This window comes from Myotis nattereri (assembly GCF_964212035.1).
Source record: "Myotis nattereri genome assembly, chromosome: 5".
NCBI lineage: Eukaryota > Metazoa > Chordata > Mammalia > Chiroptera > Vespertilionidae > Myotis > Myotis nattereri.
In genome coordinates this window covers 80,134,478-80,277,072 of record NC_138080.1, presented here as the reverse complement: position 1 = coordinate 80,277,072, position 142,595 = coordinate 80,134,478, and the positions used below count along the sequence as shown (strand labels likewise).

General features: G+C 44.6%; 5 protein-coding genes and 1 pseudogene across 8 annotated transcripts; 1 reads left to right on the top strand and 5 right to left on the bottom strand.

The window, feature by feature from the left end:
• Positions 1-6,914: 6,914 nt before the first annotated feature.
• EGR1 (early growth response 1) lies at positions 6,915-10,715 on the bottom strand. Its single transcript, XM_081093219.1, has 2 exons — positions 10,146-10,715; positions 6,915-9,459 (listed from the first exon to the last, which is right to left on the bottom strand). The coding sequence occupies exons 1-2, from the start codon at positions 10,435-10,437 to the stop codon at positions 8,135-8,137; spliced, it is 1,617 nt and encodes a 538-aa protein (XP_080949345.1). The 5' UTR covers positions 10,438-10,715; the 3' UTR covers positions 6,915-8,134.
• Positions 10,716-25,521: 14,806 nt separating this feature from the next.
• Positions 25,522-32,074, bottom strand: REEP2 (receptor accessory protein 2; the record flags this gene model as incomplete). Of its 3 annotated transcripts, none has more annotated exons than XM_081091015.1 (8): positions 25,522-26,711; positions 26,794-26,924; positions 27,015-27,162; positions 27,513-27,626; positions 27,818-27,938; positions 29,514-29,590; positions 29,872-29,944; positions 31,638-32,074. In XM_081091015.1, 8 exons carry the CDS (start codon positions 31,667-31,669, stop codon positions 26,643-26,645), a joined length of 765 nt encoding a protein of 254 aa, XP_080947141.1. In that variant the 3' UTR covers positions 25,522-26,642. The 3 variants fall into 3 exon arrangements, with proteins under 3 accessions (XP_080947141.1, XP_080947142.1, XP_080947140.1); XM_081091016.1 differs by having other exon boundaries at positions 27,015-27,156; positions 31,638-31,820; XM_081091014.1 differs by lacking the exon at positions 31,638-32,074 and having other exon boundaries at positions 29,872-30,012.
• A 1,685-nt stretch (positions 32,075-33,759) lies between these two features.
• KDM3B (lysine demethylase 3B) lies at positions 33,760-96,483 on the bottom strand. Its single transcript, XM_081090769.1, has 24 exons — positions 96,203-96,483; positions 78,113-78,280; positions 73,800-73,913; positions 72,148-72,253; positions 68,582-68,706; positions 66,802-66,876; positions 63,522-64,121; positions 58,515-59,751; positions 57,462-57,663; positions 54,000-54,214; positions 53,086-53,238; positions 50,581-50,688; positions 49,598-49,725; positions 48,065-48,338; positions 47,080-47,336; positions 44,152-44,418; positions 42,975-43,146; positions 42,455-42,545; positions 42,193-42,323; positions 40,302-40,421; positions 38,257-38,396; positions 37,825-38,001; positions 36,984-37,118; positions 33,760-35,187 (listed from the first exon to the last, which is right to left on the bottom strand). The coding sequence occupies exons 1-24, from the start codon at positions 96,389-96,391 to the stop codon at positions 35,107-35,109; spliced, it is 5,265 nt and encodes a 1,754-aa protein (XP_080946895.1). The 5' UTR covers positions 96,392-96,483; the 3' UTR covers positions 33,760-35,106.
• Positions 96,484-99,478: 2,995 nt separating this feature from the next.
• FAM53C (family with sequence similarity 53 member C) lies at positions 99,479-108,090 on the bottom strand. The gene is made up of 5 exons (XM_081090770.1): positions 108,012-108,090; positions 104,897-105,126; positions 104,448-104,505; positions 102,160-102,944; positions 99,479-101,097 (listed from the first exon to the last, which is right to left on the bottom strand). The coding sequence occupies exons 2-5, from the start codon at positions 104,972-104,974 to the stop codon at positions 100,840-100,842; spliced, it is 1,179 nt and encodes a 392-aa protein (XP_080946896.1). The 5' UTR covers positions 104,975-105,126; positions 108,012-108,090; the 3' UTR covers positions 99,479-100,839.
• On the top strand, positions 107,454-139,906 carry CDC25C (cell division cycle 25C). The gene is made up of 14 exons (XM_081090771.1): positions 107,454-107,535; positions 113,780-114,003; positions 114,990-115,099; positions 116,077-116,122; positions 117,199-117,232; positions 117,414-117,503; positions 118,448-118,546; positions 123,966-124,124; positions 131,470-131,571; positions 135,202-135,264; positions 137,930-138,028; positions 138,579-138,712; positions 139,084-139,195; positions 139,393-139,906. Exons 2-14 carry the CDS (start codon positions 113,810-113,812, stop codon positions 139,543-139,545), a joined length of 1,395 nt encoding a protein of 464 aa, XP_080946897.1. The 5' UTR covers positions 107,454-107,535; positions 113,780-113,809; the 3' UTR covers positions 139,546-139,906.
• On the bottom strand, positions 109,278-111,464 carry LOC308520286 (annotated as a pseudogene). The gene is made up of 6 exons: positions 111,424-111,464; positions 111,214-111,318; positions 110,417-110,569; positions 110,157-110,273; positions 109,472-109,496; positions 109,278-109,405 (listed from the first exon to the last, which is right to left on the bottom strand). The product of its transcript is annotated as an uncharacterized misc_RNA (transcript).
• Positions 139,907-142,595: the final 2,689 nt, after the last annotated feature.

Here is a 142,595-nt window from a genome sequence, read left to right as displayed (position 1 = left end):
GTTGGTTCTTGTATGTGTCCTGACCAGGAATCAAATCCACAACCTTGGTGTGCTGTATTGGGACAACACTCTAACCAACTGAGCTACCTGGCCAGGGCGGACCTGAGAATTTAAATGGGTGGTTCTGAGAGGACAGTTTGAGTGGACCTTTGGTGCTGAGGTGGCTGAAAACTAGTTCTGATTAGGCGGCAGGAGGAGAGTTGCTGTCTCTGAGAAGCCAGTTTGAGGAAATTCAAAGTTGGCTCTAGAGAGATTCAAGGATGGTTGGCAAGCTATGGTGGTTTTTCTTTTCTTTCTCCCAGAACCCTCCTAAAGCCTCTGGACCAACTTGCCCACAGTAGGTGCTCTGTTAATTTCTTCACTACATGAGGTGCAATTTGGCTCTCAGGAGTCTGGTCACTGGATTTGGAGAGGTTCTAGGATGAGAAGTTGGTTCTGAGGAGGAATTAGCTTCCGCAGAGACTGAAGTTGTCTCTGAGGAGGGCGCTCATTGCTGGTTTTATGGAAAAGCAACTTCTGTGTTTGTCTGGGACCTGAGGACACACTCCGGCCTCAGCCTGCTGTACCTGGTCATGGGGATGGGAGAAGACACTTCAGAATAAATTCATTCCTACCCATTTACCTTTCCTTTTTTAATCCTCACCCGAAGATATTTTTTCCATTGATTTCCAGACGAAATGGAAGAGAGGAAGGAGGAGGAGGGGGAAAGAGAAAAACACAGCAAGTGGTTGCCTCCTGCATGTACCCTAACCAACCAGGGCTGGGGATCGAGCCTGCAACCCTTGCCTGGAGTCAAACCCACAACCGTTCGGACCTCGGGCTGATGCTCTAACCACTGAGAAATCCAGCCAGGGTTCTCCTCAGATTTCTTTCTTTAAAAAAAAAAATATTCTTATTGATTTCAGAGAGGAAGGGAAAGGGAGAGATAGAAACATCAATGATGAGAATTATTGATCAGCTGCTTCCTGCACGCCCCCTACTGGGGATCGAGCCTGCAACCCGGGGCAAGTGACCTTGACTGGAATCAAACCCAACACTCTATCCACTGAGCCAAACCAGCTAGGGATCTCCCCCCAGATTTCTTAAATCCCCTTCCTCAAAATGAGTCCCAATGCCCTAGCTGGTTTGGCTCAGTGGATAGAGCATCGGCCTGTGGACTCAAGGGTCCCGGGTTTGATTCCGGTCAAGGGCATGTACCTTGGTTGCGGGCACATCCCCAGTGAGGAGTGTGCAGGAGACAGCCGATCGATGTTTCTCTCTCATTGATGTTTCTGGCTCTCTATCACTCTCCCTTCCTCTCTGTAAAAAATCAATAGAATATATTTTTTAAAAAAAATGAGTCCCAATGAGAATATTAGGAAGGTCTTCTCCCCACTACTCCAGGGCCTGCTCTTTGGCCTCCAGTTTGCAAATCAGCACCATAATTTTAGAGGGCTGTGTCTTCCAAGCAGATACATATAGCAAAATGCATCCATTTTAAGTGTACTATTCAATGACTTTTAGTAAATTTACAATGTTGTTCAAGCATCACAATCCCTTTTTAGAACATTTGCATCATCCCCCAAATAACAAGCTCATTCTCAGTCAAAACCTACTCTCACCCCAAGCCCCTGGCAACTACTAGTCTACTCTCTGTCTCTATGGATTTGCCTTTTCTGGACATTTCATAGAAATGCAATCATGCAACATGCACCTAACGTCTTTATCATAACATTTTTGAGGTTTACCCATGTTGTAGCACACACCTGCATTTTGTTCCTTCTTATTCCTGAATGGTATTTGTTTGGGTGTACCGCCTCTTGCTTATCCATTCACCAGTAAAATAGACATCGCATTGTTATCACTTTTTTACTATTGTGAATGCTGCTGCTATGAACATTCGCATCATATACTTATATGAACACATTTTCATTTCTCTTGGGTGGATACCCAGGAGTGTGAATTGCTTGGTCACATGATCAGTGTATGTTCCATTTTATAAAAAAGAGCTAAACCATTTTCCAAAGTGGTTGCTCCTTTTTACATGCCCACCAGCAACATATGAGAGTTCCAGTTCTTCCACATCCTCACCAAGCTTGTCAGGAAAAGCTAATTATTAAGGATCATTTCCTAAAATAAGTGAAGCCACCCTCCCTCTGTCCCAGCCTTGACACATACCTGGGCAGGCAGCAAGGGCCAGTTCATCGGAGTTGGGAACACAGACCAAGACCAGTGCTCTGGCCTCCGCTGCCCTTTCACTCAGGCTGCTCCACAGTCCCGGGCTCCTAGGGCCCAAAGAGAAGAAAGAGAAGATGTGATTACAACACTATTTCAGAACCCAGAGGTGGGTAGGATATAGGGTTTTTGACAACCGTCGCGTGAGTAGGGCCTGTGTTCCAGAAACACCATCCGAGAAAGAACCCTCAGAAGATAGTCATAGAAGGCAAAGTGTACAGATAACTTCTTAGGACTGGTCTCCCCAGGGTAACTTCCCTCGTCATCTGATCTTAGCCCCTTCCTCCTTTTGAGGTAGGAGTGCCTCATCAATATGTAGCCTACCCTCTCTCAGGTGCCTTTCTCTTTAGAAAAGTATCACCAAGGACTTACATACCTTTGCCAAGCTGAATAAATAATGACAGCATATCTTACTTAGTCCCAGACATCTCATTACAGGGAAGGAATAAACAAACGGGAAGGAGTTTGAAGTAGAGCAATAAAAATGATGAAGGGGCTGGTTCTGTTTATAGGAGGAAAGATTAAATGAAACAAAACCTTAGGAGGCTGGGCCCTGACTCTGAGTGTGTGTGTGTCGGGGGGCGGGGGGGGGGGGGCGGCGTGGAGATGGGTGATTATTGCTTTGAGTAAGAGCAAGGCGAGGAAATGGAGATGTGCTGGGATGAAAGAGCCGGCATGGGAGGCTCTGGAGTAAATGGGGACACATCACACAAAGACTTGTACTCAAGTGTGCACAGCAGCTCCAAGGGGAACCCACCCAATATGCATCCACAGGTGAAAGAATATGCAAACTGTACTATAGCCATCCAGGGGAATACTACTCAGCAATAAAAGGAGTGAACTATTTATTCACACAAGAACATGGATGAATCAAAATGACGCTAAATGAAAGAACCCAGACCGAAATGAATGTGTCCTGAATTACTCCATTTATAGGAAACTCTCCAAAAGGCAAACTAATCTATATGGCAACAGAAGGCAGGTAAGTGGCAGCCTGGGGACAGGGGTGGAAGAAGGAGAGATTACCAAGCGACAGGAGGAAAGTGTTTGAGGTGGTGGATAGGTTCATTATCTTAATTGTGGTGATGGTTTCACCCGTGCACTGATACATCAAGACTCCTAAATTGGACAGTTTATGTGTACAGTTTACTGTACATCAATTGTACTCCAACAAAATTTTTAAAATACAGTGGGGCCTTGACTTACGAGTTTAAATCGTTCAGAGACCGAGCTCGTTAAGGAGCTCGTTAAGGAGCTCATTAACTCAAATTACTCTGTCAACTCAATGCAAAAAGTCAGCCTAGAGACAGCTGGTATCTCAAAAAACTCGTTAGTCAGGACACTCGTAAGTCCAGGCCCCACTGTAATAATAATAAAACAACCTTAGCACAGGAGAATGGGCTTGTTGGAGAGCGCTCTGAAAGGAGAGACGAGATAGTTTTCACCTGGATCTGAGGAGCTGTGCCAACTTGACCTAAGAGAACTTCTCAAGTCAGCTTTGCCTCAAAAAGGCTCTCCTAGATTCTAGCAATAGGAAAAGGGAGATGGGAAGAAAAATCACTGAAGTGGAGGGCTAGATTTGCTATTTGGGTGCAAAAGTCTTATTAGCACCAAAAGGTTTATGGGTAAAATGTTGTAATTTTATTCGCTCAACACCTGATTCTTTGAGACTTGGCCTCGTTTTCTCTAGGACACTGGCATCTCACTCTGCCCAATCTTTCCCTCTCAGACGGTCCTATGTACGGCCGAACTGGGGAAAACAGCAGGAATGGGGAGAGAGGGTGATGCTGCAGGGATACCTCTGAGCCTCTGGTACCCATTCCTGACTCCATTTCTGACTGGGGGTGGGGGAGCTCAGAGCGAGGGGAGATAGACAACCCTGCCTGACAACCAGGCTAAGCTCGCTGTCCTGAGTGCTTAGAATCTTTGAAAATGAAAGAGGCTGAACATTCCGGAAATTCAAGAGAAAAGAGTCTCAGGTCCTGGGAGGAAGGGTGAAGAGTCCTTAGGACCTGGTTCTTTCTTTTTCTTAGAATCTAAACCCGTCCTTTGCTGGAGGAGTACCCCACCCTCTCGCCTCTATCACCTTTCTCCTCTCTATCCTTCCCCACATTCCTGAAGCCCTAGACAATGTCCCCAGGTATCTATCAGTTGCTCAACATTGTCTGGGTCCCTCCCCTAACGTTAGCCTTTATGATGATAGCTTCTATCAGCACTGTCCTATGCCCTTGGTTTCAGATTTCCCTCCCAGGAGCAGGAGTTAAAATGGACACTTTTATTTTATACTATAGGACTATAAAATGGGGCAATTTTGGAGTCTTGGCCTATTTTAACCACGCCAAGGAATTTGAGTTTGGACCGTCAGAACCCAAAGATACCCTGCTGACAGGACTTATAAAAAGTAGCTAGCAGCCTTGGCAGAATTGCTCACCACGCCATCTGCATCAGAATCGCCTGGGGTGCTTGCTACGGAGGCTAGTTCCAGGACCCCGTCCCAGACCTCAAGAAGCAGATAATCTGGGAATCTGGTTCTGATGCACTGTAATAGCACAGGAGGCCCTCTGCTTTCAAGGGACAGATTCTCTTTGCTCTTTCTCTCATACTTTATTCTTGCCGTGTTTTGTTTTTTGGGAGTATGTGGGAGAAATTCTTAAGAATCTGTAACAGGCATAGGCTTGTGTTCCTGGGCTTAGAGTGAGATGGGGAGAGGTGGGTGGGGCTGGGAAGAGGTGTGCCAATGCAAATATTGTCCCATCACTACCTGGCAATTTTGCCTGGAGGCACACAAGGATATGCCCTTTGCTAGAGAATATGGCTTGGTTCCCCCGCTCCAGGCTGAGGAGTCTGGTATCATGGGAAAAGGCAGAGATCAACGGTGTTGTTCGGGAAGGCTGGAATGGAAGAAAAAGAATTGGGCCAATTCCAGGGGATTGCTGGAATTCCCCTGGGCCCAGGAGAAGGTGTCCATGGGTAACCTGGGAGAGACCCTCAGAGAGAAAAAGAGTGGAGGCAGGTGAGACTTTGACTTCATTCAAGGACTGAGAACAATACCAGATAGGGAGGGCAATTATTCATTATCCTTAATTTGGGGGGGGGGGTCAGAAATTGGGAGGGGGGACCCAAGACTTGGGAATTCAAGGACACCAAATCTATTGCACCCATCTGACCAATAGATGGTGGTGTCTGATCAATTCACAGAAGATTTAGGATTGAAGGTAATACTTCCATTCAGTGATCCATCCATCACTTTTCCCGCCAAAAGCTCAACCAACACCCTTCCTACCTGACACACAAAGCAAGTCATCCGGGTTGACTCCTATTTATCCTTCCCAACTCAATTTTTCCACCTTTCCTAAGCCCCGGGGTGGGTTGGGTGTCCTTCCCTGCGCTCCCATAGAGGCCCATGATTGCCCATATTATATAACAAAACACCATGTTGTAATATTTGGCTAACCTTTCTGTTTCCCTAACTGACAATCTGTATGGTTGTTGTGGCCAGCTCAAGGACTCTCATAATATAAGATGCTCACGAGCCCACAAGGATTGCTATAGTCACAAATGTGGAACCTCATGGGCTGGGACAAGAGGAACCTAGCATCTCAGGCCTCCTACTAAACAGTACAGACTTAGTCTGGATGGGAACCTTAAACACCAGGCCAGTCTCCTGCCCACTCTGTCTCATGCCCCCGGAAGCTGCCAAGGATGGCAGCTCCAGCTGGCAAGTAATGAAATTTCTTCCTGGAAGGATTCTTGGCTTGAGAACTGGCCCTCGCCTCGTCTAAGTTTCTTCAACACCCTCAGGTTCCTGGGGACATGGGGGATGGGAGGGAGCGCCTGAGTCAGCTCCAGCGTTTACTATTTCCCAGAGCCCTGTGACCACTCCTTAACTCCTGCCAAGTGCATATGGGCAAGAATTCCCAAGGACATAGATTTTTCCCAACCCTTGGCAGAGATGGGGGGCAGGGCTGGCTGAACATTTGGAGCCAGGAGAATAGTTCTGCCTCTGACCACATGTGCTCCCCCTACCTCCGGCCTTCTTTCGCTTTAACTAACCAAGATAAAGCTGAAGCCCACCAGATGGAGAAGGAACAGGCCCAGAATCAACAAGACAAGACCCTGCCCTGCCGTGTGGTTCAGTGGTTGAGTGTTGATCTATGAACCAGGAGGTCGTTTGATTCCTAGTTAGGGCATATGCCCTAGTTGCTGGCTTATCCCCAGTAGGGGGGTGTATAGGAGGCAACCGATCAATGATGATTCTCTCTCATCATTGATGTTTCTCTCTCTCTCTCTCCCTCTGAAAACAATTAAAAAATAAATTTAAAAATATCTACTTAAGAGAAAAAACAAAGAGAAGACCCACACCTAGTCCTCATAAGGAATTCATTCCAGCCCTGGCCGGTGTGGCTCAATTTGTTGGAGCATTGTCCTGTGCACTAGGTCACGGGGTCAATTCCTGGTCAAGGCACATACCTAGGTTGTGTGTTTGGTCCTGTCAGGGCACACACAGGAGGCAACCAATCGCTGTATCTCTCTGTCTCTCTCTCTCCTTCTTCTCTTTCTAAAATCAATTTTAAAAAAAGAATTCACTCCAATGACACACAGTGGGCACCACAACTCTGGTGGGAATATCCTCAAAACCTTCAACAGGGAGGATGACTGCAGAGCCCACCCCCAGCCCAGGAAAGATACGTGTAACCATAGCTATTTTATTTTCCTTTTAATTTTTCTGAAGGATATACACCACATATCCCATGAGCAATAAAGCGCATTCAATGTGTTTATAAGCCAAACAGTCACTTTGTTTAAGCAAACACAAGTACATAGTAAAATAAAACCACAAAATAATGAACTGCATGTTCAGAACATACAAAAATCGCCGCCTACTCAGTAGGTAACTACAACATTCCAACTCCTGAATATATTTATAAATTTACATTTTCAGTTAAAAAAATAGACTTTTGAGAGTTCAGATTTTTTAGATTTTTTTTTTCTTACATTCTGGAGAACCGAAGCTCAGCTCAGCCCTCTTCCTTATTTTGCTTCCAAAGCTTCCCCCAAATCATCACTCCTTGCCCCCCTTAAGGCTAGAGGTGAGCACGTCCCTTAAACTGGCACATGTCAAGCTGTCAGCAAGGCGCATCACACAAAAGGCACCAAGACGTGAAACTTTTTAAACCAAAAGGACGAAGAAAACCACTTTCAAAAAAAAAGAAGAAAAACCAAACCATATTTTGCCACATGTGAGAGAGTACAGTCGGGCAATATTTACAAAAGGTTAACGGAACATCACTCTGACACATGCTTTGATTAATACCAAGGACTGCTGTTTCAAAAAAAGCTTTGAACTTAATCATCACAGCATCATCACAAAATAAAGGATCACCATTGGTTTGCTTGGCTTTTCTTTTTTTTTCCCCCCAAAGTGAGGCCCTAACTCCAAATAACACAATAGAATATGCAAATTATCTTCACATCAAGAGTACCCCAAGGAAAACAAAATCCATAGCAGACACTGTACAAGGGTACAGGGCTGGGCTCTGAGGGGCCCAAACCCCATTTTGCCAACTTGATTTTCTAACATTGAAGGGACAAGGGGTCAGGCATATGGTGGAGATGATACTGAAATGATATATCCAAAATCCATGCAAATCAAGTTCTTGGATGGAGGTGAAGAACTTGGACATGGCTGTTTCAGGCAGCTGAAGTCAAAGGGAGATGAGGAAGGGGGAGAGGGCAGAAAGGATTGTTGGCCAACAGAAATTCCACGCTGACCCCGGGGGTCAAGTAGAGGGAGAGGATTGGCTCCGAGAACCTCCATCTGACCTAAGAGGAAACCCTCCTATGGCCATCTCCTCCTCCTCCTGTCCTTTCAATCTCTTGTTTCTTTTCCTCCCTTTTCCCTTTTTTTTCCTCTTCTCCTTTAGCAAATTTCAATTGTCCTGGGAGAAAAGGTTGTTGTCATGTCCGAAAGCCCTGTGGAGGCGCTGAAGGAGTTGGTGACAGCTGAGGAAGGGAAGCTGCTGACTTGGGCTGGGAAAGCGGGGGGAACGGAGGAGTACGTGGTGGCCACCGAGGGCGAGGGGAAACCACTGTGCACAGGGGAGGGGTAGGTCGAAGAGCCAGGAGAGGAGTAGGAGGTGGGCACAGGTGATGGGTATGAGGTGGTGGCTGGGGATGGATAAGAGGTAGTGACCGGGGAGGTGTAGGAGGTAGCCACCGGTGATGAGTAGGAAGAGAGGGAGGGGGTGGTAGAGGAGGCGACACCTTTGTCTGCTTTTTTGTCCTTCTGCCGCAAGTGGATCTTGGTATGCCTCTTGCGTTCATCGCTCCTAGCAAACTTTCTCCCACAGATGTCACAGGCAAAGGGCTTCTCGCCTGTGTGGGTGCGGATGTGTGTGGTGAGGTGGTCACTGCGGCTAAAGTTGCGCATGCAGATGCGACACTGGAAGGGCTTCTGGCCAGTGTGGATGCGAATGTGGCGGGTGAGCTCATCTGAACGAGAGAAGCGGCGGTCACAGGACTCCACTGGACAGGCATAGGGGCGTTCATGAGGGGGTGTCTTGCTGGGCCGGTTGGGGTACTTGCGCATGCGGCTGGGTTTGATGAGCTGGGACTGGTAAGTGGTGTTAAGGGCCTTTAGGTCCTGAGAGCCCGACTGTGTGGCAAAGGCCTTGATGGTAGAGAGGGGAGTGAGCGAAGGCTGCTGAGTACGGCTCTCCAGGCCCTGGAAGGGCTTCTGGTCTGGGGTGCCCAGGCCCAGGTCCCCCTGCTGCTGTGGAAACAGATAGTCTGGAATCATAGGGACCTGGAAGCTACCCTTGGCAGCAGGGTAGGCAGGAGGCGGGTACTGGAGCGCGGTGCCCGCTGAGCCTGGAAAGGCCTGGCTTTGTGGCTCAGGGAAGATGTCAGTGTTAGGTGTGGGGAAGGTGGGTGCCGCTGAGTAAATGGGGCTGCTGTCATTGGACGGCACTGCGCAGCTCAGGGGTGGGCTCTGGGAAGCCGAGGAGGAGGAAGAGGCTGCTGGAGATGGTGCTGAGGATGAGGTGGCCGGTGGGTTGGTCATGCTCACGAGGCCACTAACCAGGCTGAAGAGGGGCTCAGGCCACAAGGTGCTGCCACTGTTGGGTGCAGGCTCCAGAGAGAAGCGGCCAGTGTAGGTGATGGGAGGCAGCCGGGTGGTTTGGCTGGAATAACTTGTCTCCACCAGAACCTTCTCGTTATTCAGAGAAATGTCAGGAAACGACTCTGGCAGGAGAAAGAGAGGGAGGAGGCTGGGTTACTGGAGAGCAATCACTGGAGGACGAGGAGGAGCGGGGCTGTCAGGCAAGAGGTCGGCCGGCTACCATTGACGGCCGAGCTGGTTAATAATTGATAGCAGCAGACTGCAATGTTCCTGGACCCGCTCCAGCGGCAGAACCCAATTCAACAACAGCTGACGCAAATACGGAGAATCCCCCTCCACTGCAGCTCCCAGCGCTCCGCAGCGGCGGCGGCGCGGCCCAGGGATTCCCGCCAGCACCCGCTCAGCCACCGCCAGTGCGCATCCCCGACCCCGGGGAGCCGGGACATCCCCGGCCTCGGATCACAGCCCTTCCTTGGGGACGGGCGGCAGGCACGGCAAGCTTTTCCGGAGGGGGAGAGGGCCTCGCCGTCCTGCTTATCAAAACAAGCCCTCCCCCACCGTCACCCACCCACGCAGCCCTAGAGCTCTCCATCCAAAACAAAAGCTGGCTCCTCCGCGCACCGCTGGGGATGAGGAGGGTGGGGGTGGGGGACGTCCCCAGGCATCCCTCTAACACCTGACTCTGGGACGCAAGGAATAGAAGGGAAACCCCACTTGCATCCCTGAGGTCCTGCAAAGGCTGTGGGGAGGGACGGGACGCGGGGATGGTGGCGTAGGGGGCTAATCCTCGGCGCAGGCCACCGCTTACCTGAGGTCAGGTGCTCGTAGGGCTGCTCGCCCGCCTCTCCTTGAGGGTTGAAAGCGCTGCCGCTGCTGCTGCCCCCGCCACCTCCACCGCCCCCGCTGCTGCTGCTGCTGCTACCGCCGCTGCCCTCGGGCGCCCCGGCGGCACCGAGGAACTGGGGAGCCCCGTTGCTCAGCATCATCATCTCCTCCAGCTTTGGGTAGTTGTCCATGGCGGGCGAGTGAGGGAAGGAGCCGAACGGGTCAGAGATCTGCAGCGGGGACATCAGCTGCATCTCGGCCTTGGCTGCGGCCATCCCAGACGGGCGGGCTGGAGAGCGGTGGTTGGGGCGGAGGGGGGCAGCCCGGGGCTGGAGATGCGGGGGACACACGCTCGGGAACCTGGCCGGGTCACATGCGGGGCTCGGGGCACACTGGGGAGAGCGCAGGTGGGGTCCCCAGGCTGGCCCTCGCCGCCGGCCGGTGTGGGCGCGGCGTGGCTGCCGAGGCCGGGCCGCGGCCGGTGCTGGCGGCGGAAGCTGGCGGCGGCGGTAGCTGGCGGCGGCGGCGGCTCCCCAAGTTCTGCGCGCTGGGATCTCTCGCGACTCCCCGGATCCGCCTCTATTTGAAGGGTCTGGAACCGCACGGGCCCGCCTCCGTCGTGACGTACATGGCCATATATGGGAAGCAGGAAGCCCTAATATGGAAAGGCGGCCGGGAGGACCCGGAGTGACGTGAAGCCCCCGGTCCCAGTCCGGCGGGCACTGCCATCCCGCACCCCGGGGCCCTACGCCGCCTCCCGCAGCCCCGGAGCCCAAACCTCGCGGAAGCCGAAGGCCGAAGCCGCAGCTGGGCGCTCCCGGATCCCCGCTGCCCCGGGATCCCGACGTTGCCCCCGCCCCTTCCCTCCGCCTTCTCCCCCCGCCCGGAGCCGGAAGCGGCCGGGCCATATCGAGCCGCTCCAAATAAGGCGCTGACCAAATAAGGGCTGTTCCGGCGGGGATCCTTCCTGCTCCTTATATGGCGTTTCCGGGCCTCCGCCGGCTGCGCCCGGGCTCCCCCTCCTCCCTGCTTACCAGCCGGGAGCCCGGACGCGTGCGAGAGCGGGGGACGCCCGGGCGCGGAGGCCTCGGCTCCCGAGGCTCCCCGGCTGGACTGGGCTGGGGAAGCCCGGGCCGGGGCGGGGGCGAGGGCGAGCCGGGCCGGCGTTCTATCGCCGCCACCCGGTGCCCGCCCGCCCGCCCACCTCGGGGACCGTGGGAGCGGGAGCGAAGGGGAGGAGCGGCTCGGACCGCCGGGTCGGAGGCCTCCCAGGAGGGGCGGGGCCTTGACCCCGGCCTCGACCTGCGGCGCAGGGCCTTTCCAGGTCGTCACCCGGGAGCCGAGGCTGGGAAAGAAGAGCTATGGTTCCTGGGTTCTTATGCGTTGCATTGGGCGCCCGCTTCCCCGACATTTCCTACTGGGATATTGGAGTTGGGGATCCCTCTTGGCCACCCAGAACCGAAAGGCTATTCCCTGGTCTCCTCCGGGAAAGGGACCACCTTTGGGTGACCTGATGAGGGAGTCTGATTGCCCCCGGGGAGACCTGAGTCCTTTTCCCACCAGGAACCGGGGATCCTTGTGGTGGTGGGAGACCTGCCCATCTTTATCCAGAACAGGTGGAGACGGGGTGGACAGTGCGGAATCTGGAAAGGGGGCTTCCCTGCGGGCAGTGTGGGGACCCCGGGCTAGTAGCAGAGAGGACCTGCCCAGCGGTGCGGTGCTGCCCCCTGGAGGCCCTTCTCCAGCTCGGTTCCCGGCCCCTGCTGAGTGGGCTCTTCCGCCGGCTTGCTCCCCCTCCCGCTCCGGTGCCGGGCGCCGGGCCAGGCGGGGGAGCCGGAGACGCAGTGAGCGCGCACTGAGCAGGCGCCGCAGCCCGGGCTCCCCCCGCAGCCCCCAGGGAGCCGCCACCGCCGAGGCGACCGGACTCCGGGCGGGAGGACACTCCCGTCCTGAGATGGAGAGTGTGGGGGCGGGAACCGTGACCGCAGGCCTCCCGGGAGGCGGACGCAAACAGGGAAGCCCTTCTCTGGCCGGTCTGCCCGCAGTTACATGCGCACCCCAAAGACAACAGGGATTCCGGGGGCGGAAGACCAGCTCTAGCTCCGAATCCAGGGGAAGTGTTGTTTTTCTGAATTTAAACAGAAAGCAGCCTGGCTGGCGTGGCTCGGTGGTTGAGCGTGGACCTATGAACCAGGAGGTCAGGTTGGATTCCGGTCAGGCCACGTGCCTGGGTTGCAGGCTTGATCCCCAGTGCAGGGGACAGCCGATCAATGATTCTCTTTCATCACTGATGTTTCTTCCTCTCCCTTCCTCTCTGAAATCAATAAAAATATATTTGAAAAAATAAAAACAAAGCAGATGTGTATGTGGAAGGAGGGTGCTAATGACACCTGGAGGGAGGAGGGCAGGTCAAGGTCTCTAGGATCCCAAAGTCGGGGTCAAGGTATTTGAATGGGGGAGGGGGGGGCGGGGAGTAGAGGTGAGGTTGTGACTCTCTTGGGCTTCATCCCTCTGTAACCACCCCACCACCACCACCACCACCACACACATTTAAAATATATATATATATATATAATTGGTTTCAGAGAGGAAGGGGGAGAGAGAGAAACATCAATGATGAGAGAATCATTGATGGCTGCCTCCTGCACGCCCCCTACTAGGGATCAAGCCCACAACCTGGGCATGTACGTTGACTGGAATTGAACCCGGGACCTTTCAGCCCGCAGGCCTATGTTCTATCTACTGAGCCAAACCAGCTAGGGCTATAAAAATCTTCTTAAGGAACCATGCCATGAACCAGGATTCCCTCGTCTCTCTGATCAGGTCTGAGCTCCCCATCCCAAGTGCCTAGGGCTGGGTAGGGGACCCACTCCCACCACCTATCCTTGGAGTTGTCCGTTAAGGGGCAAGAGTGGTGAGCCGGTCTGAGGCCTCCTGCAGGGTAGGAAGGCCCAGCCAAGCAGGGTCATATGGTTCTGTGTCTGAATGCCTATTTTGCCACTCCCTGGCGAGGTACCTTCCCCAGGCTTTTTGTGTGTTTTTGTTGTTTTAATATTTTATTGATTTTTTACATAGAGGAAGGGAGAGGAATAGAGACGAGGGATAGAGAGTTAGAAACATCGATGAGAGAGAAGCATCTATCAGCTGCCTCCTGCACACCCCCTACTGGCGATGTGCCTGCAACCAAGGTACATGCCCCTGACCAGAATCGAACCTGGTACCCTTCAGTCCCCAGGCCGACGCTCTATCCACTGAGCCAAACCAGCTAGGGCTCCCCAGGCTTTTTGTATCTCACCTTCTTCAAATGTAAAATAGGGCTAATGTTAATGATATCTACATATAGGATTGTCGTGAAGACTGAAACTTACATGGACTGCCATCTGCAAAGTCCCAAAGCACAGTGCCTGCCTTACAGTTGGCATTTAATAAACAGTGGCTATTGTTCTCAGGGGCTTTTGGCCCACAGGGTCACCCACAGTCCACCCACCCACCCTCGGACTCTGAGCAAGCCCCAGTGACCCTTTTCTGACCAGTGGTACAGAGAGGGAGAAACATTTCAATTCTAACACAGGGGACATTGTCCTGTGCAGCTAATCCGAATCCTTCTTGCTGCAGTAGAACATCATTTCCTAGAGCAGAATTTTGAACTGTGACTGTGCACAAGACTCACCCCTGGAGCTCTGAAAAAGAAAGGTTTTACCCTAAGCCTCGACCAACTGAGTCATAATCTTCCTGAGCTTGTGAGTGCCAGAACTGAGCAGGCGCCTCATCCTAGTATCCCTGCTCTGTCCCTGGAGAGCTGCCCAGATCCCAAGAGCACATCCTCCTTCTCAGGCAGAGCAAGCCGGTTCCCCTGTGATTCCAATGTGCAAGCTGACCTAAGGAATCTTAAGGTCCTTGCTGAAGCTGAGCTCTGGAAATCCTTATGGTACACACCTTTTGTTTTGTGTACCCACAACATCAATTCCCCTTTCTTTTCATAACCACTCCCCAGCCAGCGAGTTTCTTTGGGGAACCACCCCAGTCCCTGTGGTTGGGGGAAGATAACCCCATCCTACATCTCGAAGTGGGTATGTCACCCACGCCTGGCCATCCATCTAGGGATGCTCCAGTCTGGGCGCATTCCTTCTTCCTAGTATGAAGATCGAATCTAGACCGGCACATGACCCAAACCAGGCCAATGAGAATCACTCTGGGACTCTTAAAAAAGTAATTCTCTTCCCCTGAAGGTCCTCAGCCAGTGGAATGTGAGTCTGGAGGCCATCTTGCCATCAGGACTAGAGAGCCTGCCTGAGAAGGAAACCAACGCAGAGGAAGTCAGAGGGAAAATATCCACCTGCAGGGAGTAAGTCTCTGGATAAAGTCTGGGAGTTCTAGTTATGCAGACTAAATTCCTCTTTTATTTAATAAAATGAAACAGGCGCATTTCAATTTCTGTTTGAACCCAGGAGGTTCTGATTAATACACCCATTATCCACAACAAAAATCTTTTCTGAGGACTGACTGTGGGCAGGACTTGGGCTAAGGCCTATGGCATAGGACCTTGTCTCTAAGGAACTTACAGTTGGTAGAAGAAGTCTGGGTTCTGTGTTACACAAGAATTAAGAATAGGTGGCCTAGCCGGTGTGCTCAGTGGATAGAGCGACGGCCCACGCACCAAAGGGTCTTGGGTTCGATTCCTGGTCAAGGGAACATACATACCTGGTTTGCAGGTTCAGTATCTGGCCTGGTTGGGAGGCATGCTGGAGACAACCAATCGATGTGTCTCTTTCACATTGATGTTTTTCTCTCTCTCTTCCTACCTTCCACTCTCTCTAAAAATAAATGGAAAAAAATATCCTTGGGTAAAGACTAACAAAACAACCAAACAAAAAAATAATTAAGAATAGGAAGCAATGCATATAAGCATAACCAATGGACATAAGACCGGGGGGGGGGGGGGGGGGAGGGGAGGCCAGGGGATTGTCAAGGGTGGGGATAAAAAAAAGAGACATATGTAATACTCTTTGTAATACTTTAAGAAAAAAAAAAAAAAAAGAATAGGAAGCAAGCCCTGACTGAGCAGCTCAGTTGGTTACAGTTATCTTGATACACCAAGGTTTTGGGTTTGATCTCCAGTCAGGGCACATACAAGAATCAATTAATGAGAGGAAAAAAAAGAATCAATTAATGAATGCATGAATAAGTGGAACAACAAATTGATCTCTCAAATCAATCAATCAATCAATCAGTCAATCAAAAAGTAGAAAGCCACCTCATTATCAACCAAAAGTCAGTTACACCAAAGGACATAAGGGACAAAGGGAAGAAAAGGTTCCAGGGGACAGAATAGGATAGGGATGATGAAGAGATTTTGGAGGAGAAAGAACATGAGAAGGACCAAACTTTGTGGTTAGGAAGAGAGACGGTTTCAGGCCAGGGTTCGGGGTGGGGTGACCAGGAGAGTCCCTATGTTGCCTGTCTAGGAAAAATGGGCTGAAGCAGAGAGGGTTTCTATCGGGAAGTAGTAGGAGGTAAGGCTGAATAAAACATTTATTTTTTAAAAAAGTTTATTGGCCACTGCTTGTATTAGATGCAGTGCTAAGTCTTGGAGATTCTACAGTGGGGAAGGCAGATGTAGGTTTGCCCTTCTGGAAACTATGATTCAGTGGGATAGGTGGAATTAAACAGCTACATAAATATAAAGGATAATTTCAGATGATGATAAGTGCAACATAACAGAGAGGTGAGGGACGTCATCTCAGAGGAGGTGACATTTACGTAGACATAAAGGATGAGAGGAAACCAACTCTGCACAGAGGAGTGTGATGGGGAGAGCATTCCAGGCAATGGGGACAGCTGTGTGAAGGCCTCGGGAGGGAGGGAGGTCTGGCCATGATCAGTCTGTGCTTCAGGCTAAGGTGCAGGCAGTGAGAATGTTTGGGTTCAGCTGTACCCCTCCACTCTCGTCTCCGCTGTTCTGTCCTCTACAGCTCAAACCCAGGAGAAACACAGCCTTCTCCACCTGCCCCGTCTCCATGGTGTACGCTCCTAACAGGCAGCTTCTTCCCAGGGACTGTGAGAGGAGCTGCTCCAAGCTCCTAGCTGCAGCCCAGACCCTGTCTGTGCTGGGACAGCCAGTGAGAGGGAAGGCCCGAGAGCCTGTGTCCTGGGCAGGGTTATGCTGCTGGTCTGCCTTCTCAGCAGCAGGGCTGGCCTGGGGCCTCTGAGTTATCCCCACACTCCTCTGATCTGTCTTTTGGCCAGTGGCACACTTCTGTTTGCTGTGACTCGGGGGACAGAAACGGGAGGAGACATGGTAAGAAGAATTGTCCCCTTCCAAGGAGCCAGGTCTCAGCGTGGGCTTACGAGCACCCAACTTGTGACCAACAACTGGCCTGGGGCCTAAAGGCAACCAGGTCGGAGGTAAGGAAGGTTCTGAGCCACCCCTGCACCCTGGTCTGTGTACCCATGGGGCCTCAAGACGTGTTTAGGGATGAGTCTGGGGCTCTCAGACCTTGGCCACCAGGTGACTGGTGCCAGGAGCCCTGGGAAAGGTGAGAGGCCCTCAAAGGATCTGCAGGTCTGAGCTGCTGTCTGGGCTCAGACTTTCCTTGCAAACAGGAAGAGGAGGAGGCAGAGGTGAGAGAAGAACTGAGCTTGTCCATGGCAGCAGGGGCTCCAGGAGAAAGCCAGAGGGAACCACTGTGTCTCAGACACCCAACTCAGAGCGGAGCAGGCTGCAGAGAAAAACAGGCCCCTTTTTCCATTGCCGCTTCCTTCTCCCCAGCCCCGGGCTACGTCAGCACCCACATGTGCTGCTAAGGCTGTGGTTTGCCACGGCTGTGGCCAGCCCTGGGACTCAGGAAGTGACTCTCTTTTTGGTTCTGTCTTGGGTGCCTGTCACACTTTCCGATGGCTGATGGGCTCTGACGGAAACATGGAGGGCTTGGTCTTCAATGGGTGGGTGGGGGTGGGGGGCAGCCCTGCTCCCACCCCAGGGAGGGTCTTGAGGGGTGAGAAGAAGCCTGAAGAGACCAGGTAGAGGGTGGGACAGAAGGTGTACTGAAAAGGTGGGGAGAAATAGAGACACAGAGAAAGGCAGGGGAGATGAGAGAGAGAATCACCTGAGTGCTGGAGTGTGACACCATCTCATCTACTCTCATTACAGATGCAGAACGGGTGCCAGAGGGGAGCCTGAGTCCGAGCATAGCTGGAGAAGGCAAGTTCCGAGAAGGACCCATGCAGAGGGGGTCTCCTGGGCTCTGAAGAGGGTGCTCGGCACACTCCAGGTGGGGCCCAGAGGCTGTAGGGAAGAGACCCTGGAGGACTGGGCCCAGGGCGGGGTCTGCCTGAGAGAGTTGGGGTCTGGGCTGCTGTCCTCAGCGTCTGTCTGAGGGGTCATGTGCCAGACAGAGTTAGGTTGGGCCTGAAATGGAAGACATGGGACATAATGACTTGGGGAGGTGGCACAGAGGGTCTGTTAAGGGAAAAGGGAGTGGGTGGAGGTAGGTGAACACTTAGGTAAGGCTCGCTGGGTCCTGTCTGCCCCAGAATTCCCTGCAGATGCAGAAAACAACTACTGTCCTTGGCCATTAGTCCCTCTGCTCTGTGCTGGGTGGCCTCTCTCCCAGGCCAGGGCTGGCAGGACCCTGGGCTTAGAGGACAATCCAGTCTGCGGTGAGTTCTCTGCTCCCCCCACCCCCAGCTGAGTGTGTAGCAAAGCTGACTGCAGAAATCTCTGGAAGCTCGTTGGGCAGGCAGAGGGAGGGGCGTGTTACATAAGAACCCACTGATGTGCAGGAAGTCTAGAGCAGCCTTTAGATTAGAGAGGCAGTGTTCCCACCCAGCCCAGAAAGGCAGGAATAGCAACGACGGTTACTTCTGGCCCCTCACCACTGCCTGGAACCGGGGCTGCTCAGCTCATGGCAGGGGAGCTTGGACGCTGCAGACCTGGTACGAGGGGGCAGGCAGCCCCTGGGGTTACCCGACTCTAGCACTGCCCTCACCCCCACCCCCAACTCCAAACAGCAGAATGCAGCAGCGAGGGGTGGTGCTGGTTTCCTCTGGTTTTCCTTGATCTCCAGGTGCACTCTCCAACACAGCCGCACCCCGACACTCTTACTGTCTCTGTGCTCAACCCTCGACAGGCATTTGTCCTCACCATGCATTCTCGCCCCCATTTCATTGATGAGGAAACACATTCAGAGAAGGCAGGTGACTTGCTCAAGGTCAGAGTGCCAGGCAAAGGTGGAGCCAGGATTCTAGTCTGACTCCAGGACTCTCGAGCTGAACCTCACTCATACCAAGATCTCTGGGGTCCCAGAATGAGTCAGACAGAGCTTTCCCCCTACGGGGCTCTTGAGTCAAATGGAATAGGTGAGACAGACATAGGAACAGATCATTTCAATTCATTCATCCAGCAACTATTTATCAGACATTTACTCTGCTCTAGGCATTAAAGATAGTACCGAGGGTACTCCTTTTGCAGTTCACAGCCTAGCGAGGGAGACAGACTAGTAAACAAGCAAGTACTAGAGCGTGATCCCTGCTCTCACAGGGGAAGCTCAGTGGCCGTGGGAGCCCCTAACCCGGCCCCCACCCACTGAGGCGGTTCCCAGGCAGTCAGAAAGCCGCTTGCTAATAATGGCAGGAGACTGGGTGGGGGAGGACTGGTGGTGAGACCAGCCAGGAAACCGTGCCCAGGCACTAGTCCAGGAGAGAGGGCGAGGGTCGGATGCATCGGTGCCTGTTATCACAGACGCCCTCCAGGGGCCTCCCAGCAGGAGGCAGAGAGCACGGAAAACTGATGCCCAAATCGGCGGACAGGCAGCGCGGCCCCAAGTGCATCCATTTCCCTGGTACAGCGGCAGTAGGGTCGTCAGCCAGGCTGGATGGAAGGGTGTCTTCTCGTTTCCTCCTCCAGCCACCCCCACGTGGAAGCCCCGTTTTAGGGCAACGTCAGACTGAGTGACAAGAGGAAACTGGCACCGGAAGCAGGAGGGAGAGCTCCCATCCCGCTTGTCACACTGACGAGTGGGGATACGAGGGAGGGAGAGGTAGCGCCTCTCCCTACAAAGACCCCCAAGGGGCCTGGCTTTGCTCTGGGCTGAGGCGGCGCCTCTGTTCCTATCAGCAGGCAAAGGGAGGGCGTCCTTGGGACTTACAGGACGCAGGTTCCCTCTGGCTCAGCCGCAGAGAGAGCCATTATGGCAGGGTGACTGTGTCCTGAAGCTGACACTGGACTCAGTGTATTTTTAAAGAAATTCCTGTGGTAAAATATACATAGCATATTTTAACCATTGTGAGTGTACAATCCAGTGGCATTAAGCACATCCACAGTGTTGCACAACCATCACCACTGTCCTTTTCCAGAATTTTTTTTTCATCATCCCCAAACAAAAACTGTGTACCCATAAAACACTAATTCCCCTTCCTGCTCCCTCCCCACACCCCCTGGTACCCTCTATTATAGTTTCTATCTCTTATGAATGTGCCTATTTTAGGTACCTCATAAATGGAATCATGTGTGTGCTTTTTCAACTGGCTTATTTTACTTGGCATAATGTGCTCAAGGTTCATCCATGTTGCAGCACTTCTTTCTAAGGCTAAATGAAATTCCATTGTGTGGATGTACCGCATTGTGTTTACCCACTCATCTGTTGATGCACATTTGCGTTGTTTCCACCTGTTGACATCTGTGAACAATGCCGCTATGAATTTTAGTGGGAAAGTATCTGTTTGTGGACTCTGTTTTTGTTCGTCATCCATCTCAGCTACCACAAGAGGGCTTAAAGCTAGATTTAAGAAGGACTTCCGCCCTGGCCTGTTTGGCTCAGCGGATAGAGCATCGGCCTGCGAACGGAAAGGTCCCAGGTTCGATTCCGGTCAAGGGCACATGCCCAGGTTGTGGGCTTGATCCCCAGGGGGGAACTTGCAGGAGGCAGCCGATCCATGATTCTCTCTCATCATGGATCTCTCTCGCTCTCTCTTCCTTCCTCTCTGAAATCAATAAAAACATAAAAATAAAAAATAAAAATAAATAAAAAAGAAGGACTTCCTGGTTCCCTACCAGCAGTGACCAAAGCAGCAGGACCTCCTTCTTTGGATAGCTTTGATAACCCAAGTTCCCTTTGTCTCCCCTTATCCCACCCCGTTAGCCCATCCAGGGATAATGGCTGGCATGGCTGCACTGAAGTAGGAAGGACGCTTTATAGGGGTCATCCTGGGGTCATGGTTCTGTACGGTTTATTCTTAGGAGGTGGGTGGTGGGGGTTTCTAGTCTTCTCTGGGATATGTTTGCCATCACTCCCTGCCCCAAACCCAACTTTCTCCTTTCCCTGGCAACATCCAGGCTGTCTCCCTTTTTCTCTCCCAGGCTAAATTGGGAGTGTGAAGCTGCTCTTCCTCCCAATTTAGCTTTTGAATTGAAGTGAGAACTGAATGCGGCTGGAAAGCTGACTCCCATCTGTGTGTGTGAGAGAGAGAAAAGGAGAGCAAGTGAGCCTGAGCACAACGGGGCAACCAGAGGGAGGGGCTGATCTGGGCAGCATCCTCAGGTGCAGGCCGACAACTCAGCACAGGGATGCTGAGGTTTGAAGGCTGGTGTTTTCCCAGGAGTGCTGCAGGGGCGCCATTCAGACATTCCACACAAATGTGCCGAGCGCTGACTGTGTGCTAGGCCCCGTACTAGATGCTGGGAAAATAGTGGGAAACCAGGTAGACCCATCGCCTGCGACATGGCTTTCAGTGTGGTGGGGAAACAGGGTGATGTGTGCTGTCAGGGAGGAAGAGCAGATGCTACAAGGGCCCGGAGGGAGTGGGGTTGGGGAGTCCCATTTCAGCTGAGACTTGAGGTGCACGCAGGAAGGAGTTGGTCAAGTTGAAACAGAACAAGAGTGCTTTGGCAGATGCAAAGGTTTGAGAGGGCCAGGCTTCTGCAAAGGGTGCTGGCGCTGGGTGACTTGGGCTCAGGAGGGCTCAAAAGCGCCCACCACCTCCTCCTCCTCTCTCCTTCCCTCCCTCCAGGGAAAACAAAACCAGATGAGAGGGACCTGGGCCAGAGAAGTCTGGGAGCGCTCTCTCGGTCTCTTCTGCTCTGGCTCTAACTAGTTTAGGTGGGGGCGGGGAAGTTACAGGTCTCCTTTCGACTCACTCAGAAAGCTGGGCCTGGCAGGTCCAAGATGGACATAGAACAGAGGAAATGGGATCTCAATCGCATCACAGGAGGCACGGGTTTCAAGAAGGGCCTCTGCTTGGTTTAGCTTACCCCATCCTTCCTGGGGACTAGCTGAGTCAGTGTCTGGGGAATCTTTCCTCTTTTTACTTGATAAGAGTGAATCATGATTCTGGCTGAGATGGGAGCAGGTTGAAATCTTGGCAAAGAAAGACCTTCTGTTGGCAGAGACAGGGAAGAGCTCTCTGGGGGCCATACATCTCTCTGTCAGCTCTCCAGTTCCCCAGTGACAGGCACAGCTAAGGGATCCTGGTGTAAAACTCGCCATCAATATTTCAGGCAGCATTATTTATTGATCACTCATCTGGCTGGGACAAAAGGAGAGGGTAATTCATTAGGGATGCAGGGCTGGTGGGTCAGTTTGGGAAAGAGGTCAGGGTAAGGTAGATCACGGAGGATCCTCAGCCTGGGCTCCTGCAAAAATACCTTGGGATTCAAGGATTTGGAGATTAAGGTCTTTGTCTCCTTTTTTTTTTTTAAAAAATATATTTTATTGATTTTTTACAGAGAGGAAGGGAGAGGGATACAGAGTTAGAAACATCGATGAGAGAGAAACATGGATTCAGCTGCCTCTTGCACGCCCCCTACTGGGGATGTGCCCGCAACCCAGGTCATGCCCTTGACTGGAACCGAACCTGGGACCCTTCAGTCTGCAGGCCGACGCTCTATCCACTGAGCCAAACCGGTCAGGCTTTGTCTCCTTTTTTTAATCCATGACACCCCGAGGAACATAAATGAAGGGGGCCTGGCCAGCGTGGCTCAGTAGTTGAACCTCGACCTATGAATCAGGAGATCATGGTTCGCTTCCCGGTCAGGGATGTGCCCAGGTTGCAGGCTTGATCCCCAGTGGGGTGTGCAGGAGGCAGCTGATCTCTCTCATCATTGATGTTTCATCTCTCTCCCTCTCCCTCTCTCTTCCTCTCTGAAATCAATAATAAAAAAAAAATATTTTTTTTAAAAAAATAAAATAAATGAAGGGACAGCAGATGGGGAAACCTGGCGCAGGCCTGGGACCGCCACTGTGGCCATCAGGGAGATCACAGCCATGGGATCCTGCGGCTAGATGAGCTTCCTTCCCTCTGGGCCCAATCTGCCCCTCCCAGGTTCCCTAACCCTTGCCACTGCTTGGGCCCCTCTCCCCACCTGACCCTGAATCAGCTCCAGCAGCCTCTCCAGACGCCATTTCAGAAGCCCAGGTTGGGTTTGCTGCAAGGCCCTTCCAGGGTCAGGCTTGCTATTTCCCTGCTTTCTGGAGCTGCCTGATTCTCACCCGAAGGGAACACCTGCTCTCTAGTCTGACCTCCTGGAGTAGGACCAGGTGTGCACACAGGCTGAGCTTATGAAGCAATTGCTTGAGAATCCATAGCTGACCTGTCTACCGGCAAGAATGCTTTATTCATGAACCTCCAACACCAGGGAGTGAGGCATGAGGCACCCTGCTCACCATATTTTAAGCAGACCGGCTGCAGGGAAGATTGTCCCCAGCAGAGGCCCGGGAAACCCATATTGGGTGGGAGCTGCGCCACCTGGTGGGTTTTTTCCTTCTTGCAGGCATCCCTGCCAAGCATCGCAGCCTCCAGCCTAGATACAGCCCGACAAACTCTCAGGCAAAACCCAAATGGCTCTGACTCAAGGTTGCCCTCTTCCTCCAGGCAGGCCTGCTGCAGCTCAGAGAGGAAAAATCGGGAATTTAGGAGGAAGATGGTCATGTACTGGTTGAAATGTAAGGCAGTGGAGAAGCCAGCAGTGAATTTTGGCCTGGAAACTCCATGGTATCCTGGATGCCACAGCTATGGGCATCATGGCCCAGAGCCCCTGCCTCCTCTGCCTCCTCTGCCTTCCCCTCGTTCATCCAGGCTGAGCAAGGCTGGGCTCAGCTCTGCTGCTGAAGAAGAGCTGGCACAGGCTGGAGCTGCTGGCTTTCCTCTGGCGTCACGGCCTGGAAATCCCATTTTAAGCAGCTTCTCCAGGTGGGGCTCACGGAGGAAAGGGAGGGGGAGCCGGCTGAAGAGGCTCCAGGCCTGCGGCCATTCCAGCCAGAAACTTGAGGCTTAGAGGGCTGCCCAGTGTCCCCAAGGTGGTGTGGCTGTGGGACACAGGGCTAGACCTCAGCCCCCACTTCAGAACTAATGATCCCTCAGCGCCCACTGGGGACCCAGGCCGTGATTGGCACCCTCCACATAGCTCTAGCCACACACCTCGGTGTGACTTCTCTGCCCCACTCTCCTGGCCTAGAGGGACCTACTAGGGGAGAGGGCAGGTGGTCCCAGGGAATGAGGTAGCAAGGGCTCACCAGCCTGCTGCCAGGAGACTTCCCACTCATTTTTTGTCACTCTCCATCTCTCTTCTCCTCCCCTGCACTACAGTGGCCAGGCCTTGTGCCAAGTTCTAGGAGATGATTGTCTCCATGGCAACGGACCAATGAGCTTAGAAATCTGAGCATGTCTCTGTTGACACAGGGAAACCCAGATGTGCATGGAGAGCCTGGCAATGCTGAGTCTGGCAGTGAGGTCCTTAGCTACTGGTCACTGTGGGTGCAAGTGTGTGCCTGTGTGTGTGTACCTGTGTGTGTGTGTGTGTAATGCAGCAAATAGGATTTAGGTTAGAGGGGGCCTAGCCTGGTTTCCTGGCCTTATGGTAGCTGCTAACATGAGACTTTAACATCTTGCTCTCTGGAGATCTTTCTAGAACAAGGGAGTCCCTCCCCTGAATTCTGCCCTAACCCTTCCTCTCCCTTCTGACATAGAAAGGGGCCCATTTGCTCAGAGGCCAGTGGTGAAAGGAGTGACCTTGAGACGGCTGTGGACTGGAAAAGGCATCCCACACCTCCCCTCCCCTGCAGCCTCAGTCTGGCCCTTCGTGGCCAGCGTGGCTCAAGTGCAGCTCTGGAGGTCATACCCTATGGTGCCAGGGAGGAAGAGAAAAGCCTGGTGTAGGGGCATCTTGCCAATCTTGGAGCCAGAGGCTGGGGCTAGGTCCCCGCACTCCCTACCCCAGACCATGCTCTGCTTCCTCCATTTTCCTCCCATGAGGCTGAGCCGGTCTTTCTCTGCTCCTTTCTCCCTCCCTCATCCTTCCCTCTCCATTCTTTTCCTTTATATCTTCTGATGCTGCTTCTACTCCTCTGCCATCTTTTCCGTTCCCTTGAGTCCTGCCTTCCAGGGTCTCATCTCAGCCAGCTGGGTCCCTTGGCCCCTGGATCTTCTTCCCAAGGGCTCAGACCCCATGTCCCGCCGTCTCCCCCTGTCCTCCCACCTAGCCCAGCAGCTCAGGGCTCAATCCCTCGCTTCTGGGGCCACATGGGCGGCTTCTTTGGCTCCAGTCCTTGGGTACCTGTCTCCTTGTCTGTTCCCAGGGTCAGACATGGGCCTTGGGACTGGTTCCTATCTCCACCTCTTTCTTCCACCCACCTGTCTCCTCCTTTCAGTCTCACATTCCCCCTCCAACATTTCTTAGCCTTTGTAGGCACTGCGGCCATCCAACCCTCCTGTCCTGCCTGGGAGGCCTCATCGGGGTCTTTGTCCCCAGAGTTTACACCTGGCACTTCTCATGAGGTACCAGAAAGTCCATGTGGGGAGGGGTCTCAGGGCAGGAGGCCCTAGAGCAGTGGTTCTCAACCTTCTGGCCCTTTAAATACAGTTCCTCATGTGGTGACCCAACCCTAAAATTATTTTCGTTGCTACTTCATAACTGTAATGTTGCTACTGTTATGAATCGTAATGTAAATATCTGATATGCAGGATGGCCTTAGGCGACCCCTGTGAAAGGGTCGTTCACCGCCAAAGGGGTCGCGACCCACAGGTTGAGAACCGCTGCTCTAGAGGGTTGAAGCCCCTAACTCTTCTTAAGTCCTGACCCCTCTTGGTCCCCTGATCTTGAACCCAAAACCATTTCCCCGGAACTCCTGATGCTCACATTCTGGTCCTGAGTCCCACTCCCTCCCACGGCTGGGTCCTGAGTCCCACTCCCTCCCACGGCTGGGTCCTGAGTCCCACTCCCTCCCACGGCTGGGTCCTGAGTCCCACTCCCTCCCACGGCTGGGTCCTGAGTCCCACTCCCTCCCACGGCTGGGTCCTGAGTCCCACTTCAGGTCCTTCCCCCCGGGACTGGGTGGGGCGAGAACAAGCACAGAGGCTGAAATTAGTCAAGTGCCAGAGTTTGGTTTATTGGCTCATCCAGTGCCAGAGGTCCAATGAGCATCCACTCTCCACCAGACTGGGAGACCCTTGGCTCCTGAATTTCTTTTTCTTCTTCCCACATTCCTCCTGGCTCTGACTGAAATGGCGGCAGAAGCTGGGGCAGGGTGTGGAGCACAGGCTGGGTTCTGACAGGGTCTGCTCACATGGGGCCTAGTCTGCTGGGCACAGGAAGAGGACCCTGGGAGAAAGGAGGATGGGCCTCTGGGTGTGGAGCAAAGGAGCTGGCTCCCCAGGGGCCTCTACTGTGGGCCCTGAGGCGTAGAGGAGCCCAGTCCAGGGGCAGGAAAGGGAAGAGGCAAAAAAGAACTGAGGGCAGAGAAGGAGGTGAGCGGCTCCTCGCAGCCCCATTACCTCATGGGCTGTAGTCCTCTGAGGCTCAGAGACTAGGAAGGGGGGCTGAGGGCGGGAGGAGGTCACTGCTGGAGGGAAAGTCCTTTACCCCAAATACCCACAGCCCTAGACCCAGAAACACACACACGCTCATACGCACACCCCTGGGACCCCACCTCTGTTCAGTGGGGACACGTAGCACACAGTTCATCCAATGCCCCAGCTCCAGCTCCGGCCTGGCCGTCCGGTCGCTTAAACACACACTAAGGCCCTGTCCTCCCTTCAGGGCCGTGGCCTGGAGCCCCTGCCCAGGTTCCCCGAGGCTTCCCCACTCCCGCCCTCCCCAGGTGGCTGCGGGCCCGGCTCTGGTCCATGGGGGCTATGACTGTCCCCGACCCAGGGAGAGCAGCAGGTGCACAGTAGGACCGCAGAGAAGCTGATGGCCATGGCTTTCAGCAAGGCACTGGGTGGGCACACAGAGCTGGAGTGGGGACAATGGCAGTTCAGGTTCTGAGGAGCCCCCACCTCCTTGGGTGGCTCAGCCCTCAGCTCCAGGCCCAGCCTCTACCTTCAAACCCTACCCCCCCCCAACAGGACCCCCCTCCTCTTTTCCAAGCCCGTCCAAACAAGTGGCCTCTGGGCAGGCACCAGAAACAGCCGTCTGACGGCCTGGGCCGGAGACGCGTGGGCACGGGCACAGTGTGGAGCAGGGCTCTGTGGCCTGAGGGGCGAAACCTCAAGCGGAGTCGCCCCCGCCAGAGGTCTTCTTCTTGGGCCGGGTCTTCACCGTCTTGGAAGCCAGTGGCTGTGGGGAGAGGGAGGAAGACAGAGAACGCTCAGCCTGGAGACACAACCCCTCCCCGTCTCCCCCATTTCTGGGCTCTCACCTCGGTTTTGGGCACTTTTTTGATGGGTTTGAGCCTCTTAGGGGCCTTGTCTCCCCCATCATCCTCAGAGGTTTCTGTCCGGGAATCTGCCTGGTTCGTGCTAGACCTTAAACTCAGGGCAGGGTCGTCTCCTGGTGGTGCGGAGAAAAGGAGAGCAGGGGTCCCGGTGCCTCTCCCACCGGGTCACCTCCGTGCCCTCATGCCCGCTGTCCAGCCTGTACCTAGGTCCTCAATGGTGTCCAGGAGGCTGCCGGGGCCGGGCCGGAGGTGGCCTTCAGGCCCGTGCAGGGGCAGGGAGTCCTCGTCCCGGATCAGGGTCAGGTCCTGCATGCTGAAGCTTCGGAGCTTCTCTGACAGCACCCCCTGGCCCTAGGGTCGCCACCACGCACCGGGAGAACCGGAGGAAGGGGCGGGGTGGAGAGAGTGGTCACCAAGGGGCACTGGGAAGCCACTGGGCTCAGTGCCTTCCCCACGCTGTCCCCATCCAGTCCTAGGGTGGCACTGACAGGCTGGGGCCACCCTTTCCCTTTGGGCAGATGAGGAAACTGGCTCGGGGAGTGGAAGTCACTTGGCTGGAGTGTGGGAGACCTTGGACTGGCACCCCCGCTGCACAAGCCCCAAACCTTCCCAGCCCTGAGGACAGCGTGGAGGCAGGACCTAACCAGGGGGGCGAGATGAACAGGTGGGGCCCCAGGAGCTTGGGTCTGCCCCCATCTCACCTTGGCAGCAGCTGTGACCGCAGCATTGGCGGCCAGGTTCAGGCCCCTCTTGCCCACCCTCATCATGGTCTCATAGCTCTTGTCTCGGGCCTGAGTGATGTACTCGTCGATCTCCTTGAGGGGTCAGAGGGGAGCGAGGAAGAGGTGAGGGCTGGGCCCCTTGGCCAGGCCCTGCCCTGCTCTCGTTCACACCTGGGCAAGGCACCGCCTGCTGCAGAAGGCCAGGGCCCTGCCAGGTCACTTCAGGCCCTGGGAGGGCCAGGAATGTACGTGGGGGCGGGCGGGGAAGCAGAGTGGGAGCAAACCTTCTCCTTGTTGGACAGTGTCGGGTGCACGAACTTGCGGTAGAGCACGCTGGAGCCCTTGGTATAAGGGGACAGCAGCCATATCACAAAGGCGATCTTGAGCTCAAAGTAGAAGGGGAACCTGTTGTGGGGACAGAGGCAAAGCCGGGGCAGGGAGTCAGGAGGTGCGCTGATGCCCTATATGACTCTGGCAAGCCCCCCACCACTAAGTGCACTGGGGTCCCCATGTGGCTTACGAGACTGGTCATTTCAAATCTCAAGGGGACTGGGAGGCTCAGCCATAACCCCAGTGGGAAGGTGAGAAGTGAGCCCAGTAGGAGGTCCCCTTGGCAGTGGCTCCCTTGCCCTCTTCTCTCTTGGGAGACCCCAGCCCCTCTCACCCTGAAAGAAGACCCCCTACTCCTCTGTTCTGGGGTCAACTCCCTAACCTTCTAGGTCTACTGTGCCCTCACCCCCTTCTTCCCTGCCCTTTCCCCCATGAAGACAGGGGCTTCTCCAGCTGTGCTCTGGGTGCTCTCTCTTGCTGCCAAGACATGCCCCTTGCTTTTAAGGACTATCCTCCTTCCCCACGGTTCCCTCTCTCAGATCACAAACTCCTTCAGGCATGTCTCCTACAGCCTCACAAAGCATCCATCAAAGCTCTCTCCTGTGCCTGTGTTAGTCGCGAGGCATCTATACTCACTGCCCTCAATTTTCAACCCACTTTCCTTCCTGTGCTAAAATTATTCTTCTCACAGCCATAGGCCCTTGTACAGCAGGTCTTGAAATAACTCCTCATTCAATGCCATTTTGTTATAACGTTGATGAGCTGCTCTAGGAACTTAATTCTTATTAATATATCAATTAGCCTGTGGTAAAATTGGTTTCGTTATATGTTGCTTCGCTTAAAGTTGCAGAACCTGCCCTAGCCAGTTTGGCTCAGTGGATAGAGCATCGGCCTGTGGACTGAAGGGTCCTGGGTTCGATTCCAGTGAAGGGCACATGCCCAGGTTGTGGGCTCCATCCCCAGAAGGGGGAGTGCAGGAGGCAGCCAATCAATGATTCTCTCTCATCATTGATGTTTCTATCTCTCTACCCCTCTCCCTTCCTCTCTGAAATCAATAAAAATATATATTTTTTAAAATTGCAGAACCTGTCAATGATGTTAAGTGAGGGATAACTGTAATCTATAAACGCAACCATCTTTTGTCCTCTACCTCTCCCTAAAACTCCCTTGACTTCCAGTGTACTGTGTGTGCTATGCTAGTCTTCTCTTCCAAACGCATCTGCCCGTCTAATAAACATTTTTGAGCTCCTGCTGTGAACATACAGATGATTAAGCCATGCCCTCCCTGTCCTCACAGTGTTTATACATAGTCTAGTAGTGTCTGAAAAATGTCTTTGAAGTACGATCATCCAATGTGTATAGGACTGAAACATTTATAAATGGGGAAACTGAGGCTAGAGAGCTGTGGCCTGCCAAACGCCACAGGAAGCCTGGCAGAAACAGCTTTCCTGAATTCTGTTGTGGTGCTCGGGCTGCCACCAAAAAGAAATGTGGAGGGTATGTTTGTTCTTATTCTGCTGATCAAGGCAGGCCTGGATGGGGTGGGGGAGGGCATCCGGGACCCCACAGAACTGTGGCCTCATGGCTAGCTGGGTAGAGAAAGCCAGATGCCCTGGACCCAAGGTGCAGGGAGGGGTTGCTGGACCTCACCAGGAGAGCACGATGTCCGTGAGCGTCTCGGCCGTGGTGAAGAAGGCAAAGACGATCCAGTACATCATCCATTTCACCTGAGGGGACAGAGGGCCGCGTTGGCTGGGGCCGGGGGGAGGGAGGGCTCTGCCTGCCAATGACACTGGGCGTTCGGTGGGGAAGGGAACACACAGGACACCAGCTTTGCCTGAGGGTCACACCTGGGCCGGGGGAGAGGAACACACAGGAATCGCCTTTGAACCAGGGTCTCATTAGTGCCAATAGCATTGGGACAGTCCCCCCCTTTATACGATGACCCACTGTCCTCCCCTATGTCTGCCATGGGGGTTGGGTGGGAGCTGAAGGGTCATACACTCACATATTCCTTCACGTTTTTAGTCTTCACGGCTTTGTAGGAAGAATAGGCGGGGTACAGTGTGCCAAAGACGAGCCTAGGGAGGCAGGCATGGTTACTGGGCCCTTCGGCCAAGAGCAGGGCCTCTCCCTCCCAGCTCTGCATCAGCCCCTGGGTAGGTAACCGGAGCTGCACTGATGAACTCAAGGCCCAGGTCACACACAAGCATGGAAGTCCTAGCCAGCTAAGGTGCTGTCCCTTCCCCGCTCTATCGTTCAGTTTCTCTCCAGCCCCTGAGATACAGAAAGACCCAGAGGCCAGAGGGTCCCATGTGGTCTCTTCAGCCACGATCCTTTGTTATGCACAAACCTGTGTGGCAGTGGGTGTCTAGTTACCGCCATAAGGGTGTCTTCCTTCTCCAAACACCATGTTCATTCGTGCCCATCTGCCCTGTCTCACAGCCATACCAGGCATGGCCAGGTCGGCAAGGGTTCCTGATACTCTAACAGGGCACTCACTCTACCTGGCAGTCAGTGGCACCACTGTGGCCCTGGGAGCAGAGGGCATAGGGGCAGGAAGCCCTGTGAGGGGCAAGGAGGTTTACTGCCCCATGCAAACCCTCCTGGGACCAGTCTCAGGGGAGGACCCGGGCCCGGGCTGGAGTGGACCTGGTGGTGATCCCACTAGAGACCACACACAGGCCTCAGGGGAGGGGAGCAGAGGGCTCTGCCCTCAGGGAGCTCATCCCGACAAGAGAGCAGCAGCCACTCCGACGGCCACATGAAACGAGGCCCCTGGGTTCCCTCTGGGTGGGATGGGAAAGAGGAAGGAAGGGGATTCCGGTCTAGAGGAAGCCAGGACACAAACATGGCAGCGCTGAATGGGAAGAAGGCACAGGGAGGGGATTCTGGGGTGTCAGTCCCGTGGAAGCTGAGGGCCAGGGTCCTGAGCTGGGCAGGGCTGGCTGAGGCTCCTGTGGAGCCCTCACAGGCCCAACCCTTCCACAATGCAGGGGCACTGCCCGTTCCCACAGGGACCCGCCTTACACACCAGGGGACTTCCAACCTGGCCTGGAGGGCTGGGCTGGGGGTGGGATCCCCAAGGACAAAACCTGGGGTTGTGGGAGCAGGTTCCTCCTGGAGCGGGATGTGGAATGAAGGCCACCCAACGCCCGGCTCCTGGCTTTCTCAGTCCCAGGCTGAGCACATACATCCTCCCCGGGTCACCTCCCACACTTTGTCCCCAAGCCTCTCTGCTTCCCCACACCCAGATGGGACCCCTGGGGGGCCTTCAGAGAATGTGCCCTCCTCCCCCACCCCTGACAGTCAGTGGAAGAGGGAGGAGGGACCCAGCCCTTTGGGGAGGCCAAGGCTGCTGCCATGGCCCTAAAGTAGGGAATGACGAGGCCCTGCCCTGCTCCCCATCTTCCATTAGCTCCCCCCAGGGAGATGAGGGCCCAGACCGCTCAGCTCCTGCAGACATATCTGTCAGGTGGGGGAAGGGCCATGCCCGCCTCCCCCATAAATCAATCCATGCTGCCCAGCCCTAGATGAGGGCGGGCGAAGGAGCAGGGAAATTCAAGATAAAAGGGGTAGCAGCCAGGCCTGCCAGGCTCCTCAATATCCCCCCGCCCCCCGTCCTGGGTCCCACCTCGATGTCTCTGGGGACCGCAAACGGGGGCGATGTGTCTTTAGGTGCCCTGTGCGGTGGGAAGCCCCAGCGGTCCATCCCGGCTCCAATACCCGCAGCCCCTACCCGGGCCCGGCCCCTCCGCCCGCCGCGGCACTCACACCACCAGGCGAGAGATGATCCAGGACACCATGGCGGGCGCGGGGCGCGGACCCCGCCAGGCCGAGGATGCAGCTGCCGCGGTCGAACTGTGACAGCAGGAGCCGCAGTAGCAGCAGCAGCAGCAGCCGCGGCGGCCGCGGAGCAACCAGCCCCTGCGTTAAAGGGGAGGTCCCTGCCGCAGCGGCGGGCCGTGGGCGGTGGCGGTTCTTAAAGGGGAGGCCGCGCGCCCCCCGCACCTGCTGTCCCGGGCATGCGCCTTTGACCTCAGAGCCTGGCCTTCCCCTCTGCTCTCGCCTTCTTGGGTGCCAAGCCCAGGTGGAGGTCCTCCGAGGCCTTCGCGGTGGGTCCCTCCTGAGAGCCCAGCCGGCCCCTGCCCTGCCCACATCGTGCCTCGGGCTCCAACATCCCACGAGGAGTAACAGCCATGGCTTTGAGTGCTTGTTGTGTGCCGGGCCCTGTGCTAAGAGCTTCGCATGCATTATTTCAGTGAATCCTCACGCCCATCCTCTAAGGAAGAGGTTATAATTATCCTTATTTCAAAGATAAAGAAATGGGAAGCTTATGGAGGTTCAATAATTTGCCAAGTGTCACAAAACCACTAAGTCATGCGCTTGAGATACGAACCCAGGCTACTTCTCCCAACTGATGACTTGCAACGCCCCCTCCCCCCTCCCCCCTCCCCCATCCCAAGCCCTGTAAAGACATCTACCCAAGAACCCCTGAGGTCTAAGGTATAGCTGCACCTGTCCACGCCCCAATCCGACCTGCTTTTTTAGCACGGTCGGTTCCTAAGCTTTGCAGGGGAGCCCTGTGCCCTCAAGGCGAATACTCTGGGGGAGGGGAGTCAGACCTTCTTGGAAGGCCTGGGGTCCTAGGTAGGAGGTGGATCCGGAAGCTCCATCCAGTTTCACTTCCATCTGCAAGCACCGGCAGCTGTGTATGCCCTAATTCTGGACTTTTATATCCAGAATGTAGGCTAGCCCTAGCCCGCCTTCTGACTTTCACCAAAGCAACAAAGCACCAACCTGCACAACTCCCCTTCTCCCCGCTGCTTTCCTTTCCCGGCCCATTTCAGAGCTTCTGCATTCATCTACCCTTGATGTGGAGGTGAAATCGGGGTGATCAGAGCATCAACCCGTGCCTGTCCAGGCTCAAAGGATATGCTCAGAGCTCTGTATTTGTTATGGTCCTATTCAAACTCGTTATCTTTGAACCACACAGCCATCTATTTCCACCCTGATAATTGTATTTCCAGGCTTAAACACGTTGGAAGTCGTTTTCCAACAGGCTTGAGAAGTGGCCTCTAATGACCCCTCTTGCTATTCTTTACAACTTCCTCTTAAAAAGGCCTTTTCTAATTAGAGACTAGTCTGTCCTAACTCTTCAAGCCATTTTCATTGCTGCTTGATAAAAACAAATCCCTTTTGGGTCTTCTCCCGCCAACTCTGAGATGGATCTAGAACCACGTTTCCTATGTGGGCAGCCCGGCTTTCTGCTTTGAAGACCCCCCCCCCCGCCCTTCCCACTGATTGCCCAGAACCTTATCAGGTGGTCCCCATGAGCATTCACCCCCCCGCACCCCCCCCCAACTTCCCTGGGAAGGTAGGACCCCACCTTCCCCACTCCATTCCTCTAAATATAAATTACCCCTCCTCCCATCCTCTAACTGATGTGGCTCCCTTCCCTTCACCCTACGCCCTCAAACCACAATGACCTGGCACTTCCCTCTCCCAATCAGGAACAAATTCAGAAGCAAAGGATAATAATTTGATGTAGTAATGTAATGAAGATCTGAAAACAAATCATCCTCCACTTCCAACCCCACCCTCCACCTGGCCTTGCTTTTTATTATTATTATTTTTTTTTTGGTATTTTTTATTGATTTCAGAGAGCAAGGGAGAGGGAGAGATAGAAACATCAATGATGAAAGAATCACAGATCAGCTGCCACCTGCACTCCCCCTACTGGGGACTGAGCCCACAAACCCAAGCATGTGTCCTGACTGGGAATGAAACGGTGACCTCCTGGTTCATAGGTTGATGCTCAAGCATTGAGCTACAACAGCCAGGCTGGTCTTGGTTTTAGAATGGCTGGCACAAGAAGAATTTAGTCCACTCCAAATAGATTTGTTAGATTTTTAATAAGAACATGGAAATCCCAATCAGCCCTTCAACAAAATTAAAATACAGAAAGTGAAATTAAAGGTATTCTACAGTAAATGACTTTTATTTAAAAAACAAACAAACAAAAAAACAAAAAAAAAAAACCTGTGAACATATAAACAAGCCTTCAGGGCACTACAGTACAGCCAGAAAGAAGATACATTTTCCAATGTACCCATGGGCCAATGAATTCCATTATTTTCAAATAAATTCTTAATAAAACTCCACTGCGTTTTGCTGAAAATATTTCTGGACAAAAAACTCAAAAAACAAAAAGCCTCATGTAGGAAAATCACCTTCCCTCGAATTTGGAACTGTTAAGAGGAGTCCGTCCCAAGGGAACGCTGGTAACAGATGGAAATGGTTCCTGGAGTCACCAGTGTCCGTATGTGTGAAACATACCACAGCTCAGACAGGACAATGTTCTCAGATGGCTGTTCCCTCAAGATAGGACTGAGATGGGAGGGGGAGAAACAAAAAGAATTCTAAAACGCCAATTCTTTTAAATTCTGCTTTGGCTGATTTTGTGCTATAATGGGCAGTTGATTTCTAAAAATCATATTTCTTCAAAGTGTTTTATCGAAAGGAAGACTAAATGTAATGTGCCTTTCCTCATAATCCAGGAAAAACTGTGGTATTTCAAAAATTCTAAAAATATCTACTTTCATGAAATAGTAACTATTTCACTACAAACCTATTTTTCACTAAATACACACGTTTCCTAATCCTGGAGCCTCCTGGGAAAAGCAGTGGGTCCTCCCTGGGTCCTGCAAGACTCCAGTGTTCATGGGAGAGATTGTGGGGAACGGCTTCACCCTGTCTCCTGGGATGGGCTGTGTCAGAGGTCGCGTGCAGAGACACTGTCAGGCTTCCACCAGGCATGTTTAAGCAATTAGCCCCTACGTGTAACAGTTATGTGATTCCCCATACCTCCAAACATTCCCAATTAACTAGGCACGAGAGAAAAAAAAAGAAAGGTGTGCCCACATTCCTGGTTTCCACAAATCCCAGATCATAAGACTTCAGGAAAGCCCAGCGATGTTCAGGCAATTCAGAGTCCCAAAAGACCACAGGATGGGCATGTGGCACCCTCAGCTTGGAGTCTGAAACTGTGTGTGAACAGTGCGACTTTCCTGTGTCAACAACCTTCAGTGTTGAGGCAGCGTAGAAAAGAGTGGCTGGAGAGTTTGTAATACTGACCACACTGGCTCCAAGTGAAGCACCTCTGCTCCAGCAGAGAACCCTGCCGTTCCCTGTTTGTGTGAGTGAAAGTCCTGCTTCACGGGGGAGTTTGGAATTTCTCCGCCTAAGACCTTGCCAGTTTGGATTCATGAGCCTTGAGGGTGCCAACAGCATCTTTCACTGCATGATAGATGATGTTCTTCACCTGGAGAGAGCAAACAGCAGTCAGCACGGCAGCCCCCTGTTGTCTTCTGCAAGTGAAAACGTGTGCTCTCAGTTGCCTATAAGCCCCCTGGTTAGTCAGGAAGCCCCTCAACCGGGACTGGGTGCTTCCCATACCCATCCCAGACCACATGGGACATAACGTCTATATTCAAAAAGGAATGATGAAATCATTTGAAAGGCTATGTGCTTGCTATGTGCTGGGCAACTGCTAAGTTCTTTATGTGGACTTTCATTTACTTCTTACCATAATCCCATGAGGTACATTTAATTATTATCTCCCATTTATAGACGAGAAACTGAATAAATCAAGATTCTATAGCTCAGAACCTCGCCTAAGGTCCTGCAGCGAATAAGAATGTGCTCAAACAACGTGGGCAGGTAGGATTATTGGCTATTTTTCCCTTTTGTGCTTATATGTATTTTCTAATTTGTTTAAAATGAGGTAAGAAGATAGAGTAGGAGTTACTGAAATAAAGTGAATAACCTAAAGATAGTTTTAAACCAAGATGGTGATTATTCTGAGGAAGGCAAGTGGGGAGATGGAATGGAGACTTCAACCATGTTTATCTTGTATATATGTATGCATATATATGTTTTATTTCGTAAGCTGTGTGATGGGCACACAAGCCCCCTTGTGCTACTCTCTACTAAATTTTTTGTATTAATTCAACAAATATTTACTGAGTACCTACTATACAACTAATATTGTGCTAGGGAAAAGCAGTGAATAAAATGGTAAAAATCCCTGCCTTCATAGAGTTTAAATAGCTTACATTCTAGTAGGGATAGAAACCAACAGATAAAATACAATATTAGGTGGTAAAAAAAATACCACAGAAAATATAAAGCAGAGGATGGGAAGTGCTGGAGGTAACCTGGTAGAAGTTGAAACCTAATGGAGGTGGGGTCTGAAATATGTATGCCTGAATATTTGCACTATGTCTATAATGTCAATATTATCTATTTATCAATATGATTATACTTTGTATAAGAACTTGAGGGTTGAAATGGTTTATAATTTTGAAAAAGGAACAAGGTGACTGAAAATACCAACAACCAAGAAAAATCTCCAACTTCACTGGTCACTGACCAAAGAAGCACCTGAGCCACAGGCTGGTGGAGGAAAACGAGCCCTAAGCGAGAGGCTGGAGTGTGCACTCAGACTGCTGAAGCTCTGCTCAGGCTATCTTGCTTCTTTCTTCTTATGTGCTACTAACGCACCCCAATGTATTCACAATGAAATTCTGCCCTTAAAGTTCTAATCCACTTTAGGTGCAGAGGAAATCCGAATCTGATTGTCTGGCTTAGGTATCCAAGGGGAGAACAGTCCCCACTCCCTTTAGGGCCATGGACTGCAGTCATTAGCAGAGCTCTAAGGAACTGAGTCTGCACAGAAATTTGCTCTGAGAAGCCACTCCAGAGAAATATCCCTTCTCAGAAACATTCTCAGAACAAACTCCCACAGTGCTTTTCTCACCTGACTGGGGAAGTCAGTCTAGTCGCAGTTAACACGGAAACATTCTATATCCCAGGGGCGGAGAAATAGAAGACTATTACACTGTAAATGATTAGGTTAAAACATGAGTATTCTCTAAAACCAAATCTGAAGAGGAGTGATTAAATACTTCCTTGGGGGAGGACTCCATACCCCCAGACATAGTTCCCTTTATCATCTCTCCACAGTTTTACCTCCCAGAGAATATCCTCAGAAAACAGAATGTGCCTCCTGTGTATGTAATCCCGTAAGAGATGAGAAGTGAAGGAGGAGCTATTTACCTGCAGTTTATCCTCATGATTTGTATGAGTGTTAGAGAGATGCCTGAATTCCTGCGTTAGGCGGAAACAGTGCTTTACATGTTCTGGAGATACAAAATCTTCTGCTACTTTTATGCAACTGTATAGATTGTGCACCTGGGAGGGGAAAAGTACAGAAGGAAAATATCAGGCATTAGAAATTTAGTAACACATGCAAAATTATATAGTTAAAAAAACTTTAGAAATACTTATAATAATTTCATTTTTATAAAGAATACTTGTGGAAAAACTGCAATATAAATTTATAAATAAAACATTAGTATATGCATAAAAAAGTATCTAGAAAAATATATACCAAACTATTAACAGTAGGCTACCTCGGAGGAAGGCAGGATCAAAAAGGGGTATGGGAGCCGGACTAGCATGGCTCAGTGGTTGAGCGTCTACCTATGAACCAGGAGGTCACGGTTCAATTCCGAGTCAGGGCACAGGCCCACTGGGGACATGCAGGAGGCAGCCAATCAATGATTCTTTCTCATCATTGCCGTTTCTATCTCTTTCTCCCCCTCTGAAATCAATAAAGCTGAGACTTTCATTTTTTCTTTAAGAGTCTCCATTGTTTAAAAAATTCTAAATGAGCATTTAAAATTACATAGAAGAAAATTAAAAACCAAACATAAGTTGTAGTTTAAGAGCAATCTATCTTGCCCTAACCGGTTTGGCTCAGTGGATAGAGCATCGGCCTGCAGACTGAAAGAGCAATCTATCTAATCCAGCCATTTATATTTATTGTCAGATTAGTAAGAAAGAAATAAGGAAGCTCATGGAACTGTGAGGCCCAGCTCCCGAAAATGGAACCCACCTGGTGTGGGGCTCCAGCAGGTATGAAGACGGCATCTCCCAGGAACTGAACAATGGCCCAGCCTTGCACGCCATACTCTTCATAGAGTCGCTTACGGAGGGTCTGGTCCAGGTACCAACTTTGGTCATGAATTGGGTCATGATCAGGGGGATTCTCTTGGCCTTGCTCTTCTCCAACCTGAAGCCATGACCAAAACACAAAGACGGAAAAATCAATAAATTATAAACAGCGTAAATCCAACTTGTTGCAGCAGTGTCCCTCGTGGGCCAAAGCTGTATTCTAAACAACATCCTCTTGGTGTAGATTCAGGCCTTCGGGGAATTTTGACAAGAGGTACAGGTCTGTAATTCTAGGGGCCCCACGTGAAAAACCCTAGGCAGGCTGTCTCTGCATCCCCAGATCTTTAATCTGTGAACTGGGTGCCCACCTCACCTTTCGGAGCAGCTCTCGGATCTTTTCTGCATCCTTGGCTGCATAGATGTGCCACAAAGCACCGGGCTTCTCCTTTCCATCGTGAATCCTCTGCTTTGTCACCTCATCAGCATCTCCCTCGTCAATTGTCTTGAGTACTTCTGAAAAGAGCAAAATGCCACTTTTCAATGTAACCAGCCATTTTAGTACCTCTGAGTGAAGCAAAATGTCTAATTCAAACAAGTTTAGTCTCCACTATTCTTATGTCTCTGGAATAATACAAGGTAGAATCAAAGAATCAAAAGTCATATAGGTCTAAGCTTCCTAAACACAGGAGGAGCAATCTTAATCTTTCTTACTTCACAGAGACTCAGCATTTTTTGGAGGCATAGCTTTCCTTTAAAACATTTCTTTTTAAAAAAATATTTTTATTGATTTTAGAGAGGAAAGGAGGGGGAGAGAGAGAGATAGGAACATCAATGATGAGGGGGAATCATCGATTGGCGGACTCCTGCATGCTTCCTACTGGGGATTGAGCGCACAATCCGAGCATGTGCCTTTGACTGTAATAGAACCTGGGACCCTTTAGTCCACAGGCTGATGCTCTATCCACTGAGCAAACCAGCTAGGGCCCTTTAAAACATACCTCTTGTTCAAACTGTGAAATCATATCTCATGTTCAAACTGCAGGTTAGTTCCTGCTGCAAGTAGATGAACTCTGTACTTTCTCAAGACCTCTTCTAACTGCTATGGATTCTATAGGTTTAACGTCATGAAGCATAAAGCTTCTCTGGCAAGTTAAGAGGGCTGGCTTCTAATGCTTATATATTACAACCTCTCAAAGGACAACACAGTGGAAGGATCTGTAGATGTGCAGCATCAAAAGCAAATCTATGGCAGGACATATACCAAAGTAATGATACTGATTATCCCTGAACCTTGAGATTTTGTTACTTATTTTCTTCTTTAAAATTGCCTATGTTTCCTAAAACTTCCATAATTAACACATATTAATCTTATTCTGAGATAGCAGGGAGTGTAACTGCAGCAAAATACACTTTTATGCTTCATTCTGTGCAAGTGACCTGTCTTCATCATCTGTCATTCACAGCTGATCTGGCGGATGACCAAGTAGGCTGGTTTGCCGTTCCTTCCTCATTCCTCTTTGTGGTGCTACACATTCTCCCAGAAGGAGAATGACTGGTCAGATACACAAGAAGCCTCTTCTCTGCTAAAACCTCCCTTTGTCAAAAAACATCCCCTGGGCACCATATTAGGCTTGGCAGAAATTTAAGAAAAAGCCACTGCCTGGCTGGCATGGCTCAGTGGTTGAGTGTTGACCTATGAACCAGGAGGTGATGGTTTGATTCCCGGGCAGGGCACATGCTTGGGTTGCAGGCTCGATCCCCAGTGTGGGGTGTGCAGGAGGCTGTGCCACGCCAGCACGACCAAGGGTGATCCCGAGTGGGGGGGGTGGGGGGGGGTGAAAGGATTAAGGAAAGACAGACAAGAGAATAATAGCTGGGTCTAGGTGGGACGCTGCCTCCCTGATGAGGAGACAATGACAGCGCCCACAAGCCGTGTCTTTATTTTATAGCAGATGCCACGAGGCAAAGTAGGGGTGTGACCACGTTGTTTACAGCATTCTCGTGAGTTTCAACCTCACTTAACTACACGCACCCAAACTCTTATCACAAGGCACGTGGGGCTACGTGTTCGGACCATAGGGTCAAGCTCCCAACCACAGCCATTGGCTATGATTGTGCTGGGAGGGCCCTGCCTTCCAGCTGGGACTTGCACGTGGCAATGAGAGGACCCTGACCTTCCATTAGTCCGAGGCTTGAACCTGGCCAAAACACCGTAACCACGCCCCACAGGAGGCAACCAATCAATGATTCGCTCTCATCATTGATGTTTCTGTCTCTCTCTCTCTTCCTCTCTGAAATCAATAAAATTAAAAAATAAATAAAAGAAAAAGCCACTGGCCCTGACTGAGGGGAAGAAACCCAATTCTATTCCCAAGGCCAGGCCTCACATCCTGAAGCAGTGGATTCTAGAAATCATACCTTCATCATGAGCACCCTCCCCGACGGGGATCCCAACATACACCATCACGTTAACTGCATCAGACACATCCAAGTGAAGATTTGTTGTGCCAACTCTTCTATCTTCCGCTGTTATCAAGCCTGAAGGCAAAAGATGTGCAAGGTAAAAGAGAGCATTTTGAAGAATCCATATAGACCCTGCAAGTGAAAGCATACTCAAAGATACTTTTAATTGAGTAACATTGGAAGAATGAAGAATATCTTGTTTATGACTTTCATCTCTTTTCTAGCATTTTAAGACTGATTTCTAGCTTGGCTGATACTACTGTTTCACTAGCTTTGGCCACTGAACCAATTTCACCCCTCAAAAAATGACCTTTTCATTTTTTAGGAGAGGGAGAGAGAGGGAGAGAGAAACATTGATAGGTTGCCTCCCATATGTGCCCCGACTGAGGACTAAACCTGCGACCCTTTGGTGCATGGGAGGATGCTCCAACAAACTTCAGCCACACTGGCCAGGACAAAAATTATCACTTCTTTCTTTTTCAAAGATTTTAAAATTGCCCTGACTGGTTTGGCTCAGTGGATAGAGCGTCGGCCTGTGGACTCAAGGGTCCCGGGTTCGATTCCGGTCAAGGGCATGTACCTTGGTTGCGGGCACATCCCCAGTAGGGAGTGTGCAGGAGGCAGCTGATTGATGTTTCTAACTCTCTATCTCTCTCCCTTCCTCTCTCTAAAAAATCAATAAAATATATTAAAAAAAAAAAAAGATTTTAAAATTGATTTTTAGAGATAGGAAAGGAAAGGGAGGGAGGGAGAGAGAGAGAAACATTGATGTGGGAGCAAAGCATTGATTGGCTGCCTCCTGCATGCTCCCACTGGGGAATCCAGCCCACAACTTGGGCATGTGTCCTGACCAGGAGTTGAACTGGCAACCTTTCTGTGCACAGGATGATGCCCCACCAACTGAGTCACTCCAGCCAGGGCAAAAATGATTTCTTCTTCAGAAGCAAAACAGATATAGGCATTAGGACATATACCAAATATAGCTTGGCCCTAGCTGGTTTGGCTCAGTGGACAGAGTGTCAGCCTGCGGACCAAAGGGTCCTAGGTTCAAATATGATCAAGGGCACGTACATCGGTTGCAGGCTCCTCCCTGGCCCAGAGCTCTGGTCGGGGCTCGTGCAGGAGGCAACCAATCGATGTGTTTCTCTCATATCAATATTTCTCTCTGTCTTTCCCTTTCTCTAAAAATCAATGTAAAAATATCCTCAGGTAAAGATTAAAAAAAATAAATAAATAAAATAAACACATATAGCTTGGTTTTCACAGTGATTTAGGGCATTATTGAAACTTCACAAAGAGCTGGTTGGGTAGCATGGTACTCAGACTTCTTCACTGTTATTTTATCAAGTCTCTTAAAAACCAAGAATCATGTCTCCTTGGATAGAATTTTTTTTTTTAATTTCTTTTTTATTGATTTCAGAGAGGAAGGGAGAGGGAGAAAGAGATAGAAACATCAATGATGAGAGAGAATCACCGACTGGAATGCCTCCTGCACGCCCCCAACTGGGGATCGAGCCCACAACCTGGGCATATGCCCTGACAGGGAATCGAACCAGTGACCTCTTGGTTCCTAGGTCGACGCTCTACTGCTGAGCCACACCCAGCTGGGCTGGATAGAATTTTTTTGAGAGGATACTTTCTAACCACCACAGCCATACAAGCTTCTGACTGGACCCAATGGATATTACGCAAACTAGTATGATGAAAGCAAACATATTCAAAACCATCCTGGATACTATTAACTTCTCTAGCACCTGACACTGCCCGCTATCATCTCTATACTCCCTTTATAGGTGAAATGGGAATAATAATGTCCAAAAAGAGCAATATGGCCTCACTCTCATACCATAGGCATTGTACATCTTGGGGCCCAGATCAGGCCTTACAAAGTAGCTGGGTAGCCTAGAGGCCAGATTGAGTCTGCCATCTCGTTTGGTATATTCTGGTAGAGGAAGGTTCTCCATCAGATCTTCAAACCTACAAAAAAAGCAGGGAAGATGACTTAATTTGTTAACCGGGGAAAAGGCAAAGTTCATTTTTCTGTAATGACTCTGTGATGGCTTCAGCAAGGAGAAGTCTCTCAAGATGACCCATTGTAACTCACTAACCTTGTTGGCATCATGTCCCGAAAATCTTCCCCAGGAGGCCAGTCCTTGAGTTTGAGCACCATTGGCTGTCCATCTTCTGACCTTAATCGTTCTGGAAGACAGAAACACTCTCACAAACATCTGCTGGGTTGGCTGTTGCCTGATTTTCCAGGGACTACAAAATTTAGGAGACTAAGAGAAGACTAAGCTCTTATTTTAAGACTTGTCAACTTCCATAATGGACTAGATGGGCTGTTTTCTCACCCACTGCTTTAGTACACCCTATAATTTTCCACCTCAGAGGAATTCTATCTCCCTTACTTAGGGTGAAAATGTGCTCCACTCACTCTGTGGATCACATGCTTAAGCTCAGATGAGCTCTGGGAGTCATGCGATTGCCAAGCTAGCTACCTGGTTAGCACCAGGCAAAAATGTTCCTCCTGCCAAGAGGCTGTACGTTGCTATTCTGTGGGCATAACTGAACACAGAGATGCTTACTTCCCAGTTTGCCATTACTGAACTAGATGTAAGAGCTACTTACTACATATGATCTCGAAGCCATCCCAGAAATCCCGAACTTTCACATCGGAAATTATAGCACAGTTCCTGCAGTTCACCAAGTCCACATCCTGGTCTCCAAATTCTTGGCTAAAGGCTTCTGGCTTCCAGAGTTCAGACTTGAGCTTTTTATGTACCCCTGAAACCAGCACTGGCTGTGGAAAGAAAAATATCCCACTTAGCAAATATTTTGAGCTCAGGGCTAAGGAATGAAATAGAAGGGTTTCCTGGGGGCCAACTTTTCTTGTCCATGATGATTTATTGTTCCTTCTCAGTGTCAGAATCTATTTCAACTTATCACCTACAGCAAATGAAAACTACTCCTACTCCATTATACTTCACTCTCACCCCTGGGAATGTGCCATGGAAATCACTTCTGTTGCCGTGGTATCTATCACTATTTTGAGGTGAGAGGACAAAAGCTGACAAATGCAGCTTTTAGAATACTTCCTCATAGTGAGAATGAAAAAAAAAATAAAAAAATCCAGATAATTCCATAACCTTTCCCTTCCTCAAGCAGCTTCTAAAGTATAAAAATTAGGCAGTGTTACAAAAACAAAACAAAAAAGCCTTTTATAATAAAAGGATAATATGCAAAGTGTCCCCTCGGAAGTCTGACCCACTGGGAGTTCGACAGCTCGCTATGACATGCGCTGACCACCAGGGGATGGCGCAGAACAAAGGAAGGCCCTGATCGGCCCTGATTGCCGGCCAGGCCTATGGACCCTACCTGTGCACAAATTTTGTGCACCTGGCCTCTAGTAAGTAGGTAAGTAAATAAATAAGGCAGTGTTATCACACTATCACAAAAACTTGTATGGCCTTAAAATATTTACCTAGAAAAAGTACCACTGACTTCCACCCACCTTGGTCTCACCCCACACATCACACTTAAGGATTTTCCCCTAAAGGTGTCATCAATGCTAGCTCACCACCTAACAGGAATTTCAACTGCCCTATTAAGAACAGGGCTCTACAGCTTAGAAATAAAAGAATCCATAATGTATTCTCAGGAATCTTTGATTTTTAAAAATCCAAGAAAACTCGAAGTAGCAAGACTGTCTATAATGAACTTACTTACTTATAGCTCAGAGAGACCTGCAACTTTCCTGGTGGCTGTGGCAGACAGGCAGCACAGGGAACTGCTTATTCTTGCTTACCTGGCCTTGCTTCCAACACTCTCGGAAGATCTTCCAGTTGTTTTTGTTGCTGGGGTCATGGAGACAGAGAAGTCTCCCATCACAGAGCCAGGAGTGAGAGGTATGGGGGTCCAGCACATTTAACCCCATCACCATCTCCTTCACCTCCTTTTGGGTATCAGTCAAGTTGCAGGCCCGCTTTGCAGCATCTGAGGTTTTCTTATTTTCTACCACTGAGGCAATGATGTGGTCAAGGAAGTTGGGTAGACTGGCCTTGTTCTTCACTCCCTGCCAGACACAAATCCATCAGGTAAGTTTGACTGAGGCAGCATGAAAAGAGCATTCACAAATTTATCTAACAGTTGTATTCATAAGAAGGAGTTCTACCTACTTGATTAGATTTCATAAAGTTAAAATGTCTTTTATAATTGGAGGAGGAAACCTATGAAGTCAGTATCTTAAATTTCCCTTTCCTTCATATTTGCTTCATGTAATGAAAGAAAAGTACAGAAAGATCCCCTGTGCCTCAAGAGATTTGATACCTAAGAATATCTTTGCATTCAGCCCTTACTTTGTATTAAGCATATGCATGTAGACCAGGGGGAATCACAAAATACTGTAAATGAGTGAAAAAGGTAATTTACTTTGAGGGCTATCAATTTTGTGCCTACAATACCCAAGGGATACATAAAATAATTGGGCTTTAATAAACTTAATAATCCTATGCCTGCTATATCTGAAGTGTTACTAATCATTATCTCTATAGACTACATGTAATCATAAAACATCCTGAGAAAATTTAAAAATAAAAACTGGAAGGGGGAGGGGGACCTAAGAGCAAGTATAAAAAAAAAAAAAAGCGCCAAAGTAATTTCTTTAAAGTCATTTATCCAAAAGAGACAACTAACCCACACTGTACAAGGTTAAACCACCCACAGTTCATCAAATTTCAGCTATTAATCATAAAATAGGCCGAAACCGGTTTGGCTCAGTGGATAGAGCGTCAGCCTGCAGACTGAAAGGTCCCAGGTTCGATTCCGGTTAAGGGCATGTACCTGGGTTGCAGGCACATCCTCAGTGGGAGATGTGCAGGAGGCAGCGGATCGATGTTTCTCTCTCATTGATGTTTCTAGCTCTCTCTCTCTCTCCCTTCCTCTCTGTAAAAAATCAATAAAATATATTTAAAAAAAAATAAAATAGAATAAGAAACATGTTTATGTACTAAGTTTGAAACGATCTTCAAGATATATAAACTGGAAACAAAAAAATACTGTGTAGAACATTTGTGTAAAAAGAGGGGGGAAAAGCTATGCACACATGATAACGTCCCTGAAAGGACACAACAGTGACCTCTAGGCAGGGAAACATGTGGCTGTGAGACACCAGGGAAGGAGATTTTTCACTGTATCTTTAAAATTGCGTACCTTGTGAATTCACTTGTTCAGTAAATGCTTACTAAACACCTACTATGTATCAAACACTGTGGCACTAGGGGATACAGTGGGGAATAAAAAAATAAAAAATGCCTTTAAGGAGAGGCGATCAGACAATAAAACATACAGTAAGTCAGATGGCAATTAAGTGCTATGGTAAAAATAGTTAAGTGTAGAAAAAAACAGATATGAGTGGAGGATGGGACTTTTTAAAAGGTGATCTAAGAAGTCTTACTGAGAAGGTGACATTTTGGGAGGGAGGAGAAGTTGATGAAGCAAGCCATGTGGTCACCCGAGAAAGAAAGCTCCAGGTGGAGGAAAGGACAAGTGCAAGGGCTCTGAAGAGGTGCATGCTGGACCAAGTTCAAGGAACAGCAAGAAGATGTTGTGCGTGGCCGGAAGAAGATGAACAAGAGGGATAGTGATAGTTGAAATCAGAGAAGTGAGGAGAAGAGATACAGATGGTGTGGAGCCTTAAAGTCCACTGAAAGGACGCTGCTTATGAGAGAAACAGGAAGTCCATAAAGGATTTTAGGCAGAGGTGACATGATTTGACCTATATTTAATTAATTAATTTATTTAAATATATTTTTATTGTTTTTAGAGAGGAAGGGAGAGGGAGAGAAACATCAATGATAAGAGAGAATCATTGACCGGCTGCCTCCTGCATGGCCCCTACTGGGGATCGAGCCTGCAACCTGAGCATGCGCCCTTGACCCGAACTGAACCTGGGACCTTTCAGTCTGCAGGCTGACACCCTATCCACTGAGCCAAACCGGCTAGGGCTTGACCTATATTTTAAAAGGATTACCTAGCTGCTGTGTAAAATGGACTGCAGAGTGAAAAGGGAAACAATAAAGAGGGCCTGAATAAGGAATTCACTGCAAAATACACTCAAGAGGATGTTGGCTCAGACCAGAGGGAAAGTAACGGACCTGATGAGAAATGAGTGGACTCTATACATTTTGAAGATCAAACTGAAAGGATCTGCTGACAGATTAGTTATGAAATGTGAGAGAGGGGAGTCCCAAATGACAGCAAAATTGGGAGAATGGAGATCCAACTGACCAAGAAAAAAACTAAAGGAGAAGCAAGCAGGCTTACAGGTAGATCAGGAGTGTGGTCTTAAGAAGTGTTAGGTTTGTGCTCGCTTTGGCAGCACATATACTAAAAAGAAGTGTTAGGTTTGAGGCATCTGTTAGATATCCAAGAGAATACAATACCAATGTACTGCCTAGATAAAAAAAAAAAAAAAAAAAAATTAATGCCTGTAAAGAAAACAAAGTAGTTTCTACGAATGATAGATAATTTCAATGTCTCATTTCTACTGACTTCCTAACATGGCACAAAAGGTTCACTACTTAAAAGGATCCCAAACTTTACGTGAAGAAAGATTGTTGGCTGGACAATCTAGCGAACACAAGTCACCCACATACGCTCTAACCCAGTTATCAGATTTCTGATGGTTCTCTCATGGAAAAGCAGCAACAGCTAGAGTTGTAGAGAGGACACTTACTGCTGAGGATGTAGAGAAGACCGGGGGGAAGGGTATGCCTGTGTCCAAGGGGGTTTGAGGAAGCTTTCCGGGACCGGAGTGAAGGAGGTCTCGAAGGCTAGAGCCTTCGGTTTTGTTGTTGGAGGCAGTGGGACCCAGTAACAGACTGTTAAAAAGCTTTGGAGTCAACGGAGAGACCTTTGCAGTGGAGTTGAACGAGTCCAGCCCAAAGGGTGAATGAGACTCTTTACTGAGCACCGACCTCAGGGACCCTGCTTCTGTAAGAACATAACCGGGAATAGCATTAGCACAACAAGAACACCCAGCAGACAAATGACTCCTAAAAATCAGCCAAGTGGGTAGGAGGAAAGACTTCCTCTCCCCTGCCCCCAGACTATGTATGGTTTGTCTGGGCCAGGCCTGATGAGCTGTAACTATGGTAGGGTTCATGGCCAAGGAGAAGCTCTCCTACTTCTTCCTTTCTTTTCCAGATCTGGATTTCTAACTTCTTTTGTTCCCATCCACCTTTCATTTCCCCCACTTTCTAAGACAGTGTTTCTTCCAGTGGGTCTCCAGATCACTTGAAGTGGGGAATCACCTGAAGTGCTTGTTAAAAATGGAGATTCTTGGTCTTATCCTCATTTAATAGTTCTGGTGGGGCACATGGAATCTGCATTTTTAATGAATCCCCAGGTAATTCTTGTGCTCATTGAAAACTGTTTAGCCCTCAGCCCTGGCTGCATAACAGAGCCATTTGGGAAGCTTATTAAAAATCTTGCATCAATTTTGATGAAAAGAGGTCTGGGGTAGAGACCAGGCATGTGCCTTTTTTTAAAAGCTCCACTTTTAGAAAAAGTCACATGAGATTCCCTTGTTTTATGCGATCAGCCAGAGAAAGCAAGTGGCATGTTTCATAAATGTGGATGGTAATGTGTGAGTTTGAAGAATCCAAGAATAACTCAAGTGTTCCACCCACAGGCAGGGCAGAGGCTTCTGTTCATCTCACCTTTTGTTTCTTCTTTAGCTTTCTGAGTTGCCAAATCCGCCAACCAGTGCAGGGCAGAGGAGGGTGGGGCTGTGTCAGGACAAAGGGGCCTGATGGCTTTTAGCTCACTATTGCTGTTTGATGCCAAACTGTCTGCTTTTGGAGGCTCATCAGCTCTGATGTCAGTGCTGTCGGCTTTGGGATCGGGCTCTGGAGTTGTTACTGCTGCAGTTCCTCCTCCACCTGAGAAGGTAGTTTCACTTCCAGAAGAGGCACTAGGGTTTACACTAGGAAGCTAAAACACAGAAGGCCAACATCGTTAGAGTGCTGTCCTTGTAGAGCAAAAGTAATGGCTACATAGGTCTATTTAGAGGACTCTAAGTCAGGGAAAACAATCAAACTATCCCATAAACTGTTCATTCATTCATTCATTCAATATATATTTATTGAGTCATATGATGTGACAGAAACTAGCTAGGTTCTGTGGAAAGAGCAATGAAAAAGGCTTGAAAATAAAACAGGGTTTTGTTTAGCATGTCTAAAGCTCAAATTTGGCAATGGCAAATTGGTGATCAGAATTTGACCCCATAGAGCTGTTTTGAAGATTAAATGAGATAGTATATGCAAAGAGCTTAGCTTATTTTCTGGAACACATAACTCAATAAATGTTTATTATTAAATTATTGAAACTTCCATATGATTTGTTTTAATATGGCAACTCTACTGAAAATATATCTTGAGGTCCCTCAGCATTAATCCCCGTGCCTCTTATTGACTAGGTGTTAATAGTAGCATTCCTGGAAGGGCCTCCAAATGTAAGCAGTTAGTTGTGTATATGTATGTTTAAACACACACACACACACACACACACACACACACACACACCACACAAAAAACCCAGCCTGCATGGTTCAGTGGTTGAGTGTTGACCCATGAACCAGGACATCACGTTTTGATTCCCAGTCAGGGCACATGCCCAGTGTTGTGGGCTCAATCCCCAGTAGGGGGCTTTAGGAGGTAGCAGATCAATGAGTCTCTCTCATTATTGATGTTTCTATCTTTCTCCCTCTCCCTTCCTCTCTGAAATCAATATAAATATAGTTTAAAAAATAATAATTAAACACACATACACACACACACCACCCAGCCTCTTGTTCAAAATAGTCACAAATAGGAATGACCTCGACCTTTGACAGCAATGAGAAAACCAGACTCTCTTTGGGGGTTGGGATTGCTCTCAGGGTAGAATGAGCCCAGCTCAGCAGGCCAATCTTCCTATCTCTGTCCTTTGTACCTAAGATGACAAGGAAGGATCCATGCACACAGAGAGGACTATATTCCTAGTAACCTTTTCTATACTCTTCACCTACACTGGACCCTGAGGTATAAATCTTGACAAGATACAAAGAATCTCTTTGTATTATTTATCAACTAAAATGTGAATTGGCTTTAAAGATGAATCAAGAGAAACTTGTACCAATCAGAGGGAATTAAAATCTCTTGAATAACTCTTATTAAAGTTTCACTCAGTTATACCCACACACACCACTTTACCTGTGACATCCCATTGGTGACAGCAGGTCTCAACACAGATTTGTTTTGCCGACTAATACAAGGGCAGTTTGCTTTAATTCCCCATTTGCCCCGGGCAGCATGTACCATATCTCCAATATTATAAAGAGCTGGAAAAGAGACACAATAACATTAGAATTCCCGTATGTTCAGTTGTTGTGCTAAAGACCTTACTTAAATTATCTCCCTCAATGTTAAAGAGCATGTAAACATTTTGAAATGTACACAAGAAATTTATGTACTTTATGTTATACCTAAAAAACAAGAAAAAAGCCCCCCCAAAAACCACAAACAAAAACAACACTAGCAAAAGTGGGGAGAAAAAACAAAAAAGACCAATGTAAACTTGACACAAACCTTTAACTAATGCTTGTACCAGAAGGGAGCAGGCATCCTACCACTGCACTCAGGGAGCCCTTCTGCTTAGAAGCACTGGGTATACAGGGTGCAAGGGTGACCCCCAGCCCCAGCTTTCTTTTGTGAAGAAAAATATAGGCGGAGTTTTGCAGACTCGCCACCTTTATTGCACGTGTGTTAGTGGAAGTGTGCAAGCTGGAACAGACTGTCCAGGGGGATCAGTGAAGTAAACATGGCCAGTGCTCCTACTGTTAAACTGCCTTCTTCAGTTTGATTAGCTTCAGCTGGATTTTTAAAAGCCTAAAACCAAAGGTCTTTCTGACAGCATGGGACTGGATTTTTCTGTTTTGGTCCTGCCAACCATAAAAATGTAAAATGATATGTGGAAAAGTAATCAACCTCCCCAACCAGAAAGGTGAAGCAAATGTGTACAGTGGCTGCAATCTAACACCTCTCTAAAGATGCAAATCCTTGGAGAAATCTGGTGAGGCTTAAAAAAATATAAGGCTGACATAAACTATTTCACCAACTTTATGATGTGTAAATTCTATCTTTAAACACCCCCCACCCCCTTCCACACACCAAATCTAAAACAGGAATTTCCTTACCTGTGCCAGGGATAATCTGCGTGGGCATTAGATTCTCTGGCTCATGGGACTGCCCCTTTGCACATTTCAACCAGGAGAAAACCTCTTCATCACCCATCTCTTCTGTTTCTGAAGTAAATAAAATGCCTTCACTTATGAGCTCACAAGAAATAGCACATTTCCATCTCCCTTCCTAAAGTTCCCTTGGAGTCTTTTGCAGTCAATACCGCTTTCTCAACCCTTGGCCACCAATGATCAACTTTCTAACACTAAAGTTTTGCTTTTCTCTAGAATTTCATATAACTGGAAGCATACAGTATGTAGTTATTTGTATTGGGTTCCTTTTATTTAGCATCATGATCTTGAAGTTCATCCATATTGTTGCATGTATCAGTAATTCATTCCTTTCTGTGGCTGAGTGGAATTCCAGGGTATGAATGTACCATATTTTATTTATCCATTCATTGGCTGGTGGACATTTAAATTGTTTCCAAATTTTGGCTGTTATGAATAAAGCTGCTATAAATATTCAGGTACAAATCTTTCTCTGGACATGTTTTTTTTTTTTTTTAAATATATTTTATTGATTTTTTACAGAGAGGAAGGGAGAGAGATAGAGAGTTAGAAACATCGACGAGAGAGAAATATCGATCAGCTGCCTCCTGCACATCTCCCACTGGGGATATGCCCGCAACCCAGGTACATGCCCTTGACTGGAATCGAACCTGGGACCCTTCAGTCCGCAGGCCGACGCTCTATCCACTGAGCCAAACCGGTTTCGGCTATCTCTGGACATGTTTTAATTTCTTTTATAAATACCTAGAAGTGGGATGCTATGTCTTCATCTGGTTTTGATATCAGTGTAATGCTGCCTTCATAAATGAGTTCCTAAGCGTTTCCTCCTATTTTCTGAGTTTGGTAGAATTGGTATTATTTCCTCCTTAAATGTTTGATATAACTTTGGGCCTAAAGTTTTCTTTGTTGGAAGATTTTCTAAACTACAAATTCAATTGGTTATATTTCTTCTTGAGGAATTTTGACAGTTTGTGTCTTTCATGAAATTTGTCCATTATATTTGTCAAATGTTTCAGTATATAATGATCTACAGTAATGTCCTATCATTCCTAATATTGGTAAAGTGCATCTTCTCTCTCTCTTTTTTTCTTTTTTACTAGTTTTCTCAAGCAGAAGTTTAGCTGTTTGAAATACTGCTTCTTTTCTAATATAGGTGTTTAGTGCTTTAAATTCCCCTCTAAGTACTGCTTTAATTGTATTCCACAAATGTTGAACCACTGTGTTTAAACCTTAAAATACCTTCTCATTTCTCTTGTGATTTTTTTCCTTTGATCCAATGGATATTTAGAAGTGTGTTGTTGCCCTGGCCAGTGTTGCTCAGTTGGTTGAGCATTGACCATGTACTGAAAGGTCATCGGTTCGATTCCTGGTCAGGGCACATGCCCAGGTTGCTGTTCGGTCTCCGGTAGGAGTGTGTGTACAGGGGACAACCGATTGATATTTCTTTCACACTGATGTTTCTCTCTCTCTCTCTCTCTCTCTCAAATCAATAAAAAAAAAAATTAAAAACAAATGAACCAAAAAACCCCCAGAAATGTGTTATTTACTTTATAAATATTAGATTTTCCAGATAGGTTTTTGTTTCTAATTTATTCTTTTGTGGTAAAAAAAAACATACTCTATATCAGTGATGGTAAACCTATGACATGCGAGTCAGAGGTGATACGCGGACTCATCTTTTTGGTTGATTTTTCTTTGTTAAATGGCATTTAAATATATAAAATAAATATTAAAAATATAAATCTAAAAAAAATATATATAAATCTTTGTTTTACCATGGTTGCAAATATCAAAAAATTTCTATATGTGACACGGTACCAGAGTTTAGTTAGGGTTTTTCAAAATGCTGACACGCCAAGCTCAAAAGGTTCACTATCACTGCTCTATATGAATCACCTTAAATTTATTAAGATTTATTTTATAACACAAAATATAGCACTTATAGTCTATTTTTAATATATATATATTTTTAGCCTGGCGTGGCTCAGTGATTGAGCATCAACCTATGTATGAATAAGAAGGTCACAGTTTGATTTCTGGTTAGGGCACATGCCCAGGTTATGGGCTTGATCCCTGGGGGTGGGGGTGGGGATAGGGTGGAGTGTGTGTGTGTGTGTGTGTGTGTGTAAGAGACAGCTAGCTGATCAATGATTCTCTCTCATCATTGATCTTTCTATCTCTCCCACTCCCTTCCTCTCTGAAATCAATAAAAATATACATATAAGAAAATCATAATACTAAAAACATAATATGCTAATTAGACCAGATATCCTTCATGACAAAGCTGCAGTAGGCGGGGGCCGAGGCAGAGGTGGCCGCCACAGTGGCGAATTTCGTGCATCAGGCCTCTAGTAAATAAATAAAAAGGGCACATAAACCTATTCAATTTCCAAGTGCCATACCTCCACTGACAGGTTACCTGTTGAACTGCAAAGGACAGTATTTGCTTACCACTGCGTGGACGGCTTTTCCTGAGCCTGTAACAGTCAAGGCAGACCCCAAATCCACATTTGCGACAAACCCAGTGAATGTTGAAGAGAGTTGTTTCACACACATCACACATTTCCCGTACACCACGCACTGCACGCTTCCATGCCACTTTCTCTGGTGGGAGGAGGAAGAGAAATATTGTTGGCATTAGATGTACTAAACAACAGCAAAAGACCCTACATACACTGAGTCCTACTCAGGTCATTTTGTCCAGCAATAAAGCTCAAAGATTTATGAAGTGTGTCTTTCTATAGTTGTAAGAGAAACAAAATACATGGAATTTTTAATATTTCTGAATAAGTGCCAACAGAGAATAAATGTTACATGTTGTTACTTAAGATACTGTAAAATTTTCAATTTGGAATTGTTTGAAATAAGAGGATTCTTCTCTTGAAATGTAGGGAATAATTTCATAGTACAATTTACCTTGGCCTAGAAATAGGATCCAGTATCTCACAGGCATGGGAATACCTTATATGTTTGAATAATGTGGGTTCCAGTGTAAAACATAGCATCCCTTAGAACTTCTTCTATTCACATACCATAGAATATCATTTACTAATACAAGTGGGTTCAAAGCAAGCTGAAAGCATTCAGAGTGAACCAAACCCAAGTAGAGATCAAAATACTTATTATGGAAGCTCTGCTACAAAAATGAAAAAGGCAAGCAGGCAAGGAGTTTTTGGTTTGTCAACTTTCAAAGACTAAAAGAATGAGGTCTGCTGGATATTGTTAGGGCCTCAAGTTATATAGTTTGCTACAGTGAAGTCTTATCAGTCTTAATTCATCTATAGAACATGCCATCTGTCACTCCTTCCACTCCTCCCCTTAAGCAAAATATAATGAAAGTGTCAACAAGGAAGATGGTGCCTTACGGTGTGGCTCTACCATCATCATGGCCTCCTTCTCGGACATCACAAGCTGACAGAACTGGTCCCCAACATTGGCCAAGATGTATTTCGAGGTTTCTAGGTCTATCCCTTCTGCTAGGGAGGAAGAGGGAATCCACAGGTTCATGGCATCAGGGTCACTTTGCTGGGGACTCAGAAACCCCTCCACACGGAGTACCCCCTTTCGAGTGAAGATCAGCCTGAGGCAAAAAGGTAGACAATCAAATACACAGTAAATAGCAGCAGCCATGCAAACTAACACATACCTAAAATCCTAGGACCTAAAAGAAATTAAATGAGACTTAACAGGAATTAGAATGAGTTAAGAATTTTCATCACATTTGATCAATGTAGTATGTATTCTCTGCACTAATAATTTTTTATGCCTTTAAAATATATATATATATATATGTATATATATATATTTAAAATATATTTTATTAATTTTTTACAGAGAGGAAGGGAGAGGTATAGAGAGTTAGAAATATTGATGAGAGAGAAACATTGATCAGCTGCCTCCTGCACACCCCTCCCCTACTGGGGATGTGCCCGCAACCAAGGTACATGCCCTCGACTGGAATCGAACCTGGGACCCTTCAGTCCGCAGGCCGACGCTCTATCCACTGAGCCAAACTGGTCGGGGCACTAATAATAAATTTTGTTAATACTTACTAGGCCTAGGTTCTTTAAAAAGCTGTCCCAAGAAATGCCTACTTGTTCTACCATCTATACCCCCACCATTAAATGTAACCAGAGGAAAACACAGAGCCATGCTATCACCCTTTAAATTCATGTCTACCCAAATTAAGTGAGTCCTTAATATTGCCTGGCAGTCACATCCCAGATGCCTGTTTCCTATCTTCTTTCAAACCTCCAATATTATTTTCCCCATGAGGACCTTGCTAAGCATTCCACTGAGAAAATACTAGGAGCCAGAAGAGAACTCCAACAAACTCTCACCACCACACCTCCCTGCAACTGGACCCATGTGCTCCATCTGATCTTCTGCTACTATGAATGAACTAGGTCCCAGGGAAGACCAATCGCTCCGCCTATTGCTCTATATCCTATCATCTTTCAGACATCTCTCCACAAGCTCTCTTTTAAATTATCTATTTTCCTCTCTCCTGAATCACTGTATTTGAAACTTGCTATCTCAAAAATATTCTAACATTTTACATCTCAAAAGTCCTTTTGATCCCAAACTATCTTCCATTTATTTGCTTGCCAGAGCAGTTTCTTGAAAGAGTTGTCTGTACTGGTTGTCACCAGTTCTAGTTCTTTTCCCTTCTCTTAGTCCACTCCCATCAAGCATTCCCTCAGCAATCTACCAAAACTGTTTTTGAAAAGGTCATTACCCCTTGTTAAATCCTACGGTCACAGTCCAGTCCTTATTTTACCTGACCCAATCAGCAGCATTTGCCACAGTTCATTATTCCTTCCTGGAAATACTTTCTTCAGCTGTCTTCTAGAATATCTCACTGGCTGTCTTTCTCAGCTTCTTCTACCAGTTCCTCATTTTTCCCACCTCTAAATGTTGGGAAGCTCTAGAACTGTCCTTAAACTCCTCCCTTCTCTAACTACATTCCTTAAGTGATCTCAATTAGACTCATAGTTTTAAATACTTGGGGACATCCAAATTTTTATCTCCTGGACCTCTTCTCTCAGCTCCAGCATTGTCTATCCAGCTGCCCTTTTAGCAATTCCATTTGGAAATCTATAGGCATCTCAAATATAACATGCCCAAATTAAAGTTCCCCATTTCCCTTCCCAAACCTGCTTTTCCATGAGAAATCTCCTTATCAATATATGGAAATTCCATTCTACCAGTTTTCAGGCCAAAAGCTGTAGAATTAACCTTGACTCCATTCTTTCATACTCCACACCTAACCCATCAGAAAATCATGTGGGCTCTATCTTCAAAACATATCCTTAATCCAATCACTTCTCATCACCTCTACTGCTACCTCCCCATACCAAACCCCCATCATTTCTCATCTAGATAATTGCAACAGCCTCTTCTCTCTGCCTTTGCCTCAATGTAATCTAGTCTCAAACAGGGAGTCTAGTGCTCCTTTAAGACACTCATTAGCATCACTCATAAGCTTAAAACCTCTAATGACTTATTCCAGCATGAAAGTCGAGGCCCTTAGAGTAGCCCTTTAAAATCTGGACCCATCATTAACTCTTTTTCCACCCCCCTATGGTTATAGGTATTATTGTTTTATTTAGAAAGGGAGGAAAGGAAAGAGAAAGAGAGAGAAACATCAAAACATCTCTACGAGAGATACATGGATCAGTGGCCTCCCCATGTGCCACGAGAGGGATAGACCCAACAACCAAGGCATGTGCCCAGACTGGGAACTGAACCCACGATCTTCTGGTGTTCAGGAGAAAGCTCCAATCAACTGAGCCACACTTGCCAGGGTTATCATTAACTCTTTAACCTCAACTCTTTTCCTCCCTGGCTTACTCTATTTTAGTCACCCTACCTCCATAAACATACCAGGTATATATACTCCAGCCTCAGGACAGTTGCTCTTGTTATGCCCTCTACCTGGAATACTAGTCTCCCAGGAAAATGTGCGGCTCACTTCCACACTTCCTCAAATCATCCTATCTAGCCTCCCCACACTTCAATCCTCTTTCCCTTATTTTTTTCATAGTTAGTACCAGCTGACATACCATATATTTAAGCTTTTTTCTTATTTACTGTCTGCCTCTCCAACTACAATACAAACCTCTCAAAGGCTAAAATTTGAAGGTTTTGTGCACTGCTGAATCCTCAGTGCCCAGAACAACGACTAGTACACATTATGTGTTCAATAAACATTTGTTGAATAAGTGAATCCACACCAAGTGGATAAATTATTTAGATTTCTTTATTTTAAAAATTAAAGCTTCTTAAAAAAAAATTAAAGCTTCTTGAAAGATTATTTATAAGAAATTCCCCTTCTATTAGGCAGAAGTGATTAATAAGGTTTTGTTTGGTAAGAGCAGGGGATATTCCTAGGATTTTCATCAGTTTTCTCTATTTCAAAGATAATTCACATCATCTCCTAATCTTACTTCTCCTCCTTTCTAGGGAACTCAAGTTACTCTAGCACTGAAGAGGGGAGTAAGTGGCTAGGCAGATTCATAATCCAAAATTGAGTTCTGTGTATACCACTGGTTTCAAGTGGAACCCAAATTAGGAATAACTCAACATAGGTCAGGGGCTGGCAGCGGAGACTGTTCAACTTCAGTTCTCTAAGGACAAGGCTACATGTCATTTCACAATCCAAACTAAGCAGTTACTGTGGCAGAGCCTCAGCACGCACTTGAGAGTAAGGGGTAAGGAAAACAAAGAGAAAGATGGCAACACATACTTACAGACTCAGAAAAACAGTGGGAATTATGTTTCACTAATGGAGACTGGGGAAGAGACAAAGAGAGAAGTCTGGGTACCTCCGGAAGTGAAAGAAGCGGCAAGCCACAGTGGAATCATCTTGCTCCTGTTCCTTAAACTTCCGATACCGCTCCAGGCGGCACTCACGGCACTTGTGCAGGTGAGGGGCTACGTTGATGCACGACCCATCCTGCAGGAAGGGCTCCCCGGACTGCTTCAGCTTCTTCACCTTGCTTACATCTTTCAGCACTGACTGGCCCACTGTGGCAGGGGGGAAAGAAGAAATGGTTGGCTGTGACAGGTATAAATGAGACTCAATAACATGATCCTTTTGTGGACAGATACTTGTACCAACCTCGACCACTCCTCTTTACACCGTTTGGGCATGTGCCCGTCAGGTTCATCCTTGACAGAAAGGGAGCAGAGGGAGCAAAAAGGCTTCACCTGGGGGCTAAGGACCATGGAGAATTTGAAGGAAGTACTTTATTATAGTAAAAAAACTCTGGTCATGAAGGAGGAAAACTCAAGAAGGCAGAAGGTAGCCACCACCTGTCTCTGGCCCCTAGGGATATGACTATTCTAATCAAGAAGTCTTCTAATTGAGCTCCCATGGGATACCAATTCCTAATGACAACAGCTACTTTTACTACCAGACTTCCTTGTTTTTTACCATCAGCTCTTACACACTTCTGGACCATAACTTCATACCACAGGATTTAATGGCTTTTAAAAATGACATTAAAACCTTACATATGTGTCAGAGAGAAGCAAAGTGAGGGGTGAGTAGAGAGAATGGGCCAAAGGAGAGCAGAAAAGGATGAGAAAAACACCAGGAAAGAGTTCCTGAACAAAGAGACTACTAAGGAAGGTCAAGGACTTCCTTTATGGGACTATCATTATACTAACAGATACCCCTCTTCCAGTGCTGATTTACATGCAATCCTGCCCTGAAACAGGTCTAGTGAGGGACCTTTGTTAGGCCCTCTTGGCTATGTAATTTTATGAGGTTATAGAACTTTCCATCAAAGGGAGGGTCTCTGCTACCCAAGAGCACAACAGGCATTCAAGGCTAGTGCCAAAGCCAAGCCGCTGTATAGCCCCAGCAGGATCACCTTTCAGGGGTGCAGTCCGAGGCCGGCCCTTGGGGGCCTGCTTCCCTTTGCCTTTGCCCAGCAACAGCTCAGCACTGCGTTCCCCATTGGGGCCCAGCTTCCCCATCAGGTGCTCTGGAATCCCCTTCAGGCCAGTCTTGGCCTGCAGCTGCTCCTCAGAGTCGCTCAAATCTGACAGGTCACTGTTGGTGCTGGAGTCTGAGTCCTGTCTGCAAGCCAAGCTTCGCTCATCCAGTGAGAACCTTTTCACAGCTTCAAAAGGAGCTTTGTTCTCCTGTGAAAAATCTGCTGGGGAGGACAGAAAGCTGCCTGAGTGCCTGCCAAAGACGTTACTAAAGGTTTTGAGGAGGGGATTGTCCTGCTGCCCAGGCCCCACAGTTGGTCTCTCCTCTGTGGGGCTGGAGGAGAGAGTAGGCATCTCAATGGGCTGGGTGAGGCTGCTGGTGGGTGAACTGGAGCGGCCATTTCCCATAGCAGAGAGGCTTGGACCCCCAGTGGTAAGAGCTGAGCCCAGAACACCAGACACCAGTTTGGAGGAGTCAGTTGTGATGAAGAGGGTTTTCTTCTTTGCTAAAGATGCTGAATCTGAAGAGGAGTGAGACTCGGGCCAGGTGGGTGCTGCCTTGGAGGTGACAGTGGTAGCAGAGGAAGAGCTACCTGATGATGCCTGAGATGCAAAGCCGCTGAAAGGGCTATGTTCAACTTTCTCCACAAATGCCAAGAAAGGGTTAGAGGGCTCTTCCCGGGACAGTTTAGGGGGCTGTAAAAATAGATTTTCATGACTCTCTGGGGTGCGGGCATTGAGGAGGCTCCGTGGGAAGGCTGGTGTGAGGGTGGGCATGGACTCTGTAGGCACTTTCTGGTCCACAGAGCCAGCCTTAGAGCCTGATTTAGTGTCTGCTCCAAGCGTGGATCTGCCTTTACACAGGCTCTCAAGGCTTTGTTTGAATGAGTCTCGACTGGAGGAATCATCAGCCAAACTCTCTGAAACGGTACTGAAGTAGTTACTGGTTGGTAAAGTTTGGGGCATGCATTGAAAAAACAAGTTTTTGGAGAGATCAGAGTCTTTCTGAGACTCTGGCGCAGAGCTACTGCCAAAAGAGAAGCCCAAAGTTTTGTTCTCCGTGGCTAGAACCCCATTGGACTGGCTCCTTCCACTTCCAAAAGTCAAAGGTTGTGATAAACTTGGGAGAGAAGCTCCAAATCCAGAAGAGGCCAGGACTGAATTTCTTGAATTCTGAAAAGAAGATAGCCGGAGTTAGTGATGTTGACTCCTCTTGACAACCTCATGATCTCTTTCTTAGACCTAGGCCAACATTCCTTGAGTCAATCAACTTTTCTTTCCTACAATTCCATGAAAACTGCTCTTACAACTAGATTTCATCAGCATTAGGGAAGAAACCTGCCATAGACCACACAGAGGAAATCTTTAGCAAGGTAAGCTAGAGATAGGAAGATGTCATTCATCCTTCCGTTCTCTTGGTTGTCAGCCATTTGGTTGTCATGGCACTAGGAGTCTGTGTAGTCTTCTTGGTATCTATTTGGAAACAATGACTCTACCAGGGAATTGGTGAAAAGGATTCCTGAACACACATCAGCTTTTACTTTAAAACATACCAAGTGACCATGTAATACTAATCTACCTCAATGACCTTAGGCTATTGTTAAAGTTTTAATTTATTTAAACTATTACAAATTTTTTATCTTACAAAAGTGACTTCAGCCCCTTAACAAGCCCATTGTACATTAAGGAAAAGTATTCTTTTATTTAGTCTGAAACTCCTGAAGATGGACCCTTTTAGAAATTAGCCATTTATTTATGGGTTTAAGTCAACCTGAAAGTTGACTATCTGCTTCAATTAAAGTTAAACCTAAAGACACTAAATTAAAAAGAGCACACTGATTATTGAAAACTTGTGTTATCATTAGGATCTAACAAGTCTCCAACCAGGAAAAGTAAAAGATTCTGATATGCCCACCAAACAAACGCATTCAGCATAACAAATTGGACAATAAAAAAATACTTTCCTTTTGCGTGTGCATAAAGGAAGTAGGATCACTTTCATATATATTACACATCCATTTACATACACAGAAATATCCATAGGTAGGTATGAGCACTTTTGTAATACTTTTTAACTGAATAAAACCCAGATCCTAGTACTTGACTAACAAATCGCAGTAGTAGATGATGATAACCCTAAACATTCACTTTAAAACGCTGGAAATAAATTATTCCATGACAGCTTAATAAATATGATGCTTCCTTTTGGGGTAATGAAAATTTCTGGAACTAGATAGTGGTCGTGGGTACACAGCATTGTGGAAATACTAAATGCCACAGTACTATATACTTTAAATGGTTAAAATGGTAAGTTTTGTTATATGTTACTTATCACAATTTTTTAAATGTTCCAGATAGGAAAGGGCTCTGTAAAAAAAAAAAAAAAAAGGGAGTTTCAATTTACTTAAAGCATTCTTTAAATATTCAAGAGAAGTTTACATTAGGACTTTCCTTGAGGGTGGCACAGAGGCAAGAGAACAGGCAGGCTCCCATGGTTTGCCCTCCTTTGACATTTGCTATAGAGACAGTTTCAGGGCATTTTAGGGTTCATAATTCTGTTTTCTTTTCTTTTCCACTAACCAACAACCGTTGACTTAAACCCGCTCCAACTAAAAAGAAAAGAATAGACAGACGCAGCACTGAGGCGTTGCAGTTGCTTCACTTGCAGGATTTGGCTAGGAGCCTTGACACCTGCATGACTGCAAGGAACCAGCATGGGTAGCTCAGGTTTCACTACTAAAGTTACCCTTTAAAAATAAATACACACATGAATGAAGAACAATTTGGATGGGGCTTATTTTCCTTCAAGTGATTAAATTCCAAATCCTTTTCTTATACTAAACTGATGACAAGCTGATTTCAACTCAATTTTAAGGGCAAGAAATTTTTTGGATGAGGTTGTGTCCGTATTTTAGATTTAACATCATAATGGAAACATCCCTTTCTGTATTTTAAAATCCTACCCCAAGGAGAATACCTAGGCTGACACCTTAGCAAAATTACTGATGTAGCCACAGAAATTTCTCCAACCTGTTTAGAATCCACATTTCATCTATTAAGTTTTGCTACTCTTTTAAGTATAACAGCACTCCATGGAGCTCTTCTTGTAGCATGTAAAATTTGGTCTATTTTGCAACTCCCCATTTTTTTCCACACTGCCTTTGACATGGAATTCATTTTAATTAATTTGGGCAATATGATGATATAAAATCTAGAAATCCACATAGAGATCCTCACCTAGTTCTCTTGGGAATGCTGGTCATTTAATAAAGGACAAACCATGAACAGTGTAAAATTTGCATTTACAGTCTGCCTGGACATTTCATCTCCTTCCTCATCCCTGCACACTAGGGATTAACAAATTGCATTTTCTAGGGAGAGGAAGAAATCAGATGAAATGTTTATGCTATGTTTTATCTGGCATTGTTATACCTAAAATTATTCCATTTTAGGATGTGAGCTCCTTCAAACAGGGATTTCAATTCTTTGTTTATAATATATGGTACTTAGCACACAGTAGTTCCCTATACATAATTTTAAAAAATTATTTAGTATCTTAGTATTTCATACTTCCAGCTTGAAAAAACTATGACTAGAATCATAAATCATACTTTGGTGACCAAAATAGGAGTCCAAAGATTGTAAGAACTGTTTTTAATATTGCCTCAAATTTGATTTGGGAGCCAACTTAATGTTAATTTATATTTAACAAAAGTTCCATTTTGTAAGAAAATAGTAGCCCTGGCCAGTGTGACTCAGTTGGTTGGAGTGTCATCCTGTGCACCAAAGTCTCAGGTTTGATTCTCAGTCAGGCCATATACCCGGGGTTTCAGGTTTGGTCCCTGTTTGGGGATGGCACGTAAGGGAGGCCACCAATCAATATTTCTCTCTCACATGGATGTTTCTTACTCTCTCCCTCTCCTTCCTCACTAGAATCAATGAAAAAACATATCCTTGGGTGAGGATTTAAAAGAAAAAAGTAAACTGGATACTGTGATTAATTCCATCAAATTTTCCAGATTAGACTTTAAAAGATTAAGCCAGGCCTGGCCATGTAGCTCAATTGGTTAGAGCATCATCCTGATATGCCAAGTTTATGGGTTTGATCCCCAGTCAGCGCACATGCAAGAATCAACCAATGAACACATAGGTAAAGGGAACAACAAATCAATGTTCTCTCTCTCAAATCAATAAATAATAAAAACAAAAATAATAGATTAAGTTAGGAAAAGATAATTTTATGACCATATCTAATCATGGGAAAGAAGCCCAACTTCAAGGGAAAATATAGAAAATGATAAACTGAAAACATGGGTTGGTAATAGTGGCTTTCACATAGCCTTAATTATAGTGCCACTATTACCAACACTGTAATTCGTTAACCTTGCCTCTCACATGCCTGGTGGCAGTTCAACCACTATGTGAAATAAAAAGATAACTGAATTAAAAATCTATCTTAGCCGAAACCGGTTTGGCTCAGTGGATAGAGCGTCGGCCTGCGGACTGATAGGTCCCAGGTTCGATTCCGGTCAAGGGCATGTACCTGGGTTGCAGGCACATCCCCAGTAGGAGATGTGCAGAAGGCAGCTGATCGATGTTTCTCTCTCGTTGATGTTTCTAACTCTCTATCTCTCTCCCTTCCTCTCTGTAAAAAATCAATAAAATATATTTTTTAAATATCTATCTTAATATATCATTAAATTGGGTTGCAATCAGTTTTGATTAGCCTAATTGTTCAGGTGACTTTTAAGAGCTAATAAAATTATTAAAATATATACATTTGTCCAATGAGCAGTAAAGGTCCATCCACAGTGTTTAATTTAAGCACATCTTAGATATACTCCTTCCCTCTAGCATTTGAGATGCCTTTTAATGTGTTACCAAGAAATAAAGAGTGGAAGAATGAAACCAAGTCTTGCAAATCTGCCTCTGAAACAACTCACCTCTCCTGGGGCCTGCGACCAGCTGCCTTTCTGCTTTTCCGGCCCAGTCCCTGCTGCAAGGCCAGTGTCTGAGATCCTCACCGTGGTTGGGGTAGAGCTGGCGGTAGTGACCATAGCTGCTGAAGCCACCAGGCCCTGACCAACTTGTTCCAGTGTTTTTCCTGCCTCTTTGCTTTCAGCTCCACCCGCCTCTGGGGCCAAAGGTGTCTGCCCTGGGGCTGTAGGATATGGAGTAAAAGGTGCAGTTGTGTCCCCACCTACAGGTTCATCCTGCACCACCAGAGTCCTGCCGTTTTCTTTGGTGTAAGTGGCAAAGCGAATGTTGCGGTTAATCTGGGGGACAAATGTAGTCGGTGGTGGCTTGGTTCTCTGATCCAGCCCTGGCTCTCCACTGGCATTCCCTCCTTTCCAGGGCCCTCGGCTCGCCTCACCTCCATCGCTCCCATTACTGTCTACTTCACCCCTGTCTCCTTTTAATTTCTTTGATGCAGAGTCACACCCAGAGTCCGAAGCACTTTTTCTCCTCCGGCCATCTTTCCCCTCTATGCTCTCTCTCTTCTTCTTTCCTTTGGAAGACTTTACTGCTTTTAACGTACCCCCCTACAAAACAAAATTCAAAGAAGATTTATTACAAGGGATTTTCCATCTTGTGAAAACCATAAACCATTAGTCTTTCCCATCTCTAGAAGCAAAAAAATCAAAGCAGGCACAGACTACCAAGTTCCAATGCCAGCTCGAAGACATTCCCTGTGTCAGAAGCTCAGTCTTCCTGTGACTCGATTTACACACACATACACAAGATAATGGTCACTAGAGATTAACTCACTTGGCAAACCTTCCCTTAAATAAAATGCAATACTTCCTCAAATGAAGGAAGGTTTTAAATATCTGTGGAATTTCTTTTACAAAATAGACTGCCAAAGCTAACCTGGGAGCTCATTTGCCCCTTGATGAAAAAATCAGCTTTATTCCATACTTAACTCCTTGTTTGACAGAAACTGGCATTTCAAATACTGAAATATAAAATCACTTCCTCCAGAAGTCACTAAAAACTGGTGGCAATAGGAAAACCGACATTTGTGAGTCTGTGACCAAAGGAAAAGTGATCCCAACAGAGGCAGGTTTGGATTACTCTTACAGACTTTAAAAAGATGCAATCTCCAAATCTTATTTCAAAGCATTAGACAGAAGAAAGGGAAAAAGGCACGCTACCATAGACCAAACAGTCAAATCTCTTTCTTAGCTCTTTCAATAATTTCAGCCTAGCTCATGAACTCTTACTTGTGCTTTACTTGAGAGGCCGGATAACCTTAAAAGATACAGGTTAGAAGGGGCAATTCCTATTGTCTTCTCTGAGAAGGACAAAGGGAAGGGGGCCTGGGACACAGCTAACATTCTTATAAGCAACCTTTGTGCAGCAAAGGCTTGTATCTGAAACATTCTTAGACTGGTATCCCACCAAGAAGCAGGTATTCATTTTAGCTTTATTCAGATAGTTTAATTCAGAGATAACATTTGCTAGGGTGGCAATAAGCTAGTAACACACAGTTATTTAGCTATTAGCATTATCTAAGAATAAATCTACTCTTATTGCCATTAAATATTTATAGATTCTTTGTGCAGATCTGTATTTTTGTTGTAATCATTATTATAGGTGTTATAACAAACTTTTTCAAATTTTATATTTCTTTAGTCAGTTCTAGTTCTGTATTTTTCCCCTTCCCTCCCTCCCTCCCTCCCTCCCTCCCTCCCTCCTTCTTTCCTTCTCTGCCTTCATTTCCATTTTTTCTCCTTTAATTTCCTTCTACAATTCTTAACCAAAGCCCAAGATTTCTTTCTGTTTTCCCCATACTTCTGGTAATATTAATCTAAGTTTCTAAATCTTTCATTTAAGAACTGTTTCTGTTTGCTAGAAATTGTTTTCATTTGGTCCTTTTAAAACTTGTTTAGCCCTTCTTCAACCTCTACCACCACCCAGTTTTCATTGTTGTAAACCACAGAAGTATGATCAGTGAAATTTCTGCTTTCTTGCTTACTCATTCAAGATATGAGGTGGATCTCTAAGGATGATTACTGTAAAACTTGGCAGAACTGTCAATAATAATTATTCTTTGCTAGCTAAGAAGATAGTCACATCATGGCAAAGCTGAAAAGGAAAGAATCAACATCTATTGCTGAAAACCGCCAACTTACAGAGCCTGGCTCACAGCAACATCCCTGAGCAACAACTTTTATATGTCCTCCTTACAGTGAGCTACTCACATGAAACCAGTACTCCCCAGCTACATATCTAACCAATTGAACAGTACCTGGCACATAATAATCGAATAAATGAAATAAGGAAGGGAATAAAAAAGGGGCCCAATATACCATAAAAGTAATAGGTGTTTTCAGCCATGTAAACAAAGTCAAGAGACTTATCCAATTTGTGGCAATATTATATGTTGTAAAGAGCCATTAAATTTAACCCTGATTTTTCTTTTCCTACCCTCATCTTATTTTATGAAGTAAAAAATGACTGAATAAAGAAGATGAGGAAGAACTATATTTAGCATGAGTGGCCAAGATAGCAATATTACAGAGGTGCTAAGAGACTATGAGGAATATTTGGACAGCTGGCCATCCTAGTCAATATTTTACTGAAGGGAAATTGTACAGAATTCCTTGATTGGTTCAGGCACTGATTTAAAATGTATGTTTTTTGGACTATGATAATTTTGAATGAACCAAGAGTTTGTCTGGTTCATAGTAATTATAGAGTCATCCACTGTGTGCTGAGCACTGAACTAGGCACCTGTTTTATTTGACCTTCTTGGGATAAGGAAAATCAGACTCTTTTGGAGCTCAATACCACCTAATGGAAAGAAAAAGAGGATGTAACTTCTCTTCCATTTCTTATTATTGGGTAGGTCATGAATGTTACTTTATATTCTGCTTATTATAGCTTTAACTGTCTACTGTATCTTATTATAGCTTTAACTGTCTACTGTATCTTTCAAATATACCTGTTCTGGAAGAATATAAGAAGAAATAGTTAGGCTATGGAGTTCAAAACGGCTAGGCAACCTGGCCATGATTAAAAGAGTTTGCTCAGACTAGGTCTTTTTCTTGAAACTATTCTTCCTTAACTAGGCAAGACCATGAAAAAAAAAAAAAAAGAAATGTACAGTGGCCAGAGCTGAAGTCCAAAGGGTATCCATGGACAATACACATATAAGAAATCTACATAATAACATAATGCAAGGCCATGAGTCTGCTCAGAGACAGTCTATTACTGTACCTCGTTCTGAGGCGTTGAATTATCCGTCAGCATCACATGAATCAGTCTGGGATCTACAGACTTGATCTCACCACTCTACGGTAGGAGCAGGATAACAGGTCATATGAAAAAGAAAGGAAAAGATTTAATACATTGTCTACCCAGAACACAATAACGTATTTTTCTAATCTATGTAATTATCTTTGTATTTCTACTCTGGTAGAATAAAAGCTCTACCAGAGCAGGGATCTTTACTATCTTTTTTTTTTTTTTTTAATTTGGCCATGCTAATCTTCTCTGTATCGTTCCAATTTTAGTATATGTGCTGCCGAAGCGAGCACGATCTTTACTATCTTACTCACTGCTAGATAGCATCTGAAACAAAGTCTGGACTATGGTAAGCTTTAAGCATTTGGGTCTCTTTTAGAGATATTAATTTCAAATTCTAAAACCTTCATATTCTGTACATTAGAGAAACCAAAAACCTTCAGAACCAATAATCATTCAAAGCACCACTCTACTATTAAAGAATAAAAGCTTTTGGAAGGGGCCAATTTGACACTGTCAGATTTAATGTACATATACTTTGACCTAGCAATTCCACAGCTGGGAACTTACCCCAATAAATAATGTGAAACAGTGTTCAATGATATATGTTCAAGGATATTCACTGTGGCATTATATATATTATTGAAAATACTGTCAATGATTTAAATGTCCATCAATTTTAAACTAAGTTAGTCATGATACATCCATCCAGTTAAATATGTATCTATTTTAAAAGAACAAGTCAGATTTCTATATATTTACACAGAAAGATGTTAACTTACAATTAAGTAAACAAAAGTAAATTATAGAAGAATATATAATATATACCAAACAGTTAATGGTGGTTACTACTGTGGGTAGTGATATTTGCCTAGGGGAGGGGATAGCTTTTAATATCTACTTTATATATGTATATTGTTTAAAATTTTAAATGAAAATTAAAATAATTTTTTTTAAACTCAAAAAAAATAAAATAATTATGCTTATATTTACACGTGACTGCCAAGGCCAAGTCTGAAACGAATTCAAAGGTATATAAATACAAATCTGTTTGCTTCAAAACACTCATCTAGTGCTTTTCTGACACAATTCTCCAGGTTGCTCTAGATCAGTGGTTCTCAACCTTCCTAATGCTGCGACCCTTTAATACAGTTCCTCATGTTGTGGTGACCCCCAATTTCATTGTTACAAACTGAACATAATTAAAGCATAGTGATTAATCACAAAAACAATATGTAATTATATATATGTTTTCCGATGGTCTTAGGCGACCCCTGTGAAAGGGTCGTTGGACCCCCAAAGGGGTCGAGACCCACAGGTTAAGAATCGCTGCTCTAGATGCTATGCTTCTCTGTTTACTTCATTAGAAACAATTTTTGCAATATCTAAGGGAGAGTGGCATAAGTATTATAAAACCAAATGCTAACTAGATTTTTAACTACTACTAACCTTTATGATAAAATTATAATAGCACTTCACATTTGTATATTGTTTTTACAGATTTTAAAACATTTTCAAATACATTATCTCACTTCCCAACAGTGCTGGGAGATCAGTGGGGAGGGAGGGGGTGCCTAATTAACTCTAATTTATATATGAGAACAACGAGGTTAAGAAAGTTGAACAGCTTTTCTTCTCAAGGTCATACGGTCATTAAGCAATAGAGCCACATATGGAACCCAAGTCTTCTTACTCAGGATGCTCCCTTTTCCTACACCTGTAAGATGAAATAACACATAACACAAAGCCTTACCTCAATTATAGACACATCCATAAGACGAGTAATGGAATCTTGATGGTTTACAATACCATAGAGCCAACTTTCTTCCCCTTCTGGCTGATATACTTTGACCCTGTGACCTTGAACACTGTAGGGACCTAATGGAGAGATGAGTCAGTATAAGATATTTTTGGCTATGCTATATTTCATAATTGTTTCTAAAAGCAGAAGGAAAACCATATAATGTAGATATATGGCACTTTTAGTCTTCTTGTATGGAGTTGAATGAGCAATTTCAGATTTACCATACTCAGCAATTTAAAAATAAAACATAGCCCTAGCCCGTTTGGCTCACTGGACAGAGCGTCAGCCTGCAGATTAAAGGTTCTGGGTTCGATTCTGGTCAAGGGCACATATTTCGTCCTAGGCCTGGTTGATGTGTGCAGGAGGCAACTAATTGATGTCTTTCTCTCACATTAATGTTTTTCTCTGTCTTTCCCTCTCTCTTCCACTATCCCTAAAAATCAATGGAAAAATATCCTCGGGCCTTGACCAGTTTGGCTCAGTGGCTAGAGTGTCGGCCTGTGGACTGAAGAGTCCCAGGTTCGATTCCAGTCAAGGGCATGTACCTTGGTTGCGGGCACATCCCCAGTGGGAGATGTGCAGGAGGCAGCTGATCGATGTTTCTCTCTCATCGATGTTTCTAATTCTCTATCCCTCTCCTTTCCTCTCTGTAAAAAATCAATAAAATATATTAAAAAAAAATATATCCTCAGGTGAGGATTAACAAAAACAAACAAAGAAAAATAAAACACAGTTTTCCCTGTGACCTTTGTAACTTTAGTTTATTTAGAAAATTTCTTAGAATCTCCCAGGCCTCTGATTTTACCTTATCTCAATCTCCCCATTCTAAAATACAAGGAAGAGGAAGGAAACTTACAAATAAAAAACTACAGGTAGTATGAGAATGTACTCAGATCTGACACATACATATAAAAAAGTTGGAGGCCAATAAGTTGAATGTACTATTTTGTTAAGTGATCATATGAATGATATATAACCATTTACATGCTACTATCTGACTTTCAATAACAGTAGGTAGAGAGTTCAATTTATGAGGTTACCAACCTCTACACTAATAATAGTCTGACAAATATAGCACCTGTCTTCTTAGGAACACAGAGTTTCAAGTATATTACTTTATCAGCTGGTAATGTTACCCTGCAATATCAGCTGGCCCTCATTACCAGCTGATAAATATATTCTCTCTCTTGCATATCTTATACATTTGAGACTACATAGCTAAATACTACTTACTTTAAGTGATCTTTGAGCTATAATTAAGCTTCCTTAATTTTTCTATACATACTCATATACACCTCCATCTCTTATTCTGTTCATTTGATTTTCTTCTCTCTGCTATCAATTTTTCCACACATTCTTTCTTCCCCATATCTTTCCTTGATTATTAAACATCATTTTATCTTGATACTCTTTTTCCCTAAATAGGCCTGTGTACCTATGCCTTCCTTTACCTACTTAGATTTAGTTTGATAAAAGAGAACCAAGGACACTATTTCACTGAAAATCATGATCATAATGAGGTTCAGAAAGGAAGAAGTTGATGTACAACATGAAGGGAAAGATAAATGAAGTAACAGTCTACACTTTGTATAGAATCTTGGGCAAAATCTGTATCTGAACATGAAGAAAGTAATAATTCTTTCTGGTTTTCATTCATATTTATTTATTTATTATTGACTAGAGGCCCGGTGCACCAGATTCGTACACTGGGGCGGGGGAGGGGGGGTGCTCAGCTCAGACTGTGCCCTTTTGCAGTCCAGGAGCCTTCAGGGGATGTCTGCTGGCAGTTGGACATCCTTAGCACTGCTGCAGAGGTGGGAGAGACTCCCGCCACTGCTGCCGCTGCACTAGCCAGCCTTGAGCCCGGCTTCTGGCTGAGTGGCACTCCCCCTGTGGGAGCACACTGACCACCAGGAGGCAGCTCCTGAGTTGAGCATCTGCCCCCTGGTGGTCAGTGCACATCTTCATAGCAACCGGTTGTTCTGCCGTTCGGTCAATTTGCATATTAGGGTTTTATTATATAGGATTTCAGAAAGGAAGGGAGAAAAGGAGAGATAGAAACATTAATGTTGAGAGAGAATCACTGATTGGCCACATCCTCTCCACCCCCACCCTGTATGCCCCACACTGGGATCAAGCACACAACCCCAGCACATGCCCTGACTGATTTTTTTTAAAAATAACATGCTGTTAATGTGTTGTAGGTAGTTACAAGAGCAGAGCAAGGATGATGGGGCAGGTATAGAAGGTCACCAGGGAGGAAAGCCACAGGTACCTAGCAACAGACAATCAACTGTAGGGTGGGACCTCACCCCCAGGGTGACTTGTCCTCCCCATGCATAGTCACATGGTGACTCCCTGACCTTTCCTCCTTAGAGATAATATCTATGCCTCAGTTGTATTTTTAGCTCCAGGTCCAGATGAACAACAAAACTAGCCACTGCTGAAGCCAGGATCCGCTGCATTGAATAAGGACCCCTTGCCCTGGTGTTGGCCAATCAAACCAGTGTAGACCAGAACCCTGAAAGGACAGGGTTTCTAAACAGAATATTCCAAAACTGCTGAATATTCTATTAAGATCTTTTCCTGAAACCTCCCCTAAAATCTCTACCTTTAAAACCCTTAGGATGGAGGACCCAGGGCACTCTCCCTTCCAGGAGCACACCCTTGCCTTTCCCTTCTCCCGCCCTATCCCTGCCCAAGGTACATTACCATTAGCTTCTTCACTCCAAGCTCCAAGGGCCCTTTCTTTACCTCTATAACTTGTTTCCTAAAACCATTTCTTCTAGGAATTACTTTTTTACTTCTGTGATTTACCAAGTAAGTGTTCTCTTATAGTTTTGGTCTTTACTATGAATTCTTTCCTAGCCAGAACCCAACTACCGAGGTTGCTGAACCCAGGTTTGGTCTGACTTTGCTGATTTGACACATTGTGCCATTCCTGCCACCTATAACAAATGGGAATGAGTCTGTGGACATCTTCCTTTATGAATATATCTTGCACTCCAAGTTGTTATTTGTTGGTGTCAACAGTCTTTAGTCCTTGAGATCCTTACAGACAGTAGGCTCAAGAAAAGCAGAGATATTCTCTAGCTCATGGTTATATCCTCAGTACCTTAACATTGTGTCTACTACAAGATTAGTCCTTAATAATAATATTTAAGAAATGAAGAAATAGCTCAGCCAGTGTGGCTCAATGGTTGACCCATGAACCAGGAAGTCACAGTTCGATCTGGTCAGACACATGCCAGAGTTGTGGACTTGATCCCCTGCAGGTGTGTGCAGGACGTGGTTGATTGATGATTCTCTCTTATCAATGATGTTTCACTCTCTCCCCCCCCCCACTCTTTCTCCCTCTCTCTGAAACCAATAAAAACATACTTAAAAAAACACACATAGGAAAAGAAGAAACAACAAAACAAAACTCACATCACAACAAGACTATGTATTACAGCCCTGGCCAGTGACCATACACTTGATTCAGAGTTCAGGAACAGAAGACTACCTGTTCTTACCTCGGCTAAATATCTCTTGTAGCTTTTGGTCACTGATCAAAGCATTAACTGTTTCTCTCAGTGCAGCATGTTCCAAAAGAATCTGGTTTTGGCTCTCTGTTCCCATCTGGTAAAGATAAGAGAAGAAAATAACTGAATATTAAAATGAATACCAATAATATCTAACCAGATGAGAAAAATCATACCCATGAGGGTATGACTTGTCAAAGAATGTTCTATAGAACCCTAGTCTTATGAGATCTCTGTAGAAAATAAGGATGCTAAGATCAATTAGGTTTGGAAATATTATATGTCTTTCTATATATAACAGCATATTAAAGGCTCTGAGAAGGCATAGGAAAAGAATCTGTTTATGTCAGTATTTCTCATACTTATTTGACCACAAAACATTTTCTTGCATATAAATCTTTTTGCTTATTTTAATATTTATCCAACATTTACCAAGTGCTTACCCATATAAGCACTAGTATTAAAAGATGGATAGCCCTAACCGGTTTGGCTCAGTGGATAGAGTGTTGGCCTGTAGACAGAAGGGTCCCAGGTTCAATTCGGGTCAAGGGCATGTAACTTAGTTGCGGGCATATCCTCAGTAGGGAGTGTGCAGGAGGCAGCTGATCAATGTTTCTCTCTCATCGATGTTTCTAACTCTTTATCCCTCTCCCTCCTCTCTGTAAAAAATCAATAAAATATATATTTTTTTAAAAAGATGGATAAAGCAAGGTTGATAAGAGAGTGAAGCCTTAATGAGGGAGAAAAAAAATATTGACAAAGAAATCATTATTAATATGTCACAGAATATAGTTTAGAAAATATTTCTCTTAACTGCCTCAATAAGACAGCAAAACTCTTCTAAGCCTTCTAATTTTTATTTTATTTTTTAAATTTAAATTCGTTATTGTTGAAAGTATTACATGTCTCTACTCCCCCTCCCCCCACCCCAGCACATGTCCCTGCCCCTCTACTGTCTGTTATGTTTATATGCATGCATACAAGTCCTTTGGTTGATCACCCCCAACCCCACCCCCAACTCCCATCCTCCCCTGCCTTCCTTCTGAGGTTCGACAGTCTGTTCAATGCTTCTGTGTCTGGATCTATTTTAGTTCATCAGTTTATGCTGGTCATTATAAGGCCTCCTAATTTTTAATCTTCAGACAGTAACTCTTACTAATGAGAAATAAATATTAGCATCCCTAAATTTTTAAACTCTAACTCAGATGTTAGTTTGTTTAAACTACTAACTTATCCCTTTTCTTTGTAACTAAAGATATACCTAAGGTCTTCAATATTTAATGCTGCTCAGAATCAACACAAACTCCCAGCTTCCATGCCACTGACACAAGTGTAGACCCCCTCAAACTCAAGTTATAGAAGTAACCACTTCTGGGAAGCTGCCTCTTCTGAGAAAGTAAGCAAAACTGTGGTCTTAAGTGTTGAGTGATTTAAGGGTGGGGTGGAGTTGTGTAGAAGAAAGAAGCTTCAGTTAAAAAATGTACTTTTTAAGGGAGCAGAAAAACACTAAAAGGCACAGGGAATTATTGGAAGGAAATATTTTATTTCAATGCTAAAAGAAAAATGGAAACACCATATTTATAACCAACAAAGAAATTAACAAGCAGAGAAACAAGTTTAGGACTAGAGCAAGTGTTAATTACCTGGAACAGATGCAACCCATTAGTATCTGACAGGAAACGAAGCTCTCGATCCAGAAGGTATTCAACTGGAACCACAGAACCCAAACCGAGTTTATCTACTAAGGGAGTGAAAGTCTGCGAAGTACAATGACAAGAAATTTATTAAAACTTAGAAAAGAAAATAATAATTAAACCAAATCTCTAACTTTAGAGAAAATATCCATTATTAATAAATCTTTCACACTAATAAATATAGATAAACTAAAGCCTAAGTCCTTGGAAACATTCCTAACCTAGCATCTGGCCCTCAAATAATCATAGAAAGCAAACTAGAGCAGAAAGTTAGGTTGATACTCTTTACAACTAAAAAGGAAAAGAAGAATGAGAAATTCCTCATTTTCTCCAGGGATCTGACTAATCTTAAAGCCTGGCTTCAAGAAGGCTAGTTTAACATTAAATTCCCAGAATAAAGAGTTACACCATTATCATCTCTAGAACTCTTAAAATCTTTGTGAGATTTCAAAAATAATCACTGGTATAAATATGCATGAGCAAATTCCTATTACTATTTCATAAATAAATAGCCTACAAAGTCACCCAGGAACCCATATCTGTTTGAGCTTCTTCTAAAAGTTCAATTGGCCCTGACTGGTTTGGCTCAGTGGATACAGCGTCGGCCTGGGGACTGAGGGGTCCCAGGTTCGATTCTGGTCAAGGGCATGTACCTTGGTTGTGGGCACATCCCCAGTAGGGGGTGTGCAGGAGGCAGCTGATCGATGTTTCTCTCTCATCGATGTTTCTAACTCTCTATCCCTCTCCCTTCCTCTCTGTAAAAAATCAATAAAATATATTAAAAAAAATAAAAAAAATCAATAAAATATATTTAAAAAAATAAAAATAAAAGTTCAATTGGTCCTAGCCGGTTTGGCTCAGTGGATAGAAAGTCGGCCTGTGGACTGAAGGGTCCCAGGTTCGATTCCAGCCAAGGACACATGCCCGGCCTTGCAGGCTCAATCCCCAGTAGGGATGGGCAGGAGGCAGCTGATCAATGATTCTCTCTCATCATGGAGGTTTCTAACTCTCTTCCCCGCTCGCTTCCTACCTGAAATCATTAAAAATATATTTAAAACATAAAAATAAATAAAAGTTCAATTGGAAAGTGGCCTTAAAAACAAATGAAAAAAGACAGTGTAGCAAGTGATATTATATTATCAACAGGTAAAAAATATTTGTTTGTAATATTATTTAATTTGGTTAACTGAAGAATTGATTTATGTTTTTAGATTTTTAAAAAAATGTAACCTTGCCCTAACCGGTTTGGCTCAGTGGATAGAGCATTGGCCTACGGACTGAAAGGTCCCAGGTTCGATTTGGGTCAAGGGCATGTACCTTGGTTGTGGGCACATCCCCAGTTTCTAACTCTCTATCCCTCTCCCTTCCTCTCTGTAAAAAATCAATTAAAAAAATAAAAAAGTAACCTTTTATGCCAATACTTTGCCAACAAGGATTGATACAAACGGATACTCTCAGAATTAAATTTTATAGCACTATTTTGTCTGAATTAAGAAATCAAAACTTAATAATAAAAACAAACTTTAAGCACAAAAAGTGAAAATAAACAAGTGTGACTATATCAAACTAAAAAAGCTCTGTATAGCACAAATGACCAACAAAATAAAAAGGCAACATAAAAAATGGGAGAAAATATTTGTAATCATGTATGTAATAAGGAGTTAATATCTAAAACATAAAAGAGAAACTCATATACAACTCAATAGCAAAAAAAAAAAAATCTGATTTAAAAATGAGCAAATCACCCGAACAGACATTTTCCCCAAAGAAGATATACAAATGGCCAACAGATACCACAATGAGCTATCACCTCAAGCCAGTCAGAATGGCTATCATCAAGATAAAAGATAAGTGCCGAAACCGGTTTGGCTCAGTGGATAGAGCGTCGGCCTGCGGACTGAGGGGTCCCGGGTTCGATTCCGGTCGAGGGCATGTACCTGGGTTGCGGGCACATCCCCAGTAGGGGATGTGCAGGAGGCAGCTGGTCGATGTTTCTCTCTCATCGATGTTTCTAACTCTCTATCTCTCTCCCTTCCTCTCTGTAAAAAATCAATAAAATATATATTAAAAAAAAAAAAAGATAAAAGATAAGTGCTGGCAAGGATGTAGAGCAAGCATGTCAAACTCGAGGCCCACAACGAATATTTTTGCAGCACAGCCAATATAAAGGTATGTAAGAAATGTTTTAATTCCAATTTCATAATCTAATTTTTACAATATCCTGTTATATATAATTATTAATAACGAACTACAATGTTCGCTAATGACTGATTACTACAATCGTGTTGCATTCATTTCCCTTATGCGCAGGCGCACCATTTCTCTCCACTAATACTAGCAGTGAATATTTTAGCAGCCGATGGCCACGTCATTAGTCTTGGACTGACTTGTTTGGTGCGCAACAGGAAATATTTCGCTTTCTGAGAACAAGAAAAATAGGTTTATTTGCGTTACACTTATTAATTTGTGCAGTTATTCAGTGTCTGGTTAAGTTAATGTTCAAGAAAAAATATTAATTTTTATTAAAATGTTCTATTATTTTATATTATTGATTACTCATTTATTTCAGCCCTTTGTATTCAGCATGTCTCTCTCAAAATCAACCTACATTTCTATGAAAATTGAAGCTTTTGTTTTTTTGCAGCCCACATAAACTTAAACCTTGTTTATTTGGCCCGTGTTAGCCTTTGAGTTTGACATGCTTGATGTAGAGAAAAAGGAACCCTTGTGTACTGTTGGTAAGAATGTAAACAGGTATAGCTACTAAGGAGAGCAGTATGGAGATTCCTCAAATGTGTTTAAGTAGCCCAGCTGTATTTAGTGGTTGAGTATTGACCCATGAACCAGATCACAGTTTGATTCTGGTCAGGACACATGTACGAGTTGCCTGCTCGATTTCTAGGAGGAGGCAATGCAGGAGGTAGCCAATCAATGATCCCCTCTTATCAATGATGATTTCTATCTCTCCCCCTTCCCTTCTATGAAATCAATAAAAATATATTAAAAATAAAAGATCCTGGCCAGTGCGGCTCAGTGGTGGAGCGTCAACTCTGGAACCAAGAGGTCACTGGTTTGAATCCCAGTCAGGGCACATGCCCGGGTTGCCAGCTAGATCCCCAGGAGGGGATGTGTAGGAGGCAGTAGATAGATTATGTTCTTCCTCATTGATGTTTCTCTCTCTCTACCCATCCCCCTTCCTCTTTCTCTAAAAATCAACAAAAACATTTATTTATTAAAAAAAGAAAAGAAACTACCAATATATACTTTTTAAATTTTTAAAATAGAACTACCATATGATCCAGCAACCCCTCTTCTGGGTATGTATCTGAAGGAAATTAGATCACTATCTCAAAGAGATTTCTGTACCCCAATGTTCACTTCAGCATTATTTACAATAGCCAAGACATGAAACAACATAAGTGTCCAGTGATGGATGAATGGATAAATAAAATGTGTGTGTATACAAACTAATATTAGCCATAAAAAAGTAGAAAATCCTGCCATTTGCAACAACAGGGATGAAACCTGAGGGCATTATGCTAAATGAAATAAACCAGAGAGAGAGAAAGACAAATAGTATATGATCTCACTTATGCAAAATCTTAAAAACAAAACAAAACTGAACTCATAGATATAGAAAGTAGACTGGTGGTTGCCAGGATTGGGGGGAGTGGAAGAAATGGGTAAAGGTGATCAAAGGATACAAAGTTCAGTTATAGGATGAATCAGTTCTGGGAATCTAATGTAAGCATGGTAACTATAACAATACTGTATTGTATACTTTAGAGTTTCAAAGAGAATAAATCTTAAAAGTTCTTACCACACACACACAAAAGTAACAATGTGAGTCAATGTACATGTTAATTAACACTGTGGTAATCTTTTCAGAATATATTTGTATATCAAATCATGTTGTACACTTATACAATGTTAAATGTCAATTACATCTCAACAAAGCTGGGGGAAAAAGTTTCTATGGAAAAAGTATATTTTAAGGATTATAAACATTGTTTCACAGCCTTGCTATGAGAAAAGAACAAGATATGAAAAATTGAGAAACAAAAAATATAAAATATTGTGTAATATACAAATTTTCAGAGGACACAGGAGAAAACATGTCTCCCAATTTTTGCTTTGGTAACTTCAGAATAAAAGTATGTTAAGGACAAAACTTGGTGTTTGGGAAATTCAAAAGAGTTCAACCATAGTTCATAGTATAAGAATAAAATCCAAATATATTCCTAGCCAATAAAGTCACTCACCAGGGCTGGCCACTGTGCAATTGAGACTCGAGTGCCCTGGACAAGGACAGGATCCTTTCGGGGTGCCCATACTAGAGAGCCTTCCAACAGAAGAACAATAACTTCTTCAGCATGAACTTTAACCCAGGAGTGCTGCTTCCAGTTACAGCCATCAAATTCTACAAAGATCTGCAAAAAGAGATAAAAAGAAGTTTGGAAAAATCCCACACTGTAACATATAAACAAACATAAACCCCATTTTGAACACTGACTAGGAAAAATTCTACTAACTTGTTTTTATTTTAATCGATTTCAATAAAAACCAATCTTACTTCAGAGCCAGGTAGCTAGTAGTCTCAGCCTCACTCTGAAACCAGGAACAGAATGAAGGAGGCATGAATTATCCACAGTTAGTAAATTTTAGCTGTAATCTTAATGAAATTTGTAACTCTTAGTTTCCAATTCATATCTATGTACACTAGCTGGAGGGCTTACTATGTATAAAGGCACTGTGCTAGGAATACAAAGAGAAATCAAGTACATTTTCTGCTCTCAAGAAGTTCATAATCTGCCAAAGCCGGTTTGGCTCAGTGGCTAGAGCGTCGGCCTGCGGACTGAAAGGTCCCAGGTTCGATTCCGGTCAAGGGCATGTACCTGGGTTGCGGGCATATCCCCAGTGGGAGATGTGCAGGAGGCGGCTGATCGATGTTTCTCTCTCATCGATGTTTCTAACTCTCTATCCCTCTCCCTTCCTCTCTGTAAAAAAATCAATAAAATATATTTAAAAAAAAATAAAATAAAATAAAATAAAAAAAAAAAAAAAAAAAGAAGTTCATAATCTAATAGATAGGAAAAAAACATTTTACACTTCTAAAGTGACCATGAACTTCTTAAATAATTTTTTGAACAGGTGATATATGCATATGATACAAAATTCAAAAGGATAAACAGAGGGGCGGAGGAGTTGCCCTCCTAGTTCTGGATTTTTAAAATACCATGTGATCTCATATCTGCCAGCAGAGGTATGCTGTCATCACAATGATGCTTTGCTTCCTCCCAGAAGAGACACTCCACTTTTTGAGATATACTTAAGCACATTACAAGTTACTGTGTTTTTTAAATGAAACCATAGTTTTCTAATAAATAGTATGCTTAGGTTTGGCTTTTCCATATAAATTCTGACTTCTGAGTATGTTCAACAAACACAGCATAAAGAGCAATACATGTGCATATAGGTATTGTTATTTAGAATAGATATGCCCAGTGCCTAAAATATACCTGGTCACAAAAGAAGGGCTAGAGTATTTATTTATATTCCACTCATTTCAAAGAATTTTAGTTGGCTTTTGGCAAATACATGCAATCTATAATAATAATAAAAGCGTAATATGCTAATTAGACCAGACGGCCTTCCGGAAGAAGCCGGGGTGCGAGGGAAGCCCAGGTCCTGGGTGCCAGAGGGAAGCCAGGTCCTGGGTGCCAGAGGGAAGCCAGGTCCTGGGTGCCAGAGGGAAGCCAGTGCCAGGAGCCGGAGGAAGGAAGGCCTACTCTTGCACAAATTTCATGCATTGGGCCTCTAGTAAAATGATAAAACATAAATTTAAATATCAGGGCCAAGCAAACTACATCAGGAAGTCACTATCAAAGTGTAAAAAGGGAAAACTTAAGCAGGCAATAAGGATCTATTCAGTTACATAATTGAGTGATGTATTTGGCTTTGAGCTTCCTTTTTAAAGGCCAATCTGAAAATGGAGAGGTCAGTTGCATAGTTCTCATTGCCTTAAAGGAAAACATAAAGCAATTACTCAGGGAAGCAACCCTTTCCCAACCACTTGGCTCTCTTTTTTTTTTTTTTTTTTAAATATATTTTATTGATTTTTTACAGAGAGGAAGGAAGAGAGATAGAGAGTTAGAAACATCAATGAGAGAGAAACATCGATCAGCTGCCTCCTGCACATCTCCCAGTGGGGATATGCCCGCAACCCAGGTACATGCCCTTGACCGGAATCGAACCTGGGACCCTTCAGTCCGCAGGCCGACGCTCCATCCACTGAGCCAAACCGGTTTCGGCCCACTTGGCTCTCTTAAGAAATTTCTCACATGGCCCTAGCTGGTTTGACTCAGTGGATAGAGCATCTGCCTAAAGACTGACGGGTCCTGGGTTCAATTCCGATCAAGGGCACATGCCTAGGTTGCTCCCAGTAGGGGGTGTGCAGGAAGCAGCCAATCAATGATTCTCATCATTGATGTTTCTATCTCTCCCTCTCCCTTCCTCTCTGAAATAAATAAAAATATACTTAAAAAATTTTCTCACATGAAGTTTCCTAAGGCAACAATGAGTAATGTAGGACAATGTCAGAATCCCCACAGCAGTGACTCGCAACTGGGAACCATGGAATTACCAGGAAGATCTGTAGGTATTAAGGGCACAAAGCATTTCCTGCAGACTGAACACTAGCGGTCTGTACATGTATGTATTATTACTTTTTAAACATGATTATGTAATGAATAAAATTCAAATCCATTAAAATTGTTTCTGAGTTCCAAACAGCTTTTGTTTGTATATATGTTGTCATCCAGTCAACATAAAAATTAGTTACAACTATATGCAAATTCAGGATAGTTATATTTAAAAAGTATGGAACCATTCATTGCTCAGTAGTCTAGCAAGGTTTAATTTTCTCACAGGCAAATACTTGTGAAGTGCATTGCTGAAAAGTTATCCCAGAAATTAAATTCATTATGTAAAGTTGTAGTTTTATTATTTGTAATATACCACAGAAGCTTCACTTCTACTTAAAAAAATAAGCCCTGGTTGGTATGCTCAATAGTTAGAGCATCTGCTGGCACTCTGAAGGGTCGGGGTTGGATTCCTGGTCAAGGGCACATACCTGGGTTGCAGGTTTACTCCTGTCCCTGGTCCTGTGGGAGGCAACCAGTTGATGTGTCTCTCTCACATCGGTCTCCCCCCCTCCCCCCCCACCACTTCCACCCTTTCACTCTCTAAAAAGCAATGGAAAAAATATCCTCACGTGAAGGTTAAGCAAAAAATAAAAAATAAAAACCATGATGGGGAAATAAGGCTCAGAAAGGGGCAGCATGATTTTTACAGAGAACACTGAACTGCATTATATTTAATATATTAATGTATTTAATATAACATATACATATATATGTTCTAAAGGAATAAAACAATTTAAGTAGCTTGCAGGCAGCTAGAAGAGTTGTATTTAAGTGCAGACCCAGGTACTAAGAAAGGTAGTTAGTAGCATAATGAACAAAGCTTGGGGTTTATGTTCCAGGAGGCTTGGATTTGAGTCTTGGCTCCACTCTATATTAATTGCAAAACTTGGGCAGGTCACTTTTCCCTCCTCAAGTCTTGGTTTCCTCCCTTGCGGTAAGACACACCTGTATTACCTCATATACTGGTTGTGAAAATTAAGTAAGTGGATTCAAAAGCAGTTTGGTTAATGGCAAAGCATAACTTGGGAAAATATGCCATCAGATAAACAGAAATAAAATAAAATACAGTGTGGGGGATGTTCAGAGGCAGGAGAGATCACTTCAGGTGTGCAGAAGCCAAAAAAAGTCCCAGCAAGTTCTAGGAGGCCAGGAGCTACAGCACACTGTGGGGGAGGAGAGGGAGCTGAGGCTAAAAAGACTAAGAATCAATGGGAAAGATCTTGACTACTGGGATAAACAAAACTGGGCTTCATTCAGCTGCCAATGGGAGATGTGTATGTGTTTAAGTGTGTTTATGCAAGTGCCATAAAAAGAGGTCAAACTGAGGTAAAGATATGAACAGAGCAGTTGGTTATAGGAAAACTCAGCTAGCTAGCAGTAGGTGTAGATGGATTAGAAAGGAGGGGGAATAAAGAGTAGCTTTTTTCTTTTTATAAAAAATATTTTTATTGAATGTATTGGGGTTACATTAGTTAATTAAATAGTTTTCAAGTATACAATTCTATAATACATCATCTGAGTATTGTATTGTGTGTTCACTACCCATAGTTTGGTATCCTTCCATCACCATTTATCCCCCTTTTACCCTCTTCTACCAACCCACACCCCCACTAGGGAGTGTTCTTAACTAGCAGGACCTAGAGCGGGAGCAGTGAGACTAGGGAGTGTTCTTAACTAGCATGACCTAGAGCGGGAGCAGTGAGACTAGGAGTGAAGTGACTCGTGCCCATGAGAATCCATGACTCTTTTTCAAAAAAATATTTTTTTATTGATTCCAGAGAAGGGAGAGGGAGATAGAAACATCAATGATGAGAAAGAATCATTGACTGAGTGCACAACCTGGGCATGTGCCCTTGACCAGAATCGAACCCAGGACCCTTCAGTCCATAGGCTGACTATCTACTAAGCCAAACCGGTTAGGACTCCATGACTCTTATCATAAATAAAGACTGATGGCTGATGACTGGCTGGATATAAGGAAGGGAAATTTTTTAAACGACCTGGATTTTGAATCGGACATAACTGATGTCAGAAGGCAATGGCTGGAGGCAAACCATGAAAAGGAGCATGGAGTGTTCAGTGCCCATGCTGAATCTGACCCTGAGTGACAGTACTCTACTGGCCATCACTTAGAAAACCAGAGCAGAGGCTGAGGCTCCATGGTGACCAACAGCTAGGTGCCATGCTACAGTTCCAATCTGCCAACCACTTTAAAAGTCAACATATGAGTCACAGAACTCTAAGTCATACCAACACACAGATATAAGAACAACACTAAGTCGTTGTACTACTAAAACTGTCACAATTTTTATCCTTTGTACATAACAACTTAAACATTAAAAAAATTAATATTCATGCCCAGCTGGCATGGCTCAGTGGCTGAGGGCTGACCTATCAGCCAGGAGGTCACAGTTCGATTCCTGGTCAGGGCACATGCCTGGGTTACAGGCTCAATCTCCAATTGGGGACGTGCAGGAGGCAACCAATCAATGATTCTCCCTCATCGTTGATGTTTCTATCTATTTCTCCATCTCCCTGCCTCTCTGAATCAATTAGAAAATATTTAAATGAATAAATAATATTCAGGAATCCTATCATCACCTAACTGAAAACATGAAGGAAAAGCAGAAATATTTGAAAGCCAGATTTCACCTAATTTAAGGGCAATTATCTCTGAACCTACCTGGGCAAAGGATATGGAACAAAGTGTTTAACTTGACAACAATCACAGTACTGTTTGCTCTGAGATCAAACAACAGCTCCAGGCTAATAATGACTTTGTTTTGAGAGTAATATGGAATGTGGACATATGTAAACATGTTTTCCCAACAGTGAGGCTTACTTCTGGCCCTGGAACTGTGCCTCACCTCCAACTAGAGCAGCGGTTCTCAAGCTGTGGGGCGCGACCCGGTTGGGGGTCAAACGACCCTTTCACAGGGGTCACCTAAGACCATCGGAAAACACACATATAATTACATATTGTTTTTGTGATTAATCACTATGCTTTAATTATGTTCAATTTGTAACAATGAAAATACATCCTGCATATTATATATTTACATTACGATTCATAACAGTAGCAAAATTACAGTTATGAAGTAGCAACGAAAATAATTTTATGGTTGAAGGTCACCACAACATGAACTGTATTAAAGGGTCGCGGCATTAGGAAGGTTGAGAACCACTGAACTAGAGTAATGGGAAAGAGTTAAAACATGTAAGGTAAGGAATCATATCAGATCAAAGTACATAGAATACAAACTTGTAAAATGGCTGTGACCAGGCCCCAGGACAGGAAGAAGGGATATAAACTAACAAAATTCAATGGTAGTGGTTGGATTGAGTCAAAGATGGTCAAGGCAAGTTGATAATCTGAACAGAACAGGACTAATACAGTTTGAGTTGATTTTTAAAAAGTCTTAAGCCCTGTCTGGTTTTAAAAAGTCTTAAGCCCCGGCTCAGTTGGTTGGGGTCATCCCGTGCACTGAAAGGTTGCTAGTTACATTCTTGGTCAGGGCACATGCCTGGGTTGTGGGCTCGATCCTTAGAAGGGGGAGTGCAGGAGGCAGCTGATCAATGTTTCTCACAACTGTCTCTCTCTCCCACTCCCTCTCTAAAAATCAATTTAAAAAATGTTTTTTAAGTTTTAAACTTTTTTCTATTAGAGTAGAAGTAGTATATAGCACTTCATGCTACAGCTAGAACCCAAGGATGAGATGTAAAATATTTCATTAGTTAAGGAGAGCTAGTGGTTAAAACTCTTGCTTTCATCTCAAAATTCCTTTCATGGCCTATATGTGATTTACATTCATTTTAGTGACATTAAACTCAAATCAATTTTTTAAATATATATTTTTTAAATATATTTTATTGATTTTTTACAGAGAGGAAGGGAGAGGGATAGAGAGTCAGAAACATCGATGAGAGAGAAACATCGATCAGCTGCCTCCTGCACATCCCCCAATGGGGAAGTGCCCGCAACCCAGGTACATGCCCTTGACCGGAATCGAACCTTGGACCCTTCAGTCCACAGGCCGACGCTCTATCCACTGAGCCAAACCGGTTTCAGCTTTTAAAAATATTTTAAAAAAATTAACTTCAGAGAGGAAAGGAGAGGGAGAGAGGGATAGAAACATCAATGATGAGAGAGACTCACTGATCGGCTGCCTCCTTGACTCCTTTTAATTATCTTTTTAACATGCCAATCAGAGCCCTGTACAGCTTACTTAGTATTCTCTTCCTCAGTGGATAGAGTCCTGGGTTCAAATCCAGTCAAGGGCACATGCCTGGGTTTCAGGCTCAGTCCCCAGTAGGGGGCGTGCAAGAGGCAGTTGATCAGTGATTTTCATCATTGATGTTTCTATCTCTCTCTTCCTCTCCCTCTCTGAAATCAATGAAACATATTAAATAAATAAATAAGTTCTGAAAAATAAAATAAAATTTAAAAAAGGAGCAAGCTGCCAAACCAGTTTGGGTCAGTGGATAGAGCACCGGCCTCCAGACTTGGGGGTCCTGGTCGGGGGCGTGTACCTTGGTTGCGGGCACATCCCCACTGGGGGGAGTGCAGGAGGCAGCTGATCAATCTCTCTCATCAATGTTTCTGGCTCTCTATCCCTCTCCCTTCCTCTCTGTAAAAAATCAATAAAATATATATTTTTTAAAAAGAGCAAGTTGCCGATTATTAGAAAGAGAGAGGGGTGGTTGGGGGACAGGAGGACAATTTGCATAGGAGAGCTTCAATGAAGGGGAGAAATAAAAGACATCTATTAAGATGGGCTCAAATTAAAAACAAACACACACACATCAAAAACAACAAAAAAATCCCAATAAACAGTCTAGCAGTCATTTCTATGCAAGGGCCTCTCACAAACTGCACTTCAGGGAAAAGCCCTGATCATCTGCCCTGCACTGGGTCACTGCCATTTGAGCTAGGCCTTTTATAAAGGAGTTCCTGGAATCCTATTTCAACCATTAGGACTGAGGCTTCCCCCATCCAATCAGAGCTGTGCAGCTCTGGCCAATCAGAAAAGACTCTATTGTGACCAATCCGGACAATGCCTTTTGGATCAATCAAACTGAGGATTTGGAGTCCTCATTTGCATGAAAACGGACCAATCAGGGATCAGGGGCAGGGACTGCTGTCCATATAAGCCAGTTCCCTTCTGGCTAGGGGAGTGCAATTTCCCTGGCTGAGCTGAAACTCCAAAAGTAGAGATGTTCCATGGCTGTGCTGTATCACAATTGAGCTATTTTACACTGTTCCCCAAATTGGGGATTCCTGTTGGCACTGAACTGGCGCCAACGACCATCAGTTGGCAAGGGGTAATACTTTTAATACTTTTTATACCTTAACAGGAAATGTTCCTTAAAAAAAAAAAAAAATACATGCTTTTATTCATTTCATTGAGAGGAAGAGAAACATCAATAGTAAGAGAATCATTGACCAGATGTTCTTTTTTTTTTTTTAAAATATGTATTACTTTTATACTTCAAACATTTTTAAAGGAAAGACCTTTGGGATCAGGTTGGAAGATAAATTACAGAGGGAAGAAACTGGAGCAGGCAGACCAATTACAAGCCAATGATAGCTTAGGAAAGAGATGAAAAAGACCTATATCAATTAAGACTGTATGAATGGAAAGCAAACTATACTTTAGAAATTAGAGATAAAAATAACTGGATATGGTGATGATTGTGAGAGGGTAAGGGGAAATGGAAGACTAAGTCCCAAGGGTCTTAATTTTTCTTTTCCAATTTTCCTACCTACATTCTAAAAAATATAAATTGTTACAAATGATTTTATAGCCAAGGCGAGGAATAATTGCATGTCTAGAATACTGCTGTTTTCAAATAAAAAGTAAATTTCCATGGGTTCTTGATCAAGAGGTAGCTTTCTGAGAGTGCATCTTCACTACAGTACATTTAGAGAAAAGAGATAGCTTTCTACCAATTATCCCCAATTTTTCCTACTTTCTAACATTCTCAAATTAAATGTTAAGTACTTGAATAGCACAGGGATGACCTGAATCAAAACTCAAGCATATATAGTACTTTTAGGGGCTGTGGATGGAATCATAAAGATCTAGGTTTGCATCCCAACTTCCCCATTTCTTAGCATGTAGCTAGGAGCCAGTTACTTTAGCCTCTTTGAGCCTCACTTCCTTTCCTAAAAATAAGGACAGTTTAAGTACCTCAAAGGATTGTCATAGGATTAAATTAAAGCACAAAACGACTAGCAGACCATGGGTTCCTGATAAGCATGCATTCCTTAAGCAAACTCATAATATACTGGTCAGATTATAAATTGGTACGACAAAAAAATAAGAAAATTGCTATAACAAGCATTTTAAATATGTGTATATCTTTCCATAATACCACTCCTGGTATTAATCCTAGGAAATAACTCTCAACATATGACAAACTTTATTCACAAAAATGTTCATCACAGAATTATTCATAAAGCCTAGAATCTGCAACAATTTCAATATCCAATGAAAAGGGAACAGTTAAATAAATTACTCAGCCAATAAAAATTATAAGATTTTGCTACGGAGCACTTATTGTTTTCCTTTTAGTTACAAAAACAATACATGTTACCTGTGAGAAATACAGAAGCCCAAGAAAATTGAAATCACCCATAATACAAGTTGTTAGTAATACAGGGAAATAATTGCCATATTAAATAAAAAGCAAAATTCAAAACTGAAACTACAGTATTCAACTCTTTACAATTCTAAAACATAAAAGATTAGTAGAATATGTATCAAAATATAAACAACAGTTTCTAATAAGTTGCAACACCGCAGGAAATATTTTTCTTTAAAAAAATATATTTTATTGATTTTTTACAGAGAGGAAGGGAGAGGGATACAGAGTTAGAAACATCGATGAGAGAGAAACATCGATTCAGCTGCCTCTTGCACGCCCCCTACTGGGGATGTGCCCGCAACCCAGGTACATGCCCTTGACCGGAATCGAACCTGGGACCCTTCAGTCCGCAGGCCGACGCTCTATCCGCTGAGCCAAACCGGTTAGGGCTATTTTTCTTTTTTTTTTTAAAATATATTTTATTGATTTTTTACAGAGAGGAAGGGAGAGAGATAGATAGTTAAAAACATCGACGAGAGAGAAACATCGATCAGCTGCCTCCTGCACACCTCCTATTGGGGATGTGCCCGCAACCCAGGTACATGCCCTTGACCGGAATCGAACCTGGGACCTTTCAGTCCGCAAGCCGACGCTCTGTCCACTGAGCCAAACCGGTTTCGGCTATTTTTCTTATTATTAAAATAATTTCTACATTTTGTATAATAGGCATGCATTACTTGAGAATCAGAAAAACAAAGTATCTATAGCTTCTAATTTAACAACTCAGATGTAAATCACAAAAACCAATGGCTAAGGTACCTTGGATTGGGGTCCCAAATATGAGTCCAATAATGTCAAGATAAAAAAGTTAGTAGGCCCTAGCTGGCTTGGCTCAGTGGATGGAACGTCAGCCTGCGGACTGAAGGGTCCCAGGTTCGATTCCGGTCAAGGGCATATGGGTTGCCTGCTCGATCCCCAGTAGGGGGTGTGCAGGAGGCAGCCAATCAATGATTCTCTCTCATTGTTGATGTTTCTATCTCTCCTTCTCCCTTCCTATCTGAAATCAATAAAGAAATATGTATTTTTTTAAAAAGTTAGTAGTAAGTCCATATTAAGAAAAATTATATAAGAAAAAAGCTTAAAGATCAATCATAAATATCTCACAACTGAGGATCTTAGAGTAGAAATTCCATAATAAATCAGAAATGAAAGTTAACCTAATACTGGCTTCTAAATATTTTATTTTTTAAGATAGGGTGGTCAGAGAAGGCCTTTTAAAATAGTAAGAGCCCTGACCAGTTGCTCAATGGTTAGTGTTGGCCTGAAGACTGAAGGGTCTTGGGTTCAATTCCCGGCCCAGGGCACATACCCCGGTTGCAGGTTCAATTCCAGCCTGGTAGGTGCTCGAGAAGAAGGCAATACATCTCTCTCTAATGCATCTATCTCTCTCTCTCTCTCTCTCTCTCTCTCTCTCTCTCTCTCTCTCTCCCCCTCTCCCCTGTCCTTTCCACGCTAAAAATCAATGGAAAAAATATACTCGTTCCTCAGGTGAGAATTTAAAAAGCAAAAACAACAACAACAAAAACCCAACTTGCTAAAAGGAAAGAATAAAATTCTAAAAAAAACCCAAACGAACAGAAAAATGCATGTGCTCCCTACTGATGAACTTAAAATCTTGTAGGGGAGATAAGTTATATATTTTGTTATATATTTATAACAAAAAAATTAGATAAATATTCCAAATGAGATATCCACAAAGTGTTAACAAAGAATAAAAAAAACATAGTGGGGATTCAGAAAAGCTTTATAGAAATGTTGGAACCTAGAATAGACAAGCTTTCTTTTCTCTTTATAGGATTTCGATGGATGACAACATTAAAAGCATAGGGTAAAAAAGGGGAACAGAGCAATGGAAACCGGAGAGTCTAGGAAAGTGGAGGATCACCAGATCAGGCCTGCTTATTCTAAATATCCTTTTGGCAATACCCAATTTTCCTTGTCTGATATCTTTGCACACTAGGGATCCTTCTTATCTGTAATTTGGTCTCCTGAGTAGACTGTGAGGGGGCTCTGTGAATATCTCTGGATAGGTATATTTCTCACTGTAAATTAATAACCTTACATATGGATTTATAAATCAGTCTCCAGAGAGTCTGGTTAGTGAGACTCAGTCTCCTAGGGCCTGATTACCCCTGAAGACACACTAAAAACTGAGTTTCTGCCCTTGATAAACCGAGATCACGCTATATGAGTTACTACTAAACAAACAAGTAGATTTTACCCATTTATAGATGACGGTAAAAGATGTTCTGGCGGTAGGGATAGTGGGGGGAGAGCTTAAAAACCACCAACCTGTCAAAGGCACTGGAAAACTGAGAAGCAGCAACAGGTGCTGTGTCCCCCAGGCCTTGGGGAAGCACAGCTTACAGGAGCCCACCCCAGCTGTTGAGAAAATCACTAACAACAGAAAACAACATGATACTTACCCACCATTTAGGAGGGTAAAGGGGAAACTAAATCAGAACAAGTTGGGGATGAGAACCAAGGAAATACTAAAGAAAGAAATAAGAAATAAGCCCTTGTCAGGTGGGGAGTTAGTAAAGCAACTCTTAGAAACAAATTAGTAATTAAGAGGAGAGATTTGATTGTGTTAGTAAAGGGAGAGGACAAAATGGCCAGTTTATAATGTGCACAGCGCCAAAACAAATAGAATGAAAAGACAAATTAAAATAGAGCTATTAAAAATTACACATACATATAAGACAAACTTAAAAACACACACACCTATATGAAGCACTTCAAGTGCCTGAAAAACTCAATGGTGGCTTAATGTTTCCAAAATAGACCCTTCTAAAAACAAAACAAAACAAAACCAAAAATAGACCCTCCTGCTATAAAAGAGTTAAGATGAAAAGTGTGCTTAGAAGGGTTCAGACTTAAATGTTAAATATTCCTTTGTAAAGTCTCATTTTATTTAAAGTTCTCTAAATTGTACACTGATCCATAAAAAAAACATTCTATTTAGTTCAATAAACAGCATAATTTCAGCTATCACTCAGATATTGAAATTATAGGCAACGAAAGGACATTTAAGGATAATTATTAAAAGCCATAAACTCCCATTTCAATTAGGCTTAAGTTTAGGTTTGTAAACACTGAAAACATGGTACTACCCGGCACACCTGACTATAGTTATTATATAACTAGAAACAAAGTAGAGAGTTTTTATTTTAAAGGCCAGCTAACCTGAGACAAAGAGGAAATGCTGGCAGATGAGGTAAAAAGTAAGTATGTAAATAAATAAATAAATAAATAATAAGGCAGATATGCTTTCTTTCCTCTTGGAAGACTCTAGATGAGCCGTGGGCAAACTACGGCCCGTGGGCCGTTTGAAATGAATAAAACTAAAAAAAAAAAAAGACCGTACCCTTTTATGTAATGATGTTTACTTTGAATTTATATTAGTTCACACAAACACTCCATCCATGCTTTTGTTCCGGCCCTCTGGTCCAGTTTAAGAACCCATTGTGGCCCTCAAGTCAAAAAGTTTGCCCACCCCTGGTCTAGGTAGAAGAAACATGGTACTAGCCCAGACACTGGTATAATCACTACATTATCTCAAATTAAAGGAAAGAAGTATCTTAGAATCCACTTTTCTCCCAGATAAATATGAAATATCCTATCTAATAAAGAGGGAATATGCTAATTGACTGCCCTGCCCTCAAAGATGATGACGCCCATAGCCAATAAAAAGGGAATATGCTAAATGACTGCCCCACCCTCAAAGATGGCGGCGCCCACAGCCAATAAGGAGGGGATATGCTAATTGGTTGCCATACCCTCAAAGATGCAGCGCCCATAGCCACAAGATGGTGGTGCCCAGTCCCCTCAGCCCCACCAGGGTGGCAGGCACTCAGCAAGACTGGGCCCTCCTGCCTCTGGAGTCTCCCAGTCCCCGGGGCCGCCTGAGGCTCAAGTAACCTGGGCTGGCTGAGGCTTGTGCTGCCGGCAATGGCAGCAGCAGAGGTGTGATAGGGCTTTGCCTTCCCCTGATCACCAGGTCGCCTCCCACTCCTGAGGGCTCCCGGACTGTGAGAGGGGGCAGGCCGAGCTGAGGGACTCCTCCTCCAGTGCATGAATTTTCATGCACCAGGCCTCTAGTCTATATAAGAAAAGCCTAAGTGCCTGTTACAGAAAAATGACCAGTTGCCGTGATGCGCACTGACCACCAGGGGGCAGATGCTCAATGCAGGAGCTGCCCCTGGTGGTCAGTGCACTCCCACAGGGGGAGCACTGCTTAGCCAGAAGCCGGGCTCACAGCTAGCAAGCGCAATGACAGTTGCAGGAGCCTCTCCCGCCTCTGTGGCAGCACTAAGGAGCAGCGGGCAGGTGGGAGGTAAGGAGCGAGGGCTCCAGGACTGCGAGAGGGCACAGGCAGGGCTGAGGGACACCCCCCCCCCCAACCCCCCGTGCACAAAGTCTGTGCACCAGGCCTCTAGTTAGGAGAGAAAAAATAAGGCAAAGCCTGGCGGGTGTTGCTCAGTGGTTGAGGGTTGACTTATAGGAGGTGTGCAGGAGGCAGCTGATCAATGAGTCTCATAACTGATGTTTCTCTCCCTCTCCCTTCCTCTCTGAAATCAATGAAAAACATATATTAAAAAAAAGTAAGGCAGGTAGATATGCTTTCAGTCTTCTTGCAAGTTCTGGATAGCTGAGATAGCTAAGAAATGCATTCAAAATATCAATGCTACCAAAGCATCATTTAATTCTACCATACACCAACGAAAGGATGGTTTATTTAATAAAATGGTGCTGCTACAATTGGTTACACCTTAAGAAAAAAAGTCTCATCCCTCCACAACCTGTCATTTACAAAAATATTTCACATGGATCAAAGATCTAAAATTAAAAATAAATACATGAAAATATTTAAAAATTTGAAGAATCTTTATATAGACTCAAAATGTGGTAGCTCTACCCAAGCAAGTAAACCCAGAAGTTATTAAGAATGGTGATATAGCCCACCGGCATGGCTCAGTGGTTGAGTGTTTGATCTATGAACCAGGAGGTCAAGGTTCAATTCCCGGTCAGGGTACATGCCTGGGTTGCAGGCTCAATTCCCAGTGTGGGGTGTGCAGGAGGCAGCCGGTCAATGATTCTCTCTTCTCTTCATTGATGTTTCTAGCTCTCTCTCCCTCTCCCCTCCTCTAAGAAATCAATAAAAATGTTTCCTTTCCGCCCTTCCACTCTCTATAAAAAATCAATGGAAAAAATAATCCTGGGGTGAGGATTAACAACAAAAAAAGAATGGTGAGATAAAAATTTTATTTTTCTGTGTGGCAAAGCAACTCATAAACAAGTCAAAAGACAAATGAGAAAATAATTGCAACATACTTGACAGGCAAAGGCATTAATATCACTAATATGCACAGAAGTTGTACAAAGTGATGACAACTCTCATTTTTTCAAATGGACAAAGGACAGGCATAAATAACCATGCAGGAGGCAGGTTATGATTCTCTCTTCATTGATGTTTCTATCTCTCTCCCTCTCCCTTCCTCCCTCAAATCAATAAAAATATATATTTAATAAAAATAACCCATAAAAGAAATGTAAAAGGCCAATAGACATAGAAGACTAGTGGTCATGAAAATGCTAGGTACTATTTTTCACCCTTTAGATTACCAAAAATGACAAAGATGATACAGAGGATGGCAAGGGTTAGGCGACACAAGCATTGCATGCATACTCTGCTGGTGGGAGTATAAAATAATATAATCTTATTGGAAAATAACTTGGCACTACCTAATAAAATTAAAAATACATAGATTCGACCCAACAATCCCACTCCTGCATCGCTGAACTACAGAAACAAAAACCATAATTAATTACACAGAAATAAATACAAGTTTATTAATCACAGTATTGTAGTGCCAAAAAATTTAAATAACTTGAATGTCCTTCGTAAGGGGGAATAAATTATGGTACAGCCATATTATGGAATATAATGTAGTTTTCTAAAAGGATGAGTAAGAGCTATAGGTACCGATGCCCATGATATGTTAAATGGAAAAAAGAAAATAAGCAGGCTTTAAATATTGTGTAGCGTCCCATTTGCTTTAAAAAGCAACTATATATATATATATATATATATACATATATATATATATATATATATATGAATGAATGGTTTTATATTTTTTGTAACAGTATTAAGAAAAACAAGTGAAACCTTCTTTGATAAGTGGGAGCTGGTTTAAGGATGAATATTGTTGGCTTTTCCCGGTATACTTTTGGTTGTTTGACATTTTGCAAAATGTAAGCTTTGCTTTCATAACAATAAAAGGAAAATCCACCTTCTTTGGTGTGTTTTGGTGGTGGGGCTTTTTAATCAACCATGCCAACATCTGTGAAGGTCCCAAGGTCTATACAACTTATATGGACCAATAATGATTCAGGAACACAAAGAGGACAGTGAGTTAAAAGAGTTAAGAGATAAATACATATAAATCCTTTAAACTAATTTTGCAACAAGACAAAAAAAAAAAAAAGACTTAAAAACCCAGCAGGCTTATTTTGAACTACTATAAATAAACTATTCTTAGGGGGGGCAGGGGAAGCTGTTTTCCTACTTAATCTAAAAATCTTAGTAGTTGTCAGCATGGCTTTGATGATGAAGATGCTCACCTAGTAACTTATCAACAAATCTCCCAATCAACAGGATCCTGACTCTCTTTTTCTTCATAATTCAACTTAAGGTAGCACATGGCTTTGATACTGTTTTCCAAAAAAAGTGTTCATTAAATGGATCAGGGCTACATTTTGAAAGATTTCTGAATCAAAAAGTATTTATAAAGAGGATATGAATGGAGCCTAAAATTGAGAAGTGTTTTCAATCACTTCAAAAACTCATTTATCCAACCCTCACTCAAACTTAACAGGGGGCGCCCTGCTATGCATTACTCAAAACCAAGCATGCCTGAAAACATCTTAAACATAACTGAATGAAGATCTGCCCAATCACAGGCCAGCTGCTTGCAAACTCCACCCTTGAGTACAGGAAGAACACTTTTGATTGGAAGATGGTTGTGTTTACTACGGTGTGGTGCAAATTGGAAAGGCCCACATGTCTAGGGTCCAAAGGAAAGCTCTTTAATGAAAAAGGAAAACAAACGGCCAATTCTGATCCTATATTAGTCATTGTCAATAACAGAACCTCATCATAGCAACAGCAATTCTTGAGCAATTTTGCAAACTGGTGAAAATTTCTGAAGAGTATTTTTGTTGGCTGTTTTCTCATCTATGTCCCTTGATATTCATACAAGCACAGTGTATTCTCAAAACCCAAATCTGCCTTTGCTTCTAATGCATACAGCACCATGCAAGACCTCAATATCTAAGAATCACTGCAACTTTCACTTGGTGTGAGAAACAAATTCCATGGGCCCAGTAGAAAAATCATTCAGTATTGAGTTTAATAGGTGTCCAGCATCTCAGTGAGCTTCTAAAACCTCTGCCCTTAGGGAGCCCAGTGAACAATAACCTGCAGGGGTAGCCATTTCAGGTGCCGAGCTCATTAGCAATTCATGTAATGGAGGAAACAACTAGAATATAAAATTCAGAATGAAAACCTAGGCCTGTGGTCAAAGTTTGCATATAATGGTGGATCTTAAGTATGTTTTACATTCAAGGGGGCAAATTACTGGATCTCACAGGGACACTTCTCCCCCATCCCAACCTAGAAAGCAATCTTTTAAAGAAAGCACAGAGGAATTTAAATGCAAATATCCTTAATCATCCTCCTCACACCCTTATATTCCAGACATCCTTTTACAAATTTGCCCCAGGCAAGCCTCACAAACGTCCTCAAGCAGCCTTTGCTTATGTAGCAGGGAGAAAGATAAGAGCAAATAAACTCAAACAGCAGAAGCAAAGCCTAAGCCGCTCACCAGTCAAGCAACCCATAAAGCTTGTATATGGGGGAGGGGGAGGGTGTAACACCGCTCACCAATAGGAAAATTAATAACAGAAACCTACAATATTACGACCCAATCTCCTAAAATGTGTCCGCGTTCATAGCGAATACAAGTTCACCAAGAAAATGTACCTTCTGCCTACTGATCCATTACACTCCAAAAGAATCCTGCTTTTTTTTCATAGCCTCATTTCACAAGAGAAGCTAAGGCTGCTTATCAAAATGAGGAACTCAAGAGGCTTGCCAAAGCTCAAAGACAGTATTTTTTTTACCGCCACATTAGCAAAAATAGCACATCCTGGTCCCGAATGCCAGTTAAGTTCTATTACTGAACAACTTTAATCACAAAAGACACCAAGGCAAGTACTCCAGAGCGGTCAAGCCCCAGCACAAAGTTTCAAAACAAAACCTCTCCCTCCCAAGGTTAGGAGAGTAGCCGAGTGGAGAGCAAAGACGGGTCTCAATCGTAGCAAGAACTGCAGCTCCTGTCACCAGCGGGGCCAGGAGAACCGAGCCCCGGAGCCCCGAGAGCCGGCTTTCTGGACCCGCCAGGCTGAGCCCGGCTCAGACGAGGAGGAAGTAACCGCCAGATAAAAAGCCCTGAGCAGCTCCGGCGGCAGCCTCGGCGCTGCTCACGACTGCCCACGTTCCCGCCCCACTCGGGCTCCGGGAGGGGATCGGGGAGCAGGGAGCGCCGGGCACCACAGGTCCGCGGCTCCCAGGGGCGGCGGCAACACCGGCCGAACTCGGAGGGGCCGGGAGCCCGGGTTCTGGAGCCTCTGCCCCGAAGGCGTGGGAGGGGGGCTGCAAAAGGGTCGCTCAGGAGGCGGGGCCTGCGGGTGGAGGCAGCAGCCTCGGCGCCCTGGCCGCCCCCCCCAACAGGGAAACCGGGGCGCGCACCCCGACGCGGAAGCCATGCTGGTCAGAACTCGGGGTGCTGAGGAGCCGGTGGGGGGCGCTAAGGAGATTTGGGGGCGCGGAACTGGGTCACCCCCACCCCACCGCCCCCTCACAATGGCCCCCGGGGAGGCCGCCCGCAGGCCCCGCAGCCCCGGCCTCGAGTGCCCGCCTCGGCCGTCACTCACCGCTAAGTCTTGGGGCACCGCCCCGCTCATGGCCCGCACCGTGCCGGCCCGCCAGGCCCGAGTGCGCAGCGCAGGCCCGGGATCTCCGCCCGCCGCCGCCGCCGGCACCGAGGCCGAAGCCGAGGCCGTGGTGTCCGCGAACAGAAGCAGCAGCCGCTTGCCCACCGGGGAGGCCGCTGCGTCCGCCATCGCCAGGGCCGGCCGGACCCTCGCTCCCGCCCGCCGCTTCCCACCACCTTCGCCGCCGAGCGCCCGATCCGCCCGCAAGGCCTCCCTCCGCACCACCCGCGGCCGCGGCTCCCCCCCACCCCCCCAACAGCCACCACCAACCACCGGCGCCGCGCAGCGCCCCCGGTGGCCGGGAGCGGAGCCGCAGCCTGGGCCCCGCACAGCGCCCCCCGCGCTCTGGAGCGGGGTGGCAGCTCCGGGCCCCTCGCAGCGCTCCGCCCCAACCTCCCCAGGGCCTGCAGTGCCTCCTGCGTCGAGGAGGGGAATTGCAGTTTCGGCAGGGGTGGGGAACTGGGCGGGTCCTTCAGTCCCCCAGGGTACCATCAGGGTCCCAACCTTCCTTCAGGGGGTCCCATATCTTAGAAGGCTTGAGCTTACCCTCCTTGCACACTAAAGACTTTTACTGGGGTGGGGAGCTGAGGGGCAAGGTACCTAGAATGTTTTGAGCTGAGAAGTTAACACCCCAATTCCTATTCATTTCCTATCCTGAACATGCACTACCCTATCTGCCATTGTCTTTTAGGAAACTTTCTCGCCATTGGTCCATCAGACAGTATCTTTCTACTCACGGGCCCATAACATGGTATCATCCCATTCTATATTACCATGACTTCATAGGTTCCTTTCCAATTGACCAAGGTGTTACATCCATTGGATATGATACTGCCACTCTTGCCACTGGCCAAAGGCCAATAAGCTTCCAACATCTTGGTATTGTGACTTAAACCCATAGAGCTTTTTCCCCTTCCACGTCTGCCAATGTTATTAAGTCCAGGTGTTTCTCAACTCAACTTTTAGGGGAATTGGAAAGGGACCAATGATGGGGACTCTTTTTTCTGGTTCAGCAATAGTACCATCTTACCATGGAAGTAGTGGGGCTGGGGATAAAGAAAACCCCACCACCTCAATCTGAATTCACATTAAGTGTGGGAGATCTATAGCTCCTGTTAGAAAGGGGATGTAGTGAAGAGATACTGAATTTTTTGCTTAGGTTGTTTTCACTCCAGGCAATGGAAAACCTCAATCATTAATGTTGGTAATCTCAGAGACTAGCACAGGTTCCATGGTATTATGGATGCAGAGACTGAGTATACAGACCAGAAGGATAAAGGGTCTAGTATTAATTCATGATTGTTACTCTAAAAGTGGCTATTTCTTTCACAGATCTGCCCTACAGACAGGAAAGAGCAATAGCTGGTTCTTTCACCAAAACTAATGTACCTACCCAGTAATCTGTCCATAACCTTGTCTTTACCCTTGACCTACTTTACTTGTAGCAAAAATTGGGGGCAGGGATGGGGAGTGGGCACCAACTATTGACTTTAGTAAAAGTACAAAACATTTAGGGAAGTGAATCTAAAATTAACCCTGTGGAGCACCAAGGAAACATTTCTTTGGATTTTTTTCTCTCCCTATTTCTTGTAACTTCCATTTCCTATCGCGAAGCTGGGGCCTAAGAATGCTTTCCTTGGCCAAGAGACACCTCTTAAAGCACATGGTCCACAAGTTGTAGTTAGTTAAGAAGGAACAAGGGTGAATCCATACAGGATCTGGCTTGTAGCTTTTCTATAAAAATCCACCACTAGAATTTTCTCCCATGTGCAGCTCTATTTACTACCCATGTTCAAAGCTGGCTTCTCACAGAACAGAAACAGAAATGTGCCTAAGCTCAGGGATGGGAAGGCAAAGGTGGGAAATTCATTCAACAAATGTGGCAAGCACTTTTCATGTGCCAGTAACTTTTTAAAGTGTTAGGGATACAACACTAAATAAAACAAAACCATTGCCCTCAGGGAGTTTACATTCTTTTCTACATTATGACTGGTAAATGAAATCACATTTGGCCTCACAAGTCAATAAACAGTAGAAAAACCCAACAGAAAAATTGAACAGAAAGGAAAATGGTTGGGGAAGAGTCATTTTAGATGTTCAAACTTTAACCCTGCTCAAACAGCAGTTTTGAGGAAAGAAAAAAACCTATAATGATGAGCTTCTTTAACTACATTCCATTGCCCCATCCCTTCTAAGCCCCTCCCTTTATCTCCAGGGCAGTAATAGTACTATCTTTTTAGAGTGTGTTTTCATCCCCTCTAAGGTTCCTGCTCCAGGTAGTCAAGCCAATCCTGTCCTCTTGCACACTTCATTGGTATTCAATAATGAGTGCCACCAATTTGAAGCAGGAAACTGGGACGGAGGCTAAGCAACTTGACTCTTCTTGTTGCCTGGCAAGTCAGCACCAAACTGGTAAAGAAAGGCTATGCCTTAGGGACAGAGGCTCCTGCCTGGATCTCTAAGCAGCTACACTTCACCCACACACATTGGAAGAATGCTAACATAGGAAGAAGAAAGGGTGGAATAGAAAGATCTAAAGAAAGAGTGAACCACACAGCTTCTTTCCACAAATGAACAGTCAATGGAAGCATCAGGGAAAATACCACCTTCTAGGGCAAAAGAGAAGCTCTGCTGGTAGGATAATTTTACAAAAGTAGTTATTTTTAAGATGCAGAAATTACCTAAGTCTTTGAAATCTGAATTCTCATGACTAAATCTCCATCTTTTTAAAAAAGATTCCTGGTCAAGTCTCCATCATGACTTTTCCCCACTTCCCAAAGCCTACAAAAACCAGTCTGGACAAGTCCCTGCCTATTCCATCAAGCATTCTCAGGAAGCTAGAATGTATTAACATTTCACTTCAATCTCTTAGAAGTAAGAGTGATAGTTGAGAAGAGGAGACAGAGACCAATCAAGACTGCCAGAAATAACCCAGGCCTTAACAGAAGCCTAGGCCATAGGATATGATTGCTGTGGCCACATAGGACCTACGGACCAGATACTGCCCTTGAAGGGCAAAGGCCCAGCCATGCCGTAGAGAGGAAGGGGCTGGAAGAGTTAGGTGGCCTTCTCCCTGCTTCCTCTTTGCCTTTCTTTGTGGTGATGGGAAGAAGACACTGTAATACACAAGGTTGCTTGGGAAAATGGATTATTCTAATAAAACTTTATTTTTTCAAACACGGCCACAGAGGCAGGACCTCATGTTTAACACACACACAGACTTATGGATTTTTTTTAATATAAAACAAAGTTTACGAAAAAATTTTTTCCACTTTTTGTATTTGTAATCCCATTAGCACAGGGACTTTGGCAGCAGGTGGGAGTGAAGGGCAGCTAAAGCTGCCACTGGGCAGTCACCGGGCACAGGAGGAGAGCACCAGCCTGGGAGTGGCTTCACTCACACACGCAGGAATACTCACCTACTGGTCAGCCACACCACACACACAACACAGATGCAGATGTCTACCCAGCGTCAACCACAGCCCTGTAGAGATGCGCTACACTCTGGGTAAGCCCAATGTGTGAAAATCCAAATAGTCAAACAGCTAAAGTAGAGGGAGGTTGCTTGCTTGCTTTACAAAAGAAGCAATCACAGGCTGCTTTTAAATGGTCAGCAGTCCAAATGCATCAAAGGTCAGAGGGTGAGGGGAAAAAGGTCCCATCAGTAAAGAGGGAAAGAAAGAGATGAAGCCCTTCAACCCTGCCTCAGTTACCCACATGTGCTTGCATCTACTTAGAGAGTGAGAGAGGCAGGTGGTATACAGCCTAGGCAATCTGATAAGAAGAAAAGGCCAGCTCAGAATCAATGTGAAGAGCCCTCTCCAGCCCCAACACTAAGTCTATCTAGGGGAGGGGGGGTTGGGCCTGAGGAAAAAACCATTGGCTGAGGTCACAGCACTTAAAAGAGCTTGCAGTACCCCCAAACAGAATCCTTTGCGGAGCCAGTGGTGCTTATGGATCATAAGCCTGGTTCCAAAGCTACTTAGGAAAAAGAAAAACTTGGTGCCCTCCTTTTGACTTCTTTAACAAGCCCACAGCCCCATGAAAACTCAAGATCCTGGGGGTATCATGATGCTCTATTAAGGAGCAACTGCCTTCCTTCCCTAAGGCTACGCAAACACACCTTTACACCTTTCCTCAAGTATACTCCCAAGCGCACACACACACTCACACACAATTTCTCCGAGGAGGCTGAATGAACCCCCCACCCTGGCCAAATTCTAAGACACAAGTGCCCTTTGAAGCAAAGGGGCTAGTGAAATTCCCCGAGCAGGGGTCAGCTGACCCCTTCCTTCCCTGCCCATTGCTTTCTCATTGGCAGGGATACTCACACTCAGGGCCGCCATGGGAAGGGTCTGCTCTGGGCTGTCCCTCCCGCCACCAGCTCTGTTTATCTTGTCCCGGCCAGTCTCTCGGCATGGTCGAGCTTCCTGGAGCGAGATTTCCAGCTGCCCTGAGTGGGAGCCCTCCACTCATCCCCATTCCCAGGCTGGGCCCCAGTCTTGGAGCCTCGACACTTGTTAGTAGCCGTAAGAGAGTCAGTCTGTGTGGCCCCAGGAAGTAGTAGCCTCTCAGTTTTAGTTCTCCTCAATCAGATTTAAGTCCAGGTCCCCAAAGTCCTGCTGGCACAGTGTCCGCTTACTCAGCGCCTGCCGCCCCCACCGCACGGACCCCTCCTCCTCCTCTTCGCTTTCACTCAGCACCTGGGAGGAACCCCCAATGGGGCTGCAGGAAGCAGAGAGGGGTGGGGGACTACAGGCCATGAACCACGGTGGAGAGATGCTGCTGCCTTCCTGGGCTGTTTCTTGGAGACAGACACCTCCTGAGTATGGTTTCTGTCAAATAAACAACAAAGTTAAGAAGGCAAAGGAAGATAATAACATCCCAGAGCATCCTGGCCCAAGCTGTATTTCAAAGTGTCCTGTCCCTTAGTTACCCTCTAAGGCACGAATCCTAGGCTTTAAGGTGAGGTTTATGAACTCACTGATAAAATTCAGAAAATTCAGTGACCATGTAACATTTCTTTGAGGAGAGATCTCAGTTTCTATCCAATTCAAAATTAAAGACTCAATTATAAGCTTCATGTGGGCAGAAATATCATCTGCCTATTTCACTACTGTAATGCCAGGGCCTATACAGTCAGAGCCAGGTACATAGTAGGTATCCAAAAAAATGTTTGCTGACTGGTTAGATCAGTGATGGCGAACCGGTGACACGCGAACTCATTTCTATGTGACACGGCACCAGAGTTAAGTTAGGGTTTTTCAAAATGCTGACACGCTGAGCTCAAAAGGTTCACCATCACTGGGTTAGATGGATGATTGTCAGTAAGTGTGTAAGTTCGCAGAGGTTTGTGACCCAGTGGTATAGCAGGAAGAATATGAAAAAGTGGGCAAGTGTATAAGACGACTGCACTCATACTGGGAAGTCAAAAACATTTGCTGAACAGATGAATGTTGCAGCAGCCTGTTTTAAGCTCTCCCAGACCCACTAAAAACAGTGAAGGGCAAGTGGCAAAACCATCCTTGAGCACAAGGAGGGGGTGGGCAATGATGATGGCACTCTGTGGCTTATGGGTTCTAAGAGTAGAGGGAAAGGGTCTCTAGCAAAACAACCTGGGAATCCCTCTTGGGACGTTCAACATGGGTCTCACCCCAGTTTCTTTGGAACTCCCAGGACTGAGGAGTTTCACAGGACATGGGACTTCAGGATTCAGTGCTAAAACCAGGACAGTGCTGGGCAAACTGGGATGGTAGATCACTCTAGTGAAAGCTCAGACAGAAAGGAGCTCCGGGGGAGGCCCTGCCAGGAAGGCATGGAACTAGGGCAGCTTAAAAGTGAAAGAGAACACAGTCCCTCTGCTCCCATTCAAGCTTCCTTAATCCGGCTGGTCCCACCTGATTCATCTTGTCAAAGTCCAAGGAAGGCCTTAGCCGCCGGGGGTCCTCCTCGTGGCGCCGCTTCACTCCAGCTTTTCGGGCATCCAGATCACAAGGCTGTGAGCGGCTTCGAGGAAGGTTGCGGAGGCCCCGGGGTCGCCAGGGCAGCTCTGGGGAGGATGCAGGGGAGCTCCGGGCAGAAGGCAAGAAGCGGCTTGCCTGTGGGCCCAGGCTGGGTGATAGGGAAAATCGACGCTGGGGTGGGCAAGGGGACAGGGACTCAGCATCACTCTCCCAGGAGCCACTTTGGGGGGAGGCAGCGCAGGGTTGAGAGGAATCTTGGGTCAGGGCCAGGCTGAAGAAAGGTGGACTGTAGGGTCTGTGGGCTGGGGCACATTGAGAAGAGGCACTGGGAGCTTGGAGGAACCTGAGGCTGGAGACCCGCTTTGGAGGGCTCTGGTGAGGCACCTGCGGCCCACCCCCTCCACCACTGCCTCGGTGCTTGATGGGAGTCCACAGCTTGGAGGGGGCAGGCCGCCACACTGGCTGCCAGCGAGACAGGTCCACGGGCACTGAGAGTGAGCGGCAGTGCCTCTTGGATGGAGGGGTTGGGGGCACAGGAAGCTTCTCTGGGTCGGGGGGCTCAGGGCTTAGAACTTGGGAGAGGGGCTGCTCCGGTGGGGAGCTTCCCCGGCTGGGTGGTCTGAGGTGCAGGCTCAAGCCTGACGGGTGGTAGCTGAGGTTGAGGCTGTCCTGGAACTCGGCACAGGAACAGTGGGGCAGGCCCCTCCAGGAAGCACCTTCTGGAAGGCATTCATAGTAAAATTAATATTAATGATAGCTAATATATTTTTAAGAGCTTACTATGTGCTCATAATGTAATGAACATTTTATGTGAGGTTTCCCAAAAACCTATTATTATGCCCATTTCACAGATAGGAAGTCCAGTAACTTGCCCCAAGTCATGTAGCAATCAAATGACCAAAAAAGGATTCAAATCCTGGTCTGTCTGATTCTAAAGTTAGGCCTTTTAACCACTATGCTATTCTGCCTCCATTATGACGAAACACATGAAATTGAAAATACACTCATACAGCGCCTTGCCACTCCCTCTCAAAGGTAAAACAATAGAAACAAACGTTGTCTGTGTGCCCTGCTCATCCCTCACTCCACTCAACCTAGACCTACTTTGTTCCCCAACCGCCCAGCTGGCCTATCCTCTCCTTCCTTAGCCTTTCCCCTTTCCATGTCTCAACAGCACCAAAATAGGAGCTAGGGTTATCAGGGAGTAAGAGGTAATCAAACAGGTAAGAGATCACTTTTATTGCTAGGGAGGGCAAACAGGATGCAAAAGGCCTTTGATAGTGGAACCATGCTTGGGAAACCCTAAGACTTTGTGCTACTCGTGTTCCTGCGTCTGGTCACCCAAATATGTTGACTCCTTTCCCATAGGCCTGCTCTGAAATTCAAACAGATTGGTGGACTGAGGGGTGGAAGAGAAAATGGACTAAAATGAATGGTCCTCACTGAATTCTAACCAAAACGCTGACTTCTGGGAGGCAGCTCATTAAGAGACAAAGGACCTACTCCAAGCTCCTCTGGCTAGCTGACTGCATTCTGCAGAAACTAGATATTTGGAACAACTGGTAAGTATACGAAGTCATGCTTGATGGAGAAAACCCACACTTAACATTTTTAGTCAACAGTTCTGGCCCCTACTAACCTCCATGAGGGCAGGGACCATGTATCCTATTATGTACTTAGAACATAATACCTGGCTCACAGCAAGTATTTAATAAATCAGAGGAAGAAATTAAATGAAGATGCTTTTGCCAACTTACTTTCCTGGCCAGGTATCCTAGAAAAGAAAATGAGCTGCACAGCAGCCCAGCATCATGGGTTGAAGTTCTGGTTGTACAATAGTGATGCCTGCCTCCATGATCACAGACCCTTTGATTGAATAATTCATAATTTATACCTCAGATACACATTCACATGTGTAAAATGACTAACATGTACAAGGCTATTCACTATGGTCTTGTTTGGAAATAACCTAATGTACATTAATAGGAGACTGGTTAAATAAACTATGGTACACCCCTACAGTGCAACAATGTAAAACAAGGAAATGTTCAACATTACATAATGATATGTAAAACAGAGACAAGTGCCCATCTCAGAAGGTGACCCTGGAAAGAATGTTAGGGAGGTAGGCTACCTAGTCCTGGTCACTGGAAACCAATGAAAGAAATATGTGGATGGAAGCATGGGCATACACACATATATGCAAACACACAATACCTTACCAGGCACAAGCTGGAAAGGGTTCCCACAGTTGGAGATGTCTGCATGATCAGGCAAAGGCTAGGAGAGAGACAATATCCACCATGATTCAGGTTCAGGACACAGATTTCCAAGCAGCTCTGTTCAGCTCACCCCTGCAATTCCTGGGCTCTAGGGATGTTAGGGACTCTTAAGTGTTCTCTTCTTGTCTTCCCAAAGTTAGTGAGTAAAATAATGCACATCTTCCAATATTTCAAACCCTTCTCCACCCAAGTTTTGGTGTCCCTTCTCTATCAGTGGAAAAATCCCTGCTCCCTTCCTTTTGGGCTGGGTTTCTTGAGCTTTTAGTGGACTCTTCCAGCATAAGTACCATGACTCATATGGCATAGGACAAGGGTGAAGTAGTAGCAACAAACAGCCTCTGTAAAAAGGGGAAGGGGGTCGTGGAGAAGCAGGAAGACTGGTCTTTTACCAGACTGATGCTGAAGCGTGTGCATTTCAGCTCATCCAGAGTCTGTTTCTGTAGCTGCTCAGTGATCAGGGTTATCATGATTCTCCCCAGGATCTGACTTGCACACTTTGGAGCAAATGATGGATGTCTTCCCTGTTGTTCTTCCAGACCTCACTCGTGAGCCGTCTTCTGCCACTGCAGCACCATTCTAGCACCATTGGGACTTCCCTCTCCAGTCATGCCTGCTGAGTCTGCCAATTACAGAGGGACCAGCCCCAAGTGATATTAGAGATGTACCTGGTCCAGAGATGGAAAATGCATGGCACACATAGCACAGCATCCCTATGCCAGGCCTCTGGCAGACATCATTAATTGATCACAGCTTTTTCCTGCTAAGCCTAAACATAGCCTCAGACACATTATAAGCTTGGCAGTCCAGATATCTAGTAAAATGAACTGAAGTTGGCAAGCAAATTGAAACCTATTTGCCACTCCTAACTTGGTTCATGCTCTGCTGTCTACCCAGAATACAGGCACCACTTAGAAAACAGCTCAGTGAGAAAGAGGAATGACCAAATGGTTATTTCCATCCTGATTAGCCCACTATTTTCTTTATCAGAAGCGAAGAGGTACCTTTTACCTAGACTACAGAAATAATAATAGGAAACAGGAGGAGCAGTGGTTATAGGAATGACTTTCTGCTTCAGACAAGAGTCAGTGAGGTTTTAAGTTTTTCCTTAGCCTGACCGGCTGATATAATTTTCCAACAGATACTGTATATATTCTTTTATAAAATGAGAAGAGGATAAGGAAATGGTACTAGGGTAATTCCAATTACATTTCAACTCTATAGATGTTAAAAACTCTGTGACTTTATTCAACTAAGTTTTTAGCCTGATCTGACTCAAAAATCATGAATACAATTAATCAAGACTCTTTCTCAGGTCAATTTTGGTAAAAACAAACTAATTCTATCAGATAACAGGCTTTAAGCCCACGTAATTACTCAAGGGAGGAGGGGAGGTTACTAGTGTCTTCATACTATTCTGCCTATTCCCAGAAGTGACTAGCAGGCCGACCGCTCACCAGAGGGTATATGTAGCATTTGCTAGTAGAGAGAATAAACTATCTAGAAATCTCAATCCTGGTCCTATTTGCTGTGGCAGTTTTGGCAAATCATTTAACCTGTCTTAGTCTCAATTTACCCATGTAAAACAGGCTGAATAATCTTAATCTGTCACATCCAACATAACAGACAATACCAAAATGTAAGCAGCATACCATCTGGCCTGTACAAACCAGTCCACATAGGCTGTTTCTCATCCCTCCTGTTTGTTGCTCTACAAAGCCTCAGGCTGCCACAGGTGATGATAACATTAAGAGGAAGGCAACCAGGTTCATCTATTTGATTAGATGCCAACCGCCATCACCTCAATACCGACAGAAGCCCAAAAGGGCTCTTCTGTGACCTTGGGGGGCAAGATCACTTTCTACTTTTACAAAAAAGGGATCATCTCTACCCCACTCCCACCTCAGAGGGAGGCAGGCCACAAGGAAAAGCAAAGAAATACACGTGGACATACTTGGAGTTTTTTGGAAGAAAGGTGTGGGAGTAGTCAATCATCATTATAGTTAACTATCATTTTCACACATAATTACTACAACCCTGAGCGAAGTTCCAGCTTCTTGAGAGCTCTCTTCAGCCGCTTCCCCTACTATGTTCTTGTGGGAGACGCTAACGCTTCTATCACTTCTGCTCTTGGTTTCTTAACTCTACCCTCAAAGATGAACCAGAGAGGAAACCGAACTGCAGGCGTTTACCCTCGAGACCCTAGGCTTCAGGCTGACAACAGGCTGACCAGGCATGAGGAGCAGAGTGTGAAGCAAAACTCTTGCAAGCTTCTCATGAGGCATTTGGCCAAACAGCAAACTCCCAGTCCTCTCTGGGATCAAGTGAAGAGAGTGATTTCGTGTTGTTGTTTTTTTTTGTTTTCTTCTTCTGCGTTTTAATTGTTGGGCTGTGGCCACACACGGCGGTAATTGGAACAATGCAACTACCACCACGCAACTGATCCTCTCAGCCTGAGTTTCCTCAAACAGGCCAGGCTGAGAGGGGGAACAGAACGGAAGCCATAAGGAATCCAACCAGGACACAAAAGAAGGCAAACCAGCTCCGCGAGGGGCCTCCTCTTTCTCGGGCAGGCAGAGAGAAAAAGTGCAAGAAGCCCTCTCTTGCGCCTTCCTTCCCCTTCCATTTTGTGTCTCCGAGGGGCAGAGACTACCCTGCACGTTCACTTAAACAAGTTAAAACTTCTCAGCTGAACTGGCACGGGGCTCAGCCCTGCAGAGAGCAGCAGGCCGCTAGGCCCTCCCCACCGTCCCACCAGGCCCAGCTCTCAATCCCGCTTCCCCCCCACCTTCGGCCCCCCGAAATAAAGGTCGGACCCTCACCCCGCGCCCTACTGGATGGCAGTCACCCCTGACATTCGGGTTGCAGGGATGCTGAGGTCGTACCGAAGCCCGGAGAACCCAGCATCAAGTCAGGCTCACGGGGAGGAGGCGAGTCACAAATCCTCCGGGGACCTTCCCTCGGGTCCCAGCCCCAACCCTCCTGGGGAGACGGACGGAAAACAGGAGGAAGCAGGGAGGTGCATGAACAGGTAAGCGGGGGTCTGACCGCTCTTCCCCCGGATGGCTCTGGTGGAGAGGGGCGACAAGTGGGGCGAACCCCTCCCCCCCGCCCCGATGAAGAAGCAAGAGGCTAGGGCCCCCCCTCCAATTTCCAACCTCCCCCTCGGTTGCCCTGCCTGTCCCCGCGGGGTGGGGCATGGGTCGTCCGCGGGCCCCTATGGGGGCGCCAGGGCTCGCTCGGGAGGGGGCTTGTCGCTCCTCTCTTCCCAATGAGCCTCCATCATCCGGCCGCGGAAGCGAACTCAGGACGCAGGGGATGGGAAGGGTCTGGGACTCAGCGCTCCGCCACCCCTCCCCCACCGGGTCCCGTGCTCTCCCCGCGGAGGCGGCCGGCGAGGCCCAGGCGCGCGGGAGGCCAGGCTGGGGGAAGGGAGAGAGGGAGAGAGGGAGGGCCGGCCGAGGAGCCCGCCCGAGGCCCGAGCGCCACCTGCCCTCCGCCACCTACCGCGGCTCCTCCAGCTCCCAGGGCCGCGGCCGGAGCAGCTCTGAGCGCTCCGTTCACCCCACGGTGCCCTTAAAAGGCGCCGGCGCGAACCAACGGGCCCCTCAGGAGAGTGGGGGAACCACTCCTGCCCCCCGAGTCCCCCCGAGCTGTCCGCGGGGGCTCGAGACTCGCGTCGCTTCTCCCTCGAAGCCTTTCTTAGGTAGTGCTGTCAGGGAGGAGCCCGGTTCTTTGATTTGAGGATGAGGGCGGTTTCCTCACTATGGAGTCACCCCCTGCAAAATATGGCAGAAGGTGGACAGGCCCAGTTGGAGACACGTCTCGAAAGCCGCGGGGGAGGCCGCGTCAGAAGAAGGTAAACAAAGCTATGGCTCCCGTCCTCCATTCCTCCATCGGGCCACGGACAGCCTTCTGATCGGCTCGGGCCGCTTAATAAGAAGTAGCCAAGGTCCCTCTCACCTGCTCTCCTCTCGCACCGCCTCCCGCCGCCTCTCTGGAGGAATCCCCGTTCCCCCAGCAGAGGACCCGTCCGCGGCGCGAAGGCTTCTGGGAAGTGTAGTCCAAGCCCCGATTAGGGCCTGCTCTAAGTCCCAGGAGCCCCTCTTCTAGCGGCCAGATCGGCCCGAACCTTATCAACCCAGGACTTACTACAGTTGGGGGGCTGTTCCCGTTTGGTTCTGTGATTAGCCCTCAGCCAAAAACTTTGTAAAGCTGAGGAGGGCCCAGGGCTGATCACTTCTTTTCCTCCCTCTACGCACCGCCCCCCCTCAACAGGATGAGGTAATGGGATTGTGATTATGACATCATAGGCGGCTCAGGAACCCGCGTGGGCGGGTGTTGGGGGGAGTACGGTAGTTACAGCTGGACCACTTTCGTTAAGACGGGGAGGGAGGAAAAAGGCAGATGGGGAAAAGATGTGGATGGTGCTATATTTCCTCTTCAGGTAGAGTAAACGACCTTTTATTAAACCGCCACCGCTGCCACCACAGCCAAAGTTTAAGTCCTTTTTGAAGACAATGTCGACGTTAGTAGGTGAAGAGGTTGGGGAATAGGTTTCTGGTTCTTATGTAAATTTGAGTCTCATCAATCAAAGAAGGTTGAGAGAGACAGGCAAAACATGGAAAAGGAGAGGTTTTAAACAATGCCTTCGTGTTGTGGTCTCTTTGTAGGGCAGAATTTTAGATTTTTAATCGATGGGAAAGTAACAGTCGTGCAAGTAAATCCTCACTACTACATTTAGCAACAGGTCCCCTGAAAGGTATCTTTTTCCTAAATAATGTGTACCCCACTCAAATCCGGGACAGATAAGTAGCTGTGATCAGTTAGAAAGTAGAACCAGTGGTGGGGATCTTCACAGAGCCTGGGAAGGGAGGAGTCAGAGCCACCTAGTCTGCAAACTGAAAAAGAGGAGGAAAAGTTAGGTACTTAGTAAGAAAATGGGGTCAAGGGAAGATATACCTCACATTTCCTTTGCCTTGCCCATTTCCCCTGGCAAAAGAACTGGCAGGGGCCTGAAGTTACAGGAGATATGGTTTCCAATAATTCCTGTTGTGGCGCACTTACGTGCCAGGCACCTTGCTACGTACTTCAAATATGTATTCTCATTTTTGCTTACAATCATCAAATGGGGAAAAATCTTATTTGACATGAAATGGCTGGAGAGGTTAAGTGACTGCCCATGTGGTAGACAAAGGTAGTATTTTAAAAAGCAGTCTGAGGCTCTAAAGCCCTTGGTTTTCACCACTAGATCCCCCCTTTTTATTATTAACCATACTTATTAAAGTTAAATGATTGAGTATAAGAAGTTAAGTTAGCATTGGCTCATTTGAAAAACACTGAAATTGAGAGTTAAAAAACAAATCCTGCAAGTTAGGTCTCAAGCTTCACTTCAAAAGAAGATTACAACTCTTTCATCAAGTATAAAATAGCCCCCAGTGTAGCCCATTACAAACTATAATTAAATATCCTTATGCCATTTTTAGTTCTCAAGTTTTTTTACTCATATCATGGTATTTTTTTCCTGATGCCTCATTTTCCTTTTTTGTTCTTGGGCTACTAGCTTGAACCCCATCTTAATTGTGACCTCATAGACCAGACCCCATCTCTGACCCTACTCTAGTGGGTTTCAGCAGAAGATACTACCTAGGCTCCCTTCTGGTCTCCATCCAGATTCTCTTAGGGTTCCAGGGGCTGGAGCCAGTCATCCGGAGGTCATCCAAAGGGGTGGAATCCATTGGTTCTAAGAGATGAGTCTCCATTCCCTGCCTAGGAAGGCAGCAGAGTCAGAGGAGCATGCAACCTCATTCCGACTCTCCCTTTTTAGCCAGTGAAAGTTAAATCTCTGCAAAATGGGGAGAGGTGGGGCTCAGTCCACCACTCTAGGAAGAAATCAAGAATAGTGCACATACCCCTCAGCCCGCCTGCCCTGCAGAGCCTGGCTGGGCGGGTCCCAGGAATGTAGTGCTTTTCTCCATTGCCTGATCTGGGCATCCCAGGAGCGGCGGCTATATCTCCTGTTTTTGTTTGGTGTCTGAGGATGAAGTCCTGGCTGTCGTTGTGCCCTGGCAACAACAGTTATGAGTCGGACTGAGATCAAGGTGTAAGGGGCACAGCTCACTGCTTATCATGGTGAATCAGGAGACTTATTAGGGATTCTCTGAGAATTAGGTATGATCAATGCCCTCAATCCAACAGAAAAAAATCTTCAAGTCACATTAAACATCATACTTCCTAACTCCCAATATTCTTTCTTCTGGGAAGGTTAAATTAGATATTCCAATTCCCTCAGAAGTCAAGATAGATATAAAAGACAGTATTTGGCATCCCTTTCAAACACACTCTACCTTTCATACATTTAGTTTGTATGTGTGCATGTAAACTTTCATGTGATTAGGTAAATACATTTCAGTTAGCCAAGTCAGCTGGAGGCATGAGGTAAAAATGGTTGGAAAGAAAAAACTTCATAAGCAAACTTGGATAGAGGGTTTTTGTTTTGTTTTTTTATGGTGTTTTTTTAAGATAGGCTTTAAAAAAAGCCTTATCTGGACTAAGTATGACTTAACCTTGGGGCTAGGTTGCAGGAGAATTTGTTTTAGTAATACTCCAAGTTTGTGAGAGCACTCACATTCTAGTATATTCCCATCACCTGACATTGAACCAAAGCCACTTGACTGAGACTCTTGTGACTACCCACAACAACACTCACTTGGGGACCTGCTGCAGAAAACACTGGTAACCAGGTGTGCGCTTGCCATAATCTATCTGCTTTTGCCGCCGCTGTAGGACAATTTCATCTGTTTCTACCTTCCACCTGCGGGGAAGTATATAGTGGCCACATGAAGTGTCATTATAATTATCAAAGCAGAAACCAACTCACCCCACACTCCCTGAATCCCAGTGTGATTTTCAAACTCACCTGGCATGGCAGGGCTCTGTGCTGACTCCCACACTCACCATTCCTACCCTAGAAGGTAAAAACTCTGCACACTGCTCCTTTCTGGGGAAACAAATTCTACAGATGAAAAGGGTATTTTAGGACAATACCCAACTGACTATACTGCACCTCTAAGCCACTACTATCACCAAGATCCTGAGACTAGATAAAAGTTGTATTTCTGACTGACTGTTTTTCAAAGATAAAGGTTGCATTTCTGATTTGTTTCCCAAAGTGTAGTCTGCAAGCCATCTGCATGGGTAGCACCCAGGGACCTCGATAATTCCTGGGCCCCATTCTAGACCTATTGAATCATCATTTTGGGGACCTGTATTTTAAATAGCTCCAAGTTTATTTTAAGTATTTTTTATATTATTATGGAAAATTCCAAATATGCAGAAAAGTAAAGAGAATAGCATCATGTTTTGCTACTCAAAGTATGGTCCCTGTAGCACCTGCATCAGCATCAGCTAGAAGTAAAGAATCTTGGGCCTCAACTCAGACCTACTGAATCAGAATCTACATTTTAACAAGATCCCCAGGTGATTAGTATACAGATTAAACTTTGAGAGCACTGATATAATGGATCCCCAGTTACCTATCACCCAACAGTCATGGCTAATTTTGTTTCATCCAGACCCACCACCACTCTCACAGGAGTATTTAAAAACAAGTCCCCAAAATTAATAATAATTCTTGCCGGGCGTGTGTGGCTCAGTGGTTGAGCATGGACCAGTGAAGCAAAAGGTCATCTGTTGGAAGCAAAAGGCACATTGCAGGCTCGATCCCCAGTAGGGGGCGTGCTGGAGGCAGCCCACCAATGATTCTTATCATTGATGTTTCTTTCCCCCTCCCTTCCTCTCTGAAATAAAAAATATATATATATTTAAAAAATCGCTCATCATTGAGGTTTCTATCTATCCTCCCTTCCTTTCTCTAAAATCAATAAAATCTTTATTAAAAATTAGATTCTTTTAATATCACCTAATTAATGTTCAAAGTTCCATAAGCAACCAAATTTTGAGATCCTTTGAATTGTGATAAAAATTATGCCAAGAAATAATTCAACTCCTCTGCTTTCCCTGAAAAGGCACTTCCTTTACTCACGTAACTTAGCGTCTCAGAGCTGCTGCGCGCTAACCGGGAGCTCTTACTAGGAAAAGCTCTTGGAAGGGGCCCATGCCGCTTAGCATAAACACACACACCTGTTTCGCTCCAGCATCTGCCACTCCCGCGGCAAATGCTCCATCTCCAGCGGAAGGGTAGCAGACTAAGAGGGGTAAAGTCCTTATAATACACGAGAAAGAAGCAAGGAAAAAAGAAACGTCTAAAACACCTTCTTGCCAAACTAATTCCTCCAAGTATTAACCGCAGGACATCGCCACCGCTAGCGAGGTGCTATTTAAATCTCCCCGGGTCCGAGGGGCGGAGCGAAGGGAAATTTCAGGAAGGGCGAGGCGATTGGCCACAGGTAAAGCCAATGGTACGCCAGACTCGTGTGGGGCGGGGCTGACTAAGCCGCTGGCCGAATTCTGGTGGGCCAGTCGGCATCCTGCTCTGGCTGTGGGGTGGGGCAAATTGTGCTCCTACCAGCGCAAGCTCACCGCCCCCCCCCCCCCGGTGATGTACGAGCCAAACGATTGGCTGGTAAGGTTCTGGGCGGGCGCGGAGATTGGCTGACGCAGCTTAGAGGCGAGCGGGATAGGTTATTGGGAGGGCGGTAGGTTTGAATGGTCAAGACCTGTGGCTGTTGTTCTGCTCCGAGGCGGTAACATCGACCCTCAGCGGAGAGAAGCGGCAAAGCCCATCCCGTCGGGAAGTAAATTTGTAGTGTGGTTCAATTGCCTCCTTTCCCCCGATTTTCTTTAATTCTGCTCCAGTCTTCGCTTGTGACTGATCCCCACCCACTTCTCTTTCTCCGGAAGGTAAGTAAATCTCAGACTCAAACTTGAGGCAAGACCAGAGCCTTCTCTGCGGGAACCACAGCCCCACAAACGGAAAGTCAGGGGACCGAAGTTAGGAGACCGGGTTAGGAGAACTGAGTTCCTTCGGGTCAGGAGTCACGAGCTGCGGCTCCAAACAAGTGAAAGCCTTCTTTTTATTTCCGCTTTAAAGTCTTGGGGTTTCCTCCCGGGAAGTTCAGGTTCCAACGAATAGGCCAGGCCGCTTCGGGCAAGTGCGATTTCACCTTCCAGCCAAGTTGTGCGTCTCCGTTTGGGGATGCCCATCCTCCAAGACCGCTCCACGTGGCCACTGCTGGGAAGGGTGGATGAGGCTGTGACAGCTGAACCCTCTGTGATGGGCCTGGATAGATGACGGTCTCCTTCCTCTTTGCTAGGCTTTCTTTCTTCCTTAGTCCTCGGAGACCATGTCTGCAGAACTCACTTCATGCACAAGAGAGGAAGGAAGTCCTGGCACAGGACCCAGTTTTAGATTCCACCAGAGGAAGATACTAAACTTGCTCCTGGAGAGAGACGCTTCCTTCACCATCTGTCGAGATCTCCCTGGAACTCCAGTGGACAAACTCTTTGGTGATTCTGCAAACCAAAGCAGTTTGTCTGGGTAAATCCCCCTTTCACATCTTACCTACTTTGTTTTTCTAAACAGTTTTGTGTTTAAAAGAAAAAAAAAAAAGAAAAATTATCCTGGCTCAAAGATCTGAGTTTAAGTCTTAGTCCCTGACCAGCCATGTGACTCGACTCTTTGGACTCTCAGACTTCTTTTCTTTGACATAGGACTAATCTTATCTTACTAGGATCTTGTGAGAATCAAATGATGCGATGTCCGGGAAAAGTCTTTGAAAACTCTATTGCATTATATGAGTTGGTCACTTTATTAATATTAGTGTTACTGTACTTTAAATTTTGTCCATGCCATGCGCTGATGCCTCAGCCAGCAAAGTTGGAGAGTTATTGACTTGAGAAGTACTAGAGACTCCAGGGAAAAATCAAATCTGTGTGCTCTTGGTATACAGAGCAGACGTTGTGGGGTCAAGACCCATCCCAGTCAGTAAACTTTGGTTCTCAATTTAAAAAAAAATACTGTCTCAGTATGTTGGTGAGGAGAAAATTGGGTACAGATTATCGGAGTAGAGAAAATGGGAGAGATTTTCCTCATCCTAGTCTAAAATATCTCCAAAAGCAATTGCTTTGGACGCTGTTCAGATTATGTCATAATCATTGAGAGTTTTTTTTTAAAGAAGTTTCATGTGAACGGGAGCAGAACAGGATGGGTGTTTTCTTACCTTCTTTTTTTAAAAAAAAATCTTTATTAATTTCAGAGAGGAAGGGAGAAGAAGAGAGAGAAACATCAATGATGAGAGAGAATCATTGACTCGCTACCCACACGATCGGGGGGATCGAGCCCGCAGCCCGGGCATGTGGCCTGACCAGGAATCAAACTGTGACCTCCTGGTTCATAGTTTGATGCTCAACCACTGAGCCACCAAGGCCGGCAAGAGGTGTTTCAAATCGAGGATAACATGATCTTTGCCTTTTAAGGATATTACATTCTAATGTGATTATTGATGTACTTTTATGTCTCAACAGAGGAACCCCAAAATGTTGCCTTGATCTTTCGAATCTTAGCAGTGGGGAGATGTCTGCCACTCAGCTTACAGCTCCTGCAGACCTTGATGGAACTGGTAGGGAGAAGGGAGGTACAGGCTTCAAGAGATAGAATAACTTTTAAGGGAGAGGTCAGGATAATAAGATAGACATGGAAGGTGGTAAAAGTAAGTAGAGAGCCTTGAGGTTGGAATTCTATGGGTACCTTATAGGATTTATTTATTTATTTAAATATATATTGATTTCAGAAAGGAAGGGAGAGGGAGAGAGAGAAACATCAATGATGAAAGAGAATCATTGATTGGCTGCCTCCTGCACACCCCTACTGGGGATCAAGCCCGCAACCTGGGCGTGTGCCCTTGACCGGACTCAAACCTGGACCCTCCAGTGCGCAGGCTGACGCTTTATCCACTGAGCCAAATCGGCTAGGGCCCTGTAGGATTTTTTAGGAGAATGATCAAGCCAATGGGAAGAGAAAAGTAACATTAATAGATGTCACTTTGCATTTGAAAATTTTAGACAGGAAGGAGTATTTTGTTGACTGATTAATAATATGAATTGAAACCCACTGAATGATGGGAATGGAAATAATAAGATGAGAAGTGGGAGAGGACAACGGGAAAAGGGGACATATATAATACTTTCAACAATAAAGAATAAAAAAAGAGGATGAGAAGTTTTATAACCTAGTCTAATATCAGCAGAGGCAAAGAAACCCACATAAATAAATACTTTGTCAGTTAATTCTTGTATTTTTATAGCGTCTGAGCCCTAAAGGAATGTGTTTTACTATTCAATCATTTTAGTATTTGTTGTAATTTCCGATTTCCTGAGTGATAAGCATTCTTTTCTATTCATGAAAAAAACCTCTGTAGCTTAGTGCATTGTTTCCTAGCAGTTTGTCTTTCAGTGACACACGTAAATTCTTAAGAATCAAATAACTTGTACCATGAAATTGGTACCTAGCAATTTCAGAGGTCAGCTTTGAAATTTATATGGCTTACTGGTAAAGAAAATCAGAAGGAAAGACAGGATGCGTGGACAAGAATAATTTCGTATCTGATTGCAGGTCCTTTGGATTCTTCAGGACCTCAGGAAATACAGTTAGCTCGGAGGTAAATTCTTTTGCTAAATGAACCTCATGCTAAAGCCTTTCAGCGCTGGCACAGGGATTTTATCCTATGCAAACTCTGCAGAGTATGGAACATTCACTTTGGAGGCCTAGATCCTTCCCTTGAAAGGTTGTTAAGTTTCCCAGAGTGTTAGTTAATTTTACCCATCACACACAATCAGTATTATCTTTAAAAATGGAGGAAAATAGTGTACTGCACTTAGACATAGGCTGTTACCTGCATGTGAGTAGTGCTGTACCTTAGTGCTTAAAACTCACCGACTTAGTGTATCTAGTGTAGGCTCTAGAATCGGTGTCTGGATTCTCGTGGCCTATTATTTCACCAACTGTGACTCTGACAAGTTTCTTAACTTCACTGCACCTCAGTTTCTTAAGAAACAATGATAATGGAGATAATAGCACTTCTTATAAACAGCTATTGTGAAGATTAAATTTTCATTTAGTCCTTAGCAGCACCTACCAAAGCATTTTATAATATTTATTATTACTCATGAGGATTCTTTGTTGGAGATCTTAAAGTGTTCAGTCAGGGAATACTCAAGGAATGAAAAACAGTTCTAATTCAATTTCTTAAACTTATTGTAAGTTTTCTATTTGACTGTATTTTTACCAATACATGCAAAAAACTTCACTTTGTATTGCTTGTGTTGTCTTTAAATTGCTTAAAATGCCCTAACTCATGTAGATCAAATGAACTTCTGCGAGGGGTGATAGAAATTCCTAAAAAAAAAAAAAAAATAAACATTTGCTCTCATCAGTCACTGCTTGAAAATTAGTAAATTATAAATTGTGTCTACAAAAGATGTAGAACAAACTCATCATCTTTGAGATATATATATATATCTTATCTCCAGGATGTCACTCAACATCTTAATATTTACCACAGAGATCACCCTACGTATTGTATTGGACGAGACATATCAACTAGGTATAGGGATTCTAGAATGCAAGAAAGGACAAGTTGGGATGCCCCAAGCCACTGATGAATAACCAAACAGTATTTGGGGCTAAACTGACTGGCTTTTTTTTTTTTTTTTTTTTTTTTAATCTGATCTGTAGGAATCAACACAAGCACCTTATAAAATGCAGCCCAGTGAGTAGCTCCTCTTTCTTGGGTTTGGGTTTGTTGCTCAGGGCACATCCCACCTTCCCAGACCCCACCTGACCCTTCCCGCATGCTGAGGGAGAGTTAGATGTCTCAGGTGGAAGACAGGGGTTTCTAGCTTACTTGTGGCTGGAGGTGTTGGATGTTCTCAGAAAACTATCTTTTGTAGGGACGGCCGCTTTGTAGCACTCCAAAGGCTTTGGACCATGGCAACAAGAACAAAGATGCAATATGTAGCTCATCCACAAATAAAGAAAATGTGAGTCTTAAATGGAAACCTAGATACATAAGCAGTTATCTTCCTTTGAGTAGAGCAAGTCATCCCTATCTGAGACCTTGAGCTTGTTATGCCTCAGTATGCTAGACAAACAGCATTGCTATAGGGAAAAAAGTATGGTTTTTGTTTTGTTTTGTTTTGTTTTTTCTTTAAGATTTGACCCTAGAACAGAAACCTATCTCTAAGTCTTACACAGTAGGACATCATTACACTCATGTTTAGTTGACTGGTTTCCTTAACAAAAATCTGGAATAAGGAATTTAGGACTTTAATAAAAAACAGATAAGAATAATGTACATAACTTGTTCACAGACTATTTATTTGCATGGTTTCATGTACAAGTCTAGAGTTCTTAATTTCTTATTTCTCCTGTAATGTAGCTTTTTAGTTCCTTTTCTAGTAAACTATGGTCCTTTTTGGTCTTAGCTTCAGGCCACCCTGAGTTTCAAGTTGATATTGACCTCTCCAGAATCACTGATTCTCTAATCTCTCCAGCTAATCTCTTTTTCTAGCCATATTTTTCTTTACCCTGTCTCTCATCATTTCCTCCAGGTGATTGTCCATAAAAGATAGCTGCTGTTCTCCTTTTCTCACATTAACTAAGTGATGCCCATGTTTTTGTCTGTCCTAATCAGCTTTTTTAAAAAATTTAATATTGTCCTTTTTAATCTCCCTTTACTCATTTTTAAAAAATCTCACCTCCTCCCTAGTCAGGCTCCCCTTTTCCTTCCTTCCTTTGGCTTATGAACATAAAATTAGTATCCCCCAAAGTAAATCTACATAACATACGTCAACTTTAAACCATAATTTGTATCTTTGGGATGGAGGGTCAACTTTGATTACTTATGTGTTACATCAAATGCAGTGTTTTTGGCAGGCTTACTGACACTTGTCTTCCTCCAGCCAATGTAGTTTTTCTTATGCAGGAAAACAACACTTTGAAGCCCTTGGAATGCTGGGCACCCAGGAACCTGAAGTTTCAAAAGAAATCAGGGGGGCCTTACATGTCTCCCCTTTCTCTACTGGTGAGTCACTGGACATCGTTATCAAGGGTCAGCTGAGATGTTGTGGGATATGGGATGGTAGATCTGGATTTATGACCATTTGAATTTTTCTAAGCTGGCTTGAGTGAGAAAAGGGGTCGGAGAAGTAATGTTTGAACGGAATGGGAGGAGACATATGTCCTCTGATCTTTTTGTTTAAATTTAAGGAGGAGAAAAAGTTCTTAGTCCTTTTTAAAATTTTCTACCTTATTCTTGAACTCTTTCCCCCCTTATTTTAAGAGTACTATGTGCCCAGTGTGAAAATGATTTAAAAATATAGGAAAGTATAAAAAAGAAAATCTCTACCTATAGAGAAAAACGACTATTAACATTTTACCTCATTTCTTTTCAATCATTTAACTATATGAACAGTTGTATGAAGTTGAGGTCATACCATATTTATAACTTTATATTCTGTTTTTGTAAGTTAATATTAAAACTCTTAGTGAATATTTTTTATTAAACTTATTGGGGTAACATTGGTTAGTAACATTATATAAATTTCAGGTGTACAACTTTATCATACGACATCTGTATACTCTATTGTGGGCTCACTGTGTCAAGCCTAGTTTCTTTTTTTTTTCTCAAGCCTAGTTTCTTTTCATAACCTTGTGTTTGACTCCTTTACCTACTTGGTCCTCCTTCCAATTCCCTTCCCCTCTGATAACCACCATACTGTTGTCTTTATTTTTTAGTTTGTTTTTTTGTTTGTTTTGTGTTGTGTATTTGTTTGTTGCTTTTTGTCTTATATCCTACATGTGAGAGAATTCATATGGTTCTTGTCTTTTCCATCTGACTTAGCCTGATAGTCTCAAGATCCATACATGTTGTCAAAAATGGCAATATTTCATCTTTTTATGCCTGAGTAGTATTCCATTGTATGTATGCACCATATCTTCTTTATTTATTTATTTATTTATTTATTTATTTATTTTTAGTAAATCTTTATTGTTCAGTTTATTACATTTGTTCCTCTTTTTTTCCCCCCATAGCTCCCCTCCACCCAGTTCCCACCCCACCCTCTGCCCTTACCCCCCTCCCACTGTCCTCATCCCTAGGTGCACAATTTTTGTCCAGTCTCTTCCCGCATCTCCCACACCCCTTTCCCCACCAAGAATAGTGAGTCCATTCCCTTTCTATGTCCCTGATTCTATTATAATCACCAGTTCATTCTGTTCATCAGATTATTTATTCACTTGATTCTTAGATTCACTTGTTGATAGATGCATATTTGTTGTTCATAATTAGTACCTTTACCTTTTTCTTCCTCTTCCTCTTCTTAAAGGATACCTTTCAGCATTTCATATAATACTGGTTTGGTGGTGATGAACTCCTTTAGCTTTTCCTTATCTGTGAAGCTCTTTATCTGACCTTCAATTCTGAATGATAGCTTTGCTGGATAAAGTAATCTTGGTTGTAGGTTCTTGGTATTCATCACTTTGAATATTTCTTGCCACTCCCTTCTGGCCTGCAAAGTTTCTGTTGAGAAATCAGCTGACAGTCGTATGGGTACTCCCTTATAGGTAACTGAGTTTCTTTCTCTTGCTGCTTTTAAGGTTCTCTCTTTGTCTTTTGCTCTTGGCATTTTAATGATGATGTGTCTTGGTGTGGTCCTCTTTGGATTCCTTTTGTTTGGGGTTCTCTGCACTTCCTGGATCTGTAAGTCTATTTCTTTCACCAGGTGGGGGAAGTTTTCTGTCATTATTTCTTCAAATAGGTTTTCAATATCTTGCTCTCTCTCATCTTCTGGCACCCCTATAATTCTGATGTTGGTACGCTTGAAGCTGTCCCAGAGGCTCCTTACACTATCTTCGTATTTTCGGATTCTTTTTTCATTTTGCTTTTCCGGTTGGGTGTTTTTTGCTTCTTCGCATTTCAAATCTTTGCCTTGATTCTTGCGCTCCTCTGGTCTGCTGTTGGGAGTCTGTATAATATTCGTTATTTCAGTCAGTGTATGCTTAACTTCTAGTTGGTTCTTTATCATAACATCGAGGGTCTCATTAGATTTCTTGAGGATCTCAGTAACTTTATCGGCGGCTTCTAGACAGTTCTTGAGAGACCTTAAAAGTGTGCTTCTGAACTCAATATCCTCCATTGACCGTTTTGTCCTGTTTCTTTGTCTCCGCTTTTTTTTTAAAATATATTTTATTGATTTTTTACAGAGAGGAAGGGAGATAGATAGATAGTTAGAAACATCGATGAGAGAGAAACATCGATCAGCTGCCTCCTGCACATCTCCTACTGTGGATGTGCCCGCAACCCAGGTACATGCCCTTGACCGGAATCGAACTTGGGACCTTTCAGTCTGCAAGCCGACGCTCTGTCCACTGAGCCAAACCGGTTTCGGCCGTCTCCGCATTTTTTATGCTTTCTTGGTGCACCCCCTAGTGGTCTTTGTGCGCAGTCTTGTTGTAGTTAAGCCTTGATTGTTGTAGTTAATACTAGGGGGATTTGACCTCCGGGCCAACTGGCTGTGAGAATCAGCTGTGTCTGCAGTGGGAAAACTTCTTTCCTCTAGGGAGGTGCTAATCTAGCCTTTGCCTGAGGCTATCCAGCAAATGGCTCTGTGCAGGGCTTGGGCTGGACGGGTCGCACAGGATCAACAGGGCGGGCGGAGGGAGCAGTTATGGCTGCTCTCAGTCCTGTCCCCAGAGGCTCTGCCTCTCAGAGTCCCAGCAACCGCTGCAAACCTCGGAGAGAAAGCTGCCCTCACGTTCCGACCGATGCTAGATAGCCCCGCTTCTCCTGTTTGAGTCTAGGTCCCTAGAGACTTGCCCAGAACTGGAGCTCAGAATCTGAGACTCCTTCCCAATTGAAACGGACAACCGCGCCCTCAGCTACCAGCCCTCTCCGCGCATACCTCCGCACCTTTGTATTTTCCGCACTGCGCCTCCTCTGAGTCTCGTATGCTGTTCTCTTTCCTTCCAGTTGAAGAATTTCCCCTCAGCCAGCTTTCCCGTGGTTCTGGGTGATGTCCGTTCAGTCTTTTACTTGTATTTGTGAAGTGGTTGTTCGAGGTAGCTAACTCCGGTGTTTACCTATGCCGCCATCTTGGTTTTCTCCCACCATATCTTCTTTTTCCAATCACCTATTGAAGGACCCTTGGGTTGTTTCCATGGCTATTGTGAATAAAAACATCATCATTATTTTTTTAATCCTCACCTGAGGATACATTCAGTGATTTTAGAGAGAAAGGAAGGGAGAGAGAGAGAGAGCATGAGAGAGAAACATCGATGTGAAAGAGAATCATCAATTGGTTGTCTCCTGCATGCGCCCTGACCAGGGATCGAACCCTCAACCTAGGTATGTGTGCTGACTGGGAATCGAACTCACAACCTTCCAGTGTATGGAACGATGCTCCAACCAACTGAGCCACCTGGCCAGGGCTAAAAACATTATTTTTAATGGATGTTTTTATTCCAATAAATGGACCATAATTTATGTATGTACTTCGCTATTGTTGGATACTTAGTGCTATACAAATTTTGCTTTTATAAATAATGCTATTACATAAGTTCTTGAGCATAAATCTTTGCCTACATTTTAGATATTTTTTCTTTAAGATTAGTACCAAGAATTATAATTACTGGGTTAAAGGGTATAAATATTTTAAAGATTTTTTATACATATTGCCAAATTCCTTTCAAAAAAGTTATGAGTTTACATTTTTATGAGCAGTCCATAGTTCATGTGGATAAATTGTTTGTTTTTAATATATTTTTATTGATTTCAGAGAGGAAGGGAGAGGGAGAGAGAGATTGAAACATCAATGATGAGAGAGAATCATTGATCGGCTAGCCTCCTGCATGCCCCCTACTGGGGATCAAGCCTGCAACCTGGGCATGTGCCCTTGACTGGAATCGAACCCAGGACCCTACAGTCCACAGGCCGACACTCTATCCCAGTGGTTCTCAACCTGTGGGTCGCGACCCCTTTGGCGGTCGAACGACCCTTTAACAGGGGTCGCCTAAGACCATCCTGCATATCAGATATTTACATTACGATTGATAACAGTAGCAACATTACAGTTATGAAGTAGCAATGAAAATAATTTTATGGTTGGGTCACAACATGAGGAACTGTATTTAAAGGGCCAGAAGGTTGAGAACCACTGCTCTATCCGCTGAGTCAAACCAGCTAGGGCTGTTGTTTTTTTAAGTAGCTAACTAGATAGGTAAAATGTTTTATAAAATTAATTATTAGTGATTTCACATGAAATTAGCCATGCATAATTTCCTCTAGTGAATGGTTGTGTCTCCTTTGTCCATTTAGTTACTGGAGTCTTTTTTTTTTTTAATTTATTGATTTGAGAGAGAGAAAGAGAAAGAAATGTCCACTTGTTGCTCCATCTATCCATGCATTCATTGGTTGATTCTTGTATGTGCTCTGACTGGAGATTGAACTTGCAACCTTGGCATATTAGGACGATGCTCTAACCAACTGAGCTACAGAGCCAGGACTGGCTATTGGAGTCTAAAGTTACCCAGGCATTCATGTACTTTTAGTATACCATGAACTCAAGATCCTCCAGAGATTGGATTCTAAACTCTATCCTATGGGAAAGCCATTTAAGATATCCCAGCCTAGGTAGATAAAGTTGAGCATGTTTCAGATTTTTTGTTTATAGAGGAAGGGAAGACTTGAAGCAAATTACTACATTGTCTTTCCTATATGTGTGTGATTTTTTTAAAATGGTGAAACATATATCACATACATTTACCATTTTAACAGTTTTTAAGTATACAATCCAGTGGCATTAAGTACATTCACAATGTTCTACAACCATCACCACTATCCATTTCCAGAATTTTTTCATCATTCGGAACAGAACCTCTGGCCTTGACTGGGTAGTTCAGTTGATTAGAGTGTTGTCCCTCTATACCACGGTTGTAGGTTTGATCTCTGGTAAGGGCACATATGAGAATCAGCCAATGAATGCATAAATAAGTGGAACAACAAATCATTGTCTCTCAGGTCAGTAAATTAAAACACACATACATACACTCACAAAAATACAGAAGCTGCTGTTGGGAGATATATATATATATATATATTCATATACTTTATCTAATATATGATTTGCAAATATCTTCTCCCATTTTGTGGGTTGCTTTTTAATTTTCTTTTTTTAAAATTTATTTATTTTGCTTTTTCATTTTCTTGGTAATATTCTTAAGCTTTAAATTTTAATGAAGTTCAATTTATCCAGTTTTAAAAGAAAAATGTCATATCCAAGAAATCATTGCCAAATCCAATGTTGTGAAGCTTTCCCCCTATGTTTTCTTCTAAGAATTTTATAGTTTTAGCTCTTTTAGTTTAGAGCTTTGATTCACTTTGAGTTAATTTTTTGTATTGTGTAAGTGGCCAGGATAATTTATAATATTGTCAATGTACTTGGCAGGACAATGGAAACTTGGTGGAAAGTGAAATGAAATATCTGGGCAGTCCCATCACTGTAGTTCCAAAATTGGGTAAAAATCTAAAACTAGGAAAAGACCAGGCAGAGGAGATTTCAGATGAATTGATGGAGTTTTCCCTGGAAGATCAAGAATTGGCTAAGGTAAAGTGCTCTCTGATGGTATCTTTGCATTTTCGTTCCTTCATTCTTAAATGAACAATACTGCCTACCGAATATTTTGCAGTCACTATACTAAGTGGTAGGTCTGCAGAGATGAAGAAGACATGTTCTCTATATTCTAATGGCTACCTGACTGATAGGGTATCAGGTCACTATGGGACTCTTCTTAACTGCTGAGTGAGAAGTTCTAGTTAGTACTTTGACTAGATTACCATCAGTGTAGTCTGGTGTAAGTGATAATAGTAATGGATGGAATATACCTATTAATTCATTCACTTAATGCTGGGGATACAATAGTGACCACAATAACCCAAACAAGTCCCTGCTCTCAAAGAGCCTACATTCTAGTCCAGAGGAAACAGACAAGTAAACAAATGACATTATAATATGGCAGATCATAAAAATACTGTGGTAAAATAGGGTAAGGAGCAGAGGGAGTATCTGGATTGGGGTGACAGATATTGGGAATTGATAGGTTGCATAGGTTAGAGAGGAAGACCTCTCTGAGAGTGACATTTGAATGACGCCTGAAGCGGTGGGGGCCAAACAAACAGATATCAGGAAGAATGAGTTCTTCCAGGCAAAAGGTAAAGCAAGTGCAGTGCTCCTGGGATTGTGCTTGGCATCTTCATAGAACAGCAAGTAGGCCATGGCTGGAACAAAGTGAGAAAGTGCAGAATGGCAGATGAAGGCAGAGAATAGGCAGCAGAAAGACAGGTCATGTAGAATCTTGTCAGCCATTGTAAAGACTACAAAAGCTCTGACTCAGATGGAAGCATCTTGTCTGCTCCTGCAGTATATCTTCACTCTCTCCTGTATTATCAATTTCCTCCTCTCTCCTAGATTAATGGTTCGTTCTCTCTCTCTCTCTCTCTCTCTCTCTCTCTCTCTCTCTGTATCAGGACTCCTTTACAATCTTTATATTCTTTAAATTTTATTTTGTATTGGGTTCAGGTGTTACAATCTTAAAATTCTTGAGAACCTCTTGCCTTGTACCCTGTCTTACAGGAAAAGCACCCAGTTTTTTTCCATTGATTTTGATGTTAACTATAGGTTTGTTTTTGTTTTTTGAGAGAAAGGGAGAGAGAGAGAGAAACATCGATTTGTTGTTCCACTTATTTATGTATTCATTGGTTGATTCTTTTTTTTCATTATTAAGTTGAGACATTTTATATATTTATTTATTTTAATTCTCACCTGAAGACATGCTTAGAGAGAGAGGTCAGTGTGAAAAACATTGATAGGTTGCTTTCTGTATGGGCCCCAACCAGGGATCAAACCTGAGCCACTCCAGCCAGGCCATTGGTTGATTCTTGTATGTGCCCTGACTGGGGAATCAAACCTGTAACCTTGTGATATCGGGATGAAGCTCTAACCAACTGAGCTACCTGGCCAGAGTAGCTATAGGTTTCTTGAGATAACCACAAATGGGGTTGAGGAAAGTTCCCTTCTGTTCCTAGTTTGCTGAGAGATTCTAGGAGGAACAGATACTAGATTTTGTTAAATAGTTTGCATCTCTTAAGATAGTTATACTAGCCGAAACTGGTTTGGCTCAGTGGATAGAGCGTTGGCCTGCGGACTGGAGGGTCCCAGGTTCAATTCCAGTCAAGGGCATGTACCTGGGTTGCGGCACATCCCCAGTGGGAAATGTGCAGGAGGCAGCTGATCGATGTTTCTGACTCTCTATCTCTCTCCCTTCCTCTTTGTAAAAAATCAATAAAGTATATTTAAAAAAAAAAAAGATAGTTATACTAGAGGCCTGATGCGGGAAATTCATGCAAGAGTAGGCCTTCCATCCCCTGGCGACCCGGGCTTCCCTCTAGCCGCCAGCAGGCACCCGGACCCAGGCTTCCCTCGCAGCCCCGGCTTCGTCGGAAGGCTGTCCGGTCTAATTAGCAATTGTGCTTTTATTATTATAGCTGGGCCTTAGCCGGTTTGGCTTAGTGGATAGAGCGTTGGCCTATCTGACTGAAGGGTCCCGGGTTCCATTCCAGTCAAGGGCATATACCTTGGTTGCAGGCTCCTGGCCCTTGTCGGGGGGGTGCAGGAGGCAACCAATCAATGTGTTTTTCTCACATCGGTGTTTCTCTCTGATTCTCCCTCTCCTTTCCCCTCTCTCTGAAAATCAATGGAAAAAATATCCTTGGGCGAGGATAAAAATAAATAAATAAATAAATAAATAATAAATAAAAGATTATCATATGGCTTTTCTAACTTGTTAATATGGTGAATATATTGATTTTTGAATGGTAAAACAACTTTGTATTTCTGTGATAACCTTATGTTGTCATGTCTTTTTATATAATTTTTTACATTTGGTTTGCTAAAATTTTGTGGAGAATTTTTGTGTTTATGTTTTATAAAATTTATTTATTTATTTTTAGAGAGAGAGGAAGGGAGAGAGACAGACAGACATATAGTGATTTGTCATTCCACTCATTTATGCCTTCATTCATAGGTTGATTCTTACATGTGCCCTTATCGGGGATTGAACCCTGGCATATAGGGACCATGCTCTAATCCACTGAGCTACCCTGACAGGACACAGGGATTACTGATCTTTAGGGTGTTGTTTTTTTTAAAAAATATGTTTTTATTGATATTTAGAGGGAGAGGGAAGGAGAGAGAGAGAGAGAGAGAGAGAGAGAGAGAGAGAGAGAGAGAAAGAGAGAGAAACATCATTGATGAAAGAGAAACATTGATCAGCTGCTTCCTGCATGACCCCCACTGAGGATGGAGCCTACAACCCTGGGCATATGCCCTGACTAGGAATTGAACCGGGAAACAGCATGATTCATGGGGATGATGCTCAACCAACTGAGCCACACTGGCCAGGACTGATCTTTATTTAGTGTTTTGTTTTTCTTGGAATGTCTTTGGTATTGGTATTAGTGTAATGATGTCATCATTTGGAAAGAATTCTCTTTTTAAATTTTCTGGAAGAGTTTGTGTAGAATTGGTTTTTCTTTTTTTTTTTTAATATATATTATTGATTTTTTATAGAGAGGAAGGGAGAGAGATAGAGAGTTAGAAACATCGATGGGAGAGAAACATCGATCAGCCGCCTCCTGCACATCTCCCACTGGGGATGTGCCCGCAGCCCAGGTACATGCCCTTGACTGGAATCGAACCTGGGACCCCTCAGTCCGCAGGCCAACGCTCTATCCACTGAGCCAAACCGGTTTCGGCGGTTTTTCTTTATTTAAAAAAATATATATATTAGGCACAATTCACCAGTGAAGCCATCTGGACCTGGGCTGTTCTTTGTGGGAAGTTTTTAAATTACTGATTCGATGTCTTTACTTTTTGTACATATAGTCAGATTTTCTGTTTTTTTCTTGAGTCAGTTTCAATAGTTTTTGTCTTTTTAGGAATTTGACCATTTAATCTAAGTTTCCTCATTTATTGGTATATCATAGGATTCCCTTATGGTCTTTTTATTATTTCTATAATGCCCTCTTTTCATTTTTGATTTTATTTTATTTTTTATTATTATTTTTAAAAAATATATTTTATTGATTTTTTACAGAGAGGAAGAGAGAGGAATAGAGAGCTAGAAACATCGATGAGAGAGAAACATCGACCAGCCACCTCCTGCACATCTCCTACTGGGGATGTGCCCGCAACCAAGGTACATGCCCCCGACCGGAATCGAACCTGGGACCCTTCAGTCTGCAGGCCGACGCTCTATCCACTGAGCCAAACCAGTTTCGGCTCATTTCTGATTTTAGTAATTTGAGTCTTCTCTCTTTTTTTGTCAGTCTAGACCAGCTGACTTTTGGTTCTGTTGTTTTTTTATTCTCTACTTCATTACGTTTTGCTCTAATCTTTTTTGATTTCTTTCTTCTACTTGCTTTAGATTTAGTTTCTTCTTTGGTGGAAGGTTAGCTTATTGACTTGAGGTCTTCTTTTTTTTTTAATATATTTTTATTGATTTCGGAAAGGGAGAGGGGAGAGAGAGATAGAAACACCAATGATGAGAGAGAATCATTGATTGGCTGCCTCCTGTATGCCCCCTATGGGGTATAGAGACCACAACCTGGGCATGTGCCCTTGACCAGAATCGAACCCACGACCCTTTAGTCTGCAGGCCAGCGCTCTAACCACTGAACAACCAGCTACAGCGAAGTCTTCTTTATTATAGGCATTGACAACTATATATTTTCATCTAAACGCTAATTTAGCTGCATACTGTAAGTTTTGGTAGGCTGTGTCTTCGTTTTCATTTATCTCAAAGTATTTTTTAATTTCCATTGTGCTCTTTGTTGATCCACTGATTATTTAGTAGTTTGTTGTTTAATTTCCACATATTTGTGAATTTTCCAGATTTTTTTTCTGTTTTTAATTGCTAATTATTCCACTGTAGTCAGAGAACATATTATATGATTTCAATTTTTTAAAACGTATTGAGGCTTATTTTATGACCTGGCTATGGTCTATCCTGGAGAATGTTACAAGTATATTTGAGAAGAATATATATTCTTTTGTTGTTGGGTACAGTGTTTTATCGATGTCTATTAGGTCTAGTTGGTTTATAGTATTGCTTCAATTAGTTTTTGCGCTAATATTGCCATACTAAATATGACCATCCATGATCTTGCCATTCTTACCTGGGCCTTCCCATTTGTAGTTTCTTCAGCCTGGAACATTGATCCCATAGGCAACACATAATTTTCTCCCTCATTTCACTCTCGTTTTTCCACATATGTCACCTTATCAGAAAGGCCTTTCCCAACAAACTTTCCAACCTTAATATTTTTTCTATATATTTATCCTTCTTTACTTTTTTTAAATATATATATATTTTTTTCTTTTTATATATTTTATTGATTTTTTACAGAGAGGAAGGGAGAGGGATAGAGAGTTAGAAACATCGATGAGAGAGAAACATCGACCAGCTGCCTCTTGTACACCTCCTACTGGGGATGTGCCCGCAACCAAGGTACATGCCCTTGACCGGAATCGAACCTGGAACCTTTCAGCCCACAGGCCGACGCTCTCTCCACTGAGCCAAACCGGTTTGGCCTTCTTTACTTTTTACTTAAAGCATTTATCACTACTTACAAACAGAGTATATTTATTTGTCTGTCTCTCTTACTCACTGTTATGTCACCTAGTAGGCCCTCACAAATTGTTAAGCAGGTATGTGGATATGGAGATCGGGAAGTAAGAGCAGAGGTCTTGACTGGTGATAGAAATGTGAAGGTCATCAGCATAGAGGAGAAATTTAAAAGTATGGGTTAAAAAAAATCACCGATGGCAAGAGTGAAGAGATAAAAAAGGACCAGTACCTAGCCCCGATGAATCCAACATCTAGTAGAGATTTAATAGGCGAGGAGGCCCAACCAAGAAGACTGAGAAGGGGTAACAGAAGTAGAAGCACCACAGTTCTTTTAGTATAAGGGTTCCCAAATTACAACTAAATTAAAAAACCAGGAGGTTTTGTCATTGAAGCCGAGGAAGGAGGGATTAGCAACTCAGTGGAAGCCTCTGTGAGGTTCAGAAAGACATATGGCTAAAGAAGTGACAGTTAGATGTGGGAACATGAAGATTGTTGATGATGTTGACAAGAGCATCAGGTTGGTGCAGACAGGAGAGGGCCTGTGTGTATTGAGGAGTGCATAAGCCATGAGGAAATGGTGATGCCTTCTCAGTTTACAAAATCCTTTCCTTAAAAAAATAAATCTAGCCGAAACCGGTTTGGCTCAGTGGATAGAGCGTCGGCCTGCGAACTCAAAGGTCCCAGGTTCGATTCCGGTCAAGGGCATGTACCTGGGTTGCGGGCACATCCCCGGTAGGAGATGTGCAGGAGGCGGCTAATCGATGTTTCTCTCTCATCGATGTTTCTAACTCTCTATCTCTCTCCCTTCCTCTCTGTAAAAAATCAATAAAATATATTAAAAAAAATAAAATAAGAAATAAAAAAAGAAAAGAAAATCTTTGGAGAGTCTATACAGGACCACATGACATAAAATTAGATTAGTATATTAAAAAAATAAATAAATAAATAAATCTAAATATATTTGGCTACTTTATAACATAAGTATATGATAGTAAAGAAAGTGCAAATAAACAAAAAGAAGCTGTTGCAAATGTCCATAGTCCCACAGGCCAGAGATAATCACTGTTAACACTAGATGTTCTTCCAGGTACTTTCCTATGCAATAATTTTTCTTTTATTGAAGTAGTATTACAAAGTATTTTTCAAACCTATTTAATGATATCATGAACTTATTTTTATGTCAATGAAATTAATCTGCAACATATTTTTTATTACATAATAGTAATCCTATATAATAAAGAAATAATATGCAAATTAACCCTCATGCCCTCACAAGATGGCTGCCTATGACCAGGCCGGCACGGGTGTTAGTGAGTGACAACCAAATGACTGAACAAGCAGGCTGCGTGGGGCGACCAGGTTGGTGGGGGGGGCTGTGAGGGGCGACCAGGCCTGCAGGGGGGGCAGTTGGGGGAAACCAGGCTGGTGGGGGGGCAGTTAGGGGTGACCAGGCCAGCAGAGGGGGGCAGTTGGGGGTGACCAGGCCAGCAGAGGGGGGCAGTTGGGGGCAACCAGGCCAGCAGGGGGAGCAGTTGGGGGTGACCAGGCCAGCAGGGGGGTTGCAGTTGGGGGCTACCAGGCTGGCAAGGGGGGTAATTGGGAGCGATTAGGCTGGCAGGGGGGGCATTGAGGGGCAACTAGGCCAATGGGGGGGTCAGTTGGGGGTGACCAGGCTGGCAGGGGGGAGCAATTAGGGGCGACCAAGTGGCCAGCAGAGGGGAGCACTTGGGGGTGACCAGGCCAGCAGGGGGAGCAGTAAGGGGTGACTAGGCCAGCGGGTGGGGGTTAGTTAGGAGTGACCTGGCTGGCAGCTGGGGGGCAGTTAGGGGCAACCAGGCCGGCGGGGGGGGGGGGGGCAGTTAGGGGCAACCAGGCAGGCAGGCAGGTGAGTGATTAGGAGCCAGCAGTCCAGGATTGTGAGAGGGATGTCCCGGATTGGAGAGGGTGCAGGCTGGGCTGAGGGAAACCACTCCCCCATCCCCCATGCACAAATTTCGTGCACTGGGCGTCTAGTCTAGTATAATATCTGATACATGATTTATTTAACCAAGACCCTATTATTGAACATTTAATATATTAGTAATTTTTTTCTATCCATCCTTATAGGCAATTTTTTTGTGCATATCTTTATTTCCTTAGGAAAACAGGTGGACTTATTAGAACAGAGGGTATGCAATTTTTAAATGATTCTCCACTTCTTCCATCCCCTTATTTTTAAACTTTTAACATGAGAATTGAGGGTGTAGGGAATCTTGTCGTTTTCAGGGCTTCCGTCTAAAGAAGACAGTCTCTCTCTGTGACATTAATGCCACTCAGATGCTGGAAGAAGCTTCTAACCAGGGGTACCTGACTGGTGATTTCTCCAAGGTGAGTGTGCGTGCACCCTTTCTATATTTGAGTCATTTGGGGTCTGAATCTTTCCTTCTCTGCTTACAGAGGACACTAGGTATAATTTTTAAAAAAATAAAGAAAATGCATGTGCTATCCTGGACATTTGAAGACTATCCCTTTTATTACCATTTCTTTTTTTTTTCTTCTTTTTTTTAAAATATATTTTATTGATTTTTTACAGAGAGGAGGGGAGAGGGATAGAGAGTTAGAAACATCGATGAGAGAGAAACATCGATCAGCTGCCTCCTGCACACCCCCTACTGGGGATGTGCCCACAACCAAGGTACATGCCCTTGACCGAAATCGAACCTGGGACCTTTCAGTCCGCAGGCCGACGCTCTATCCACTGAGCCAAACCGGTTAGGGCACCATTTCTTTAGCTTAATAAAGCATTTCCATTTTTGTCCTGTAGGCTACTCTTTTTTAAAAAAAACAACACACACATTTTTTAAAAAAATTGATTTCAGAGAGGAAGAGAGAGAGAGAGAGAGAGAGAGAGAGACATCAATGATGAGAGAGAATCATTGATCGGCTGCCTCCTGCATGCCCCATAATGGGGATTGAGCCCGCAACCCAGGCATGTTCCCTGACCTGGAATGGAACCATAAAGTCCTAGTTCACAGGTCAATGCTCAACCACTGAACCACACAGGCCAGGCTAATTAATCTTTAGAATTCCCAAACAGAAAAATGTCAAAGCATTTCTTAAAATCTTAGAGGCATTTTTTTCTCATATTTGTTTCTACAGATTTGTTTGTAGCAAATTAGTTCTTTGTAAAAGGTTGTTCCTATTTTTGTTTTGTCCTAGTTTTGTGATTTTTTGTTTTTGTTTTTTCCCCCCCTAAGAAAAACCATGGTACAGAAAGTTTGTTAGGCTCTAAGCAGATATATCACTAGTGATTGATTTTAGAGAAAAAGAGGAAGGGAGAGAGAGAGAGAGAAACATTGATTTGTTGCTCCTCTTATGTGTGCATTCATTGCTTGCTTCTTGTATGTGCCCTGACTAGGGATTGACCCCAAAACGTTGGCATATGGGAATGATGCTCTAACCAACTCAGCTACCCATGTAGGTGGGCACTAGTGAATTCTCTTGATACAGAGAATGAACTCACATCTGAAATAATATGAAAATCATAGTATGTTAATGACATTGGTTAAAATTAGTTTTTTTCTTTTTTTTTAGTTACTAAATTATTCTTGTTTTTTATAAGTTTTTCTTTTTTATTGAATTTATTGGGGTGACATCGGTTATGTAGGTTTCAGGTGTACAATTCCATAATATATTGTCTATATATTATATTGTGTGGTCGTCACCTCAAGTCAAGTCCCTTTCCATCACCATTTATCCTCCCTTTAGCCTCTTCTTCCTCCCCCAACCCACCTTTCCCTCTGGTGATCACCATACTGTTGTCTGTTGTCTATGTCTATGAGGTTGTTGTTGTTGTTTTGATTACTCCCTTCACCTTTTCACCCAATCCCCCACCCTCTCCCTTCTGACAGCTGTCAGTCTGTTCTCTGTATCTATGAGTTTGTTTCTATTTTGTTTGTTAGTTTATTTGTTCATTAGTTTGCACACATAAGTTAAATCATAAGGTTATTTATCTTTATTTGGACTGACTTATTTCACTTAGCACAATACTCTAAGGGTAAAGAGATGGCCTGGCCGGCATGGCTCAGTGGCTGAGTGTTGACCTATGAACAGGAAGTCATGATTCAATTCCTGGTCAGGACACATGCCAGGGTTGTGGGCTCGATTCCCAATATGGGACATGCAGGAGGCAGCTGATCAGTGATTCTCTCTCACCATTGATGTTTCTATCTCTCCCTCTCCCTTTCTCTCTGAAATCAATAAAAATATATTTTTTAAAAAAATAAAGGGGTGGAACAAGATATTCATGCAAATGGAAATGAAAAAAAAAAAACCGGGGTAAGCAATACTTATATCTAACAAAATAGTCTTTCAAACAAAGTTAAAGTAAGAGACAAAGAAGGACACTCCATAATTATAAAGGGAACAATCCAAAAAGAGGATATAACTCTTGTAAACATTTATGCACCCAACATAGGAACACCTAAATATATAAAGCAAATCTTTTTTTTTTTTTTTTAATATTTCTCTATTGATTTCAGAGAGGAAGGGAGAGGAAGAGAGAGAGCGAAACATCAATGATGAGAGAGAATCATTGATTGGCTGCACGTCCCATCTGGGGATCGAGCCCCCAACCCAGGCATGCGCCCTTGGCCGGAACCGAACCTGGGACCCCTCAGTCCACAGGCCAATGCTCTATCCACTGAGACAAACCAGCCAGGGCTATAAAGCAAATCTTGATGGACATACAGGGAGAGATTGACAGTAATACAGTCATAATAGGGGATTTTAACACACCGTTGACATCAATGAATAGATCTTCCAGAGAGAAAATCAACAATGAAACAGCTGTCTACTCCAAATCTTATCAACCAGAGTGTAAGTGCTGTTAACATCTTGGTGTATATCCCTCCAGACTTTTTTTTTTCTTAATTTATTTCAGGGAGAAACATCAATGATGAGAGAGAATCATTGATTGGCTGCCTCCTGCATGCTCCACACTGGGGATCAAGCCTGCAACCCAGGCATGTGCCTTGACAGATCCATTACCTTCTAGTTCATAGGTGAATGCTCAACCACTGAGCCACTGCGGCCAGGCACTCCAGACTTTTTTTCTGTGTGTTTTCACAAGCAAACATGTACACACACAAGTACATTTTTTGGTTATCCACAAAAAATGTTTATATTGTTTTGTAACATGTTGGGGTTCTTTTTTCTCATTTATTAAATCAGGAACATTTTTTCATGTCAGTAAAGAGTTCTACTTTAGCCCTAGCTGGTTTGGCTCAGTGGATAGAACATCGGCCTGCGGACTGAAGGATCCTAGGTTTGATTCCGGTCAAGGGCACATGATCCCCAGTAGGTGGTGTGCAGGAGGCAGCAGATCAATGATTCTCATCATTGATGTGTCTCTCTCTCCCTCTCCCATCCTCTCTGAAATCAATTAAAAAGAAAAAGTTCTGCTTCATCATTTTTAACAGTACAGTATTTTATTCCTTTTTTTGGCTACCCGTAATTTCTTGATAAATCCCTTCTTCTAAAATATTTTATAATTTTTCTTTGTGAAGTATACCAGGATGGACATAGTTGTAGCTCCATCTAAAACTTTATACACATTCTTAATTAGTTGCTGCAGTTTTTAGAAATTGAATGCACATTATAGAGACCATTGGTGGAGTATTTTTTGTTTTTTTAAGGCATCTGGGGTTTAAAGTTCATTTGGAAAGGACAATAGCCCTAGCTGGTTTGACTCAGTGGATAGAGCATTGGCCTGCAGACTGAAGGGTCCTGGGTTCAATTCTGGTCAAGGGCACATGCCTGGGTTGTGGGCTCGATCCCTGGTGTGGGATGTGCAGGATGCAACCTACCAGTGATTCTCATCATTGATGTTTCTGTCTCTTCCTCTCTGAAATCAATAAAATATTTTTTTAAAAAAGAAAGAAGGACTATATATGGGTGTTTTTTCTCAAATTTGGTTATAGAAAAATTGCTGTTATTTCATCTCTTTGGTATTTCTAGGTATGTGCACTGCCAACCGTGTCAGGGCGACACCAAGATCTGAAGTACATCAGCCCAGAAACAGTAAGCAGATTTCTGGAGATGGTAACTGGTTACATAAGATACCATCTGGTCTGTTCTGTCCCTAAAATCCCCACTTCCGATTGTATTTCTTTCACTGACTGTGTTCACTAACAGATTCCTTATTCAACTGAAACTGTATTAAAGGGCTTACTTTTATCCCATTCTTCTGTCACCTTCGTTTTTAATTAAACATGATATGTAATTTTTATGAAAGGAAAAAATGAAAGAAGGCAAAAAAGGAAGGAAGGAAAGAAAGGAAAATTAAAGAAAAGGACAAAACCCCAAAAGGAAAAAACACTTCATTTGAGTGATCTTACATCCTGGTTTACATGTTACAATTTCATTTATGCCTACTAGTGTAGGGTAATTATTAACTGTTCTTTCACTCTAAAAAGTGTCTCAGTGCCTGGCCAGTGTGGCTCAGTGGTTGAGCATCAACCTCTGAACCAGGAAGTCAGGGTTCAATTCCTGGTCAGGGTGTATGCCCAGGTTTTGGGCTTGATCCTTAGTGGGGGATGTGCAGGAGGCAGCTAATCAATGATTCTCTCTCATCATTGATGTTTCTATCTCTCCCTCTCCCTTCCTCTCTAAAATCAATACAAATATTTTTTAAATAAATAAATAAATAGTGTTCCAGTCTGTGCAGTTATTATTTGGTCACTCTACCCATAATCTTCCCACCAGAGACAACCACTAGTAATATTTTCCTGTGGCCTTCCAGATTTTATTCTGGCATATTCTTTATAATAATAGGATCATGATAAACATGTACTGTTACAATTAGCTTAGTAAGACATTGTAAACATCTTTCTATATCAATAAAAAGATTGCCTTAGCTGATTTGGCTCAGTGGATAGAGTGTTGGCCTGTGGAGTGAAGGGTCCCGGGTTCAATCCCAGTCAAGAGCACATTGCTGAGTTGCGGGCTTGATCCCTAGTAGGGGACATGCAGTAGGCAGCCAATCAATGATTCTCTCATCATTGATGTTGTTATCTCTCTCTTCCTCTCCTTTCCTCTCTGAATTCCATAAATATATATTTTTTAAAAATTGATTGATCTATATTATCTTTTTAATGGCTATCTAATATTCTGTTACACTGACATGTAATTAATTTAAACAAACCCCTATTATTATTATTTTTTAATTATTTTTTTAGAGAGAGTGGAAGGGAGAGGAGAGACAGAGAGAAACATCAATGTGAGAGAAACACGTTGATTGGTTGCCTCCCTCATTCACCCTGAATGGGGCCTTGACCAGAATCGAACCCGGACCCTTCAGTCTGTAGGCTGATACTATCCACTGAACCAATCTGTCCAGGGCAGTGATGGCGAACCTTTTGAGCTCGGCGTGTCAGCATTTTGAAAAACCCTAACTTAACTCTGGTGCCGTGTCACATATAGAAATTTTTTGATATTTACAACCATAGTAAAACAAAGAGTTATAGTTTTGATATTTATTTTATATATTTAAATGCCATTTAACAAAGAAAAATCAACCAAAAAATCAGTTCACATGTCACCTCTGACACACGTGTCATAGGTCCGCCATCACTGGTCCAGGGCATCAAAACCCTATTATTGAATATTTATTTGTAATATTTTGATAACTTAATACTGAGATGAATATTATTGTGCCACATACTAAAGTACTTTTCTGTTAGAAAAGAAATTGCTGCCCTAGCCATTTGGCTCAGTGGCTAGAGCTACGGCCTGCAGACTGAAAGGTCCCGGGTTCAGTTCTGGTCAGGGGCACATGCCTGGGTTGTGGGCTCGGTCCCCAGTGGGGGTCATGCAGGAGGCAGCCAATAAATGATTCTCTCATCATTGATGTTTCTATCCCTCCCTCTCCCTTTCTCTCTGAAATCAATAAAAATATATTTAAAGAAAAAGAAATTGCTGAGTCAAAGTGTAATTACATTTATTTTATTTTTCAAAATATTTTTTAAATTGAATTCAGAGAGGAGAGGAGAGGAGAGGAGAGGAGAGAGAGAGAGAGAGAGAGAGAGAGAGAGAGAGAGAGAGAGAGAGAAACATCACGTCCCCTACTGGGGATCAAGCCCACAACCGGGACATGTACCCTCAACTGGAATCGAACTTGGGACCCTTCAATCGGCAGGCCAACGCTCTATCCACTGAGCCAAACCAGCTAGGGCTACATTTATTTTTATATGTATTGACAGTGTGAGTGTCCACACGGGGTAGGCAGGTGATGGAAAGTGTCCTCTGGGTGTCAAACTTTTTCTTCTATATTCTTTTCTAAAATACTTGCTTTCTTCCTTTATAATGGAGGGTGGGGAACCATTTCCCATCTCTTGCAAAATCTGGATCTTTAGCTGCTACCTGTACCACTGCAGAAGTCTTTGTGTGTCTTCTGAAAGACTGATTCCAGCCATGCTTGCCTCAAGAATAGTAGCTTCAATATGGTTTTCCCCAGTATCCTGGCAATACCAGCTATTTTGGTTCTCTAAAAAGGCCACTTCCTATTCCATCTTATGTGGGGTGGGGCTGAACCATTGCCGCATTTCAAAATAGGGGGACTTTGGAGGCTAGGCCTTCAGTGGAATCCTGGGTGACTAAAGGGAGTGTAAATCAGAAACTGTAAAACTGGCTCTTTTTTCCTTCAGAGTGACAGTGAGCAGGGTATTCAATCATAGCTTCTATGCAGGTGGCTGCCTTACTGTTGGGGAAATTCCAGGGTCTGATTGAAAAGTTTTATATCATCGATTGCCGCTATCCATATGAGTACCTCGGAGGACACATCCAGGTGAGGTTACGTTGGGGACATTAGCAGGGAAAGGGTTGGAGATAGCTCTTTTTGAGAAGAGTCTGTGGGCAAAGGATTCTGTGAACTCTAGAACCAGGGCAGACATACGTTTGGAGCACATCAAAGCTGTAAGTCTTCACTGCTATTCTAATTCTGTATACTTTGAGCAATTGACTTTCCCCTTCCCTCCTAGACCAATCTCCCTCTTTTCTGTAGGAGCCAAGGGCTCTTACATGGAAATGAAAACATTAATCCAAGGGCTGAGCGGCACTATACAAACATTTTACTGCTCATAGACATTTCTCACATTGATCCTATACTTCAGGCAGTTTAGTTCTATGAGCATTTATTGAGTAACAACTACACACCAAGCTCTATGCCAGGCCCTGGGGGTGGATACAGAGATACAGTTAGGTCTCTTTGAAAGTGCTTATAGTCTAGCCTTCCTAGCCCAAATTTCCCAAGGTAGTATGGTATTCCAAGTATTTCTAAGTGTTGGTTTTACTGTCCACAGGACCTTGAGGAAATACTTATTAAAATTTTTCTACAGGGAGCCTTAAACTTGTTCAGTCGGGAAGAACTGTGTAGCTTCTTTCTGAAGATGCCTATTGTCCCTTTGGATACCCAGAAAAGAATAATCATCGTGTTCCACTGTGAATTCTCCTCAGAGAGGGGCCCCCGAATGTGAGTGTCTACATGGGGTAGGCCAGGTGATAGAAATTGAACTTGAGTTGAGACTTACAAGGGAACCTTCCCAGACTGAATGAATGAGTGCTCTCTCCTGAGGTTTGAAGAATGATAGGGAGGTGTAAGAAGGGGGTTTCTACAATTCAAAAGTTTGGAGCTGTGAAAGAAAAAGGATTGGGAATTAGGCACTAGTGGAGGGAAAGAGAAAGAATGGTGCTACTTAGATCTTGTTTTGCAAAAGGAATGAGATCTGGAAGTCCTTATGGAGTTAGCAATAGTCTATTCTTTCTTCCCTTCCCCAATGAGTGGCCCATGGAATCCTGACCTTACTTCTTTTCAACTCACCCATCTCTGCGTTTTCTTTAAAGGTGCCGGTCTCTGAGAGAAGAGGACAGGGCCCTGAACCAGTATCCTGCATTGTACTACCCAGAGCTGTATATCCTCAAAGGGGGCTACAGAGACTTCTTTCCAGACTATACGGTAAAGGATGGGACATGTGGGCCAATGAGGGAGCCTAGACTTGGGGAAGCCAACTTGAGCGTGCAGCTCCAAGGGCATGCAAGGCCCTCCAAGAAGAAATTGCTGATCCTTCTTAGCTACTACCATCAGCCTCTCTATTATTCTGGGTAGGCATAACAATAGAGGATCCCTTACTCTGTCCCTGACTTTTCTTTCAGGTGCTGTGTGAACCACAGAGCTACTGCCCTATGCATCACCAGGACCATAAGGCAGAATTGCTGAGGTGTCGAAGCCAGAGCAAAGCATGGGAAGGGAAGCGGCAGCTGCAGGAGCAGATTGCCTTACTGGTGAAGGATGTGAACCTACGATAATAGATCAGCTGCTGGCTGCTTAGGAGTCACCAAAAGAATGTAGAAAATCTGGGCAGAAAGAGGCCAACAGGCTGCCAAACTGATGCAATCCTAGGCTTGGGAATTGGTTAAGTTTCAGTGGAGTTGCTGGCTGGTGGAGCTGGCTGGCTCTATAAACTGTAGCCTTGGGTTGTATTGAGATGTGTGTTGCTTAAGGGAGTGTTTGCATTCTCTTTCTAACTATAAGCCAGCCAGCTAGCTCTTTTTCTCCCTGAGCTTCGGGCTATGCAAGAGAGTTGCCCACCTTCTTTCTCTGTATTTTCCTTCTTTGTTTCCCCCCCTCTCTCTTTATTAACTGGAAAAATAAACATTGTAGAATGAGAGATGTGATTGTGAGCCTAATCTGCTCCTAGAAGATTTATATGAGGAAGTGATCACCAAATTAGATTCTTTCAGACATAAAGGTATAATCATCTCAAATTCAGAGTTAAGACCACAGTGCTTTTCTCAAGATCAGCTGGTGGATCTCAGAGTAGACTCTGGCCCTAGCTGGCTTGGCTCAGTGGATAGAGTATCAGTCAGTCCAAGGACTGAGGGTCTCGGGTTCAATTCCAGTCAAGGGTGTGTACCTTGGTTGCAGGCTTGATCCACAGCCTCGGTCAGCACATGCGGGAGGCAACCAATTAATGAGTCTCTCACATCGATGTTTCTCTTTCTCTCTCTTTTTTTTTTTTTTAAAAATATATTTTATTGATTTTTTACAGAGAGGAAGGGAGAGAGATAGAGAGTTAGAAACATCGATGAGAGAGAAACATCGATCAGCTGCCTCCTGCACATCTCCCACTGGGGATATGCCCGCAACCCAGGTACATGCCCTTGACCGGAATCGAACCTGGGACCCTTCAGTCCGCAGGCTGACGCTCTATCCACTGAGCCAAACCGGTTTCGGCTCTTTCTCTTGTTTAAAAATGTATTTTTAATTGATTTCAGAGAGGAAGGGAGAGAGAGAGAGAGAGAGAGAGAGAGAGAGAGAGAGACATCAATGATGAGAAGGAATCATTGATCAGCTGCCTCTTGGGATCGAGCCCACAACCAGCACATGCCCTTGACTGGAATCAAACCTGGGACCTTTCAGTCCATAGGTCAATGCTCTATCCACTGAGCCAAACCAGCTAGGGCTGTTTCTTTGTGTGTGTCTCTCTCTCTTTCTCTCCCATGTTCTTTAAAAACCAATGGAAAAATATCCTCAGGTAAGGGTTAACAAAACAAAAAAAGATTAAAAAACAAAAAAGTTTAGACCTTGGATCATCACTATCATCTGAACTTATTTAAAATACATATTTTCAGGCCTCACTCCAGACTTAGTAAATCAGAATCTCTGAGTTAGGGCCCAGAAATCTGAGTTTTAAAAATCTCCCTTGTAGGTGATTCTGTTGCCCACCAAAGTTTGAGATCCACCGCTGTGTAATTAAAATCCTTTTGTGCATTCTTTTTTAAAAAAAAAAAAAATATTTTATTTATTTTTTACAGAAAGGAAGGGAGAGGGATAGAGAGTTAGAAACATCAATGAGAGAGAAACATCCATCAGCTGCCTCCTGCACACCCCCTACTGGGGATGTGCCCACAACCAAGGTACATGCCCTTGACCGGAATCAAACCTGGGACCCTTCAGTCTGCAGGCTGACGCTCTATCCACTGAGCCAAACCGGTTAGGGCTTTTTGTGCATTCTTTAGCAATATTCCAGGTTTTCCTTTCCTAAAGACCATTTCATGGTATGAGTTACACTAAAGTGTTTCCTAGACTCGGCCCTCTGGTATCTCAGCGTAGAAAACCAGATGAGTGGCATTCTCTACAGCAAGTGATAGGTTCAGTTTGGCTCAAAAGGTTCCTTGTCTATAGCCTCAATGGAGTTTTGGCTTTTTCCATTTCCCAAACTCTTCTCTTCACTCCATTTCACAGCTCAAAAATACAAGTTTAGATTTAATGAGGTTGGAAGTAGAGATTTGCCCTAAATTTATTTTATTTATGGAATAAGAGAAAATAAAGTACCAAGTAAGATCAGTTAGACTTAAGGAAAACCTTTTATTTTTAAAAATTACTTTTAGAGAGAGAGGGAAACATCAATTTGTTATTTCACTAATTTATGCATTCATTGGTTGATTCTTGTATGTGCCCTCACCAAGGACCAAACCTATAACTTTGGCAAATCGTGATGAAGCTCTAACCAACTGAGCTACCCACAAGGGCAAGGAAGACCTTTTAAATGGCATTCTTCATCAGTATCCCAGGTTTTCCTTTCTTAGAGTTTTTTAAGGTGAGTAGGCTTTTGTCTGCTTAATGAGATACAGCCCTATTTAAAAGTAAGCAGGTGGAAAGAGGGCTGGACTGATTTTTTTCAAGGTTTGCTAATGCTCCTCTGGAGTGTAGTGTGCATGCCTCACAGCAGAGGGCACCGTTGTATTCCCTAAGCCAGCCGCTGGAGCCTGCATCCTTCACTCCTAGCAAATGCGTCTGACCAGAGGGAAAATACCTCTGGTCTCCCTGAGCCCTTGAGCTCAGAGCTAGAAGAGGTAAAGGAGAGAAAAGCTGCTGACCTACCCCACACACCCCCACCAAGCAAGAACTCTTCATAGCCCAAGGAGGAAATTGCTTGAAGCACCTCCACTTTCAATTGTCAGGAGGGGCCCCTGACTCATTGCCTACCCTAGTGGATTATTTCCTGATAGTTCTTCCCAGAAAGGTAGAACCAAGCTCCCACCTGTGAAGAGACTGGTACCCATGTGTTCACATTTCAGTAATAATAATTGGAAATTCTGAGTTACATAACAAAAAAACTAGGGCTTAATTATGTACTTTGTGAAAAATTATGTTTGCCTAAAAGGCAACATTTTCCCATGTAAATTTTATTTGTTTATTTTATCTATTTTTAGAGAGGAAGGGAGAGGGAGAGAGAGAAACATTGACATGAGAGCAAAACATCCACCTGCTGCCTCCTGCACATGCCCCAATGGGGAATCGAACCTACAACCCAGGCCTGCACCCTGTGCCCTGACCGGGAATCAAACCAGTG

What these genes read in the sequence shown, in the direction of transcription:
- CDC25C (XM_081090771.1), top strand. Translation starts at nt 113,810, where the DNA reads ATGTCTGCAGAACTCACTTCATGCACAAGAGAGGAAGGAAGTCCTGGC. An exon ending in AACCAAAGCAGTTTGTCTGG is followed by an intron (nt 114,004 to 114,989) that starts GTAAATCCCCCT and finishes ATGTCTCAACAG; the next exon opens with AGGAACCCCAAAATGTTGCC. An exon ending in AACTGGTAGGGAGAAGGGAG is followed by an intron (nt 115,100 to 116,076) that starts GTACAGGCTTCA and finishes ATCTGATTGCAG; the next exon opens with GTCCTTTGGATTCTTCAGGA.
- FAM53C (XM_081090770.1), bottom strand. Translation starts at nt 104,974, where the DNA reads ATGATAACCCTGATCACTGAGCAGCTACAGAAACAGACTCTGGATGAG. An exon ending in CACGCTTCAGCATCAGTCTG is followed by an intron (nt 104,506 to 104,896) that starts GTAAAAGACCAG and finishes TCTCTCTCCTAG; the next exon opens with CCTTTGCCTGATCATGCAGA. An exon ending in CCCTTTCCAGCTTGTGCCTG is followed by an intron (nt 102,945 to 104,447) that starts GTAAGGTATTGT and finishes AATGCCTTCCAG; the next exon opens with AAGGTGCTTCCTGGAGGGGC.
- EGR1 (XM_081093219.1), bottom strand. Translation starts at nt 10,437, where the DNA reads ATGGCCGCAGCCAAGGCCGAGATGCAGCTGATGTCCCCGCTGCAGATC. An exon ending in CTACGAGCACCTGACCTCAG is followed by an intron (nt 9,460 to 10,145) that starts GTAAGCGGTGGC and finishes TTCTCCTGCCAG; the next exon opens with AGTCGTTTCCTGACATTTCT.
- KDM3B (XM_081090769.1), bottom strand. Translation starts at nt 96,391, where the DNA reads ATGGCGGACGCAGCGGCCTCCCCGGTGGGCAAGCGGCTGCTGCTTCTG. An exon ending in GGTCGCAGGCCCCAGGAGAG is followed by an intron (nt 59,752 to 63,521) that starts GTGAGTTGTTTC and finishes TCTTCTTTTCAG; the next exon opens with AATTCAAGAAATTCAGTCCT. An exon ending in TGGCTTCGAGATCATATGTA is followed by an intron (nt 42,546 to 42,974) that starts GTAAGTAGCTCT and finishes TCTGTCTTCCAG; the next exon opens with AACGATTAAGGTCAGAAGAT.